Raw genomic sequence first — 111,853 nt, forward strand, 5'->3', positions numbered from 1 at the left:
TTCTCCAAAGCTTAATGAAAGTAAAAAATTACTTGGTCCATGCAAGTGTTATTATGAAATACTCATACCAACAGGGATCCTATGGCCACCATCAGGCAATTCCAAGGCAAATGCCAAGGCAGAAAAATTCTGCCACCTCTTTTCACATCCAGGGACACTGACACCCACCTTGGGGTGGAGGGAGGAAAGAGAGGCAGCGTGGTGCCCACTCTAAGTTAGGCTCCCAGGGCTTGCCGGGCATGGCAGGTGGAACCACGGCTGACTTTAATAGGGATGCTGATCCACTCTGGCCCCAGGAGAGTCAGACAGCTCAGAGTTAGAGCTGGTAGGCAGAAAGTGGGCCGAGGCCAGCAGGACAAGACCCCTTCTGGGGTGCAGGCCCCAGGGGCTGTGGGAGTCAGGGCTGGGCCAGGCAAGGCCCCTGGGTCCTGAGACAGAGGAAAGATTTCAGCTCCCTCTCCCTAGGCAACCTGCCTGCTTCCTGCCCACCCCCACGAGCTTTGCCAGGATAGAAGCGTGCCCCTGAGATGGCCCTGGATGCTCAACAAAACCAGCTTTGCAAACAAGTCCAAGTAGTGTGAATTTCCCTCCTCTTGTAGGCCACAAATGGGTGTATCAGCACGGCCAGCCAATGGCTTATGCAGAGATCCCTATGCCCTCAGCCCATGGGCCAAGGTGAGAGGATCTATGCCTGGAGTCTACCTAGCATGCTGATCCCACCAGCAGCGGCAGGCATAAGGGCTTGGGAGACCCCACAGGCCTGCATCTCCGGAAAAAGAACAAATCCCTGGTTCCAGATTCAAAGCTGAGGGCTCCCTCCACTTCCCCCGTTTCCCATCCTCTTTTCCATGAACCCCTTACTAAACCTTTTTTTTTTTCCTTCCTCTGAGTGGGACTGAGCACCCTCTCCTTAATTGCCTTCTCACTAAACAAGCCCTTAATAAATACATACCAAGGGAAAGAGGGTTGGGCAACAGAGCATCCTCACAAGTGATAATTACACACAGATCACAGCAATTGAGCAAATCAGGGAACAAGGAAGGGGTGGGCAGGAAGGATATATCACCAGTTCTATGTTTAGGAGGGGGCTGGCGCCCATGTAAACCTCAGCTGCAATACTACAGCCTTGGAAACAGCATCTCAACTTAAGAAAAAGGTGTCTGGTCTGGTTATCAAAAATCACTTTAGTCTCAGTCCAAGAGACAAAGTTTGATGTGGGGAGAGGGAGTGGGAGGGGTAGAGGACTCCTGGGAGCTTACTGCTCTGGACCCAGTTTCCATAGTGGAGAGAACAACAGCTGTGGGCCCCCAAGCCTCTATCCTCCCATGTCCTGCCCCAGCGCCGCACTTCTTCTTCAGCGCATCAGCCCAGTCCCTGCTGGCCTTCTCCTTCACCAGACTTTGGTGAACTGGTAGGCAAGTTGGTGTGGCAGAGCCCAAGAGACCTGAATTCTGGCCCACTTGGCCATCGATTGACCATGCACCTTCCCTCGCTGGACCTGGTTTCCTCATCCTTAGGGGAGCTCTGTGCTATGGTTTCCAAAGTTCTTGCCAGCTCCGGTGCTGCCAGGGAGCCTCTTCCAGTTGGCTGTCCAGTTGTCCCTGCATCTCCCCTGCGGGACCGAGAGCAAGGATGGCGTCTGTGTCCCAAGATCAAAGCAATGCCACTGTCAGGGCTTATCAGTGGCTGCATGGGCAAGGTCTGGGGCTGGGGGTTTGGAGGGATCCTGGTTGTACTCCCTCTGCAGACCAGAGGGGCCGGAGGCAGAGCAGGTGGTGCCAGTTCTGGGACCTGCTAGTCTCCCACCTACAGATCACTGTGCTGTCTCCTGGGCTCCCAGAGGGTAGCTCAGGGATTCTTCCAAACCCCTGCTCCTCCCTAGTCTACCAGCTAAACAGTCCTTAAAGGAGGTGGGGGCTTCCACCCAAGAAAAGTACCAAGAATCTGCTCGCAATCCCCATATGCATGCGCGCGCGCAAACACACACACACACACACACACACACACACACACACACACACGGTGTATGGGGTGGTTTCCTACAGAAGACAGCCCAGGCACTGGCATCCCACCAGCCAACCAGGCAGAGGAGGAAAGGAAGACAGAGGCATTGACAGTGGCTAGTTTAATGACTGTGTGAGTTTGAATTCCCCAGTGAGCTCTTCCCCCTGCTATAGTCACAGTGGGAACCGGTGCTGATCAGGGATGGGATGAGGGGGAGCTGGTAGGGAGCAGCACTGTGCCCGCCCCATGAAGAGGAGCCTCAGGCCTCACAGAGGCCCACTGCTGAGGGTCACTGTGAAACCAGCACATCTGTGCCTAAGGTGCAAGAGAGCACGCCAGCATCTTCTACCCAGCTGTAGGGATGTCACAGAATCAGTGGTTCCTGAGTGAAAGGCATACTGTCTCCCTCCTCCGCCACCAGGTGCCAACATGACAGGTCTGCACAGTTTACTTTTGTAGAAACAGCAGTGACCGCCCTTAAAGACTTCTGTCTCCCTGTTTTCAACCCAAATGCCCACCTCATGTGCTCAACCCAATGGGGGGAGCTGCCAACAGCCAAATCTGACAAATAGAAACGGGAAGAGATTTGGGTGCCAGAGATGGAGTCGGCTTACATTGAAATCCAGCTATGATTTATGAGGAGATTATGTGCTGGACTAATAAAAATCATTCCCTAATCTCTTGGAGTTTGACACTCAAAACGATCGTGTGCGGATTAATAGATATTAATAACCTGTTTCTAATTGTGCTGAACACTGGAATTTGACACAACATTGTAAAATGATTATAAATCAATAAAAAATGTTAAAAAAAAATCTGTTTCTTCTGTGTCCTTTGGATGTGTCTCTTCAGTTTTCATACTCATCCCCCAAATGAAGAGCCAGAAGCAGGTTAAACAGATACACACACACACACACACACACACACACACACACACACACACACACTGCACGGAATCTCTTTATAAGAAGGAAGGCAAGATCCTTCCCCAAAGGGGGCTTGAAACGAGCTTCCAAGTCCTTCCAACCTCACCTAGTCTGCAGGGCAGGCAATGGACGCTGGAGGAAGTAGACTGCAGAGGCACCAAACAGAAAAAGGTCCAGGAGGAAGGGGAGCTCCCCTGCCTCCAGCTGGTGCACGGCTAGTGCCTGGGCAACAAGCAGCCAAGTTACAAACAGCTCTGGGCAGAGGTAGAAACCACCATCCCAACAATCACACGTGCAACCCACCTGGCATCCCCTACACCCGAGGCACAGACACCCTCCCCCAGCAATCTTCAACCTCTGAACTTGGGATACCTGCGATATCCAGCTCCAGAAGCCCGGGGCTGAGGCCTTGGAGACAGCAAAGAACTAATCGCGAGACTGCTGGGCCGATAGGGCGGGTAGGGGGACGAGCACGGTCCCCAGGGAGCACAGCCTTCCCAGCCCGCGGCCGGCAAAAAGCCGGTGACAGCGGTGCTCATTTCGTGCCGCACTCCAAAACCCACCTCGTCCAAGGCACTGCTTTTCTAAGTGTTCCCTCCTCTGGGGAAAGATGGGGGAAGGGTAGGGGGAAGAGGCAAGAGAAGAAACCAAGCTGGGGCTGCCTTACCCAAAAGCCCGGTGCCCAGCCATCTCGCCCGGGCTGCGCCTCGGTCCCCGGCCCCGGGCATCGTTCTGTTCTCTCCCGAGCGCTCCAGGGGCGCGGGGATGGGATACCGGGCACAGCCGCGCTCGCAGCCCGCGGTCTGCAGTGGGCTCCGAGGCTGCCGGGGAGCTCTGCGCCGCCGGCCGGAGCTCGGGAAAGTTAGCGGGGAGAGAGCGAGAGCAGGGGGAGGGAGGGGGAGGAGGAGCCGACTGCGGGAGCGGCCGCTGAGGGCGCGGGGAGGAGGAGGAGCGCGGGGAGGAGGAGGAGCAGGAGCAGGAGGATCGCCGAAGGATGCTGAGCCTCTGCTCTGGAAGCGCTCCAACCTCAGGAGGGGCTGTGGCCGCCGCGGAGCTTGGGGCGCCCCGCCTCGTGGTCCCCGAGCCCCGGGGGCCGGCCGGTCTCCCCTCCTTCCTCTCCAGCTCGGGCTGGCGGCTGCGGCTTGGCACTGCAGGGCTGCCCGCAGTCGCCCGCATCATCCCGTGTGCTGAGCTGCCAATTAGGAGGATAGTTTGGGGAGGAGTAGAGGTGGGATTTTTCGGGGTGTTGGAAGGCTGTGTTCTGCTTTGGGCAGCTGGGGAACACGGAAAGGGGTGGGTAGAGGCTCCCTCTCCCGGGGCCGCGAAGGGATGGCTCGGACGCCCGCAGCGGGCACTGCCGCAGCCGGTGGCGTGTGCGGGCTTGCCCACTGCAGCCGCCAACCCGCTCGTGCGTGCGCCCGCCGCCTTCGCCCCGCCGTGCAGCGCCCCGGGGACCCGGCGTCCAACTGCAAACTGCTCCCGCCACCGCCCACCACCGTCTCCCACTGCTTCATAGACTCCTCGGAAATTACCATGATCCTGTTAGGGAATCAGGCCGAAAACCACGGATCCGATCCGTACCCCGCTTCACCCGCCCGCCGCGCTCCTATTCATTTTTCCCACCTAAGCGGTCCCCCTCAGATCCTACCCTTCATCCTCCTCTAAGGATTTCCAGTGTCCGTCAGAATCTTGGAAAACGTCCTTGGCCTCGCTTCCCTTTTGAGGTGGGGTTGGAGGAGCCCAGGGCAGGCCTCAGAGCTGGTGGAGGGGGGTCACCGCCCGGTGAGACTGCCAACAAGCAAGCCTTTTCCCAGCCAGCCTTGAGTTACAACTGAGCAGTGCAATTTGGGGTGGTTTGGTAATGTCTGATCCCCTCCTCAGCACCCCCTTCCCAACCGCCTCAGCTCCTCCCTCCACCACAGGTCCTGTCTGCATCCCTGACCCTCCATCCTTTGCCTGTCTGGGGACTGGTCCAGACTTGGAAACCTGCTCCCACTTCATGGCCTGATCCTGGCTACAGCCCCACCACCACTTACCTTCTTAACCCGGGGTCCCTGGTGGGCTTCAAAGAGATCATGGGCCCCCTGAGGCTGTATGGGAAATGCTGAATGTCTTTGCTGCGGGAGGGGGGGGGTGTCTCGGGAGAGAGGCTCACTCAGGGTCACTGCGACAGTGGTATAGTGGCCCTGGGGAATCCAGCCCCAGCTCCAGCACTTGCTGCTGTATGACCTTGAGCAAGTTATGCAACCTCCTGCAGAAGCCTCCTCTGCAATCTGGTGAAAGTGATGATATTTACCTCACGCAACTGGTAAGAACAATCCTACCCTTAGACCTGGCAGCAAGGGCCTCAGTCCTGGGCTCCTGAGTTTGGGCCGCCTCAGGGTGGCCCTCCTCTGGCCATACCCCTCCTCACTGGAAAAGTAGGTCCTGGGACAGGAGGGATGGTGGTCCATACTCCTCCTCTTCTAGACCAAGCTCCTGACATCTGGGACCCTAGAATTCCCTGTTCAAATGACCCAGTTCTAAGCAGGCCTCTTCCTCTGGTCCATCATCTTAAGAGCTGCCCAGGCCAGATGTGCATCGGCACACCTGGGGAGTGGGCCAAGGGCAGCTGTTTGCAGAGGGTGGGAAGCAGATGGAACTTAACATGCAGGTGGAGTGTTCCTGGGCATGCGTGAGAGACCCCGTCCCCACAAGGCCAGAGAAGAGTGGGCCAGGGAATGGGTTTTGAGCCTGGCCTTAAAATTAAGACCCAGGAAAATTAATCCAAAGAGGAAGATAATAGGTCAGTTTCAACATTTTGTTATCTTAATTCACAGCTTATATTTAGACATATGTCATTTCCATTTGTGCGCTTGCCCCAGGCCTCACAGGCATCAGAAGTGGACCAGACTCTGAAGTCTGGTTACTAGTGCACGTAGAAATGTTTGGCAGAGGGCTGGGCATAGTGTCAGCACGCGGTACATTTTAGCTCTTATTAGTCTCAAAGAGGTCTGTGGCCCCCAAAAGGCCAAGTCTCTTCCTGTCTTCAAGTTTGCACATTCACCCTCTCTTTCCCCAGAAGGTCCCAGACGCTAGATCAACGCAGCCAGGCATCCAGGCTGTCCACTTTATTTTTACAGCAGGGGTCATGTTTCTCAGAGCAGGAGGCTGAGGTGAGACAGGAGATGAGCCAAAGGGAAGGAAAGTGACCCCTGCCCAGAGAAGGGGGAGGGGAGGGGACAGAGCTCCCTGGATATCTTTAGATCCTGGTGACACAAAAAGGTGCCAGTTTTCTGCCTGATCTCCACCTTCCCCGCTGCCCTGCTGCTCACCAATTCTTAGAGCCGGAAGGGTCCTTAGGAAACCCACACGCCTCCGAGATGAAGAAACAGGTGCAGAAAGGTAGACTGTGTGATCCAAGGTCACGGAGAAAGTGATTCTTAAAGCCCATATTAGAATCTCCCCCATTATTTGATTCCCTACCCCGCACCCCCAGCCTTCCTCTAAAGAACGTCAGGAGGGCTCCACAGCTGGGCAGGAAAAGTGCTTGAGAGATGCATTAGTGGCTTTAGGAATTTTGCTTTTAGAGAGCACTTTCTTCAAAAATTCTCAAAACCCAAGTGCATCAATTGAGCCTAGAGGAGCCTCCTGGGTGTGCCGGGGGGAGAGCAACCAAAGGTCAGTTCTCTGTCCTGCCTTTAGAAAAATAGTTCTCTGAGGAGCCCTCCCTGATTTAACCCCACTTCACAAACAAGAGCCCCAGGCTCTGGGAGGGGAGGTGAAAAAATAGGAGGCTCTTTCTCCTCCTCCTGTTGGAAACCCCTGGAGGGCAGGATGGTGAGGACTCGCCCCCAACTGCACCCAACAGGCCAGATCCTTGGTGGTGGGGTAACGCACACTCAGGCGTGGGGCGGCCTGGCTCAAAAAGACCTTGAAGAGTAAGTTTTCAGGGATGCAGAGAGGGATGGCCCCATGCCAAGGAGCTGCCAGGAGCTGTTCTTAGGTGGGAGGACACAGGGCCTAGATTTAAGGGGAAGGAGCTTTTCCCCTGGGCAGGGGCTCTCATGTGGTTCCCCACATGAGACCAGGTGAGCGTCTCCATCCCTGCCCTCCGCCTCCACCCAGGCCCTCCTGGGAGCAGGATGGCGCATGCAAGGAAAGCAGGTGTGAGGGTCAGTGTGGGGTGGGGGAAGTGGCACAGCAGTAATGGGGACAGAGCTGCAGCTCTGATGCTCTTACGTGAGAAGGCACTCACCCCTGGGGGCGGCCCCTCCTTCTCCCGGGGCGAGTGGGAGGAAGATTCCATCCCCTGTCAGTTCTCAGCTAGCCAAGACCCTGGCAGGGCAGGAAGGGAAAGGGACAGCTCCGGTGAGGTCTCCAGAGCTATTTTGAGAGAAGTTCCTCCTAAGTAACAAGAGCCTGGCAGGGAGCCTCCTCCCCCTCTGGCTCCCCTGTTGCCCTTGCCCGCCGCCTCCCTCTCCCCCCTCCCCCATAAGCCCTCACGGCTCCAGTCGGAAACTGCAGGCAACGGGGCATTGCAGGTAACGGGGCTCAAGGGCAGCTTCGCTGACGGGGCTCTTAGAGGCAGAGAACAGGGGGCTTCTCTGCCTCCAGCCTCCAATCAATCCATCAATTGGATTAACACCAGGAGCTTATAGCCTGGTTATAAACAGGCCCCCAACCTCAGGACGCTGGAACCGTAGGAGCTGAGACTCCTTGCATCCATTCACTTAAAGTTAAATGCCCCCAAATCCTCCTGCCTCTCAGGTTGGGATTGGGTGGACAGACATTTGGGAGCCTCCTTCCAGTGCACCTAGGTCTGTTCCCTGCCCATCCCTACTCACCATTCCTGCCCCCCTGCCCAGCGCCCACATGACCCCAGCCACAGTCTCAGCATAGCATCCACTGAAGTTTGGCAGGTGCCGAGGGGGTTAACAGGACAGCATGCACCAAACCAAGCCGCAGGCACGTGGCTCAGCAGTCCAGCAAGGAACCGGTACTGGCCACCTTGCCTGGTGCTCCCCAGCCCACCTCGCATCAGAGAGTTGGAGTAGAGATAAACTCTTCCTGAACCCTCCTCACCCATCTGCACTTTCTAAGGGCTCTGGGTGCAGGCAGGTAGGCAGCCACCTCCTCCATCCCTCCTTTCCTCTGTTTCTGTTTTCTGCCAGGTTCTTTCCAAGCATCATTTCAGGCAAAGGGGGGTGGGGAGCCCCAGACAGATGAGCTCATTGGGAGGAAGAGGGCAGAGGGAGGAGGGAGCTGAAATTCCCTGACCAGGGAGATGTTCGCCGGACAGTCCCACGCTGGAGAGGGGTGTGTGCCCCCTTCCAGGAGCAGGCGCCTGCTTCCCTCACTGCAGCTCAGAGATGGGGTGAGTCCTGGGCATCCCTTTATTCTGGGCCACATTGGGGTGGGGCATGAAGCCCCAGGCAGGGGCTCAGCCACTCTACCAGCGCCCCAGAGATGTGTCTACCTCCCTGCTTCATGGGTTACCATGCCCCACTGCCCTCCCAGCAAGGGAGGATGGGGGCTCAGGAGGGTTGGGGGGCCAGAGGTGTAGGGAAGGTTTGTCATTCATTGCAGCCTGGCTTCCCAGGGGACTGCCTTGTTGGCTGAATGGCCAGATGTCCTCCTGGAACCCTAGACCTGGTCCTGCCTGTGAACCGGGCACTGGGACAGACTGTCCAAACCAAAGCGTTAAGTGGTGTGGAGTGCCAGGCAGGGCTCCCTGAATGTTCTGGTCCCATTGGCTGTGCGGGAGCAGTGGATCTTGCAAAGTGAGGGGAGAGGGAGGAAGTGGAATGGGAGAGAAGATACGGGGGTGGGGCAGAGGTGGGGGACAGATGGCCGAGAGGAAAGGAGGAAATGTGGGACCTGGAGTGAAGGGTAACTTGGGGAGGTTGGAGTGAGACACAGGCCCAGGAGGAGGGGTAGAGACGGGAAGACTACTAGCCAGCAGGTGAAGAAGAGGTTTTTCAGATGCCAGGAGAGGAGAAGGTGACCAGCCAAGGCCAGAGCCATGCAGAGGGTGGGGTGTTAGGAGCCTACCAGGAAGGCGTGCCTCTGCTTCCAAACACCTTTGCCCTTCTCTTGTTGCCCACGGCCATTTTAAGATTGACTCCGAGTCACCCTGCCCCCACCCACTCCTAGATCTTTGGGCTGCAAGAAACCAGTCCCCTGATGTTTCTCACAGTGCGATGTGATGGCTTTGGCATCCCACTGCCCTGGGTTTGAAGTCTTCGCTGTTTTCTAGCTGGGTCATCTTGGGTGTACACATACTTAGTATAGCAGAACCTCGGTCTCCTCATCTGTACAAGTGAGAAAACAATGCATATTTGGGGAGTTGGCCTGAGGGTTACGTCAGCTGATATACATAGAATGCCTAGTTCAGTGCCAGGTGTAGAGTAGCTACTCAATAAATGGTGATTATCCTTATTAGTCTAGCCAGCTGTCACTCATCCTGCCACCGCCACCACTACCCCAGCCCTCTAAGCCCTTTCCAGGCTGGAAAAGAACCCACCCATCCCCACAAACAACATCAGCTCCTGTGGAGAAGCCCATGCAACGTGAGTCTGCCGTGGGGAAGGGAAGGGGAGGCTGAAGACTGGCAAAGCTGGGAGGGCGAAGGGAGGGAAAGGCTGAAAGGACTGTCGCCTTTTTCTACAGTCTTGATTGAAAGACGGGGGAAGCCGGCCCTAGCCAGACGGCCAAGGATGCAAGTTAACTTGGCTTGATCTTTGGAAAGAAGTTCCCGAAGGTTTCTAGCTCCAAATTTCCTCTCTCAGCTTATTTCTCACTGTGAATAGGGGCTCGCCCCCTCCCCTTCCCCACCCTTGATAAGTTGCTAAGGATGGATAGAGTAAGGCGGTAGGAGGGTGCAGAGGCAGCCTGCGGAAGAGCATGACTGAGTAAGAAGGCAGAGGGTGGGATGGGGGGCTTACCCATTGTATGCCATGTTTATCTTCAGGCAAGCAAGAGTTAATCCCACTTCCATCATTTGAATCCTAAAATGAGGGCTGCAGAGGGCCAATGTCAATAAACTTAGCACCTAAAAGTATGCCCTGATATACGGAATCTTCCTGACAACACCCCCAAGCTATGCTTGAATAACTTCCGGATTGAGGATCTCACTACCTCAGAGAAACTCGACCCACTACCCGGCTCCGACTCCTATCTGTCTCTGCCCGCCAGCCCTAATGTTCTGCCCTAAGGCAGAATGACACAAGGCTAATTCCTCCCCGCTGTGGTCACAGCCCCAGCCACTGTGCTGGCCATCAGCTGGGACACACACTTCCCCTCCTGGCAGAACACACCCTCTGCGTTTGCCCATTTGTCCACAGGGGGAGCTTTCAATCTGTTGAGGCAAACAGTTCCTAGTCCGCATGCCACCTGTTTACAGGGAATGAATGCATCCCCATTGAGAAGCAGAGGCAGCTGTGGCTGGGACAGAGGTGACTTTGCCAAGGCTATAAGGGAAAGCCCCTCCCATGGACTCCCAAGTAGCCAAGCTGAGGGTCCAGTGGCCCTTTGCCTGCCTCCCCTTGTACCTCATGGACTCAAGGTGAAAGGAGAAGCTGCTTTACCAGGCTACCCACTTCCAACTCACCCATTCCCACCACCTCCATCCCAGTCTTTCTCCCTTTTCTACACTGAGGCCTCCTCAGCCCTGCAAAGGAGTGGGGTCCTGGGCTAGGCTAATCTGTTTTAGGACCAAATTGATGATCCGAGTCAGGATGGCAGGATAGAGTTCTAAGATGAACTTCCTTTCCCATGACCCTCTGCAGCTCTCAACCACTGGGCAGCCGGAGTTTGTCCTAAAAGGTGGTCGGCACCCTGGACATCAGCATGGTAGCCAGGGATGACAAGAAGCTGGTGGGGTGAGAGGTCTGTAGGGGGCAGTGCCACCAAGGCCCTGCCAGCATGGACCCCCTGAAGCCCCTGAAGTGCCAGTGGAGGAGGGCAGGAGACGTGGGGGTCCCATGCTCCTGTGCACCCAGATGCCCAGCCCACAGCCCACCAGGCACTGTCCCAGCCTCCTCTCACCTGAATTGTTTTCAAAACCCCGACCCCTGCAAGATGAGAGAGAGACAAGTGGCCTAAGAGGGACTGTATACAAACCAGCACAGGGAAGTCACTCTACTGGAGTGTGCAGGTGGGACTCGGAATGGGAGCTAAAGCCAGGCTCTGTAATTAGCCAACTGTGTGACTTGGAAAATTCCTTTCCCTCGCTGAACTTCAGCTTTAAAAAGGGAGCCCTTCCAGGAAGCATGGGGGCCTCTTCTCATTCAACTCAAGGCCAGCTGGGGAGGGGCAGGCAGGAGCCTGGGCTGCTGTGGGCTGCGGTGAGGAGCTGTGCCGAGCACCAGGCGCACACTGGGTGTGGGCTGTGGAAAGCACAGGTGACCCGGAGGTGCTGGGAGAGCCTGGATTGTCCTGGACACATCATGGGACCCTAAGCAAGTCACTTTCCTGAGCTGGTCCCTGGTTTCCCATTCAGGACAGTCAGAAGACTTGGTCCAGGAGTCTCTGGGACCCCTCCTGTCTCTGATGTTGTAAAAATCTACTCTCACACCCCACTCCTTTTGGCCATCAAAGCCTGTCCTAGGGACTCTGAAATCCTCCACATACAGACCTGCATTCCAGGGCAGCGGGCCATGGGCAGGCCGGTGGCTGTGCCCGAGCCTGAACCCTGCAGGGGGTCTGGGGAGAAGCAAAGGGGTAGTGGGAATTGAGACGCTCTTGTACAGACACCTGCCCCTTAGTCGGGGGACACGGGAAGCCAGTGAGCAATCCTGAGTGCCAGGGTGGGAGCTAGCCCTTCCCCGACAAGGCAGCTCATCCTGCAATCAGAATAATCCCAACAGGCCCGCAGCAGGCTGGGCCAAGGAACATCAGTCTAGGGGAGATGCCTGAACCAGATCCAGCCCTCCCAGAAGCCACGCCCAGCTCCAAAGCATCCTCCCAGTGTTCTGGGAGAAAAGCCCTAGACCGAGAGGCCGTGTCCACCCGGAAGGAACTAGCTGGCATCCCCAGTGCCTTCTGCTCCTCAGTCCAAGTCCCCTGCTTCAATTTCCTTGTCTGTTAAGTAGAGAAGCATCCTCTCTGACATCCCAACCTTGGAAGGACTCAGAGGCTCCGAGGGCAGGCATCCTTTTAAACCAAGGTAGCTTTGGTTCTATCAAATACCAGCCGCCTCTGTTTAACGCTGAAACCTTCTACCTGGCTTCTTTCTCGGGAAGCAGCTGTGATCTTTGCAGGCATTAGAACTACGAATGTTCAGCTCCTCCTGAATATTCTAAGTGCATCTGACCACTAACCACTGGCAAATGTCTCTGAAGTGCCAGGAGCGGGCAGAAATGACAAAGAAAACAGGAGAAAAGCAACCACTTCAGTATCTCCTTGCCATTCAGAAAGTTGAGGCTTTCCTTATCTAGGTGAGGCTCCTAGGCAAAAGGGTGTCTGTGTGTAAGAGAGAGAGGCGGGGGGTGGGGGGGGGAGAGGGAGAGAAATACAAAGAGAGACATAAGAACAGGAAGTGAAAGGGGAAAAGATTGGATGTGTCTCTGGGCCAGGTGGTTGCCTTCAGTCCTGAATTCAGGGCTGATTCAGCAGCACGTAAATAGGATACAGCAGTTTGCAGAGGAGACGTGAGCAACCTGACTCTTCCCCCAGACACCCTCATCCATGGAGTTGCGTGAGGGCAGACTCTGCACCAGCTGTCATCTCTTTTTCTTGAGTCCACAGCAGGCAAAAGAGATGTCTGCCTAGTCAGATACAGCTTAGAAACAGGGGGCAGGAAGGCTGACCCATCCACTCACAGAAAGAAGAGACAACAGCAGCATAACAGTCTTGGGGGCTCAAAAAGTTGTTGTCTCCCAGGAATAACCAAGAGCGCTCCAAGAAGTGGGTGTTTAGCCACCTTGTCCCCAGGGTGCTTTCAAGGTGGACGCTTTCAAGATCCTGGGTCCCAGGATTCTGGGAAGGCAAAGAGGGAAAAAGAAGAAACATCTGACCACAGGAGGGGAGTAGAATGACCCCATCCTTGATGGGGATCTGGCAGCGTCAATGGGAGCACCAGGAAAGGACCATCAGGAGTCCCTGTCACAATCCTGGCACTGCCTCAACTTGCCCCACTCTGCACCCCTGAAAAAAGCCACACTCAAGGGATGTTCAGGGGAGATGATCTGTTTATTGCAGCCAATAAATCCAAGCAATGAGACAAACTGCGAAAGGAACTCAGTCTGCTCCCAAAAGCAGACATATCACAGCTGTTGGGTCACAGAGGACCATTTAAGCTTCTCTCCCCGCCGCCGCTTCCAATCACCATATAGCACACGAGTCCTAGAAAGTGCATACGTGGTTGTGTCTTCCCCCTCCGAGTGCACAAAGAGCAATAAGAACATTCTATAATTTGCCTTTGGTGAATTAACGCAAAACGTTGAGAAATGATTGTCCCCCCTCCCCCCACCTTCTGCCAATGTAACTTTTGGAGTGGATGTAGTGAGATGTTTTATATTTGTATATATAATATGTCTATATATAGACTATGTACAAATGCATCAGCAAGCTTCAATAAAGGAAGACATAGCAAGAGGCACAGCAAGAGACACAGGCTGTCTATCTTAAGACATAAGTAGGAAGAAAAATGTCTTGATTCATCACCCGTTCCAATTGCACCAAGCCATTCCTATGGCCTGGGACTATCCTTCTGGACCTGGCCAGTGTTTTCAATTGTCCATCTGCTTAACCTGAGCTTGCAAATACTTACCAGCCCAACCTTGCCCAGGAGACTCACAGGGAGAAATATGGATCCCATCAGCTTTTCCTTTTTATAAATTGGGAATAACTGTATTAATCCATAGCTAGGGGGGCGGGTAGCTATTTCCAAAGCCAGTTCCAAGGCACCTCAAGGCATTTCAGTCCTGAAAAAGGTGTGCTTTGTTCTTATAAGCTAAATCCCATGGGTTGGCCAGCCCATCTCTCTCTCCAGTGGCCCTTTAATTAGGAGGAAGGGACAGAATTCCAAGAGAGCAGGAGAGGCAGGGGCAGTTGGGAAAACCAGCAGACTGCACCCCGCAGAGCGCAGTGACAGGAACATGCAACCACCAGCAGGGCCTGAGCCCACCGTGCTGGGAAGAGGAACAGCTTGCTGGTATACACTGGGAAGCAGGGTGCCGGGAAAACATCGCACCGGTTTCCCACTTCTATTCACAGAAGCCCCATTTTTTTCCCAACCTCATTGCCCCCGGGGGGGGGGGGGGGAGGGCAGCTCTGTGAGACCGCAGGAAGAGACTCTAAGAGGCTCGGGAAGAAAGTGCATATGAGGGAGGACACCTGGGACAAAGGTGGTTCCCGGCCCATCCCTATCTGCTCAGGCGCCTGAGATCCCTGGAGAGGAACTGCTCTCCCCAGGACCCTCTGGGTCAGGGCAGGGAAAGGAAGGAATTCAGAAGTCTTGGGCTTCTTTAAGGAGAGTTAGGATTTCTTAGAATAAACCTAGGGAATCCTGCAAATAATTCCCCTAAATGTTATGAGTCCTGGAAAAAAAAAAAAGTTCCCAGCATCCACACAGATCCTCACTCATCCTGGAAAGAGGAGAGCACTTAAGAAGTTGCCAAAAAGTGAAATCTGCAAGCTGCAGAAGTGTTATTACAACCACCCTTGGTCTCAGCTGGAACGAGGGTGCCCACCACACACCTCTCCCCTCTCAGCTGGCTGGCTCCAAGGATGGGTAATGTCCACCCACCCCAGGCATCCCGGGGGCTTAGCCCACCCCCGTTGGCAGTGTGTTGATTGGCAGTTAAGTACTGATGAGTTAGAATTTCCACCCCATCCAGGAGCTATCTGGTCGGTTGCCCATCCCCTACTCTGTGCCCGCTCTGCCTGGCCTCTCACCCTCATACCTGTCCTATCTTCCCTCCTTCTTTTCTTTCCTCCCTTCCCAGGGCCCAGATTCTGGAATCTCTTCCTCCTTCTCCAACTCCAGCCCTGGAAGCAGTGGCTGCAGAGGTGGAATTAGATGCACCAAAAAAAAAATTAATCTTGGTCCCCACAGAGCTGACCTAGCAGTTCCCAACTCTGTTATGGCTTTGTGGGCATCCCTGGCACCTGGCACAGTGCCTGGCACAGAGGAGATGCTCAATCAATGGATACTGAAGTGAATTAAACCGAGTCTTCCATAAGCTCTCGCTCTTTCCCCAAACTGGCCATCTGCTGGGCAGAGACAGAGAATGCTCCCTGGGGCTGTCACAGTCCTGTCCTCACCCGCTTCCCAGACTCCTTCCAGCCCTGGGCACTGACTCCCTCAGCCCAGGCAGGGCCTGAGCTCTGAGCTCCCAGGAAAGGCCAGGAAGTGCAGCAGGGGGTCAGCTGGGGTTGGTGTGGGGCACTGCCAGCATCCCTGCCCTCCCGCTCCCATCCCTGCCTCTGTCACAGCCTGGAGGGGCTGGGTTCCCTGGAGGTGAGCAGGGCTGGAGGGGCCCACCTCCCTCTCCTCACTTCCCTCAACTCCCTGTCCGGAGAGCCTGCCCCCCTGCCTCCCCCTCAGCCCACCGGGCAAGCTATGGCTCTAGTGATTCAAACTGGAAACTGAGGAACCAGAGGAGGCGCAGGACTCTCGGCTACTGTGAGTCTGAACCTCAGTTTCCCCGCCTGTTAGTCTGAGCCACTCGGCTAGTGGATCTCTGAGGGTCTTCCAAGGCAGTTTCTCTCCATCTCCCTCCCTCCCCTGAGGCATAAGCAATTCCCTCTTCCTGTGAGTAAAATGGCAGTGGAAGTGGGCCCCCCACCAGCGCTACTTTCTCCCCCACAGGGAGCGTTGTCGGGGCTGGGGAGGGTGCAGCATGGCTCAGATGTGATGTGGCCACAGGGCCTCAGAGGCTCCAAGGCTCCCCTCAGGGCCAAAAGCCAGACGAAACCCTGCTGAGGGTAAGGGGGGGGGTGAACCAAAGCCCCAAGGGCAGCCCCCTCTCTGCACACCGACCCCTCAGCGTGGCTCCCACCCCTTCCTCACGGCTGCTCCTGGCCCAGGCAGATGGCGGCCACCCTGGGGGAGAAGGCAGTCGGCCTTCCACCCCTCCCAGCCCCTCCACCCCTCAGCTCATTTTGAAATTCGTCCCATTACTGGGTAACTGTGGTGAAGAGCGACCACCACCCTGAGAGACACGACCCCGCCATGGCCCAGCTCAGCAGCCCTTCGGTGCTTTTCTCCCAAACACCTGAAGGGGTTAAACAGCCACCAGAAAACCGGAGGCTTCTGTGGTAGCAGCTCTCAGGGTGGGAGCAGAGCTCCCGGGGCCAAGGCTTGTCTCTAGTTGCCTCCAGCCCCAGCTTCCCGCCAACACCCAGGAAATACACGGTTGTCCCTTCAACACACCCCACCCAAGTTATAGGAACCTATGGCCACCCCGAGCCTGACAGGGCTGCCCAGGGCTGGGAGCGGAGCGACGCCACAGCCCAGGCCTCCTAGAGGCTGCCCAGCAGAGCCCCCCGGACCTGAGGTCCCCTCTGAAGCTGCCACCAGACCAGTCCAGGCACTGGGCAGGCTGGACAGCTGGCCTCCCCCTCCCCCACCGCCCACACTCCCCTTTCTCTCTGTGCGACCCTCACACAGGCAGTTTTGAGTGCACCACTCCCTCCCCCCTCCCAGGGCCCACGCGTCCCAGACGCCGGGCAGGTTTCTCAATGAAAGAGAGGTGGGTCATTCTTGGTACAGGGTGGGGGATACGAAGGGAGGGGTTCAGGAGACCCCAGGACAGCCCTGGGATCCAGGCTGGAGGGAAACACACCAAGAGAGGGCAGGCGGGGACACAGTGTGCGGGGCGGAGTGTGGGGGGAGTACAGGACACGAGGGAGGGGCTGCGGGCTGGCCGCCCGCCCGCCCGTTACTTGTTGCCATCGTCCGCGTTGCCCTCTCCATCCGTCTTGCCCTCCTCCTCCGTCTTCAGGTCATCCGTGCTCAGTTTCTGCTCTTTTTTCCTCCTCACACACTTTACTACCATCAGCACCAAGATGACCACGGCCAGAAAGCCCCCGACGGAGGCACCCACGATCACCGCCACCGTGGAATCCCGCTCAGGGGGCTCTGGAGAAGGAGGGGAAACAGAACTGCTGAGTGCTGGGCTGGCAGAGGGGGCCTTGTCCCCAGGCCCCTGCTCCCCCCAGGATGCGAGCAGTGGTTCTGACTTTACTCTCCTCAGTGGCAGGCACTTAATCAAAGCCAAAAATCAACCCATTGACCTCTAAGCACCCCACCCCAAATCCCAGGCACCTAGAAGCCACAGGGGAGGGCAGTATAATGCAGTATCTAAGAGCCAGACACTGACGTCAGATAGACCCAGTTTGAGTCCTGATTGTACAATTTATTAATTGCATGACCTTAGGTAACTTCCTTAGCCTCTCTAAGCCTGTTTCCTCATCTGTAAAATGGGCATAATAGTACCTCCCTCATAGGGTTTTATGAGGATGAAATGAGATAATGCATATAGAGAACTTAGCTCTACCTATGACTGAGAGAAAGTGTCCAATAAATGGAAGCTGTTCTTAGGATTCTTAAGATCAAGATAATGATGGATAGCATCATAAGGACTCTCTGAGACAGTCCCAGGTCCTTGAGGACCAGAGGAAATAAAATGGATGCTTTCCACCCAGCATATCCCTCAGGAAGGCACAGCCTCTCCCAAGGAGCCCCAGCTAATCCTGCTGGAGAGGAGTTGGGTGGAAACAGGCAGGGGTCCCCCAGCAGCCCCTCACCTTCCATGAGGACCTTCAGATAGATCTTGCCGTGGCCGCGGTGGCGATCGGGCGGGTTCATGATGTAGCAGTTGTAGGTGCCCTCATCCTCCAGCTGCACGTTTCTCAGTGTGACTGACACGTCATACTTGCTGGGGTTCCCTGAGAACTCTACGCGGTCTCGGAAACGCTCCAGCTTCAGGTTAATGATCTTCATGCGAAACTGGAGGAACTGAGTGGGGTGAGGGACAGGATAAGGGTGCTGGATGAGCGAGGAGCGGCAAGGACAGCAGGATGCCCCTCCTCCCGTGCCCCCTTGTATGAGGAAGAGAGGCAGTTACCTCCAGATCTCTGCCACCCTCCCAGGGTCACCCAGGCATGACAACACACCTTTTGCCAAGTCCCTCTGGAGCACAGCCCACTAGGGTTCCAGGGGTCCTGGTCCAGCGCAGGGACAGGTGGTGGGAAAGGTGGGCTTCCTGCAGCAGGGCTCCCGCCTCTTCCCCCACCCCCCCTTCCTCCCAGGACTCACCATCTCCTCAGAGCAGTTATTACACTCCTGGTAAGTCCAGTTCAGGGAGAACTGTTTGTGGTTCACTGTGTAGCAGGAGTTGAAGGTGCAGGGCAGGCGGGCATCAGAGCCATTGAGGACGTTGAGGATGGTAGGTACTGTGACTTCCATGCTCCACCCTGGTGGCACTGAGGACAAAGCCAAAAGCTGGTGAGGATTCTGGCTGACAGGGCCAGGGAGGGGACAAGCCTTCTGCACCTGGTAGGGAGGGGAGCAGAGCTATGGCAGCTGGCTGGGGCTCTTACGGCTGGAATAGTCAGGGGTCAGGTGGGCAAAGCTCATGAGGGGTACCTGATGTGGCCCTTGGGGAAAATGTGGGGCAGAGTGAGGCTGGGGTGGAGAGAGTCCAAATCATCTGTCAAGCCAGGGACAGATGGCCCCAAGTCTTTTCCAGGACCATAGTGGTACAGGCCCTCCGCCTGGCTGTCCTGCCCCCACCCTGTCATGGCCACCTGCTGGCTGAAGACCTTGGACAAGGGCCTGCACTGTGCTGGCCTCAGTTTCCGTTCTTCCCCACCACCTCCAACCATCTCTGCTGAGCCAAAGCCCTTCCAGCTGAAGCTGAGTGTCCCCAGGGCGCCGGCAGCCTGGAGGACAGGTGGAGATTCAGAAGGCCTCGCTGTCTATAATCCAGGGCCAGAGTAAAGCCTGATCCCAGCCCAGCCCCTTAACTACCCCAGGCTTCTGGCAGGGATGACAGATGAGCAGCAGGAGAGAGGAGATGCCCCAGAAGAATCAGCACAATTCGAAGGGACCAACTGATGGGTCTTCAAGGACAGGAGGCCCTTTTTTAGACACCAGGCCTAGAAACACCACAGCGAGGAGCTGCTACAGGCTGCAGGGGTGGCAGGGTGGGAACAGCACGTTTCTGAGGAATCCCCTGGGGAGCACCTGGCCAGGAGCCCTGAGTGCTAGGGCTGAGAAAGGTCTATCCCACTCTGACATCCTAAGCAGGGCAGAGTCTTGGGCGAGGGGAGTGAGCCAAAGCTCTTCCAGCCGAAGTTGCAGTGCCCCCCGCAACCCCCACCACAGGGCAGAAAGCCTTGGGCACAAAATTTAAGGCCGTGCCCTCTCTCAGGGGCATGCAAACACCTCCTTAAATTTTGCACCCTAGGCACCTCCTTTCCTTCACTCTAGTCCATGTCTGAGTTCTCAGACTCTCGGCCAGTATTGTCAAAACCTTATTCCAAAAGACTAATAGTCTTTACAGAGGATAAACAGTAATACTCGGCATCCATCATTCATTCACCCATTTACCAAATATTTCTAAATCACCTACTATGCCCCAGGCACTCAGTCTAGGCACAGGGGGGTGGGGATGGGGGTGCTACGGCTGTGATGGAGGCCGGCAGAGGTGCTGTAATAAGGAACTTATGTTCTAGGGAGAAGGACAGACGTTAACAGGGATAAGGTAAGACTGTAACGTTAGGTAGTGATACATGGCAAAATAAAGCCAGGTGCAGAGTGACATCAGGTGGTCCGGGCAGGCTGCTCCAAGGGGTGCCCTGCAGACAGCCCCCAACTAAAGTGAGGGAGTGAGCCGGTTGAAATTTTGAAGGAATCAAGTTCCAAGGCAGCGGAACATCAAGAGTAAAGTCCCAGTGGCTGAAATGACCATCACATGTCTCGGGTACAACCAGCAGAGTGACCCAGGGGGGCAAGTGGAAGGGACCTGAGGTCCCAGAGTTAGGTAGGGATGAGGCCGCCATTCTTCTGAGGGAGGTAGGAAGCCGCTAGGGGATGGGCCTGGGGAGGGGGGAGGGGGGTGGAGCTAGAAGGCTGTCCAGGTGAGAGCCAGGGCCCTACTGATACGGGACTAACACAGACATGGAGTTCTCAACAGACTGGGTTCAATCCCAGCTCTGCCTTCAATTAGCTGGGAGAACGTTGGCAAATTCTTTCCCCTTCTGAGCCTCAGTCCTTTCCTCTGTAGAACACAGCTGATGATACCTCTCAGGGTTATTATGACAATTAAATAAGAAAAAATATACAAAACAAATGGTAGCCTAAATTCCCCTCAAGATCTGTGCCCTAAATAGGAAGGGCTTCTGGGGCAGTCTTCTGGCAGGGGCACCTTGGAGATGGACCCCTCAGGGCAGCTCCCTGAGATTCTCTGGGATCTGGCACGGGGCCAGGCCTAATGGCAGCAGTCTGGGAGGGGACTCTGATTTTGCAAATGATTTTGTTGCGCAAAGCTGCTGGGTCCCAAAGCGGCTGCCCTGCACCCTGGAAGCGGGACTATCCCTTCTGCCCAGCCCAGCCCTTGGGAGGAGTGGCCAGAGCCAGTGGGCAGGGCTTAAGAACAGGAAATGCTCTGAACTGCTGGCCCCAGAGGTGAGGACGCAGCCCCAGTAGAGGGATAGGCATGCGGCCCCATCAGCAAGGCCGGGGCTTCCAGGTGTGCGCTGCAGTGTTCATCAGGGGAAAATGAACTGAGGAGGCCGAGTGGGCCCCCGAGAACAAAGCCCGGCTCCTAGCTCCCCGCTTCCACAGCCATTATGAAAGCACCTAGTACAGCGCCAGCCTAGGAGGAGGTGCGCTGAAAATGCCATCTCCGCCCCCCCTACTCTGCAGAGGCGGAGGAATCTGCAGGGAAGGAGCCTGGCAGGGCCTTGTCCTGAGCTTACCTCCTATCCCAGGAACACCCTGCTTCTCTAGCACCGTCCCTGGGAAGGGTCGGCCTCCTTCCCAGGGCTCCTGAGTGAAAGGAGCCTCCTCTAAGTGGCATTAGGAAATAGGTCCTGTGAATCCGGCTGACCCATCCCTGCCTCTGGCCTGCCCCAGCTCGCAACATCGCGCCAATTAGACCTTGAACCCCATCAGGAAGCTCCCTCCATCTCGAAGGAGCTAGCCCTCTGCTGTGTGGGAGGCCACCCACGGGGAGCGAGGAGACTTCTCTGGCCAGCAGGAAGGGGGCGGACAGAGAGGTGCAATGCGGGTCCCTCCCCCGCATCCCTGCAGCCTGTCCCGCAGGAGGCACCAGGCGGACACGTGTGCCCTCTAGTGGTCAGAGGAGTCAACTGTCCAGTCCCAACAGCAGAGAGGAGAAGGGAGTCAGCAAATCAGAGGAAGCCAGAGGGGGAAAGCTTGTCGATCTAGCCCCACCGTCTTAACCGTGAGGAAGGTGAAGCCAGAGAGACACACAGCGGATGGGGACAAGCTGGTGCCAGGATCATGGTTCCTGACTCCTAGTCCAGGGTACCCCCTTCCGCCTGACGCCTCACCAGGATCTCAGGCTCAAGGCAAGGGTCTGAGGCCTTTCACCAATCCAGACCCTCATTAAAGATAAGAAAATCATCAGGCAACGAGGGCACAGCTGTGAGCAAAATCCTGGGCTCCTGATGAACTCTGCTGCTTCAGGAAGGTAGCGGAATCCACAGCTAGGGCCACAGAAGGTCTTCACAGTAACAACAGAGTGCTTACTGCGTGCCAGGCGCTGTTTAAGGACCCCACAGATATTACCTCGTCTAATGCAATATCCCTGTTATCACCCCGACTCTCCAGATGAGGAAATGGAGCACGAAGAAGTTAAATGAATAGCCCAAGTTCACAGCTGGTTAAGTGACAAAAGCTAAACTTGAACCCAGGCTGCCAGGCTCCAGACAGACCGTTGAGGGGTCGAGGCTGGGTGGGAGTGTGATTTTTGTTCCAAGGCGTCCCAGGGACAAGGCCTCCTGCTGTCTACGTGGCAGGTCCAGCTCCATACCTGCCAGCCTCCCCGTCCACCCCAAACTCACTCCAGGCAGGCTGGCCAGAGTGCAATGGTCCTATTTAAAGGAACTTCTGCACTCAGGGACCCCACAGTCTTCCTGGTTTTCCCATTTGGGACCAGGTCTGGGCCCTGGGTCTCCTGATTTCCAACTCACAGAAAGGAAATGATCAACAGGGGTACAGTAAGGTTGTGGCTTTTGAGCTTCGTTCCAAAACATCACCAATACCCAGACCCACTCACCTTCTCCAAGGCATCTATCTGGGCACCTCGGGCCCCGTGTCACCTCCTGTTCTAACGGGCCCATCTTGCAGAGATCACAATTTGCACATCTCCTGTCAAACATTATTTCCTGCAGAGACTAGAATTTAATCCTCCTCATGCCTCTTTCCATCCCTACAGCAACCTATGAGGTAGGTTTGTTTTCTTCTTCATTAAAAAAAGAGAGAAAGCGTATGTGGGTCTAAGCAGAGAAATTATCCCCCACCCTTCCAGAGCACTGTCTCCTGGGGCAGCCCTTGCCTCCTGGGTGCATGTGACACGCAGCCTGTCTCCTGATCTCAGACCAGATTCGTCCCCACCTCTGGGGCTCCTCTCCCAGGCCAGTCCGCCCCCACGCCCCCACCTCACCCCGAGCAGCCATGAGAACACCTGTCCTCGTCACCCTCGCCCCCAGCCTCCACTGGACCCGTGTTGCTTTCGGGATCTAGTCCGGGCTCCCAGGCAAGGCTTCCAAGCCCTCTGCCATCTGGGCCCAGCCGACCTCCCGGCCTCATCTCCTGCCCGCTCCCAGCCCTCCACGCTTCCACCATTCCAGCGACCCCAGAGTTCTTACTTTTCTGAAAACACCTCCATCTTGCCCTCCTCCGTGCCTTTGCACATGTTTTTGCTCTGGGTTGGGAAGTGCGTTCACCCTGCTGCACCTGGGCCCTCCTACTTACCCTGCAGATCCCAGCTAATAAGCCTCAGTGACGGTTTCCCCAGCGCCTGCACCCTCTCCCCAGCCCAGCTATCGCTTCCAGGCTGGGAGCCAGACTAGCATCATGGCCAAGTCTAACACCCTGGTCTGATCTTAGGCAAGATGGTTACCTCCCAGCACCTCAGTTTCCTCACCTGAAAATGGGACACAACAGTAGGACCTACCTGCTAGGGCTCTGGTGAGGATTAAATGACTTACTAAAATATAAAGCTCACAGCATGCCTGGGACATGGTCAGCCATTAAAAAAGATTAGCTGCTATTATTACATTTTTAACGGTAATAATATGATGCTGCGTTGTTGTAATTTGTTTACATGCCTGAGTCCTTCAAGAGACTCTAGGGAGCTATGCTTATTTATCTTGGTATCCCTGGACCCAAAACAATATATGACACACAGAGGGCACTCAATGAAAGTCACAGAAGAAAGGACGGAAGGCACCTTCCCCTCTGTGTCTGTGTGCAGTGGGCTCGAGCGAGAACCACTTCCTAGGCCTCCCCTCACGTGACCCAGACTTTGGTAACCAGGCCAGTGACTGTGGAGAAAAACTCTAGGGAAGACCAATCGTTTGGACTGTTTCTAACTGAAAACTAGTCTCACTCACTTCTGTCGTGTGTTCAGCAGGTTGCCCAGCTGTCCCCTTTCCCTTTGTCAGCTCCATGGTCATCCTCCCAAACCCAGCCCCTGACATAGCCCCCTCCCTTGTCACTTGGGGCATCTCTCCATCTTGGGGACTGATGCCACTACGACCACCAAAGTTCCATTGTCCACCTGAGCCCCCAGTCTTGGAGAACCAGGGTGTGCCTCATCACAGCAGCAGTCAAGTACAAGGTCAAGGTCCCTACTCCTGCGTCCTCCCCCCACCCAGATCTGCCGAGGCTTTAGCTTCTTCCCACCACCACCCCCATGCCCTGACTTCTTCACTCCAGATTCCATCCTCTCCTGCGCCACACCCTGGTGCTGCTCCCTGAGCTCCCTTCCTTTCTTCACGCAGATAAGGCTCTCATAAGGCTGTCTCTTTCCCACTGGAAGCTCTCAAAGGAGGTCGCCTGTCCTCTGTCCCCAGCTCCCTACACACTGGTCATTCACCCAGCTCCCCTCCTTTTGCCTGTACGTGAGATTCTTTGATTAAATAATTAAAGTTATTGTTAACATAGCAGCACCATTTCTCGAACATGAGGGGCAGTAGAGTTCAGTGGTTAAGAATGAGCTGAAGTCAGATAAGCAGGGGTTCACATCTCAGCTCCCTTTAAACTAGTCCCGTGACCTTACTGGGCAAGTTACTTAACTGCTCTGTGCCTGTTTCCTCATCTGTAACATGAGGATAATAACGTATCTACCTCATACGATTACCAATTACCGTAAGGACCAAACAAGATACACAGCGCACAGGCCAATGAAAAGCGTTCATACAGATGACTAGCACTGAGCCCTGGTTATGTGCCAGACTCACAAATAGCCCAGGCAGTAGCTGTTCTCCAGTTCACCCATGAAAGAACTGGAGCTCAGAGGGATGGAGTAACTTGCCAATAGTGTGAAGTAAATGACAAAGGTGGCTTTAAACCCAGATTGATTCCAAGGCTCATGCTCTTTCTGCTGCCTGAGCTTCCATAACATTCCTGCTCTGTCGTTACTATGTGTGATAACTCAGCAAAGCTAATAGGCTTTATCCTGCAGGCTGCCAGGGGCCCTGCGCTGTCTCTGTTTAGCACCCCTGCCCGATATCCAGCACAGCGTGCCAGAGAAAGAGGGAGAAAGGAAGTGAGACCGAGAGCCTCTGTGATGGGGAATATTTCCACTGACGACCCTTGGACTGGATCCTAATTGCTACGCCAGCAACGAGTAAGTTTAGGAACAAGAACGAAACTACCTTTGTGCAGGATTGCAAATAACTCTCTAGCCCACCTCCCCACCAGGAAGTCCAGGAATGGCCAAGTATGAAATTAGCATTTGAATCACCTGACAGGCCATCTGCAAGGCAGGGCTGGACAGTTCTGAGACTTGGTCTGCAGGGCCACAGCCACACTCAGACCATGAGTTCCTTTTTTTTCCCCTTCTTTTTTCTGATCCCTTCACCTGACCCCTCCTCCACTCCATCTGGCCCAAACCAGAGACTTTCTCCATCAGTGCCTGCTTCAGCAATTCTCCTCCCAATCCAGAGATCAGTCCTCAAGGCTACCTCCCCACTACTCCCACACACATTGCAACAAATCAATGGTACAGGTTTCCAGGAAGCCAGACCCAGACTCAACTTTCTGCCCCCAACTCCCACGTACACCCTTTTCTAATATCCTAAACCCACCAGATTCCAAAGATCAAGGTTCACAAAAGAAGCCCCTTAAGGGGGCATTAAGTCCCAGGACCCCACACTTTCAGCAGCTTTAAAAAAAAAAAAAGAAAGAAAAAGAAAATCCATGAAGCGACTCTGCAGATTAACCTACACTCTGCCCCCACCCCCACATAGGTCCATTTCAGGGAAATTCAAAGAAAAATCACCCCTGTTGACAACTGACACCCCCAAGGAACACTCAGATCCCCTGACCCAACATTTCTGTGACCAAGTAGTCCCAGCGCTATGCAGTCCCCAGCAATGTCTCCCCCAGACCCCGGGAACCTCCCTTCCCAAGGACACTGAAGAGAAGCTCCAGCACTGTCTTCTTTCCTGCCCCCGGTCCCCATCCTCCTCCTGTTGCGGCTGCACTTCTGGACCCTCAGGAGCATGCAGGTGTGCGGTCTAACTTACCCAAAGAGAAAAAGAGACTGAGCCCCGTGAGACTGAAGGCAGGGCGAGGTAGCCAGGCATCTTTGTGCATTTTCAGAGACTGAGATGTTAGTCGGGTGGGATATGGGAGAGGGTGATTTGAGGGGCCGAGGGCTACAAGGGAGGAATGGTTAGATGCTAAAAAAAAAAAAAAAAAAAAAAAAAAAAAATGCACGGATGTACTTCAAAGACACATAAAACATTAAGGAGGCTTTATTTCCATCTCTCTAATATGGCCGGCTTGTATGTTGCTGCTAAAAAGAGAGAGGGAGTGTGAAAGGGAGAGAGAAAAAAGGGGATGGAGTAAATTTTGTGGTTGGTGGATTTCGAAAAGCAGGTGGGAGGGCATAAAAAAGTCTTTCCACAAAGAACGAAGTTCTTCGGAAATGTTTACCCTCTAAAGCAAGAGCTAAACGGGTCCTGCCTTTCTTCCTCACTTGGATGACTGTTGGGGTTTGAAGGTTGTTTGAGGAACCCATTTATTTCAAAGCTCCTGAAAGGGGTGAATTCTTTGTCATTTAAAAACACTCAAAAAAGGAGATGCTCGTGTTTGTGCTGTTTGGACAGGGTTCGGGGAAGTGAGTTGGGAGACTTTCAGGAAGTAAGAACTTCCTCATTTTTGTAGCATTTCCACCAAAAAACAAAAGAGATCAAAGCAGGCTGGTGTAAAAACACCCAAGTGAACTTACAATCAAATTAATGTGAATCTTTGGGGAATCCTGATTCAATCAAACCAACAGTAAAAAGCCATTACAGCGATAATTGGGAAAAAATAAATATGGACTGGGTGTTAGTTTATATTAATGAATAATTCTTAATTTTGTTGGGTGTGATAAACAATGTGGTTATATTCTTTAACATCTGTATCTATTAAACACACTGGAGTGTTTATAGGTGAAATGACAGGATGACAGGAATTTGCTTTAAAATATTCTAGGGGAAAAAAAAAAAAGAGTAGGGGAGGTGGGTGACAAGGTGCTGTTGATTGTCGAAACTGCTGAAAGATGCCAAGGGTTCATTATTCAGTTCTCTCTTTTGCAGTGTCTGTTTGAAAATATTTCCTTTGAAAAAGGAAAGGAGGCTAATATCACAAGCAGGAGAACTTGGGGTAGAGTGCCAAGGTGGCCCCAAGCAGAGAAGGTGACCCCCGACTCTTCTTGGGAAGACATTTGAGCAGAACAAAGGCTCCCGTGCACAGTCACCTGCGCCTGCGCCGGCGATGGGCGACTGATGCTCCGAAGAGGGAGCAGCTAACATCTTAGAGCACTGACTCTGTGCCAAGTCTTTACCAAGGATATCTCTACTTAGATGTAAGCCTGGAATAGCTGATTTTGTCTCTTTTTTTAAAATCGCAATGAGGAAACAGAGGCTGATAGGGCCTAACTCACTCAAGTCACCTATGATAGTTAAGGGCAGAGTCCCAGCCAGGACCCAAACTGAGGTCTGTGGGAAACACCAGGCGTTTCCAGTAGTCCACATTGCCTATTACCAAGGGGAGGAGACACGAGACCTTCCTTCCCTGGGGCTGTCTAGAGACACAGGGAAGAGAAGACTGGAATAGACGAAGCGGGGGACCTCTGCATGCATGTGTCTGTGTGTAAAGAAGGTGGTAAGAGGCAGAACATAAAGAAACCAAATGGGAGGCCAGCACAGTGCTTGGCTCAGAGCAGACAGTAAGCAGGTGACGCACAGCTACACATGGGCACCCTGAATGCATGAGTGAATGAAAGAATTTGGAGAGGGATGGGACTTTGTCGACATCATCGTGAAGGTAGTGAAATCTAGAGAAGGCCGCTGAAGCTGTTCCAAGCCGGGAGGAGGGAAGTGGGCCGAATTTGGGTGGCAGGTGCTGACAGCAGAGGATGGAGAAGAGGCCTCTATGGTTCTCCACACTGGCGGCGGTTGTCCATGCCTGCATCTCGCACAAACTCTGCCGCCAAAGTGCCTGTCACTCACTTCACCAGAGTTTGGCTGCTGGTGGCTCATTCACAGAGCTCACAGCCCAAAGGAAAGAAAATCAGAGGAGAGACGGGGCAGCCTAGGGAGAAAAGTGTCTTCCAGGGGCCACAGTCCTCAGGCCCAGGCCTCCTCCACCATCAGCAGCGGCCTGGCTCACAGGTGTGCCCGGAGGGATGGACGGCACAAGCCGGGGCCTCAGCTCCCGCACCAGCCCCTGGGCCAGGACCCAGTCTGCTGCACAGCCACCCATGCTGCCGCAGGCACATGTCAGCCAGAGAGTTTTGGTTTGACGTAGCCGGCCTCCTCCTTTTTCTTCATGCAGCTGAGGGCTCCTGTAAGACCCAGGAAAGCTGCTTTCCAGGCTCACTTGGTCTCACACTGGGTCTAGAAGCTTCTACCTTGGGGACATCTGAGATAAGAAATGGATCCCAAAATGACACAAATGGACTTATTTACAAAACAGGAACAGACTTCCAGACACAGAAAACAAACTTATGGTGACCAAAGAGGAAAGGAGAGGGGAAGGGTAATTTAGGAGTTTGGGATTAACAGATACAAACTAGTACATATAAAATAGATAAACAACAAGGTCCTGCTGTTTAGCATTGGGAACTGTATTCAATAGCTTGTAATAAACGATAATGAAAAAAATGTGTATATCCCTATGTCTGTATCTGAATCACTGTGATGTACACCAGAAACTAACACAACATTGTAAATCAACTATACTTCCACTAAAAAAAAGGAAGAAAAGAAATGGATCCAGAAGTTTCTGTGCCTCTATCCAGAATTTGGCCAAGAGAAAACAGATACACAACTTAAATTAGGCTTTGTCCAATCCAGCCCTCCAGGACCGAAGGGCAGAAGGCGCCAGATCACAAGAGGGTTTTCCTGGCAGGGTGAGTAAGAGGGAGAGCTACCCCAGAACCTCCCCACAGCTCACTTGGACCCCTAGATGCCCATTTTCTCCAAAACAGTATGCCTTCCCCAGGAGCCGATAAAAGCCTGGGAAGTAGAAACTCACAGAGGTATTTTTTAGAACAAAGACACCAGTATCAGAGATGGGCTATTTGTGGAATGAAGCCCTATTTTTGGCATTTCTACCCAGTGCCATTTATCCCTGAAGATTTTATCAGACAACACTCAATTACCTCCCCTGCTGGACAAGAGTGTTACAAATAATCCAAAAGAAGGTAGTTTCCTTTTGCCTTTGGAATTCTTAGTTGAGGCTATGGAGAGCCTCCCTAGTTACCGTTGCCTCCCTAGTTACCATTGCCGTACAGGACCAGCAGCAGCAGCATCACCTGGGAGCTCCTTAGAAACACAGTCACAGGCCCCACCTCAGACCCAAAGAATCAGAATCTGCATCTCTAACAAGACCTTTAGGTGTTTCTTGAGCACATTAAAGCTTAAGAAGTAACACTTTCCACTAATATTAAAAGGTTTGCATTCCAGGAGCCAAGGGGCAATGAGAGGCCAGGTTTGGGGGGACTGGGGAAAAGGGACTGGTGAGCAGGAACAAGCTTAGGGTCACCCTGCAGCCTGCTCAGGAATAACAATTTCACTCACCTCGCTTCCCCACCCAGGCCCTTCCCAAGCCATTTCACACCAGGTGAGGTTTCTCTTACCCTCACAGGGATTCACGTGGTGGTGTCTCTGCCTTTGCAGCTTCCTCCTCTAGCAATGTGCCTCCTCTCCTGTCTGCTCAGCAAGCAAGCTCCTAGTCTTTCTTCAAAAATCTGGGACAAAGTAACCCTCTCCTTATCGTCTGCCTGCGTACCTCTTGTCTCTGTGCTCCTGTGACCCTTGCTACATTCACTCATTTTGTTTATCAAGTCCCTCATTCCACAGAAATATCTATTTAATGTCCCCACATGCTAGACACTAGGCTAGAAACTATAGACCCAGAAATGAATGTGATACAGCTCATCTTCTGAGAGCTTACATTCTCAACAGGGAGACAAATGTATCAACTCCCATCTACAGGTACACTGGGATTGCTTGGGTCTCCTTGTTAACAGGAGTTGGAGAGTACTGTCATTTTTGTTTATACATCTTTAAAGAGCTCCTCAACTAGAGCTCTTTAAAGACAGGAGTTTTGTCTTATTCTTCTGAGTTTGTGCCCTGAGCATATGAGAATGAATGAATGAATGTCTATTTTACATCTGGGGAAAGGGCAGAAACTCCATCAGCCTGACTTTATGTGGTAGAATGGGGACTGGGAGCCAGGTCCAGCCACTCCCTGGGAATTCCATTCAACAAGGCATTATCCCACATGGGTTCAGATGCTGAAAAGCTCACAGAAAAGACCTAAAGCATGATTTCTAAGAGTTTAAGATCTTTCAGAGAATAAATAAAGCTGCACACTCATGAAACAATTAGAGAACATCAGAAGATAAAATCTGGAAAGTGTAGAGATCTAGGAAGATGTGAGAAATAGGAGATCACCCAGGTGGAACTCATGCAGGGCCTTGAAGGAAAGTTTGGGCAGGCAAGGAGGGAAAGAGAATTCCAGGCAGGGGACACCAAGAGCAAAGGCTCAGAAGCACACGAGACAAAGGTATATGGACAGAGGGTATATGGTTCAGAGAGCACAAAAAAAAAAAAAAAAAAAAAAGGGAGTTTTGGATGGGTAGGCAAGATGGCACCCAATCTCAAAAGGTCATGAACATACAATGTGAAGTTCAGACAAGGGCTTTGAAAGTTCTGGGACAGCTAAATCACTCCTGCTCTCACCATCTATGAAATCAAAAAGGTCTAGCTTTCTGAGAAAACTCCAAGTTCCCTTAATTTTTGATAAAGAAGGAATATTTTGATTGTTGGGTTTTAAAGAAGTGGTAATGGATTGCCTGATCTCTCTTGAGGAAGACCAAACCACATTGGCAAACCAGACAGAACAGAATGACGGGCCAAGACAGAAGGTCAAGAATCCTGAGAAATTTTATTCTTAGTAAGAAGATAACTGGTCTGTGTTGGGGTAAAATTTGCAACCTAAGGTTCTTTGGGTCTAAGCAACTGAGCCAAATCAGTGGCAGCATGACCTCTTCCAAACAGACACAGAGAGAGAGAGAGAGAGCGCGCGAGCGAGCAGGCGAGAGCGAGCTAGTGTTTCATAAAAGAAAATTGCCAATATAGACATGTAAGTATACTGATTAGACAAAAGGAGTAAGAATGAGTTGGCAATGAGGAACAAAAGACCAAAAGGCTGGCAGAAGGCTGCAGCCTTTTAAAGGAGAAGCATCTTCTACAAGTCCTCGGTGGACAGGCTGAACTGTTTCTAGTTCCAATAGCCATACTCTGATGGTGCTAGATTCTCCATTACTCCTGGGTGGCCCTACCCCCTCCACCCTTAGACAGATTTCTGTTGGCAAAAGCCTGCTTGCTTCTGGAAGCTTTTGAATGTAAGAGCATCTGATGCTCTAGAGACTTTAACTACTGCAAATTCAAGTAACAAAACTGCTTGGATCTCCAAGGAGATCGAGCTTGCTCCATCCCCAGATTTCTTGCCTGCCAGAAAGTCACTCCTCAGAGCTATGCAAAGCCCTTCCTAAGGCTCAGCTTCCTAGCTCTTTCTTTGGATGGGAAGGGGGACTTAGGTATTTATGGTTACAGGGCTTCCTGCCCACAAAAATTAAAATTAATGAGAGATGAGGACTGAATCACCAGAAGACAAATCCACTGGGGAAAACACATTGGAAAAGGATGGAGGGCTCAGACCAAGCTCTAGCCCCTAACCGACCTCTTTTGTCCTCACAGTCCTGTGAGTCTCCATTTTACATATAGGGAAACAGCCTCAAAGAATTGACATGAACTTTGCAATATTGAAGAGAGAGTAAGAGGCAGAGCCAAGATTTCAACTAGGCCTGTTTGACCTTGAAGCCATTCCCGAGGCCATATGCCTTCGTGGTCCTGGATTTAGCAGACAACCACCCTTAAGAGAAGGGCAGGAGGGAGCACGCAGGTCTTTTCCATGGTCCCCTGCAGGGCTATTTTGGTCTGGGGCAAAATTAGTATTTGACAGCTGTGGACTTCCACTCTCAGTCTTGACTCCATGCTTGTGTGTAAGAGGAAGGTTTGGGGAGAGGTAGGGCTGGGGGAGAGAGATGGGCTTCCTCTTTCTCCTCCTCAGTGACAACCGCTGAATGCAGAATGGAAGCCAAACATTCAATGCATCAAATTTGACATGGGCAAGTCAAACCCCAGTGGGGCAGGCCCACACTTCCTGGATCAAAGAGCCTCTGCAGGAGCCTGTGGAAAAACCACTCAGCCCACCTTCCAGCTTTCATCTCAGTTATTCCCCTGCACCCAGAACGACACATGTACAACCGCCACCCATCCATCTCACTCGGTATCCTGAAGGTCATCATCCTAAGAAGACAAGATTTGAGGAAGTGGAAAAGGGCCCCTCAGCCCAAAACAGCATGTTACCTAATAGCCCAGACATGAAACCACTTCCTCCCATGAACTCCTGGGATATGAAAGAGTTCTCCTCCCCCCTCTATTTATCATGTCAACAAGTGCCCCCTCCCCGGTATGTCTTGGAAAGGATATTACCTTCAAGCCACATACTGTAAATTATTGACATACGCCTTATTTAGAGCTACAGGTGAGAAGGAAACATTTAATGGCTCTTAGCCAGGGCTGAACAAGAACCAAGAATGGCTACAGGCCTCCAGGTGGAGGCCGGAGAACAGCCGGTGAAAGAGAAAGTTACTAATGAGTGTGTCATGAGAGGGGCCTCGTTGTTTGGAGAGTGAGAGGAATCTCTCAAAAATGTAGCTCCACCTGAGATTGGATCAGAAATCAGAGACCCACAAAAGACCTCCCCTTGATCCATGCCCTGCATGGCTAAGAGGGAAGAATGGAAGGCAGAGAATGAGGAGCGCCTGGGGGCATCAAGAAGCGGAGATCTGAGCCAAGCCCAGACTAGAACTAGGAGTTCAGAACCAAAAGATTTTTAAGACTAACCTTATTCAATCTTACAACAGTAACCAAGAAGTTTAGGAACCTCACATTTCAGACCAAGAGCTAAATCAGTGGCTGACCACTTTGACAACTCATGAGTGTCACTTTTGAAAAAGCCAAGCACAAGCTCCACCTAGGAATTCCAAACCAGGACAACTCTGGTGAGTCCCAGCAAAGATTCACCAGCCATTCTGACCCCCAGCCAGAATCAGGAAGCGCCGGCCTAAGTCGTGGAGCTGTACTCACACCCCACTTCCAATCCGTCCACTGCCCCCTGCAAAAAAAAAAAAAAAAAAAAATTCCCAGGCCCCACACGAGTCCCCAGTGTGTGAGTCTCAGCAGGGCTTCCCTCCGGCCACTTCAGCTGTTTCAGGAGTTCCTGACTATAGATTCCTCACCAAGACTCCACATGCCCCTCAGCCAGGGTAGAAAAACAGGATGATTTCCATAAGCATTTATTTAGGGATAATTTTCCAAAGGAATCATTTGGGTTGGTTTTCATTATGTGATTCTTCCCTGTAACCATCCACAAAGAGCACCATCTGAGCAAAGCGTCTGACCCAACGGAGCGCTTGAGGCCACCGCAGCCACTCAGCCAGGGTCCCCGGGGCCAGTGTCCCACTCCAGAGGGACCAAGTCCATGCTCCCCCTAATCAGAGCCTGTTCCTTCTGCCGGGCTTCGAACCCTCCATCTTCAGCTCTTCGCCCAAGCAATGAGGCAGAAGGACAACTCGGGGACAGGGGTCTGAAGTAACTCAGACAGCGATTCAGGACACGCAGGAAACAGAGTCTCTGCCACGGCCAAGGACGAAGGGAACTCCCCTTTCTTCTCAAAAGGCTTGCTCTGATTTTGGCATTCCCCCCACTGACTTGTTGTCAAGTGGACCACTTGGGGGTGCTGACCTCAGAGAAGGCCGAACTGGGTGCTGCAGGGGAAAGAAACAGAGCGCATTTGTAAGAAGCGTTTCAGTCATAATAGTTACCATTCACGGAGCTCCTGCCATCTGTCTGGCCCGATCCTGAATTTCACGTGCACTGTCTCATTTGACCCTCACCACCAGGGAGGTAGGTTTTATTATTCCTATAAAGGATGAGGCAACTGAGGCTCAGAGAGGATAAGTTACTTGCCCAGGATAATCTAGCTTGTACATCAGAGTCAGTATTTTGGACCCAGGTCTGTCCACCTCCAAAGCTTGTGATCTTAACCGTCATGCTATACAGTGTCAGAAAGAGGACAAAGGGTGGTGCCCCCTTCATTGAAGCAAATTTAATCAAAAATCAAAGGTCATTTATCACCCCTGCTCCCTATCAGGTAAGACCTCCATATCTGAGGTTTTGAACAAGCGGCATGAAGGCCAGAATTCACCCCCAGGCTGGTTTACTTGGGCACACAGTGTTTAAAATAACTTGACCAGCCCCGAAGGCCTTTGAGTTTGTGGCTCTGGCCTCTCATCACACTCGCTTTAATGGATCTGTTTCAAGAGGACAGGGGTGCACCTAGCATTGAACGTGGGGAAGTTGGCTTTGAAGACAATTCACTCATGCTTCCTCTCTGCCCCGCAGACCGTCTACAAACAGTCTCATCCGGGTAGGTGACACACTCAGCGGTGGCCACCGTGCAGCTGGGTCAGCAGGTCTCTAAGAGGCACGATGAGGTTCTGGCAGTAACTGTAGCATCACATGGCAATAATGGAAGAAGGATGGGGCGGGGACCATATTCAACTGCAACCTCAGACCAGAGCTCATGTTTCAGTTGGTGGAGCCAGGCCAGGTCTCTGATCTCACCCTTCCCTGGCAGAACCTCTCTCTGGTGGAATCATCTGGGAGTCATGTGTCCTCGGTGCTGGTGTGACAGGAACTAACACAAGCCATAATCCCGTAAACAGAGGAGGCCATCCTTCCTGAACCCAGCAGAACTCTGCTCCCTTCATGGCCCGGGCGCCTATCATGGGTCTACGAATAGCATCGTGTCCCTTGCCAGGTGACTCCTTTGTCCCTGTCCCTACTCACTACCCGGCAAGTGCCTCTTCTAGGGGCTGTCTTTCCCTGGAGAGCTGAGCAAAGAGAAAGTAGGAACCAGACTCTACATTATTACACGAAATTCAGCATGCAGCCTTCCTGGCAGTTAGATTACGTCAAGGTGTAATAAGTCACAGAATGTTAAAAATCTAGTAAGAGCTGGAAGGGACCTTTTGAAAGGAAGGAAAACCATCCCTTGTGACACATGCTTGTACAAGGATCTGATGACACCCTCTTTACTATGTTGTGTTTAACCAGCGTTGTGCTGAAGATGTAGAGACATTCTGCCCCCATGAAGGCATTCCTTTCACCTCTAAAATCCATCATCTCCAGCCCTAGAGATATTCTTAATACTTGAAATTGGGTGTGAGGGCCAGTCTGCTATGACTGTTCTACTCAGCAGAGCTTCAGCTTCTCCCACTTTTCTACTACCTAGAAAAATCTCTGCTCTCAGCAGAGTGGCCTCCCCAGGGGACCAAACAGTGCCCATCTCCCATGAATTGGCCACCTCCCAACCAGCGCCTTCTCCGCTTCCAGATACCTGGCTCAGCCGGACCCAGAATATTTCTCACCATGGTCATGTAAGTGGCCTCTGGTTTTCCACTTGATTCTTCTTCGTCGATCACCTCTTGTGTAGTTATTGAGGAATAAATATGCTTCTGGAGGGGGGAAAACTCAGATAAGTGTTCCTACAACTCAACAAACCTTGCCAGATAAAAGGTTATTTGGCACGATCTGTGGGGCATCAACCACCAAAACCAGCAGGTTCAGGGGGAAGGTTATAGCTCAGTGGTAGAGTGCGTGCCTAGCATGCACAAGGCCCTGGGTTCAACTGCCAGTACCTCCATTAAAAATAAATGAAAACCTAATTACCTCCCACCACCGAAAACTTTTTTAATAAATTTTAAAAACCAGTAGGTTCAGAGGGTTGCTGAGAGCTAGAGAATTATCATAGATCACGATAACTCAGTCCTCAGTCTTCCTGAGAATTAAGAAAATTAACTCATCAGCAAAGAGCACTATCTTAAGAACCAAATTCTTTGTTTCAAAAGTCAAACGTCTTTGTTCGGCTGGACATTGAGGTAGCAGCAGAGAATCCTTATCTTGTCAAATTATTTGTACTTTGTGATTATTTCCTTCAACTTGGAGTTGTGGCAGGCAGGACGGCATTAATCAGCAGTGAACTGCTATCATCTCTTTCAGAGGGTGTATGTGGCAGGAACAGCCCTCACTGAACTTGAGGTCTATGAGGTCAGAGGTGCTTTGTGATTCCTGTTCCTGTCACTGTTTGGGGAAGCAATGTCATCTAGCGACAAATTCTTGGACTTCTGGAGTCTCCAGCACTACGTTGTGAGAAAATCCTATTCTTGGGTCACATTCAGCTCAAAGTTGGAAAGGTAAGTATTCCAAGAGGAGATTTTGAACAAGAAACAGGTAGGTAGGTAGGTAGGAAGGGAGGGAGGGAGGGAGGGAGGAAGGAAGGAAGGAAGGAAGGAAGGAAGGAAGGAAGGAAGGAGGGAAAGAAGAAAGGGCCCCCAATATTTAATCTGAACCATTAACTCCTGGACTTAACTCCAGAACGTATTGTAATTCTCCCTTATATTCGTACAGCACCTCATAGGTTATGAAGCACCTGCATATCATCATGTTATCTGAACCTGACAACAGGGCAAACAGGTTTGTCTTTATCCTCCTTTTACTGATGAGAAAGGGGGTGCTGAGGGAGGGGGCAGAGCTGGGTTTGAACTGGGTCTTTCTGATTCCAAGCCCAGTGCTCTTCCACGGGGCCCTCCAAGGATGTGCTGGTCTGCTGGGCCGGCCCCGCCCGCCCCGCCCACTCTCTCCTCAGGGAACTGTTACTGCAGTGATGAAGGTTTCCTGAGCCCCTGCTCTGTGCCAGGCACCGAGACATAAGGATGAGTGAGACATAGCTCACAGAGGCATGACAGTGACACCACTTTGACACTGGAGCAGTCTCCACCTCGCCCCTACTGGGCAGGGTGGCAAAAAGGCAGAGAGTTCTTCTCTTACCTCTGGATGAGCCTTGTTTGTGTTCTCCAGGCTTCTGACCAGGGTCGTAGAAGTTACTGAGCTGCAAAGGCGTGAAAAGCATGTGAAATTAACCAGCTAGCACCGTATATCCCAGGGTGCCAACATGAGACCCCACAGAGGTCTGTGAAGAGAGACCCCAGAGGAGGAATCTCTGGACAACTACAGCCAGTGCTCCCCTGCTCACCTTGAAATCTGAGGGGTTCACCTCTTTAACGGAGAGCAGAAAGGCATTCTGGAGATGGTCTGGCCTGAACGACAGCTTCAACCTCTCTATTGTCACCCTAACAACTCTGTGTCCATGACAATTATAAGTGAATTGACAGAGAGGGGCCATGGGCTTTAAGAGATTTACCATTTCTGAGGACTAGGGAGATGCATCTGCACCAGCAGGGGGCAGCAGAAGCTCAGCGAAACACCAGTTCAAAGGGCTCCTGGCCTCTTCCAGGGAGGAGGCCAAGCAGAATGAACCCCACAAACACCCCAGGCTGAGCTCTGGCCCCTTCCCTGACCTTAGCCTTTGATCTCTTGGCCATCTGCCTTCTGCAATTGCCACTGAATATACTTCCTTTTTTTCTATTTTGGCCTAAAGTAGAGGTTAAAAAAAAAATCAGGGTTAAAGCTAGAAAAGAAACCATATTTTTTTGTCTCAAAGTGGAAGTATTTTCATCATATTTTCTGACTATGAAATTCTATGCTTTCATTGTAAAAAAAAAATTCAAATAACAGACATATAGACAGTTGGAACTTGAAGTTCCACGAAACCCCCTACGCTCATGGGACCCACTTTTTTTTTAAATCCCAAATACCCCTATTAATATTTTAGAATTATTCTTCTAAACGTCTCTCAATGCAAGCATAAGTAAACTCATACAAAGTCTATTAAGTATTTTTGCCGCTGAAGTGAACATTATGTAATCTTTTTTATACAAATGAGACCATAATATATATATTGTATAATACCACCCTTTAGACACCTTTCCTTGTCATTACACAGGGCTGTGCAGTATTTCACTGAATGAAATACCAATTCATTGAATCATTACCTTTCTGACAGACACTGGGAATGAGTTCAATTTTTAATTATAATCAATGGCTACAGTGACCATGTTTATGCACACATCTCAGCACACCCATCTGATTATTTCTTTAAACTAGGAGACAGACCTAGGAGTGCTGCTCTTCCTTTTGAGGGAACCTGAGGCCCAGAGCAGGGAAGTGAGCTGATATGGGGCTCAGGTAGTGGAATCCTCAATTCTGTGCTGTCAGCGTGCCCAGAGCAAAACAAGTTCAAAACCAAGTCAGAGAGCTCCTGGGGAGTCAGGGACAAACCCAGCAGGCACAAGCACTTTCTACACAATCCATGTTCCCCGGGGGAAGGAGACTCAAAGGTCAGCATTACTTCGTCTTAATGGGGGTTCTTTCTCATTGACACTATTTCAACAAAAGAGTCAACTTGCCCTAGCAACATATTTCATCAATAGTTGGGTAAACTGAAGGATGTGGACCTGACCACAGCCACTACAGCACTAGCACCCCTGCCAGAGCATCTGGGCATTACTGAGACACTGGGAGAGCTACTGCAAACTCAAGTCTTTAAAAACACATTTCAACAATAAATAATTTAGGGCCCAAGGCCATCCATTCAAAAGTAGCTTCTCATGACTACACTTCAATAAAAAAATAAGAATTTTTTTTAAAAGTAGCATCTCTTAATTAAAATGTGGTCCTTTAAATAAAGCCACTGACAACCCTCAAAATCTAAGCTTCTCTATGAAGTGTATGCAAACTATGGATAATTCAAAAATCATTTCTCTCAGGCATTGAATGGCATCATTATGGTTCTCACTTGAGATTTATACTCTTAATTATGCTCTATGAGACCCGCATTTGTGAAAGTCTTTGTAATCTTTGTAAAACGAGGATGGGGTGGGTATGTGCAGGCCTTTCGGGAGCACAATGAGCAAAGGGGGTGGGGTCTCTATACAGATGACATCTAATGTGACAGCCACAAATGATTCCAGTTTAAAATACCCCCTTCTGTGAAAATGGCACCATCAGGACCCCATCACTTTGCTTCACTTCAGACTAGAGGCACCTCCAGCCTCCCTGCCCAAGAGACGGGAGCAGCCCTGTACCTCTTATTCCTGTGGGTCCTCTTCACGATCAGTATCAGAACAGGCAGCAGCAGGATGGTGGTGCAGATAATCCCCACAATGGTCACCAGCTGATTACCACCCAGGATCTCAGGTATGAGGGCTGCTGGGGTCACCAATGCTTGGGAAAGGAGGAAAGCAATGAGAGGGCCTCGATATCCCAGAAAGGCACCGAGAGCCTCACCAGTTCTATACCAAGTAGCAACAGCCAGGTCAGGAAGTGGGGGGAGCAGGCCAGACTCCACTTCATGTTGAAACACTGGGACCCCGATTGTCCCCATTAGATTGACAACAAAAGTCCACCGACCCTCTTGCTTATCCCTAAAATGTAGATGAAGTGGGTGGGAGAAGAGAGTATCACCTCACCTAAGGGAGAGTTTCCTTTAACAATTCTATCTGAAAACATGGTTTACCAAATGGCATAGAAATAAGAGACATTTTAGAGGCTGTTGACCTTTCTATGGGAAAGTGACTATTTTCAAAAGGATCTACATTACAACACTCAGCCCCATAGTTGTGATTCCTAGGAGGGCACTTCCACCCATATGGCAGCCTGCGCTCACTTCCTCAGTTCACTCTAAACACATGCGTCAAACACCTGCTGGGTGCCAGATGTCACTAGGCACAGACGATACAAAGACAAGTAACGCATTGTCCCTGCCTTCCAGGAGAGGGACAAACATGTAAAGAGAAAACCACAGACAGCAGGTGCTATGGCAGCTGTCCGTATGGGGAACAGGGGGGCGCAGAGAAAAGGGTACCCAATTCTACAGGGAGCAGAACCTGAGAATCTGTCAGCAAAAGTTTTAACGTTTAAGCTGAATCTTAAAGGAAACATCAAGTTTTGTTTTGTTTTGTTTTTTGACAGACAGTTTGGGGAAGGATGGAAGGGACACTGCACACAAGGTCTGCTGGCCTGACAGGCTGGTGATTTCAGAAACCAGCAAGAGTTCCATGGGTCTGGCTCAAAGGTTGCTTCTGTGGGTGTGGTGGGGAATGAGGCTGGACAGAACAGGATCGGAGTCATAAAGAATCTGGATTATCCCTACGAGATTCCAGAGGCAATGAAGACAACATTGCAAGATTACAAGCAATGGAATAGAACGTTCAGATCTGAGATTCAGAAAGGGGGCCCTGAGGGCTGCATGAAGAATGAGCGGTAGAGGCTGAGGCTGAAAGCAGAGGCTGGTTAGAGGCCTGCAGTCCAAGGCAGAGATGACGACAGCCAGAAGGTGGGGTGGCGGCCTGGGAAGAAGGCAGATCCAAAGTCAATAGAAGAGATGACAGGATGTGTTGACCTGCTAGACGCGGGGTCATGGGGAAGGGAAGAATCAAGTCCAACTCCCAGGCATCTAGTTACGTAACTGCTTAGACAGCGGTGGCACTCACTGAGGTTGAAGAGGCGGGCTGGGGAGAGGTGAGCAGGGGTAGGCTGGCGTATGTACTTGAAGTATTTGCAGAATATTTGGGTGGAGTTCATATACATAGAGATAGATAAGTCGTGTCTAACATAAAACATATTGAATATATAGAGAATTTAGCGTTCAGTGCTACTGATGTAGAGAAGGCCGAGGCTGGGCAAGCAGAGCACCACTGGTGATCCACGCTAGAGATGGAAGCAGAAGCCTGAATGCAGCGCACCAGGAGTTAATGGGAGGCCAGACACGAGACACATGTACAGCCCTTTAGCAAGCTATCTGGCTGTGTCAAGAAAGAAATATATAGTTGATTGTGGTGTGAAGGTTGCACAACCTGGAATATACTAAAAACCATTGAGTTGTACACTTTAAATGGGTGACTCGTACGGTATGTGAGTTGTATCTCAATAAAGCGGTTTTAGGAAAAAGAAAGATACAGGATGAGAACTAAGGCAGACAAGGACACAGGTGAGAGGAAGAGATGAGTGTATTTATATGCTGAATGGTAGAAGCCCATGGAAAGTAAAGAGCCGTGCTGTGAGGTTTCTGAGAAGGAGGCGTGTGTGTCACCTGAGCACAGGGGCTCACATAAGCCCTGGGCGGAAGGAAGCTCAGGACGGAGGGGCAGAGATGAGCATAGGGGCGAAGGTAGGTATGTTTGTGGGAGGGGAAGGTTTGGAAATTGAATGAGCTCCCACTAATGGCTTGTATTTTCTCTGTGAAGTGGAGATAAGACTTCTGAGAGTGAAGAAAGCCATCTGTTCTGCCTTCTTCTCCAGCTGGGATCCTTTGCAGTTAACAAGAAGGTGCCTCCATAGACTTAAGTCACTGGCCAGAGGTACTGAGGTGTGTTCCATCTCACCCTCATCTGACCACAGCCAACTCCTGGGGCCCTTGCAAAAGGCAAAGTCCACAGGCCACATCCTGACTGCTAACTGGGTTATGGTTTAACTTCACCCCCTCACTTATCAACCTTTCTCAGCCAATATGATTGAGTTTGTATTCTCCTAAACATCACTGACCTTAATGCACAGTGTTTGCTAGAATACAGAACTTTTGATCAGGAAACCCCTCTATTTTTTGGTTCTGGCCCCTTCCTGTTTCCTCTCTGTTTTTTACTGTCTCTCACCAGCTCAGAATCATCTTCCCTTCCACTACAGAGCACAGAGCATCTTCCTTGAAGCCAAGTAAAAATGACCCCAATCCATCTCCAAGCCCCTGTATCTTTAAATTGGTATTATACAGATGATGAGTGAGGTCTGGCAGAGGGCTGGGGTTCACCAAGTATTAGCTCTTTCTGCCTTGACCTACCAACAGGAAGAACTAGGATGAAGTAAGCAAGGTGCCTAGGGCACCAAATTTAAGGAGGTATCACTCTCAAGGTCATGCAAGCATAGCATTCAAATGCTTGATAAGTACTAACCTTGGGCTTCTCAGGGTCACCTGAGAGTAATGCCACCTTAAATTTTGCACTCTAGAAGCCTTTCCAGCCTCACACCCTAGTCCTGGCCATGCCCACCAGCTATGAGGCCCCTCCTCCCTCCCTGGCCAAATGTGAAATACTTCGGGGCTCTTTCAGGATCACGTGCAGCACAATGGTTTTCCTGAATGTCAGGTTCCCCAGGTGGATACTGCAGGTGTAGTTTCCTCCGTCAGACTCCTTCACTCCTTGGAGCCTAATGGAGCCATCGTTGTGGGAAATATCCCCCACCAGGTTTACGCGGTTCTGGAATCGGCCCCAGTTCTGGGGGTACCCCTTGGATGCGTTGAGTTTGGGGTAATAGCGCAACACGATCTCCTCCTAGAAGGGAAAGGGAAAACGTATGAAATGGAAGGACTAGGGTAGAGGGGCACAGGGAAGGCTGAGAGGGGAGCTCTCAGCACCTACAATGCCCTGGGTGTGGAAGCAGTAAAGGTATTATCAGAAAGTTCTAGAGAACACAAAGGCACGTACATGTATCTGTAAGCACATAGTTGTGAAGGACGCCACCAAACCAGAACAACTCTTCCATCTCGAGAGGAGGGATGAGGACAGTGGGAATAAGGGACTTTCAGTTTTTTGCACTTCCCCAGTAAAAAGAAAGTAGAAGTACACCTTTACTTTTTATAGCATCTCCAGTTGGATTTCCAATAGGCACCCGAAACATGTCTAAAATTGAATTCCAAGTTCTCCCCCCAAACCAGTTCCTTCTTATCCATCCCATTTTGGTAAATGGCAACGTCTTCTTCCACACGCTCATGTTAAAAGTCTTGGAGTCATTCTTAATTCCTCTGTTTTTGAACAACTCACACCTAATCCCTTAACAAGTCCTATCACCTTTACCTTCAAAATACATCCCAAATCTAGGCGCTTCTCACCTCCACACCTGCTTAGTCCCCACTACAGTCTATTCTCAGCGGATGAACCTTTTGAAATATAAGTTAAATCATGTTATTCCTCTGTCCAAAACCTTCGACTAGCCCCTCATTTCTACTAAATGTACAAAGCCTTCCATGATCTGCCCCACCCCCTTTTCCTCTCTGATCTCATCTTCTACTTGCCTTTTCCTCACCTACTTGGGTCACTTCACTCCAGCCACCCCAGCCTCCTTGCTGCTCCTTGAGTACTGGCCTCGGGGCCTTTGCACATGCTGCTTCCTATGCCTGGAACGTTCTTCCCCCTAGACATACACGTTGTTGCCTCCTTCACTTCCTTCAGACCTCTGCCCAAATGTCACCTTTTTAGTGAGGCCTTCCTGACCACCTCTATAAAATAACAACCACAGAACCCTGCTTTCTGGCTCTCCATAATTCTTACAGCTACCTGAAATATTATGTATTTACTTCTTCACTATTTTACTATGTATCTCCCTCCATCTTGATCATTAAGTCCCCATCAGTGCAGGGATTTTGAGGATTCACTGCATAGCAGACGTTTTAAAAGTGCTTGTTAAATAAATAAGTGTTAGGATTTTTTTATAAAGGTATATAAATTTTTTTTAATTTTGTTTTTTATTGAAGTATAGTTGATTTACAATTTCAGGTGTACAATAAAGTGATTCAGTTATACATATACATACATTTTTTTTCATTTTTTTTCCATTATATGTTATTATAAGAAATTGAATATAGTTCCCTGTGCTATATAAATATTTTTTTAAAAAAGCTTTTAAGAAAAGGAAATGAGTATACAGACACAAATACAAATGAAAAGACCTGGCCCCTAATCTCTTGTCTCTCGTGATTCAAATTCGCAACTCAAAATGTCAACTCTCACCCTATTATCTGTGGTGACTCACTTGGTCAATGACGTCTACATTCATGACAAGCTCCAAAGGCGAACCTGGAACTACATGCAATTCCCCATACTCCACCATGATGCCACACTCTCTGACCCACTCAGACAGAGCATAGGATTCAAGCGAGTACAGATGACTTTTTGTAGGGATGATCTGGAATGTCCTAATTTATAACAGTTAAATCTTTTCTAAACTTTGAACCTTAAATTTTATTAACAATAACTTAGCTGGGATGTCTCTTACAACACACCTTGACCCATCAGGACATCATCATGCCATAGCTGACATCTACTGGTCTAATGAACTAACTTGATGTTTACTGCTTCAGAGTTCCCGTGAAATACTCCTCACCCTGGCCCCCAAGACCTCCTAATCCCCACATTTGAAGCATCCATGAAGATAAAGAAAATTCCTCCCATCACATAAATGGGGCAACAGGGCAGAGAAGAAAACTCACAAAAATAACCTGAATAAGAAAAAGAATGCAATTGTTTCTTATGCCCAGCCAACAGCTTTCCTAACTAGGCCACAAAAACCACCCTCCTTATTCTCTGTGGACTCTACAGAAGGGAAAGGAGGAGTTAAACTAAAATGCAGGGGCCACGTCATGTTCAAATGCTTTACGTGGACAGTCTCCTATAAGCATCTTGACAGCCCAAAAAGTTGAGTGGCAGGAACATCTACTTTTCTTCCTTGTCTTCATTAGTCATTTTTCCCAACAAGGAAGCTGAAATTGCCCGGCCGAGTGGCTGAGGCAAGAGGTCCAGTTATGACAAGCCCTGAAGCCCAGCCCTTGCCACAGGCACCACCGGGCCCCTGGGGCCTGGACTCTTCGTCTCCCCGCACGGTCTTTATACTACTTCTACACAGTGACGGTTCCCCCCTTACCTTGGCGCGCTCTCCTGGCGAGAACATCCAGTCTACCCTGGTCACATGCTTCTCTTCCGTGCTCTGGAAAACACATCCCATCTGAGTCGAATCACCCACATGAACCATGAGCTCTGGGGATAAAATGGTAAATCAAGTCAAACTCAAGGTATAATCTACAGAAGCCAAAGAACTTCTAGAAGAGATCATGTTAGCCAAAGATCCCTAGGCAGTAAAATCAACGTCACCACCAAATCCTGCACACGTTCCCTCCACAGACAACCCAGATGACTCTGGGATTCTCAAAATACTCAGAGGCCTCTCACTCCAACTGACACGACACTCCAAGGATGAGAGAAAACTCCAGCTACTGACATACTATCAGGTCTGAGGGGTCCCACTGACTTCATACTCCAATACACACTTCCTGGCTCCCTTTAATTCCTTTCTCCATCTCCTTTTCGGGAACTTCCCCCACAAGCCCCACCTCCACCTCGAGTTTGTAATAAAGAAAGTACGGAAAACCTTGAAGCCCCCCACTGTCTCTTCACCAACTTAGGTAACATAAACAGGAAGTGGAAAGTTATATAACTCTCATTCTTGTAAAAAGAAACCTACTGGCTCTCCTAGCTGAAAAACTGAATCATGGGTGACTCTCTCCAATTTCTTTTATTCTTTTACAAGTTGTCTTAGGACTTGCTTAGGACAATTCTGGCTACAGTACAGGTCACAGGACTGCTTGCTAATTGGGCCAACAGACAGCTTTCCTCCTGACTTTTCTTTCTGCTTTAATCCCCGCCCTCACTTCCCAACCTGCTCTCCCTTCCCCTGCTCCTGGCCTTCCAACTCAGAGTCTCTTCCCCCTACTTGTCTGCATAAGCAGTTTACCCCATCCTATGTGTACTGCTGAAGTCATTTCAAGAGGTCCCTGAAAAAGAAAACAATTAGGAATACGCTTCTGATTTTTCAATAGTGCTCCATACAAATCAACCACAAAGTCAATTAAGAAATGAAAGGCAGAATGGTATTTAAGGGAGACACAAGCTTAGGTCTTAACTGGATTGAGTTCCTTTAAAAGAGCATTAAGCAAAGCTCATAAAGGAACACAGTACCTCAGCTAAACTTTTTATCCCAATTGTTTCCCTGGAAGAACATTAACTTCCTGCCCGGCAGAAAATATGCACAATGAAAAGAAAGCAAAAGAAAACATTATAAGCTCAAAACTCGATGGAGGGAACTAGTTTGGAAGTAACAAAAATTTACTCCAAATAACAATAGGGAAGGAAACTCCCTCTAAATCTATGAGCATATTAAGAACTGAACCCTGTTTTTTTAAACGCAGTTGTAAGAACTGAACATTCTGAGTCCTTTCAACACAACAGGCAAGTGCCAGACACCTTGTACGCAGGCTATCACCTAGTCATCACAGTATTTTGAGATGTGAACTATTACTGTCCCACTTCGCAGAGGAAGACAGTGAAAGAGCCCAGAGCTTCGTGGCTAGTAAAAGGCAGAGCCTGCACTCAAACCCAGGCCTGTACTTTCCCACTCACCATTACTGTCACCACCTCACATAAGTGGAAGGAGGGCTGATTCTAGCAGAGAAGTGCAGGAAGTTAATATTATTTTTATTTGGAAGAATATTGTCTATAGTGTTTAAAATAAGAACTATGAATAAAGGAATTGAAGCAGTAGAAACATAGAAAAATTACAAACTGAGGAGTCAACTTTGTGGAGGAAATGATAGATGAGTTGTTACATGGGAAGAGAAGGCCACCAGGCAAATGGTTAGGTGTTAGATCTATTCCCACTCCGGCTGGAAGGTAAAAATCAATACAAGTTGCTCTTCTGACTACTGAGGAATATCTGACCACCCCTAAAATTGTTTTAGCCTGCTTCCATGGACTCAACTCTTGAAACTGCCTCCTTTGAATTCGTTGCCCCTGAGTCTTTTCTGAGCAGAAAAAGGCACCCGTTTTGTAGGCCATGCTTGTATGGACAAGCGTTTGGACAGAGCATCAGAGGACAAAGCCGGAGGGGGTAACCCAAAAATAATCCTGGGGAACACAAGCAGCTGGTTTGTTTCCTTTTCCTGGAGAGCCATAGCTTTGGAATCAAAAGAAAAATGCAGTGGGAAAAAAGTAGGAAAAATTAAGAGAGAGGCCAGAGGCCACCTTCTACAATTCCTTCTGCAGCTCCATTTTTCAGAAATCAGATTCAAGTGAGGGATGCTAATTTAAGAATTTCACTCATTCGACTGATTGCTTACTCTGTGTGAGGCACTGTGCCTAGGGCTGGTCATGGGACAAAGAACACAGACCCAGGTGAACAGGGGGCACAAACTGAACAGCTGTGATGAGTGTCACCCAAGAGGAGGACAAGGTGCTCCAAAGGAATTCATTGAAAAGAACGGACCTAAACTAGCTGGCAGAGAGAAGGGGATCCAGATTCTAGCTCCCAAGCTAGACAGCAAGCTCTCCTGAGATCACAGACTGTTCCTTCTGTCTCACACTTCTAAAGAATGTATCTAATTCTGTGCTTTTCAAACTTTTTAAAGCAGCATAATTCTTTCTTCAAACAAAATCCCACCTGGCAGCCCAATGAATAAAAGAGGAAAAAGGAAAAGGACTTCGATTGCAATGGAGGTGGAAGCCTGAGGTCCTACCTGACTGGGTCCTCTATCAACCCCCTGCCCTGTCCTCACCCTTGGTGTGGCCTACCAGGTTCCCTGGACCTGAAGTGTTCTTCAGGACACAGTTTGTAAAACCAACAATCTACTGAAGCCATTTATAAGTGGTGGTGAAGAGGAGGTCCTAGGAAGTTAGAGAGATCTGCTCGTTTCTTTTGTGTCCCCCAGAACACCTAACATAGGTACCTACAAAATATGGACACAGCATCCATGTGGAAAATTGATGGGAAGCATCAGAGTATAATAAAAAGAACACAGATTTGTTGACAGAGGTGCCCGGGTTCAGGTACTGGATATGCCATTTAATAAATAGGTGTCCTTAGGCAAGTCACTTAACCTCTCTAAGCCTCAGTTGCCTCATCTGTAAAATGAAAAGAAGAATACAATACTTCTTTCATGGCATTTTCATGAGGATGATATATGTTTAGAGTAATAATAAAATAATAATTATTTTTATTTAAAGAGCATCATTTATTGAGGACTTACTCCGTGGTAAGTACCTAGCCCCAATGGCTGGCATTTGCTCAACAAAATCAGTTCCTTTCCCTCTCTGCACATCCAATCTCCTGCCCCTTCACCCTTCTCTGAGTAAGCATTCATGTACCTGTGGGCTCCTCTGGGAGTACATGCAGCACCACTGCTTTCTTGAACACCAGGCTCTCCATTTTGAAGCGGATTTCACAGGTGTAGGTTCCCTGGTCAGCCTCTTCCACATTTTGGAGCAGGAGAGAACCATCATGGTGTGAGATGTCCCCTACCAAGCGCGCACGATTCTGGAAGCGCCCCACAGGCACGCTGATGTTGGCGTAATAAAACAGCACGAAATCGTCCTGGAGGGCAACACAATGTCAGGGAAACTCCACAGTCAGAGGCACCAGACCTTGGAGTCTGGATTCAAAAGGCCCTGTTCTGTGGAGGCAGCATAGCCATCTTCATCACTGTAATCAAAAAGTACCTGGTACCCAGGTAATAATAATAATAATAATAATAATAATAATAATAATAATAATAATAATAATAAGAAGAAGAAGAAGAAGAAGAAGAAGAAGAAGAAGAAGAAGAAGAAGAAGAAGAAGAAGAAGAAGAAGAAGAAGAAGAAGAAGAAGAAGAAGAAGAAGAAGAAGAAGAAGAAGAAGAAGAAGAAGAAGAAGAAGAAGAAGAAGAAGAAGAAGAAGAAGAAGAAGAAGAAGAAGAAGAAGAAGAAGAAAGAAGAAAGAAGAAAGAAGAAAGAAGAAGAAAAATAATAAGCCAGACAACACTGTAACTTGCACAAGACTCTGTGGCTCCTTTTACACAAAGACAAATGGAGAAATAGGGTTGACACACTTTCATTTCTTACAGTTTAAGATGAAATGTTAACACCCACCCTGAAGGTCAGTCTGGGGATTCAAACTCACAGTTTCTGAAAAGCATCTCCCATCTTCACCCTGTTTTCTGCCCTGGGCCCCAGATTAGAGGGCATTCAAAGATATGATGCAATCTGACAGACTGGTTGTTTTGAGAATCCTCAACATGTTGGCTGTCACTCCTCTCCCTTCTGCCCTCCTCCAGGCAGCGTATTATAAGGCATAAGGAGTCACCAACAGGGAATGGTTTACAGACTTGCAGGGGGAGCCCTGGGGAATTCGTATTTTTACTTAGACCATGGATATAGCCCCGTTATGACAATAAATAGTAATGAGAATTTGAGTGACAGTAGCATTATGGGGATAACATGCTCTGAGCTACAAAAGCAGTATTTCATTTGCAAACGTTGGGATTTTATTGTTAGTGATACATTGCTTAGGACATATTTCACAAATGACCCTGACATACAAGTATCTCCACAAAACCTCTGATGAGGCTTAACACACTGTTTCCTACTGCAAAGAGCTCCCATGAAAGGGCTTCACTCAGCCATGCTCAATCTGCTAATCCCAATGCCTTAAGCAACCATGAAGGAGAAAGAGATGATTCCCCAGCACAGAAATAGGTCAGTGGAATGCTGAAACAATCTGCCCCCCACAATTCCCCTTGCCAAAAAAAAAAAAAAAAAAAAGATTACTGCAGCATCACTCCTGGGCCTGGGCTATAACTCTGTTGTCTAGACCACACTTCTTACCCCTCCCACCTACCTATGCCACTCACAAATGGGAGAAATAGAGAAAATAAACTAAAATAACTTTATGTACATGTCTCCCATTAACTTCTCAATGACCTGAAAAGTAAGCATTACCATTATCATAGTTATCTTCATCTTCACAGATGGGGAAGCTGAAGCTCAGAGAGGCTGAGTAACTTGCCCAGCTGATTACACAGCCAAGGGGCCAGACTAGAAGGGGGTTCAGTTCTGACAAGCTCCAGAGCCCAGGCTCTTGCAAGCACCACCTTATGGCGCCAGACGACCTGATTCTCCCTCTCCCTACACTGTTCTGACACCATCAGCCAGGGGCTTCTAAGACACAGCAGTGCTTCCTCCTTGTTACCTTGACGCGCTCTCCTGATGAGAACATCCAGTCTACCTTGGTCACATGTTTTTCTTCCGCGCTCTGGAAAACACATCCCATCAGGGCTGAATCACCCACAGAGACTGTTAACTCAATCGAGTCATCCAGGCCTAAGGAGTAATCTACAGAAGTCAAAAAAACAGGAGACATCATTCAGACAAACACGCTCAACAACAAAAATTAGTATTAATCACCAAGTGCTATGCAACTTCCCTCCCCAGATGACCCAACATGGACAAAGGCCCCTCATTCAACCAGCATGACATTCCCAAGGGTAAGAGAAATACACTGTAGTTACCCCCACGTGGCTCAAGTCAGAGGGGTTCTACAATCTTCACACTGTATAAATGCTAACTGATTCCGTGCTCCTAGCTAGTCCCTCCTTCCTCTTTTCTAGAATTCCTCCTCACAAACTTCTTCGTAAAGAAAGAAGAAAAACCCTGACCTCTCCTTTCAGGTCATGGATTTAGACATCGATCAACAGGATGGGGTGCCTTTTGCTCCTAGTTTCCCACTAGCTCCCTATCTGAAAAGCCAGTTCACAGGTATTTTTGCTTCATTCTGCTTTTCTCCGTCTTTAGTTCCTTTACAAAAGCTTATCTCTGAATTTGCAGGCTGATCCTGGCTGTAGTGCAGGTCCTTGTAATTAGGCCAATACAGAGCACAGCTCTTCCCTTGAATTCCTTTGTGTTTGGCCTTCTCCCCACCTCTCCCTGCTTCCAGCTCTGCCCTCAGCCCTGGCTTTTCAGCCTCTAGGTGTTAGCCCAGTGGGGTGCCGCTCCACCATCTGTATGTTGTTCAAGTAATTTCTCTTTGCACCTAAAGGGAAAACCATTACATGGCTGTTTCTATTTTCACAAGATATGCTCTATGCAAAGAGACCACAACATCAAGAAAGACATGTTTAGATGCTGGCCAGTTCGTATCAAAGAAGAGCCAATGAACGCATATGGGAATAAACAGAAAATATGCTTGCCTTTTCATCCAAGCTGTTGCCCTGAGAGAAGAGCGGTAACTTCCTGGCCAACAGCAGGCGCACACGGTGGGGAGGATGGAAAAGAAAACGTGAACTCTGCACCCTTTAGGGGGAATTATTTTGAAAGAAATCAAAAGCACCTTCAAAAACAATTTGGAATTTTCCCGTAAGGAAGAACTGAGCAACTTTATGTGCGGTTAGAAGTCTAAGAAGCTAGTTTAATATGAAGGGTACTGGATGGAGAATTAAATGAATGTTTGCTAGAAACCAAGAGCAACAACCAAAGCAAAGAGAATCTCATACCTGACGGAGAATCTTTATAGAGAAATGGTTGAAGAAAAGGAGGCTTTCTACAGAGGAGGAAAACCTCTCCACCAAGACAATCAAAATCCCCAATGTTACCAAGCCACTCCACAAAGGGTTGATCAGCTCTCTAAATAGAACGGCCAAACCTGCAGGCTGCTTCACACACCTCTGAGGAAATGTCTAAATAGCCTCTGAGATCATTATAGCCCTGATTCCATGAAAAAAAAATTCTCTAATACACACCATTTTCTTGTGTGCGTGTGTCTGTCTGCCTGCATGTCTGAGCACACGCAATGCTGCCTGGAATTTGAACAGAGACAATTCTTTCGTTCACTTTCCCGAGTCAGTGTTTAGGTCACTATGCAGAGTTTAAAAAACGAATAATAAAGAGAAAAATAAAAGGCTATGAGAGCAAAGCACCTCATTCATTTATTCTTCCCACTGAGCTACATCCACGGGATAGAAAGACAAGGGGGCAAAAAGGAGGGAAAAGTTAGCAAGAAATGGGATGCACAGGAAGCAGCAGCCCTGAGCCCTTCAGTCCGCGGGAACAGGAGACTCCAGCCAGGCGTGAGCAGCCGGAGCAGGCTTTTTAGAAGGAAGTGGAGCTTAAGGGGAAAGCTGAACGATACAGAAGTCTTAGGCAGGCTCGCTAGAGTGAGGTGGGGAGGGAAGGTTCCAGGCAAAGAAACCACCCACAATTGGGACAGAGCTCAGTACATTTGAGGAACTGCAAGAAGGCTTGCGTGGCTAAAGCATGAAAAAATTACAGGGATTCTTTGGTGATTTCATTTCCTGATCTGAGACTAGCTATGGTTTAAAAGATAACAATTTAAAGTGCAGGAATGCCTATGAGAAACTTACAGAAAGTTCAAAGAGAATCCCATAGGAAGGTCCTGGAACACCCAGTAAGAACCCAAAGGCATTTTGTTTCTAATAGAAACAGAGGAATAGACAGTCAGCTTTCCAAGAAAGAGCCTGCTACCTGGCCTCTAAAACAGCTGTTTCAGCAAAACAGCTGTTTCAGCAAAACAACTGTTTCAACAAAACTATGAAGTTCCAGATTGGAGTTTCCATTTTCAACAAACCAAAGGGAAATGAAAATACATAAAACTGACTTTTGAAAATGCATGCGACTTATGAGAAATTAAACACCCTCCTTGGTCCCTTGGCTTCTACTTACCCAGTAACACTGGCATCAGGATGAGTTTCAGTGGGTGAAACATGCTGCCTTCAATTTTTCAATCTTAAGATAAAAGAAAAAAAAATCAGAAAACAGTGTCAAGAGAAGTTCATTAATTTAACAAATCAATAGTGAATGTCTGTGCCTGAGGCACTGGGATGCGGCATAGAACAGGAAGACAGTGTAGTCTGCATGTGGGGGGAGATGGAGAGGAAACAGCAGCAAATGAATGAATAAGAAAGAGCAGATGCTGGTAACCGCTATGATGAAACAAAACAGACTGGTGTTTAGAGAGTCACTTGGGGGCTGCTTCAGACTGGTGGTGAGGGAAGATTAGATGAAAGTTAATTTTCAAGATAAAAAAAAAACAAACAAAAACAAATAAAAAAGCAAATAATTCCGATACCCTTGAGATGACAACCCTAGACGTTCTACAGCCTGAGGGCTTTACATAAACACAACGTTACAGGATACTCAGCCTGATACTCCTACCTATCTCTCCAACTCAGATAAAATTATTACTTTTAAGTGTACGAAGAATGTTCCAGACGTGTTGGAAAGGAGATGCGCAAGTAAGGGGATAATTTTCAACTCAGTTAAGGTATTCACCAAGTTCTATGACTCAAAGAAAACATGAAAAGTCTATGGAGAGCTTTGTTCTTTTCCCCTTTTTTCAATTTTTTAGGCAGGATAGAAAGGGCACAATGAGAACTGGGCTGTCCATGGGCTTAAGTATTTTTTAAATATCTGTATTATCTCTGAGGTATTAATTTCACTGCATCCACCAGCCCCTGGGAAAAGATTTGCCGTTCTCCAGAATGCCCCACGGTTTTCTTAACAAAACAGAACCCAAGCTCCAAGGAGCTACAATTCAACCAGCCTTGGGTTCCTAGCTACTACTGTGGCTGGTTTCAGTCATGATCCCTGCAGCCCTAACATCCTGCCACTGGAGTAAATTCCACCTCAGAACCTGCTAGGAGGAAAGGTCTTCTTTGTGCATTAACATCATAGTACTCTACCTGGCTCTGCTGGGAAGTCTGGCACATATGGTGGCCATTTTAATTTATAAAAAATGATGACCTATGAGATTCCTTACATGTGTTCTCATCAACAAAATCTTCCACCTGGAAAATCAGGGTCAAAATTTTCAAGGCAGTCCTACCTAGGTCTCACTTATGCAGAAAGTCAGTTGACCTTGCTGAACCTCACTTTCCTTACCTAAAACATAGGGATAACACAAGGATCAAGTATGGTAATGTAGATAATGGTGCTTTGACAAATAGAAAGCATTACCACATGAGATCCTATTTGTTATAGCTTAAAAGTCAGATAGGAAGGAGTTTGTACCTTTAGGGCAGGGTTGGGGTTCTGAGCACCTACCTTTACAAGAATGGCAAACAATGAATCAGAATGAACTGGAAACTTCTTAGGTTTCAGTTCTTGAACCCCAAGACAACAATGTATAATAACTACACTGACTCAGATATACCAAAAGTCATATTAAGTTTCTTCAAACGTGAGGACATCTGATGAAAATACATGTCTCTCTCAAGACAGCCACAGCCTTATTCCTGCTCCATGACATCAACCCCGCCCCACACATACACGGGTGAGATGATAAAGGGCTTCCTTTATCTCGTAATTTTGATTCATTATATCTGGGCACCTGAGATCCCTGTCGTGTTCTGGATGAATTCTTCTCCAGGGTGTTGGTTATGCTTCCTCCACTGCCCAGCAAACAGCACTCATGCATTCCCCAAAGCAGTCTGCTGTTTGCATGGAGGAGTAATAATTGATTTACATGTCTAATCAAACTCCATTAAGTCTACACTCTCAAAGGCAAGACCATAGGCATCTTGTTTATGACCATCCCATGCCTGTGCTACAGCATCGTAAAGCGCCAGGCATATACTGGGTAAGTGTGGATATCTGTCAATACAACCATCACACTGACATCAACTTAGATATCCTGTCTCTGCACCACTCTATTCTAAGAGGAAACCAGCAACCCCAGAAAGACTCTGAATCTTGTCGTCAAACTCAAGACACTCAGAACCACACCGAAACCATTTTCAAACAAATTCTAAGAAATGCACCAAAAATCTGATAAATAGAAGATACCCATTTGCAGTTGTAAGTACTCAGATACACCACTAGAACTTCGTGTGAATGAATGGAGAAGCAATGATTCAACAGAAAATTCATCAATTTTTTTTTAATTCTCTTCCTGGATCAGACCTTCCATTAACTAATTCTTTGATCTTTGGGAAACCACTTAATCTCTCTGGGCCTCATTCTTAACATTAAAGGATTGGACTTCCCCTCCTCCTAGTTAATATGGGACCACATTAGAAATCAGTAGCTGATACTCAATAAATCAGAGGAGGCCGCACACCAGGCACTATCTGAGAGCTCCATACATTAACCAGTTTAATTCTCACAACCCCTTATGAGGTTTTATAGATGAAGAAACTAAGGCACAGACTGGTGAAGTGACTTGCCTAAAAACACAGAGCAAGTGGCAGGGCCATGATTCAAACCCGAGCATTCTGGATCAAAGCCTGTCTCCTTACTACACTGTACTGCTCCTCCATGTGTGTAAAAGTAATCCAAGAGCAAAGCTTCCCTGAACTTCATTTACCAAATCAAGATTAATCTGCTCCCCTGGACTGAATGGTCTCCCCAACCCATTCCCCCAGGTAACTCCTGTTCATCTTTCAGATCGCAAGTTAAATGTAATTTCCTCACGGAAGCCTTTCCTGAACCACCCTTCCCAGGTCAGATCCCTAGCCATGTGTTTTCATAGGACTATTTCTCTTTCCTTCAGGGCATCTGTCACAACTTCTAATTATCTATTTACTGATGTGCTTGTTTGATTAAAGTTTTGCTTTCTACCCTCACTCTCCAAGGCCATAAGTTCCATGGGGCCAAGAGCTGTGCCTATGGCATCTCCAGGGCCGGCAGAGGAAGATCTGGGTGGGAGCCCAGAGACCACTCATCAGATGAAATAATAACACCTAACAGGGTCAAGAACACTCTAGTCCAGTTTCATGTTTCCTAGTTATTTGGCAAATATTCAGAAATTCTTACCATATAATATAGATAGATATTTTATATAGAGAGTTCAGAATTTTATTACTCAAATATATAATTCAGCATATATATACGAATCTCAGTCTCTAAAAGTCTAATCAAAGCATTCAGATGCACATTAAGCACCTTGATACACTCCATATGAATTCTCAATGTAACCTGCTTCCTTTTCCAGATACTGATTTATCTCCTCACCAGAATGTTCTTGAGATAATTCTGCATATAGGCAGTTATCTCATATGTTGGCCAAATGTTTGGAACTGAGTTCATGGTTCTTTCACCATATACCTCTTGGCAAATATCTTCTGTCACTCCTGGAGAGTTGTAACTCTCAGGACTCCCTATTCTATTATTAATAGTGTAGGGGAATTATTATCCTTGGCACAATTACAACAGGAAAAAAAAAATCTTCCAAAAAGAGACTCATGGCAATGAGACTACCACACAGGATGTAGAAATGACCCCCAAATATTACAAGACGAAGTAAGGGTGAGGCGCTCTGTCTCAGTCAAAGTGTCTGCCCCCAGTAAGGACAAGCAACCACTAAGCCCAGCGACAACTACACCGCTTTCCCTTCCTCAGGCAGCCTGCTGCACCTGCAATGCAGAGGCCCCTCAACTTACACACGGCTGTGCATCCAGGCTCTCGGATGTTTTTAGGTATACGAGTCCACACAAGCACTGTGAGGCATGGACCTCTTAAAATGCATCTGCATTTTTCCTCCCAAGACCATTTAATACAGACTGTAGGTTACATGGCTCCTTTTAATACAGTCTAGGTTGCATTAGTCAACCCTCGGCTTGAAGCAAACCTCGGAAGTCATCACTCCTGCTCTCTCCACAGGTGATACCTAAACCATCCTGCTCCACCCTTCCTGAGATCAGGACTATGCAGAGGGTGTGGCAAGTATGGATAACAGCCTAGCTCTCTTGGGAGGTTTAAGTTCTTAACTCCTTAAGGTAAATCTTGACCTGTCTCCGACTGGGAGAAGAGAAACAGCATAGGAAGAATTCTGCCAAGAGTACAAGGACAGCTAGTCACAGCCCCATCTAAAGCCACAGACAACTTAAGAGCTAAAGCCCTATCACCATCTTCTATCACCATCATCATCATTTACTCTTTTATTAAGAGCAAACCTTACTCCTTCTCTCTCTAAGGCTCTTAACATAAGTTACTCTACACTACAGAGAGGAAAACTGTACCCCCAGACTACCCTGTGGCAGTCCTCTTGCAGAGGCTGACACATCTGTGACTGTAGCCTCACAATACAAAAGCATCGCCAGTCACTTAAAACCTTCAGAACCAGCCTTCTCCCAAGTGAGAAAAGTTTAAGTCATTGCTTAAGAAATACAGAGCAAATGCTTACCCAAGATGAGGAACACCAGGAGAAGCGATGCACTGACCTCTCCCGCAGCTGCAGTCTCCAAGTTCGACTGAGGAGCCTTCTGCCTGCATGGAAGGTCAGGCTCAGAGCAAACCATATGCGTGCGATCTGAGGTGGCTGCAGAGACACAAACAGGAACCTCTACATCAAGGTTCTCATTTCAGTCATCTGGCCTATTACCCAATTTTTATTTACACTTTCATCTAAAATGAAGTAATACGTTCACCGTACTGAGGAGAGCCTTACGTTCCAGACCTCCGCAGGTGCCATCTTCCCTTCTAGATGGCAGACTTGGAGGGTGAGGTCTTGAAGGGCATCAGGCAAACACACTGAGAAAGAAACCGGCCTCAGGCAAACAAAATACAGTGAACTAAGATGAACACAAAACATTTTGCTCTGTGTCTAAAACACAGCAACTTCCCTTTTTTTTTTCCCCCTCTCAACACAGACAGGCAATATGGCCAGGCAATCACCCAATCCCTGCTTCCAAAGATATGCCTGCCCAGGCCTCCAGTTCACCACCTAGACATGTGAATTTCCTCGAGCATGTGACATCAGCATTTCTAGAATACAAGCCACATTTTATTCCCCCAGAGAATCCCTTGGGTGACTTGGACATCCCAGGTAAGAACTCAAGGCTTCTTCACTTCAAGGTATCTTCTGCTTTTAAGTCATCACTTTAAAATAAGACTTCTCAGTGTACACATCTTCAGCCTTGCCCGCATTGGCTTGGCTTACACATGGGCATACTTGTTTTATGGAACTTGTTCTGCATCATTTGGAAAGTTCTCAAACGCTTGCTCTTCTCCAGGTCTACGCTGCATGGCTTTTGAGAACTGGTGTGCTGGTAAGCTAGTAATTTAGTAAATAGGCCCACCATGGCCTATTTCAAACTACCAACAGTCTGACAATTGCCTGGCAAACTTCCTGAAACTTTAACAATCAGCTCATACTATGTGGCTCCCCCATACCCCTGAATCTATGTAAGTTCTTGCTGGGGTACTGCTCAGAGATGAATGGTTACTTGATGCTGAAAATCACAAACCAGCCCCTTCCACTTTCACATGACAGCTTTCATCTCACACCAAAGTAGATATACACCAAAAAGTAGCCAGAAAGTGCAAAGAAGTTTATTACCTACAATGTGATAATGATATCAAGAGTTGCAGTGTCGACACAACATTCTAAAATGACTATAACTCAATAAAAAATGTTAAAAAAAAAAAAAAAGAGTTACAGTCTCTGTGCACGTGCCCCAGTAGTGCACCCCCTCCTACAAAACAAACAAACAAGGCAGCAAAATGCATGTTAGTAGTTGGGCACTGGGGTCAAAGCGATGGAGCTGCCTCTTCTAGCAGCAAAGTTTTGAATTGTGCAATTAAATGAAAGTCTTGGTCCACTTTCTACCGGTATTCTAACAGCACCCCTTTGGAACCATAACTAAGTGACACAAAAGAACATTCAGAGTCAAGATTTGGCTGCCAGAATTTTTTCTACACAAATTCCCTCATGAAGCACCAGAGCCCCGTTTGAGAGTGGCAGGAAACTAAAATGTTCCCCCAAGAAGCCTGAGGTAACAGCCACACGGAAACAGAAAGCATTTTATAAGTTCACATTTGGTAACAGAATTAAAAGTTCAATGCAAAAAACTCATCAAGTAACGGAACCACAAGCAAAGACTTTGGCAGCCAAAGGAAAATTCTGAAAGGCTTTTAACCCCCGCTGAAGCTTTCAGAATTAAATTCCCTTTCTAGACCAGGCTGCTCTCCATACAGTGTGATAAGAACTCATGGAGCAGTGAAAAGAAAAAAGAGAGGATAGCACCTTAGAAGATATTAAAACAGTAAGTTAAAAAAAAAAAAACAACACTTTATCTTCCTTCCATCTTTAAAGAAGCAAGGTGTCCAAACACTGCTTTGTGCTCCTTTAAAGAAGAAAAAAGCTGTAACCCAGACCTCAATGTAAGGGATGAAGAAGATAACTGACAGCAGCCTTAAGACGGTGCTGTGGCCACAAGCCGATGAAGGAGACTAAATGATCAACCTGCTCTGCTACCCTGAAGGATTCTACTGTTCAGTCATTCAAAAAGGAAGGGACTGGGTCAAACCACGATCAAGGCTATGAAATAACACGAGTAAGTATTCACATAGCACCATTTACCTAAAGTGACAAACATATCCCACTGGATTAATCCTCATCACATGCCTGAAAGGAAATTACAAGAAAACCCAGACAAAACTGGTTCTTCATTTACTGGGATGGGGCTTTACCTGGGTTCTCGTAACATCACCTCTTAGAGAAATGAGGACCCACAAAAAGTCTAGCTCACAATTAGATCTCTATCTTCCAAGTCCTAGAGCCCAAATTATTTACTCTCATTGCTCCAGTTGTCTTCCTCTCTGTGCTGAGGTGTCAGATTGTCTCACTAGATTGGCCCCAGACAGCCACATACTTAACAAAAAGCCCAAGACTATGAGATTTAACCACTGTTAATGTAAACTGTCAATCGTGCCTTTGCTGCTTCTTCCGTATTTGACCAGAGATAAACCATAACATCTATTAACCAGACTCTTTAACCAGACTCTTCAATCTAAGGATTATGTTAACAAAAGAGGCCAGACCAAACCTATGAGACAGAACTAATAACCCAAATTTTTAAAAACAGATCTTGGCAAAAATATAAAAGTGATTTTTTTATAGCATACAGTATATTATGCTATAATATGGAAATCTCCTGAGCCACCTAGCAAAGAAGGGTGGAAAGGGAACATCCTGTTGAGAAATCAAAGACAGGAGGGGAGGATAATTTCTGTCTCTCATCATTAAGAAGTAAACTCTGTTACAGAAGACTACACAGTCACCTGTTCCTGACATGGCATACATATTTCCTAATGGCTTACAGAAAACCCCAGGCAAATTAAAATTTGAACTAAGTTGCTGTAGCAGAATGGAGGAAGTTGATAGAAGGTATCATGAGAACAGAAGGAGGAAGTATAGGTGATGCACACCCTCACTTCCTTATCTCAAATATTATGCAAAGACAGTTTGTAAATACCTTAATTTGGTCATATTTGGCACATTTTAGAAATCAAAAAGCTTTGAAGAATAACACAGGTTAAAAGATGATTTCATTGCAAATAACTGATAAAACATTCTACACATCCCCACTAAAAATCTTTTGAAGAGTTTTTCTCGCCTCGCTGATCTGAAAAACCGAGAAGAAAACCATAACTCAGTCAGCCCTAAGAAAGTAAAACTACAGACTGCACCTACCTAGTAAGACAAAAGAAAGGCATCCTTCTACCTTATCATTTCTTTTCTTAATTGTAAACTGATGGCACTTTAATACTTCAAAACCCCAGTCAGAACAAACCACTGACTCCTGATCCTACCAACTCTAAAAATATTGGGGTTATACACTCCAAGCCACCCAAACACATTGGATGATAAGAATTAAACCAATGAGTATATGCTGTATGCTAACTCACAGATGAAAATCATAGAATTCGTATCCCAAACAAACATTTTATCTGGGAGCACATCAGGAAGCCCCAAGCTTCATTTCATTTGTATATATATATATATATATATAGAGAGAGAGAGAGAGAGAGAGAGAGGGAGGGGTGGGGGGAGAGAGAGAGAGGCATCAGCAGTGTGGCCAACATCTAGGATTCTCCCTTTAAATAAATGGACGAAAACATGTAATACATTCAAGAGCAAAGGCAAAACAAAAGGCATCTTCCTGTATAGGACAAGAAATTCTTCATTCAATTAGAGTATAAGTTATTAAAAGGGGTAGTTACAAGTCTCTTCTGAGAGTTTTTGAGCAGTTTATAAATACAAAAAGAACATTTCTTCAATAAATTAATGACTCCTAAAGTCTTTACTGGTGACTTCCAGAATCCTCCATCACTACTGTCCAGTCCAGCTCCACTTCTCTGAGAGGCTTTAGCTGCCAGTGGAACAGGCTGTTTTCTGTTACTAGGTGACTCTTCGTATGTCATGCAGACTTTCATCAATATGTCTCTTCATAATCTGAATCCTGGTGGGGGAAGAACAGTAGTTGTGGTATATGTAGTAAGTATAATGCCACAGTCAGAATTTAGGCAGAGACCACACGTTAGGATCCCCCAAATGGAACTCGGCTAGGGCGACATCAACAGTGAAATGGCACTGACTCCACTCACTTAAATTCCCATGAAGCATCACAGGACCTCAATAAAATTGGTGTCTGTTGGGCTAATTTCTGCTTCGAAACCCTAAGGGTTCCCTTCTCCTTGGTGAGTATTTTTTCGAATGTCAACACACATGAAAAGGTGCCCGCAGCAAAGTGTGCAGGATTGTAGCTAGTTTAGGCTAGGAGTCAGTCTACCTCTGGGTCCCAATCCCAGCACCACCCCTTGTTGGCTTTGTGACCTTGAACATAGTTACTTAACTTCTCTAAAGCTCAGCTTCCATCAGTGTGCCTGGCACTTCGTAAGCCATCATTCAAGATTACCTACTATTACTATTATCTGTATCCTTCTTTTCACTATTTGAGCTTGTATTCATTGCTCCTAACCTCAGCTGGACCATTAGTACCACCTGGCGTATGACATTTCTCTAGCCCATTCATCCTCCTATTCTCCTAGAGGACTATTTTCATATCTTTCTCTCTTTCTCCAAACCTCCAGCACTTCCTTCACGTTATTCTTAGTGATGACCTTGCTTTCTCCCATCACTGGGAACAGAGAAAAAGTCAGTAGGGAACTTCCACAAGCTCCCATCACGGTGCTCACCTGCTCACCTGCATCCGAGCCCATCTACCTGGCCTTCCTCACTCTTCTTATGGATACACTCTCACTGCCTTTATCTAAGGCCGACATCTCCACTGATGCACTAGATCCTGACATCACTCCAGCAATCCTCCCCCTCTCCTGTAGCGTCAATTTTTCCTTTTCTACTGGATCATTGCCATCAGCAAACAAATGTACTATAATTTCTCTCGTCTTAAAAAGAAAAGGAATGCTTGACACACTCCTCCCTCCACCTATTGCCCTATTTCTCTGCATCCCTCCACAGCAAAACTCATGGAAAGTGTTGTTTACACCCACTCTCACCAATATATCTCTTCGTGTTCTTTCTTGACCCTACTTCAGTCAGGCTTTCAGCCCCACTATTCCACTGAAGCTGCTTTTGTCAAGGCCACCAATGACCTCCCCATTAGCAGATCATCCAATAATCAATCCTTAGCTATGGGGGAGGGTATAGCTCAAGTGGTAGAGCCCATGCTTAGCATGCACGAGGTCCTGGGTTCAATCCCCAGTATCTCCTTTAAAAATAAATTAAAATCTAATTACCTCCCCGACTCCGCCAAATAAAGTAATACAATAATAAATCCTTAGCTTTCATCTTACTTGACCTGATTCATCAAAAACTGACATATTTAAGCACTTACTTTTCCTTTAAATACTTTCTTCACTTGTCTCCCCAGTTATGGAACTCTCCTGGTTTTCCTCCCACCTCACTGAACATCCCTTCTCAGCCTCCTTTGCTAATTCCACTTCATCACCCCATCTACCAACCTTGGGGCGCTCCAGGGCTCAGTCCTTTGAGTCCTTCTCTACCTACACTCATTCCTCAGGTGGAAATATCTCTACCAGCCTCTATATACTAATGACTCCTAAATTTCTGTCTCCCTTCTAGAACTCTCTTCTGACTCCACATCCACATAATCAATTGCTGCCTCCACAGGAGGTTTAATAAATATTTCAGATTTAATATATCCAAACTCAGTTCCTGATCTTTCCCCTGAAACTTGTTCCACCCACAGACTTGTTCATATTAGAAAAAGGTAACTCTATTCTACCAGTTGCTCAAGTCAAGAGCCTTGAAATTATCCTTAACTCCTCTCATTCTTTCACATATACATGCAACTCATCAGGAAATCCTTCTGACTTTATCTGCAAATTATACACAGAAAACAACCACTTCCCACCACCTCCACCACCACCTCCCTGGTTCAAACCAATATTATCTTCTCTCATCTGCATTATTGCTAAAGTCTCTTTAACAGGCTCTCTGTTTCTGTCATGGTCCCTTACCACCTATTCTCAACACAGAAGCTAGAATGATTCTTTTAAAACATACATCAGTTCATAGCATTCTCTTCTCGAAAACCACCAGTGGATTCTATTTCATTAAGAATAAAATCTGGGTCATTACAATCACTGTAATGTTCTATAAGATATGACACTGTCTCTCAGAAGAAATACTATTCTTTGCCTTGCTCACTTCATTCCTGCCACACTGGCTTCCATGCTGTTCCTAGAACATGCCAATCATGGCCCCTCCTCAGTCTTTGCACCTACCTCCTCCGCCCAGTGTGCTCCTCCATGAGAGCCGTATCGCTTGCTTCTACGTGTAGGTGTTTCCTCAAATATCATTTCAGTAAGGGTGTCCTCAACCACCCTATTTAGTATCATACCCTCTTATCCAGCCATTCCATCTAATTTTGCTATTTTATTGTTTCTTTATAGTATTAAGCACTAACTGATATATTATATATTTTACTAATTGTAAAGAGATTTAGTTAGTTATTGTTTGAACCCTAATTTAAGAGAAGGTGACATTTCAAATGCGTTGGAAGATGAGAGTCTTCCAGGCATGGAAAGAATGTAATTTCTTTGAGGGCAGGGATTTTTGTCAGTTTTGTCCACTGCTGTTTCCTAAGTACCTAAAATTGTAGCTGGTAAATGTTAGATGCATGCTCAAAAATAACTGTTGAATAAATCAGTATCTGAAATGTAGACAATAATATTATGAACATTAGCTCATTTCAAGTTATCAAAATATTCAAATCCCAAAGGGTTGGTATTAGACCCCATCGACTGGCACTATCAATCTTTCTCTTGTCTTTTCTATAATACTCAAGTACAGGAAAGAAAAAGAAACAAAGAACGCTGCGATGAGTAACTGGGCTGAGGTCATCTGAGCTGGGCAGTAAGCACAAAGAAGGCTCAAGTTTAAACCCTGAAATGACAGGTACGCTTTATATCAGATCATAAGTTGCTTCTGACTCTTTTCCAACTGTACCACATCAGAGAGTCTTCTCCTCCTCCCAGGATCCTTGGACAACCACACAAGCCTGCCAGTCACAGGAAGTGCTCAGACGGGAGAGATGACAGTCTCTAGAAATCTAAACCAAAACTCAAGCCTATCAACATGGGTGTTTCTTTCCTTTTTTTTTTTTTTTTTTTTTTTTTTTTTTTTTGAGTAAAGGGAGCTTTATTTAGAGAGATACATACTGCATAGAGTGTAGGCTGTTTCAGAAGGCAAGAGAAAGGCCACGAGGTGTGAGAGTTGGGTGCTGGTTAAAGTAAAAGTAGGTACACACTCCATAGACAGAATGCGGGCCACCTCTGAAGAGGGAGCTAGAGAGGTGGCCAAGAGGCAGGATGTCCCCAGTTTTTATGGGCTTCAAGCCTCCAAGTGGGAGGACTATTCCAGCTGCCCTGGGGAAGGGACTGGGATTCCCAGGAATTTGATCACTGCCCACTCTTTGACCTTCTATGGTTAGCCTTGGGATTGTCATGGCGCCTGTGGGCATGTTATTTATCATGCTAATATGTTACAGTGAGCATACAATGAAGCTCAAGGTCTACTAGAATTCAAACCTCCCGCCACCTCAATCCTCAAGGCCTAGTAGGAGTTGAATCTTCCACGGTTTTAGTGTTAATTTATGTCATTCCCTGAATGGCTGTGCCCTGCCCCCTTCCCTCCTGTCTCATTCCCCCATCAGAGATTTTACTCCCATAATCTTATGGGGGTGCAGAGGGAACATGGGTATTTCTTATCGACAAAACAATCAAGTCATTTAAAAGTTATATCACTCTACTTCCCTGGAAAAAATGGAGGTTCAGCAGAAAAGCTCAATTCAGGGCTTTGGGTCCAGCCAGTCCAGGTCTCCTAGTGTGACGTTAGCAGCACAGGACACTCCTCTTTCAGGATGTTCCCTGTGAGTCAGCAGAGGCTGCTCTATACCATCCCCTTCCTGAACCTAAGGATATTACTCTATGTCCATGAAACAGAAAATAAAATAATGCTTAGAATTGGTAAGGGTCCCCTGAGACCAAAAGGCTTTGGGAGAAGACCTTGGATCAAACACGCTTTAGATCTAACTGCATAGGCGCTGCTGCCTCTGAGGGCAAAGGATCCCCTTAATTAAGTAGGAAAATGAAATGTGAACAGCAAACAGAAGAAATGGCGTGAACTCACCAGGCACTCTGCACAGCGGACACAAAGCTTAGCCATGCAGTCATTCTCCTCCTCTTGGTCAGTGCTGCAGAGAGAGGGCAAGATAAATGTGAACAATCACCATCCTTGGTAGAGGAGAGCAGTTAAGAAGACGACGTTGAAGTCAGACAGGTCTGGTTTTAAATTCCAGTTCTGCCGCTTACACTAGCAGGATGACTGGACAAATTACTTAAGATCCAGAAGCTGTTTCCTCATCTCCAGAATGCAGGTATTACCAGCTACACTTAAAGGAGTGAATACAAACAAGCACACGTAAAACACATACCACAGAGCCTGGCACATAGTAAGTGCTTCAATAAACAGGAGCTATTCACATTCGTAACCATGGCTAAGGCATTGTGCTGGGCTGGGGGTGAAGGCAGAAATAAAACACAGTCCCTTGAAGAGCTCACAATTTCATGGGTGAGAGATCTGCTAAAACCTATCAAGTACATTATAATACAATGTGATAAATGTTTTCATAGAGTTAAGGTCAAACTGCTGTGGGCAGCAAGGAGAAGCAAGTGATCAGTTTTCCCTGGAAGACTCAAGGAAACTCAAGAGAAAGGGACATTTCAGCAGGATCTTGGAAGATAAGGAAGCACTTTCCAGGCAAACAAGGGAAGGAGTAAAGGGATTCCAGGTGAGAGAAAAGCACATGGAACATTTTTTTTTAAAGCTCTAAGTGAATGCAGTATGTTTGCAGGAGGAAATAACTTACTGTGGAGTGAATGAGAAGAAATGACAAGAAACAGTGTGACTTAGGGTCAGATCATAAGGGGTCTTGTTAGACCATGCTTAGAGATAGGCATTTTAGTATTTCTACCAAGAGCTCTTTGCCTTTTTGGGGGGCCACAGATTCCTTATAAAGGGCATTCTCTCTCCCATTAAATAAATGTGCCCTGAGCGCACATACACACACATACGGATTTTTAGACTCTTTCAAGGTAAGACTTCTCTTCCCAGGTTAAGAGCCCCTAATACATGCAATGGAGAATCAGCAGGGTTTTATGGATACTTTTATTACCTTTTTTTCTTTTTTTAGTGGATTTGTTCTTAGGGAAAATACTAGATCATACCTGCTTCACTGGCAATATGATGTTTGATACATGCTTTTGATAACCACAATCCAGTCAGCCCCTTTGGAGCATCTGCTGACCAAGAACAGTTCTCGCTTAATTTAAACTGTTTTGCCCTCCATGGCTGTTCTGAAAGCCTCTCTCACTGCTCAGGCATTTCTGTCAGGAGACTTCAGATGGGTGTCAAAACAAGAAAGGGGGGGAGAGGGAGGAACTAACTTGTTGGAATTTTCCACTCAGTTTGAAGGAATGCGATAGTCCCTTCAGAATTCATATTCAGAACCACAGCACTGTCCAATCTCATTTCCAAAAAGAGAGACTAGGACCATACAATCAACCCCTCCATCTCTCTCTCCAAATTAATATCCACAAGTTTCCCTTTCAGCAGAATTAAACTGAGCCTGCAAGAAAGGAAGACATGGATACATGGGTCTGGGTACTCTGTGGATGCAGAGCTCACAAAGCAGGGCTCTGAGGAGGACTGACTGCTCAGGGCTCCAGCTGGACTTACTCATCTGAAACCTCAATAGACGACTTCTTATAGCCAGACCTGCTTCTCTTCTTCAGCCCCGCAGACTTCCTCCCCATTCTCACCAGCAGCAGAACCACCACCACAGCTGAGGGAATGAAGACCAGAATGGAAAGTAGGGCCACGGAGGAGAGCATGGTGCCAAAACCTGGAGGAGGAAAAAGAGAAGGTAAAAGAGAGGGACACACAAAGTGCTTCCTTTGACATGACATAGGTTTTACTTTTGCTCTTACATTTCTTCTAATTACAAATGGGGGTAAATTCATTGTAGAAATGGTGGGAAATACACAAAAGTACAAAGAATTCAAATTTACCCATAATCCCACTACCTAGGATCAACACGTCAGTATCTACCCATTCACTCTTCCTTCTAGGAGTATGTGGATTGTGAGCCTGAATACAGGGAGGAGAGTATATTTTTAGAAGTATGGATCGTATTTTACACAGTATTTCTGATCTCTTTTGTTACTTACTATATGATAAATATTTGCCAACAATAGCCCTTCCAGGTGTGTTTTTAATGGCTGTATAGTATTCTACCATATTGAAACTTACTGAATTAATCTTTTAATGCTGGACATTCAAGTTGTTTTCAATTCTTTGCTTCAGTGAGTTATATAATGATGATCATCCTTGTATGTAAATATTCATATTTAGCTCTATTTTTAAGATAAAATTTTTAAATGAATTACTAGATCAAAGGGTATATATACTTCTAAGGTCTTTCAGAAAAACTACACCAGTTTCTACTCCTGCTAACAGTATGAGTGTGCCCATGTCTCTGAAACCTGTGTTATTGTCTTAAAAAAATAAAGAAAGAGAAAGGGGAGGAGGAAAGAGACAGACCAAAAAAAAAAAAAAAAAAAAAGATTTAAGCAATGACAAGGTATCTATAACAAACCAGAAATGCAGTTCTGTATCTCTCAGTCTTTGGTTCAAATCCAAATAAGGACTAGAATGATCAGTCAATAGTGACCATGGAATAATGTAGAAAAAAAGGTCAGTCCTTAACCCACTCTCCTCCTGTTTCACACTAAAAGGAAACAGCTTTGCAGCATAAAAGAAATGTGCTGCCTCCATTTTTAGAAGAGGTACCTTTTCAAGACACAGATAAGAACACAGTCTCATAACTGAGGGTATGAACATATTAGGGAAACCAGAATGACTTATATTTCACACAGATAGCAACCCTCCATTTATTCAAGGGTTTGCCATACATTCCGCAAGACCTCTGGTCACCTGAAATTAAAACTAAAAGGATAATGGAGAAAATATGACAATATTTGAAGAAAACTTTAGTTTGCAAAATAAATCTTAAAATATTCATCCTAAACCTTTAATGAAAAAGAATATAAAAATGAATATATGTATGTATGTGTATATATGCATGACTGGGACATTGTGGTGTACACCAGAAATTGACACATTGTAATTAACTGTACTTCAATTTTAAAAAATTCATCCTAAAAGACAATTCAAGATGACAGAATGTTCCAATGACCAACTGGCTTACAAAGATAGGTAGCTTTGCTAATCACTGATCTCCCCACAAACCACCACAGTAGTCACAGAGCACTCGCTGCAGAAGAAGGTTGGTGGCAGTTAGCTTACCCCTTTCTGTGACTGTCAGCTCTGTCACCGGAATGTTATGGTGCACATCTGGGGGATTCTTCACAGCACAGCTGAATGTCCCATTGTCCTTTATGGTAGGGTTGCTTATGCTTATGGACGCATCCCCTTTGTACACATCTCCAACCCAGGAAATTCGATCCCGAAATGTGCCTGCTGTGGTTGGGTACTGGAAAGACTGATAATGAAAAATCTAAGAAAGCAACACCATGAGAAAAAGTTAATTTGGAAAATGCAATGAAAGTGTAAAGCTAAGTAGATTCAAAATAAAATCCGAATGTATAATGGGCTGTCTCAGATAGACAATTTTTTTATGCTTTGTTCACCTCTATCCTATAGCTTAAAAGACAAGTTAATAAAACTTATCAGAAAAAGGTATGATGAAAGAATCCTGGGATCCTAACCATCGAACCTCTTCTAAATTCTCCAGAAAGTCCTAAAGTTGTCATTGTCAACCAGGGGCAATTTTGCCCTCCAGGAGATATTCGGCAATATCAGGAGATATTTTTGGTAGTCACGAGTGGGGAGAGTGCTACTGGCACATAGCGGGTAGAGGCCAGGGATATTGCTAAAAATCCTATGAGGCATAGGATAGCCCCCCACAACAAAGAATTACCTGGCTCAAAATGCCAAAAGTGCCAAAGCCGGGAAACTCTCTTCTAAAGTGGCATCTACTTTTCATATAGTACTTTATAATATACAAATGATTTCTATATATTTACTCATTTGAGCCTCACAACAATACTGAATTATACATGGGGCAGGTAGAAAGGGAAACAAGGTCAAAAACAGAAAATTAGGGAGGACGGTATAGCTCACGTGGTAGAGCGCATGCTTAGCATACACAAGGTCCTGGACTCAATCCCCAGTACCTCTTCTAAAATAAATAAATAAGTATAAACCTAATTACCTCCCCCCTAAAAAAAAAAAAAAAAAGTCAAATGAGTTACTTAAAGACACACAGCTAATAAGTAAGAAATGGGATATTTTTGTTTATTCTCAAAATCACCAGAGACTATAACATAAGCTTCTCTCTGGTTACATACATACCTTGGCAATTAATGAAAACCCCAAGTCAGGTGCATGATGGGTACTCAATGAATATATGTTGAATTAAAAAGATGCTGTTTCAGATTGGTGCTCAGATACTCCATCACCAAAAGCACCTAATTGTATCTGGTGGTAGGCAGGTACTCCAATACAATAGGGTCCTCCTCCTATGCAAGATTCAAGGCTTTCCTCCTTCTTTGCTTACTTGGTGCCTCCTCATTTAGGAACCCAGGCATTCATAAACACTGAACTGCCCAATTTTGAAGAGCAACTTTCCTGAGAAGATGCTGAACCACTTATTGGCTCATTTGTTCAATGCATTCATTTAACAAATATTTACCACACACCTACTGTGTGTTAGGCACTGTGTTAAGCAAAGTGATACAGTGGGAGCCAGACAGGCACAGCCTCTGCTCTCGTGGAATTTACTAGCTAGTGGGAAATACAGATATTAATAAATAATAAAATGTGTAATGAGTTTTCCAAAGAGGGAGGTAAAGAATGCCCATCACTATTTATCAACATCAATATAAAAGGGTTTGAAACTCTTTTATTGACCAAAGCCTGCAGTGCATCTTCAAGATTAATTCAACCTGTAAATTCCAAGTTAAATTAGTGATACTCAAATCCTGCTAACTGACTAGTCTGACAGAACCCTGACTGACCACATAACTGCAACAACATGTTATGTGACTTTAAGGGTCCACTAATTCCAACTTGGGTGAGTTTGCTGATTTCCTGACTAGCCTTACAGAGAACAGCAGCATACAAGAGCTGCTGTTCACATTGAAGGTTTCTGACCCAAGAAGACAACTATTGTTTGCTCTTTCCTACTTTTAAAAAGGAAGAGCCATTTAAAGCCAGCCATAGTTTCCTGACCACTCAAAATAAAGTCTAAAGAAAAAGGGACCACAAATACAGCCTCGATTCCTTCCCTGGAGCCACCTCCAGGGGCACAACTGGAGCTCCTACAGTAGCAACTTGTGGATACTACATGTCACTCAACAATGGCTCCTAAAACAAAATTCAACACTTACACATTAAAATCAAAGAGAAAGGACACAGAATAAACAAATTGAGGATACTTTCAAAAATACAATCTCGTGTACCACTACGACATTCACATTCTTGATAAAAATCTATCCTGACTCAGGATATTGCTGGAAGCACACAGAGAAAAGGTGTTTTTTTTAATAGCACAGCAAGCTTCAATTAGACACCCACAATGGGATTTGAGCCATAAATGTGTTTCATATGTGTGAATAAAGTATATTGCTTCTAATACTGCAAGACCGTCTGTCACCAACAGCATCTGCCATCAACATAAGGTGCCACCACTTCCTTCGAAGGGAGCTATATAAATCAATGCAGATGTTTATACACTGGGAGAAGATGCCAAGATCAACCTGCAGAGGACCGATATGCAAGCAGATACACCCAGTGAAGCAACTTCACGTGACAGGAAAGGAGCAGCTTTAAGAGAAAGGATGTCTATGACTGGGACCTACAGAATTTTTCTGTCCAACAGCCCTGGAGGTACCCTTTTTCAGTACATCAAATCTGAAACCCAAGCTATGAAGCCATCAAAAAGAAACAACAAAGGGGAAACAAAACTAAACCACATTTCCTCTTGAGTCTGACAGGTTTTTTTTTTTTTCCTATAGCTTATTTACAAGATTCTTACATAGAAGAAAAAGCCCTATGTGACCAAATCATGTTATATGGGGTAGAAGCTCATCTCTTTCTTTGTAATAGAAGCTCATCGTCTATTCTAAGTTGAGAAGGTCTAAGGTGTGCCTGTGATCTTAGGATAAAAGGATTCCAGAGCTGTTAACCACAGAAGGTTCAGAGAAATACCCTTAAAAGTGTACACTTACTGATTCTGTGCGACTGCTGCTCGGAGGTCGATATGTCCAGTCTATGGTGAGTTTGTCAGTGACAGATGAAGTCGACTTGAAGGTGCATTTCAACTTGATGTTTTCTCCAACATACCCCCGGACATGGGCATCCGCTTTAATCTCCAGGGAAAGGACGATGTAAATACCTAATCAAAGCAAGCTCAAACATTTAAAATGTGTTCATTTGGGTGTAATATATAGCTGTGAGTGAAACAATACAGTGACACTATTTATCATTTTGGGGGCTCTCATCAAAAAGCCATAGCAGTAAATATCTCTTCAGGCAAGCCCAAAAGGGTAAGGAGCAAGATACCTGCATTAATTTTTGTCATTTTACAATGTTAAATCACAGAATGAATGCTTGGGTAAAAATTTTAAACCTGGTCACACCAGCATTTTTTCAAATACAGACCTGTGGTTAAATTACTTACAACCAAGTAGGTCAGCCCACAGCAGGCTACTCACTCCCTTGACACACTTACGCTCCAGGAATATGGCAACTGTTGTGATCCGAGGGATTTAACCCCAAGTATAGCAGAGCTGAAACCTGAAGCTATCACTGCCTCAACCATGAGCAAAATCAGAGTAGGAAACAAGAATAAGAATTTTTTTCAAAGAATTTTATACATCTACCCCAAGGTCCCACCTAGTTCTGATTTTCCCTTTCTTAAAGCTGGTTAGTGATTCACACATCCATTCAAAGTAAATAATGGGGAGGAAAAAAATTATTAAATTTATAATTTAAGGCATTCTAAAATGTAAAAATAAGACATCCTTTTAAACTCTCTTCCTATTTCCAAAAACACCTGACATACCCAACTTTGACACCCCATCTCCCCAGAAAGAGCTGACACTTTCTTCTGACCAACCAATCTCCTCTGCTTTCAGAGAACAGTGAGTAGAAATTTATCTTCAACGAGGGAGCCATTTTTTGGGAAAGTAAGCCACCAGCCCTTTGGTTTTCCTGCTTCCTTCTCCACCTCATTGAGCCATGATTCATCTGGGAGGCCAAAGACAAACAGAGCAGCAAGGCTTCAGAAGAAAGCAAATCCACACACCATCCTGAAAACCAGAAGAACCTCTGGTTGAGATAGGATGCAAATCCCAGCCCTATCACTTGCTGATTCTGTGGTCTTCGCAAGTTTACTCGCTTTTTTCATTTTCTCATCATGGTAGGAATGACAATAATGACACTTACCTTAGAAGGTCACTGTGAGGAATCAATGAATTAAAGCATGTACCACATTAAGAAGCCTACCTAACCCAGAGCAAGTGCTCGATGCACACTCGATAGCTTCATCACCGTTACTGCCACCTCTTTAGTTCTGCCCATACTTTCTCAATCTTTCCAATCACAGACACACTTATGAGTCAACAGTTCCACCTGCCTTTACCTCTGCTGCTTTGAATCATGTTTCTTGCTCCTGTCTAGACAATCTAGTCTGTTCACATTCCTCTTAAAAGGAGGAGACCAAGGCTAAGCTCACAAATCTACTAAGAATCTGACCCATCCCAAAGATGAGGATTACTTCTGGTTCATCCAAAACATCCTCTCTGACTTTGCTATGCTAAACTTGTCATTCCTTCCATGTCTTTGCAAATGCTGTTCCTCAGCCTGGAAAGTCTTCATCCCTCAACCCCTACTCTCTCCCAAGGCCTCACTTCTGACCCACCTTATTCATGACTCAACATGCAGCTCTAAAAACTAGAAAGCAGAAACTAATGGATAATCTACACTCTTCCCACACCCTCTACATCTTTTGTCCTAAAACATAAGTATCTCAGAGAGATTTTCAAGTATGGATTTAGAATTAGACAGACTTGGATTTGAGTTCTAGTCCAACTACTTTCTAGCTGTGAGAACTTGATCATAGTTACCTAACCTGTTCGTGCTTTAATTTCCTCACTTGGTAAGCAGGAATAATAAAAAGACCTATTTCATTGGGTCACTGTGAGGATCTAAGAAGATTAAAGAAGGTTATACACAAAATTCTCAGCAAAGCACCTGAAATTGAAACTTTCAATAAATGTTAGCTATTATCATTAAAATGAATGCCACAAGTATTCAAAAAACCTTCAGTAATTCCCTACTGGTCTATAAAATAAAATCCAAATAGTAACAATCTGGCCTCCAACTTCTGCTATTCCACCCACCTACATCCATCCCATCCCCTTCATCATGCCCAGAATGTCCTGCCATTTCTCAGATTTACTATGTCCTTCATGCTACTGTGACTTTCTTTGAGCACACATATCATTGCTTGCACTCAATCTGTAAAGACTATTTCCTCCATTAAATGGAAGTACCTTGAGGGTAAAATTCAGAGGGAGGGGAGCAGGCAGAGAGAGACTGAAAGAAAGAGATGGACATGTCACCAAAAGTTCTAGTATAGGAACAAAGTGTGTTTATTAGCCACGCACTCTCTTCCTATCCCCACTTTTACAGTATTTGCAATATTCTTAAGTCCCCTAGACACCTACCTTTCCATTGTACTGATTTAGGCAAAGCTCAGCCCTAGATGATCACTTCTAGATTGCAGCTAGTACGCTGAAGGAGAAAAATCACGCAACTGCACAGATAGTTCCATAAGAAACTCATGAATCCTACCCACAGCTGAGCCCTTGACGAGGCATGATGACACTTTAACTGGCCTAGGTCAGCTCCTCTGTCTGACTCCTCAAACTTGCCATTCTCTTTTATCCTCTGTGCAACCTACAAACCCCCATTCTAGAAGAAAATGTCTCCTCTTCTTCAAGAAAGCTGAGGCCAAACAAACTACTTAGTCACAAATCTTCCAGCATGTGCACCTGTCCTTACCTCCAATCTGAGAGGGTGTGGTGTTCCTTATTCTATGCAAGGTTAAGTCCTCTTTCTCTGCCTGGATCCCTCCCTTCCAAACCCTGCTCCAGAAAAAAAAGAACAAACAAATAACTCTCTCTGCTATCTTCAACGTCTCCCTTTCAAGAGTGGCTCTTTCTCCCCCTCCCACCTCTAAACACACAGAAGTCTCTCCCATCCATAAAAACAAATAAATAACAATAAAACAACACAATAAGAAATTTTCCTAACCCTGTAAGCCTACTCATTACCAGCTACTGCCCTCTCTTTCCTTTCTAAGCCAAGTTTGTGAAAGAGTTGTCTATATCTGATGTCTCCCTTTCCTTTCTTCCCATCCACTTCTGGACCCTTACAGCATAATCTGGACTCCACTAACACTTCTGGTAAAGGGCACAATGTCTTAAAATTGCAATATCCAGTGGATAAAAACTCCAATAGGCAATTTTCTGATAAGCACTATGAAGAAAAGACAAAGAGGGTGGTTATGAAAACTGTACTTGTTATAGTAGGGGAGCACGGAGTGGTTAATGAAAGCTTCCCTGAAAAAGGTACTTTCGAGCTGAGTTCTGAAGGAAGAGTAACAAGGTGAGGAGAAGGGGAGTATTCTGGGCAGAAGATACAGCATATGCAAAGGTCCTATGCCAGAAAGGAGAACAGTTAGTCAAGGAACTGAAAGAAAGGCAGTAAGGCAGCAAAACAAAGAGCAAGAGAGAGAAGAAGAAGATAGCTAGGAGGTAAGCAGAAATTAGCTCATGCAGGACCTTAGAGATTTGAGTTCTCATTCTTAGAATAACGGGAAGCCATGGAAAATACTTAAGTGTGAGACTGAGTGAGAAGAGACATGATGAAGTCTGAATTTTTCAAACATCACTCTAGAGAAGACACTTAGGAGGAGTCAAGAGTAAATACAAGATTACTCACAAGGCTACTACAATAGTCACATGAGAAGCTTGAACTAAGTTGGTGGCAGTGGACCTGGAGAAACTAGGAAGACAACAGTTAACAAGGTAAAATCAGCAAGAATTGTAATAGATCATATGTTGACTATTAATGAAAGAGAGGTATCGAGAATGACTCCCAGGCTTCTGACTTGGCAATACCACTGACACAGGGAAGACTAGAAAAGTACCAGGGTTGGCAGGGAAGAATGTGAATTTGATTTTGGATAAGTCTAAGGTACCTTTGAGATATCCAAGGAATAATCTCAAGGGGGCAGTTGGTTTAGGGCAGGGGTCAGCAAACTATGGCCCACAACATCTTGTTATAAATAAAGTTTTATTAAAACACAGCCAACTTCATTTATTTATGTATTGTCTAGGGCTCCTTTGTGCTACTCCAGCCAAGCTGAATAGTTACAACATAAATTATGTGACCCACAAAGCCTAAAATATTAATTCTCTGGCCCTTTATAAAAGTTTGTGAACCCTAGTTTATAGCAAAGAAGAAATATGGATTAGTGTTATAAATCAGAATCTCACTAATCTCCCTCCAACCAATTCTCCATTCTGATGTGTTACACACACACATTCACATCTCTGATAGTTCCTATCTTTCTAAGGCTCCTCCTTTCCTACCCATTCCTTAAACACTGATGTTTCTTAAAGTTCCACCCTGAGCCCACAGGCCTTCTTTCAATATGTTCTCCTTGGACAATCCTATCCACTTCTATAGATTTCACAACCACTAATAAGCTAATAACTCCCCAATCTATATTACTGGCTATGATATGCTTCTGAATGTCCAAATATTACTTGAATATCACCACCACAAAACCTCAAATTGAAGGTAATGAACACTCGTTTGTTACCCACTCCATATCCATTCCCCTCATCTCCTTTCCTAACAACACGCAGATTTTCTGTGGATATCTACCCTTTCCCACATAGCCCATGAGCTTGGATGCCGATGCCTTTGCCAAGGAAACAGAAGGCACAATCAGCTAAGATTTTGAAAAGTGTATGGACCACTTTTCAAAGGGACTTTTCTCAGGGTCAAGAAAGCCAACAAAGGCACAAAGCCTTTACCACCCCAGGACTGAAGGGGCAAAGGGAGGAAATGGTGCAGCCTGGTAAGAACTGGAGCTCTGGGCCACTTGACAGAAGCTGTAGCCATAGAGGAACATAGCTGCTACAGACCATGGCACCATGAGGGGGAAGGGGCAAGGAAGAAATATCCTGATGTCTTTCTCCTGCCCTTCGGTCTCCTGCCAATGCCTTCCATTGACCAAACCAAACTGGAAGTCAGAGGAAGAGAGCCTGGATGATGCAGTTTAAGGGTCAGCTCTCCAGAGAGTAGGGAAGAACAGAGAAGTGAATGGGTCTGGTGGGAGAGGAGCAAACTAAGCATAACTAGTAACTGACCCTATACCCAGCTCCAGGGGCCTGGTGGGGCGGTGGGGAGGCTGACTCAGATTGGCCTAAACCAATCATTACATCCAGAGGTATGCTGGTAAATAGCTAAAAATAGAAAACCCAAGTATGTAGACTTTGACCATTTCTGCAGTGCAAGTACTCCCACCATGGTTAATTTCTATAATTACTGAATTACAGTAAGTACACCTTTAACAAAGTGACCTACTAGCAACTTCTTCCTTGTTAACGTATTTGAACTCCACATTCATGAGCATAATTTTGCCACAAAGTTATCAACATGTAAAGTCACCTTTCTGAAATCTAAACACTGGATAAGCAGGTCTCAAGTGTATAGTTACAGAAACGTAACCGTAACATCCATGGATAAACTAAATAAATCTGTACTACTAGTCCACACATCAGGATGTTAGTCCCCTCTGGAAGAGAAGGGACAGTGACTGAAAGGAGGCATAAAGGAAGTTTTTGGAATGCCAGTAACAGTCTATATTCTGAGTTGGATGCTGGATACCCAGGTGTGTTCAGTTGCTGAAAATTTATTGAGCTGTACACTTATGACATGTGCACTTCTCTCTGTATATATTTTACTGAAATTTAAAGTATTCTAAAGTCAATAGATATAAAATAACTTGTCTCCTCCACTCAAAAATAAGAAAAAAAAAATACCAATCCAATGTTACATTCATTCAGAAACTTTCATCCTAGGCCTAATGTGCTAATGAATATTTATCTCTTCACCTGAGTGAAAAAGCATCTCACCAGGTAAAAACAGCCAACTGTGGAAATACTCACAATAATTAAAAACATTTTTAATTTGAGAGGAAAACAAGAAAATCACATTTAAGCATGAGTAAATACATACACGGAAGAAGTGGGGAAAAAAGGCAAAAACTCCCAATTTTAAACACCCAAGTTTCCAAAATACAAATCTAGCAACCTTTGATTCACAAAACTGCATACTTAAATGGAAAAGAGAAAAGTGTCAGAGCCCTAGGCTGGCCAACCTACTGTTTCTACATACTTAGACAACTAATAGAGCAGGTCCATATTTGTTACTTAGGGAAAATTCAAGCTAATAATTTAGTGGGTCCTAAATTTGAAGAAATAAGGCAAATAAAAACTGGTATGAAACCAAAGCCTATTACCTAAGAGATTAAAAACAAAAGACCCCCCAAAAATGAACCCTGAAAATACGCTAAGTGAAAAAAGCTAGTCACATAAGAACACATGATTGTGTTTATGTGAAATGTCCAGAACAGGCGAATCCACAGCACTCGAAGGTAAACTGGTGTTTGCCAGAGGCAGGGGGAAGGGAAGAATAAGGAGTAACTGCTGATGGCTATGGAGTTTCTCTTTGGTGTGATGAAAATGTTCTAAAATTGATTGTGGTAATAACTGCCTAACTGTGAATATACTAAAAACCGTAGAATGGTACACTTTAAATGTGTAAATTGTTTGGCATGTGAACTGTATCTCAATAAGGCTGGTTTTTTAAAAGGCAAAAGATAAATCAACAAGTACATATAGATCATAAACTCAACTTGTAATGTTTGAATTATTTGATGTGTTGAATTGATGGATGTTTTTTCAATGTGAAATGACATCAAGTTTATGAAATCACCCACCATTTCTAGAATATTTTTTCAAATAGGACAATATTTAAACATTTCTGTGTCTGTGTCTGTGAGCAAGAGAGAGGGAGGGAGAGAAGGGAGAGGGGAAACTAGGATTATTTGGAGTGACAACAGATGGGCCTAAATAGTATATTGCAAAATAATTATCCAAAAAACTGGATACTGTGATGACGCAGGCAGCTGGGAGATCAGGGAGTGTGCTGGCAGCATGAATATTAGTCATCAAATAAATAAAAACTCCCCAGCCTTACTTGCTGAGATTTAGAACACCTGAAACCTTTATGTTACAGGTCCCCTTCAGAAATTCCCATTACCCACAGGGAAAATTTATTAAGTTAACAATTCACTCTGATGCTAGCTCTACTAACATGCAGATTTCCTGGGGAAGACAGACAGACAGACAGACAGACAGACACAGACACACAGACACACACACACACACACACACACACACACACACACGAAATAACTACACCCTAAAATGAAGGTAATTAGGTTGACTGAAATGTGTGCAACTTGGAAACTGCATCAAAACAAAACTTTCCCAAATTTTAAGAATATGTCATAGTGAGAATACTGCACTCCCGATATCCATTAACAGATTAAAATTTTAACAGAATTGATATGCCCGTCCTTCTATTTTTTCTAAGCAGTTGCTTTTCCTCAACAAATATGTCTCTATTGTAAAGAAATTAAAGCATATCCTTTCTGTGACTAATAAAAGTTTTACTTCAGAGGCCCTGACAACCACCTACAAAAAAATAAAATTACCAACAGTCAATTTACTTTACCAAAATTACTGGGACAAACTACTGAAGACCAGAGCTGTCCTTTTCTAATCAGGATATACAGCCCACAAAACCACAGCCCAGTCAACCACTGATAACTCATCACAACAGCGGGTACCCCCAAAGCCAGAGCCCTTTGTGATTTATATCAAGTCGTGCCATCACCACAATACAGTCCAAGTCACGCAAGGGTGGTGGAGCTCCCAGGGGCTCAGGAAAGTACGAACAAGGTACCAACTCCCCTCAGGTGGGTGGAGATTACGAGAAAACAAAACCCGCCCCAAGCCCTCTGGCTTCCTTCCTTCCCAGAAGCGTTGTGGGGGCTTTTCGGAGACCCCCACCGGAACCGGAAAAGCGACCATCTTCCCTAAACACCCCCGGCCGGAAGTGTGGCCGAGCCCGCCGGCGCACTCACCCTGGAAGAACAGGACGCCCAGCAGTGGGCACAGAGCGCAGCCATGGCTTCCAGCCGCCCCGCTCTGCTGCATCCCGACAGCTCTCCAGATGCTTGCACACCTGTTTACAGCTCCCGGTAACCACACAGGTAATGCCGGAAGTGACGCAAGGGCGGGAGGCCGCGAGACCTAAAATGGCGATTCGAGTTGCCATAGCAACGTGGCTTCTTTCCAGAACCGCACCTGGGTTTGCTCACGTTAATTCCTCGGTTCTTTAACTCTCAGGTAAGAGTGCATTTTTCTCCTTCTCTCGAAAATGAAGTCGACAAACGTTGGAGAATATACTAATTATTTTTTATGGAATTCTGCAGGATTAAGTAGTCTTGATCCTTTGACTCCAAGCCGGAAGTCTTTTTTTACTCCCTAGGAATTAATTTTTTTGAACATTCTCAGAATAGATTTCTATCAATTTAGACTTAACACGGACGTAGGAGATCGTACAGGATCAGACAGTAAATAGATAAATATGGGCATTTTGTGCCTCAAGACTGTTTGGTTCATACTATGTTTTTTTGGTTTTTTTTTTTTTTTGTATGTGTAGCATCCAACTCAGTACCTACCAAAACTGAGTGTTTATTAAACTGCTGTTGACAGTGGCAATGGTGAAATCATTACAAAAAGAAACTGAGATTTATGTCTCTTTTGGTTGGAAAAGATAAGAAAATGTTTTCACAGTGCTTGAAGTGTAATGAAGAGATGGTATCACATCCTTCTAAAAAAGAGTTGGATTGGTATCCTAATTCGTTAGTCAGCCTATTCTCTTGCAATCTACCCATATGTAATGAAAGCAGAAGAGGAACAAAAGTATACTTCAGCTTTGGGCAAGTTAATAACTTAATTTTTCAATGCCCATTCCTTTACTAGACTTGAAAGCTAGTAGTTTTTATTATTAAGAAGGTAGTGCAAGAGTATCAAATGAAATAGGTGATACTTTTCCTTATGAAGAGTATGCAAACTAGTTCGTTTTGCCCAATTCCCAGTTATTGTGGAAATCCATATAGATGTATTTATCCAGGAGAAACCAACTCTATCCATTAGTGACGTCCAAGCTGCCTCCAAGAAAATTTTTCAGTAGAGATCAAATATATTTCCATCTGTTTCTGTTACTTGCTATGTAAAATATTTAGATTTGCATATAAGCAAATTATATAATTGGTAATTCTTTATTACTGAAGGTTATTTACATAAGTGTTTAAGACACAATAAAAAATAAATTACAATACAAAAGTTCTCTTTAAGAAGACACTGAACAGCAGGGCTATATTAACCCTCGAGTATTTAGCCAAGACACAAGCTACAAGTTTTGCTGGAAAGACTTTCCTTGAGTTTAAAACTACTTCTTTACAATTATGGAACATCATCCAGGCTGTTTGAAGAAATATCCAGTTACAATCTTTTCAAAGGCTGAATTATAGAGAAAAATAGAAAATGTGAATGAAAGGTAATATAGACTTGAATCTAATTTTTAGTTTCAAAACTGTGTGTTGAAACTTTACTTTTTAAATAGTATAAAAGGCAAAATGAGATAAGTATAAAATGTATTTCAGAATCAGGGTTCATATGTAAGTTATACCAGTTTTTTTTAAGTATTGGGAAAAATATCAAAGTTCAGCAGCTTTAAATACAGAAAACCTATTTGGAAATTCCAGTTTGTTAAAAGAAATAACATCTTCAGCCCAGTTGGTGAAAGCTGAAAATATCAAGCTGTAAAGATTTGGGGGGAGGGAGTGCCTAAACTTTTAGATGTTTTCAGTTCTTTGAATAAATGCTCCTGTAGCATTAATTTGGAAAGACACTGGGAAACTAGATACTTTTTTAAAAGCACTCTTCTTTCTGTAATCCACTTATAAAATTTCTTTTATCTACCTGTGTAAGGGACAAAAAGAATAAAGTTGGTTTCATTCTGTTAGTTTTGGTATTTCTTTGTCGCCATACCAAATCCTTCCTCCCCTGAAACAAGCAAGTGAGTTAAGACAAAAAAAAAAAGAAAAGAAAAAGGGAAAGAGAAGGGAAAGGGAAGAGAAGGGAAAGGGAAGAGAAGGGGAAGGGAAGGGAAGGGAAGGGAAGGGGAGGGAAGGGAAGGGAAATTTAAATAATATCTTGCAATTCTCAGAGCTTTGTATAACACTATACAAAATTATCATCATTTAGGGTTGATTTTTTTCACCAGCCCTAAATTTTTTAATTGTGATATATTACTATTTCAGAATCCTTCATTTTAACTGCTTAATTATTCCAGTCTACAAATGAGCACTGACTTTGCTCTGTTGTTATAGATAACTGAATTGGGGGAAAAAACATAATAAGCTAAACAGTCATTCACTGCTCATGAAATATCTGTGCTATTGATTGCCTTTCACAGTACAGAAAAAAGGTAACAAGCAATTCATCTTGAGACGATATTTGTCAGTCTATTAGCATTTATGTACCCTTCCCTATTATTCAGGTGTAGACTTGTGCTGTCATAAACCTTGGATCACTTGACCAAAAACAAAAAACAAAGACAAAAAAAAAAAAAAAAAAAACCAAAAACCTACCATCTAGGATATTGAAAAAAATTCAATTAAACAAGATGTGTCCCATACTTAAGGAGAGCCATAAAAATCAAACTGTTCTTTAACAGTTTGAATTTAGGATGTTCTGTTAATCAATCAAAAACAGCTAGGAGAATTAGCTCACCTTTTAATTGAGAGTGTGAGAAGGAAACACATTAATTTTAGTAACAAGAATGCTGCCCTAAGAAATTAATATATTAAAGGAAATGTTCTGACAAATTGGCTTTTATCCCATTTGATGCCAATATATGTGTATATAAGCCATAATCCACAAGGAGTATTTAAGGGCAAAAATGTAGCTGCTTAGTATACAAAAACTAATGAGCATTTGAAAAATATTTGCACTCTGAAATTAAACAGAACCTTAGTAACAGGGCTGTATATGGATCTGGTGGTATCTGCTCAAGAAGGGCCCTATGCTGGCTCCAGAGGAGTGTTGCTTGTCTAGGTGGTTATATACTGCTGAGCTGGCTGGAAGACGGGTCACAACTGGAAAAGCCAAAGTAAAGCTTCCATTAGCTTCACTTATCTTAGGGTTCTTGTTCTTGGAAATCTTCAGCTTTCTGAAATACAAAGCAAAAGTTTAAATGGATAATGCATTTGGGAAGAGTGCAATATGGCATTATGAATTACATATATATTATTAGATTTATTCTCCATAGTGAAGAAAAATATCCTTAAATGTATTTGTTCTCCTCTAATTTAACTTTTAAAAGAAGTTTCCTGATCCTTATTACACAGTTCTCAGGGTCAGTGTTCTTAATTCATAGTCTCTGCCTTGCATGACACTCGGATGACCCATAGTTTACTCACATACATACATTCCTTCCGTCTCTCTCCTCCCCGCACCCCTTTATTATAAACAAAATCAAATATACAGAAAAGTAGAGAAGACAGTGTATAGAGCTCACTAACACTTAATTTTAAAGCAATTTTTGCTTTACTTGCTATAAATATATATTGGGGGAGGGGCTCAAGTTTTTAAAACAAATTATTGATATTTTACCCCTCAATACTCCAATATGCATTTAAGTCGGGGCAACTTCCTGCTTAACCCCAATACCCTTACTATACCTAATAAAAACTAACAATATTCCCTAATATTATTCATATTGAAATTTTTCATATGAAGACTTTCCTAATTGTCCCCCCAAATCTTTTTACAACTAGCTTGTTCAAACTAGTATCCATCCAGTCAAGGATCACACATTGCACTTGACTGTGTTACTTCCTTAAATTTCTTTTACTCTTAAACAGCCCCCATCTTTATTTTCCATGAACCTGACTTATTAGAATATCTGCTGGATTTTAATAATAGCCGTTGGTAAAAATCTCTCTGATACCAAATTTGGTTTCCTAGGTTTACAATAGAATCATTTTTCTCCATATTCTATTTTATAAATCTCTGGGGCTTAAGGCTATAAAAATGTGACTTTTTTTTTTCCAAATAATAATAGTGGACTTCAGAGAATGGAAGAAATTCTGATCATATGAAAAATAAGTCATCCTATCCTTTAAGCCTAATAAACCTAAAAACTGGAAAAACAAAATTATGCACCACTCAAATTGGATTCATAGTCCCAATAACCCAAAATGAGAGGAGTTGAAATCAATTCCAAATATTATACAGAAGTTCTCCTATCAAAATGTCATTTGTGTCTATTGAGTCACTCTCTTAATGCCATTAGTTTACAATGGAACAAAAGAAAACAAGCAGGTGTTAATTCTTTCATTACAGAAAAGTATTTATTTACAGGTTGAAAGTTAATTTATTATCCTTAGTGGTGGTAAATGTAACCCCAAACCCTAAAATAATTCTAGAATTCTCTCAGCTGTAATGGTAGTAGGGTCTAGCTTTCTAATCCTTTGCACATAATACACTCAAAGGGGAAGCCATTCGTAACAGATGATTTTTATCTCTCTGCCCCAGCTTCTCTTTTTTCATACAGGAAACACCTAACAAATAACCTGGGAGAGCCACATTAGAGATGGGCCATACAAGAAAGCTAAGGAAAGAAATCAACCCATTTGTGAACCTTACCATCTAAGAATGTTAGTCTGTGTCTTCTAAATAAACAGAGGCCTTTTTTTCTTGGTTGAGACTTTCCTCTTCTTTTCTGTAACAAAGAAGCAGAGACCAGTGTTAGGGGAACAAGATAAGAAGCAAGCGTGGCAAATCCTACAAAGCTTCAAGTGAGATATTTTCCCACAAATTTTTGGAATCATATGCACTTGGGAGTAAATCTAAGCTTACAAAAAGCTAAGCCACTTGTGCTGTCTAACTAACAAGACTCATTCCTCCATATGACCCTGGGTATATGAACTTAGACGCTATTCAGAATATTTCTAGAAGAGAATATAACTTGGGAACTCCAGATGTTTAAAGCAGACATCTTAGTTTACGATCAGTATTCTGCCTCTAATTTCTACTCCTTACTCAAAAAAGACAGTATTGTATTGATCTAGAAGTCATCTTTATTGATTTTATTCTATTAAAACCAGGTCAGAGTTGCGTTCATTGGGCTCCTTAAAATCAGTTCTATTTGCTATAGTAAACATTTCTTGAGGAAAGGAAACAAATGGTGCTGGGATAGCTGAAAAATTACAACTGGAAAGAATAAATGTGGACTCCCACCTCACACTATATACAAGAATTGATTCAAAATGAGTCAAAGACCTAAATGTAGGAACTAAAATGTAAAACTCTTAGAAATAAACATAGGCATAAATCCTTTTGACCTTGGATTAGAGATGGTTTTTTTAGATATGACACCAACAACATAAGCAACAAAAGAAAAATAAATTAGACTTCATCAAAATGAAAACTTTTGTGCTTCAAAGGACACTATGAAGATAGTGGAAAGGTAACTCACAGAATGGGAGAAAATAATTGCAAATCTTGTATCTAATATGGCACTTTTGTATACTCCAGAATATATAAAGAATTTTTTAAACTAAACAATAAAAAGACAACCTAATTTTAAAATGGACAAAATGTTTGAATAGCTGTCTCCAAATTAGATACATAGCCAATAAGCACATGGAAGGATGCTCAGCATCATTAGCCACTAGGAAAATGCAAATCAAAACTTCAGTGAGTTAGCACTTCACACCCACTGGGTAACTATAATCAAAAGGACAGACAATACAAGTGCTGTCGAGGATGTAGGCAAACTGGAACCCTCATACATTGCTGATGGGAATACAAAATGGTGCAGCTGTTTTGGAAAATAGTCTGGCAATTCTTCAAGAAGGTAAACATAGAGTTACTATATATCCTAGTAACTCCATTTCTAAATGTATACCCAGGAGAATTGAAAACATATGCCCACACAAAAATGTGTAATGAATGTTCATAGTAGCATTAATAATAATAGCCAAAAAAATGGGGAAAACTTCAGTGTCCATCAACTGAATGGATAAACAAAATGTGGTATACACAGTCGATGGAATATTATGCAGCCATAGAAAGGAATGAAGTACTATAACATGGATGAACTTTGAAAGCATTATACAAAGTCATTAAATGTCACATATTGTATGATTCTCTTTATATGAAATGTCCAAAATAGGTAAATCCACAGAGACCAAAAGCAGGTTAGTAGTTGTCAGGGGCAGGTGGGAGAGGAAAATAGGGAGTGATGGCTACAGGGTATGGAGTTTCTCTCTGGAATCAGGGGTGATGATTACACAACTTTGTGAACATTAAATAATGAATTTTATGCTATGTTATATAAATTTTATCTCAATGAAAAAAATTATTGAGCACCTTTTATTAGCACAGCTGACTTTCCTAGGCACTGATTCATAGAGCCCCTGCTGACAGCCCAGTAGTTCTTAAAAATGTGTGCTTTGCAGTAAAAGTAAGGAATGTCCTAGGAAAGCGTTACATAAACAAATTCTTGTACTGTCAAATCCTACATAGTAAAGAAAGCCTATAATGAAATCTTCTGTAAAATTAAGAAACTAAAGCTACTAATTCACTCTCTCATTTATCTCGCTTGTGAATTTGAATTCTTTTATAGAAGATTTACTCACAAGGAAGAACATCTGTTCAACAATTATTTAGCCCCATTGTAAAATACCAAAAGTTGTCATAAAACGGTGTTAGAAGACTTTCCCAGAACTGCCCAGCCTTACGATTTTATCTCCACCACTTTATGAGCTCTTTCAGCCCATTGCTTTTTTCGGAAATGCTGGAAGAGGACCACCGCGATTACTATTATGACCATCAGTGCACAGGCGGAGCCAATGGCCAGAGCCAGGAAGTGGATCTCAGAGAAGCGTACTGGAAAGAGAAAAGATCAAGTTAGGATTCTGAAAAGAGGAGGACTATGATGAAATCCAAAGATAAAAGAGGGATGTATTTTCATCCTTAAATGGAATCTTCCTCTCTCCTACCTTATTAACCAGAGTTTTATCCGGCCCCACCCCAGACCTACTGAATTACAGGTGGGGCCCAGCAATCTGTTTTAACTTGTCCTCCAGGTGATTCTGATGCATGCTAAAATTTTGAGAACCACTGGGCCGGTTGAACTGCCCAGTGGGGTAAGGTTATTCCTGACCTAATCAAATCCAGTGTCCAAAGTATCTCTCCCTGTATCCTTCTCAGCTCTGTCATTCATTCAGTCTTTTATCCAGGTTTATTAAGGGCCTATTATGTTCCGGGCACCTCAGTGGAAGTACAAAGCCAAAAAAGACATTACTTTCAAGGAACTCATGCCCACTGGAAAGAAAGGCAAGTAAATCAGAAACTATAGCCTAGTAAAGAAATAATCCAAGAGGGAACCCAGAGGGAAGGGTCCCTAAAACCACACGAGAGTCTGGGAAGCCTGGGTCTCTTGTTTTTTAGCTTGATTTCTGATTTAAATTTCAACAAACCCTCGGAGTCAGAAAAGACGTTAGAGAATATCTAGCCAAGGGGTTCCCGGCCTAGAGTCTGTGAAGGACTGTTGCAGGTGGGGGGTGGGCACAAGCCCACAGAATCCATGTCACACTGTGTGTGCATTGTTTGTGGTAAGCGAGAATCATTAGATTCTCAAAGAGTAGCGATCCTAGCATGGTTAGGAACCATGTGTTCTTATCTAACCTGTTCATTTTGCTTTGAAGAAACTGAGGTCCAAAGATATTACATTACTTCTTTCAATAATAAAATGACTTCCCTAAGGTCACACAGCTCTCTGTTGATAGGATTTTGAAGGATGGTACTAGGAATGAAAGAAGGAAGTCATGCCCTTTTATAGGCTTACATTTTGGGTAGTAATAGTGTGTTGGTTAAGAGCATACACCAGAGACAGGTTAAAATACCAGCTCCTGTGTGATTTGGGGTAATTAACTTCTCTGAGCCTCAGTTTCCTTGATGTGTAAAATAGAGATTAAAATATTCATTTCTTGAGTTCTTATAAAAAATAAAATTCCTTCTGTAAATTGCTCCATGCTGTGCCCACACAAACTAAACATTCAGTATATGGTAGCTATTATAATTTTCAGTACAATTCAGAGTTTGGGGAATTTTTACATTTATTGCTTTATTTTATCTTCACCATAATCCTTGCTATATTATTCTCACTTTACAAGAGAAGAAAAAATGATTTACAGCTGGTAAACAATAGCAGTGACTCAAACTCAAATTTACAACTCCTGAGTTTTATGGTGTTTTCTGTTTGTTATCTGGCAGTTCTCCAGGCTGCCCTTTTAGGACTGCAGGCAATACAATGCATTGGTTTGGAGCACAGTTTTGGAGACAGAGATGCTTGGGTTTGAGTTCTGAGTGACTCCATTTATCAGCTAAATGACTTTGGTCAAGTGACTTAACCTCTATGAGCATCAGTTTCCTCATTAGTAAAATGAGGGGAGGAGCACTAAACACAATAAACTGATAGGATATGTAAAGATTAAATGTGATACACAAAGCCCCTGGCACAGGGGAAGTGCTCAGTAAACAATAGCTACCAGGACTGGAATCTGAGTGTGGGTGTGAGGATTAAATGAGATAGTACTTTGGACAGTGCCTGACAGAGAAGTAGGTACTCAACAGTGTTTTGTAAATAAATGAGTGAGTGAATGAATGGACCTACTGTTAGCCTTTTATCGAAGAGTTGCTTCCTCTCCCTTTCACGATCTCGATGCCATTTTTGTAACAGATTCCCTGCCTCCCTTTGCTTTATTTTCCATTTCTTTCCACAGCCAAACAAAGCCTTTCTCTTTTTACCCCAGGACTCTTCGCTCTCTCTCTGTAACCTCCAGATCTGAAGGGTTGGTCCTTCTCTCTACTCTTTCAGTCATCACTGAAGATTCCCCCTCTCTTTTCTACAAGCTCTCACTTTCTAAAACCATTTTTCTCTGCATCACCTACCAGTGTGCACAACGCTGAGCCGGATCTCCCCTATCAGCCCATCAACATCAGGTGGGTTCTTCACCTGGCAGGTGTACGTCCCATTGTCATCAAACTGCAGCTTCCAGAGGAGGATGGAGGCATCGTACCTCTCAGGGTTCCCATCCCAGACCACCCGGTCCTTGAAACGCCCACTCATGGGTTTGAAGGGATCCAAGTGATAGTAGAAAACCTAGAGAGGAGAAATGCCGAAGGGCTTATTCGGTACCTGGGCAGGGAGGCTGAGATGGCAGGAGCATAAGAGAAACACCAGCAAGCCTGACTGCCCTGTCTGCAGCTCTCCTGCAAGGACCTCTTGCTTTCCCCTTCACTGGCTTCTCAGTTCTGACCGTCTCTTTCCCAAGAATTGTTTCCCAGCTCTACCCTGTGCTTGCTGCTAAGAGAAATACAAGGGCAAGGAGAAATGGACAGGCTTATTTTCCTAACCGAGAGCCCCCTACTTACAAACTGCTCAGGCCCCCCATCTTGAGGACGGAAATTCCAGGTCACTGTTAGAGCATCGCCCACAGGAGCAAAGCTGGAGAAAGTGCATTTTAACCGAACATCTGTTCCATTGACAGCCTCCAGCACACGGGGGGTGTAAATTTCCACAGCTGCTAATGGCCAAAAAACTACAATAAAAAATGAGGAAAGAAAGGTTAACAGAAGATGTGTATTAAAAGAATTTCCGCTGACACTACTAAAATAAAGTTCTGAGTAGGGCATTTAACAGAACTGTGATGCCCCAGCTCTTACTCAAACTCACTTCACCCAGAGTCTACCTACACCTAAGTCATGCAACTTTGACCCTCCCATGCCTTAATACCACACAGTGAGCCTTTACTTAATGCTCTCACTCTCTCCGATGCATGATACCCTAGCCTCAAGGTACCCACTTCAAAACTGCTGTAACAAACTACAAAAGTCAGCAAATAAAATTGAAAGCAGAAACAAAAAATCAAAACTAATCAGAACATGAATTAGACACATATTCAGATAAGCATTATGTATTATGTGTATAATGGTCCCCTAGCAGGTGAGTGTTCCAGAAAAGGTTCTTGTTATGTGAATTTTGTACTGTTTCTAGTCTTCTGCAGAAACTATTCATCAGTCTCAGAGAGCTCAGCTTGCCTGTACTGCCGGAACCTTTATACCACATGGCATTTTTTGACCATGATATTTACATATAGAATGTGCATGTTGGGAAAGTTTCAAAACCACAGTGGGTCTCTCTCCTTAACAGTCCTAGCTTTCCCAGTGCTGCCGAAAGTCCCAGACAAGACCCACACACAGAAATCCAAGTGCCCAGTCCTGCCTGCCGTGGGAGGATGAGAGCAGCCACAAAAAAAAATGGTGTGTAACCTGAGATTAGAAAGCCCTCTCTGTGCCCGACTCACTGGCAGCCGGAACACACCTAAACCTGTTTGTCCAAAAGCAGTTCCCCCCAAACAGCCCACCACTTCAGCTTCATTAAAGTCAAAACTATAACGAAATGCAACTGTGGCTCAGGCTTCAAAAAATGACTCCTGCAGCTTCTTAGACAATTAGCTTTATAGGGTCAAAGGCAGCGAAGGGGGAAATGCTCAGAGGAGCCCGCCAGCTCTTACCTGTGAGCTGTACGCCCAGGAGAAAAAGCGCAGCACGCGCAGGGCTCTTGCCATACATGAGGGAAACCCAGTCCCGGCCCCGGAGACCAGGCCGGGCAGACCAAGCGCTCCAGCACCCTGCTGAGGCCACTCCACGAGGAAAGCCCTGCGCTTTCCGGGGAGAGGAGTCAGTCCCTCACCTATGGGAATCCGAGCACCCGCGCCTGTGACTCATTGCTGCTCTGCTGGCGCAGTTCGCTGGAATGAAAGGTGGGGCCTCAGCGCCCAACGCCCTCCTCCCCGCCTTCCCTGCTTCCCTCCTGCCTTCTGCGCTACCAACACGTCTGCACAAAGTCCCAAGCTGCAGTTCTGTCTTCACTTTCTAGTTTGTCTGGACTCTGGCCTCTGGATGGCCTCAGACACAGCCAGAGGAGGTGGTACCAGTCTGAAACGGCCCAGGCAGCTTTGGGTCTGGCTCACACACACACTCTTTTTTCAAACAGGCTTTATGCTTGCCTGGGAAGTGAATGCTGGACCTGCCTGCGGTGATTCCACTTCCCAAAGCACCTCCCTGGGGCCACAGTAGCTTAGATGGCTTCCTAACTCCAGCACAATCCAAATTCCTCAGGACCCTCAGTGTTCAAGAAACCCTACAGTTTATACCCTGGATTTTAGCCAGATGTTACCACGAGGATCTCTATTCCTTTTCTGGCTTGTAGCCTTCCCTCAGACCTACCTAAAATAGACTGACCAAAACAAATATCAGTGTTTAATGACCCTTTACCTTTGAAGGATTTAAAGAGGAATCAGGACCACATCCCAGCTCATTCACCCTACCGTCTCAATAGTGTGCAAAGTGCTTTCTTGCTTGTTCGTTCCTCTACACAACACTCCCATGAAATGTTCCTATTTTACCAGTGAGGACATTAAGACCCCAGAGGAGGTAAGTGACTTGCACAGCCAATAGGTAGCAAAACTAGAACTTTCTTTTACTCTAAATTCTAGCGCTCCTTCCATAAAATAACAGCTAACGTGAACAGACAGAGGACTGTCACGGAAAAGGTTTGCATAATAACTTTATTGTACCTCAGATTTTATCTGTCATTTTTAGAGCAGCCATCTGTCTGAGAAATCTAAACAGTTGAGGACTGAGAGAGGGTGCCTCCTAGTCTGGGAAGAGGATGGGTAATTGTTATGGATTAACGAAGCAGCGTTGAAACAGCAGCAGGAGGATGAAGACTCCACGTGCTGTTAAGAAGTAGGCTGGACCAGGAATCTAACCCTGAACAGAAACAAACTGCCCTTATCCCTGGATTAGCGATCTAGAAACTCTTTAGTGATTCACAAAACCTCCTAGTGAAACCCTGGAACAAAGAAGTTTCCAGGAGAGGGAGGAAGGGGCGGGCTGACTAGAAAAAATAAAACATCGTCAGGAGGGAAGAAAAGAGAAAATTCCACGGAGAGAGGGGCAGAGGACAGAAGACAAAGAAAAACAAAAGAGGACAGAAAATCAGCAGAAGAAAGATGTCATGATGTGGAGCAAAACAGTAACCCACCACCCAAATCCGTCCCTGTTAGGACCGAGAAACCAGGGGCTACCCCCCTATGAAGGCAGGCAGGGCCGAGCATAAGAGGACTATGATGAGTGTTTCTGAGAGTGTTTGGCTCCTTTGTCAGCTTCTAGGTCAGAAATCAACTGAAAATCAGAATGCTGGGGAAACATTTAAAATGGTGATAGGATGAGATGGAGCTTTTCTGGTGTGGAGATCCAAAGAGTTCAGCCCCAGGAGCCTGAAAGGAAAGGAGTGAAGGAAACTTGATCCTCTTTGTTGGCTTTTAACTTGCTGCAGGGAAATGCAGCTCTGAAGAAAGGAGGTAGAGCCTGAGGTTTCCAAGTCAACCGCAAATTGCAAAATTTGGTGAGAGGTCGAGTTACCAAGGGGCTCAGGGATACGGTGAACAACAGCAGGAGAGGAATTGGGGCAGGAAGAACTGAACAAACTGCCTGTTGTCCGGAGCCGAAGACTCTCCCCCAGGTAGCCAGCCTCCCTGTGAGCCGGCTACCAGGCCTGCTCTGAGACTCCGCTGCTGCCCAGATCCCATTCCTCAACAGAGTTCAAGTTCCTGGCTTGGTGCCCAGCAACGCCCAATTCCTTCCAGTTAACAGGAGAGGCACCCAGTTCCCCTCCCTGGGTGGGGAGGGGAGAGGCCAAGGGCTGGACTTGTTAAGTAGAGAAAACACTAAGCAAAAAGAATGTCTGTCCCAAAAGAGTCCCCAGGATGCCCGTCAGCAGGACTTTTGATCAAAGCTGGAGGCATCTGGGTAAGGTCTGAGTTACAGTTAGTATCTGGGCAAAGGAGAGAAAAGAAAGAGGCATTCTGGAGATTAAAAGGAAGAAAAATGAAATTCTCAGAGACATCATTTTTTTCTAAATTTCCCAGAAAAAAATTTCTGATCATTAAAATTCATGGCATACTAATGGTTTTAAAAGCACCTCTTCTGTCCCAGTCCCTCTGTCCCACGTTTCGTAAAAATATTTCTAAAGAATACCTAGACCTTGGCCAGTGAGAAACTCACTGGGGGCTCAAGAGACAAAAAGGACAACTGGCCTGTATCAATATTTGTAAAGTTGTCTTAACTTCCTAGGCAAAAATGTTGTTTTTCACCGCAAGATGAAAATAGCATTCTCTGAAGCAAGGAAAACAAATAACTTAGCTCTTAAGGTGATTCAGATAAAGTTTTTACTTAAAAGTGTGGTCCATATGTCTTTCTTACTAGAAAAGCTTTATTAAGTTTTTGTTATGTTCTGGGCTAAACATACAGAGTAGACTAAGACATTTCTGCGGGGGGTGGGGCTGCGGAAATCAATCTAAAGAGGATTGGGAGGTGGAGTGTATATGTAAACAGATAATTACCGTATCTGTGACTTTTGAACCAGTCCTAAAAGGATGACTGGAGAGAAGAGAGGAGAAACAAATGCAGCTCCTCGTGGTAGGTCAGGAGGCTGGAGAGAGGCTGGGCCCAGGTGCTGAGGGGCCTCAGTCGCTCTTCTAAGGTGTATGGACTTGATCCTGACAAATATATCAGTTGGGAGTAGCTAATAGTGATCGGAGAAGAGAATTACTTTGGTATTTCCCAGGACCACAAAAAATGATAAGGGAAGGACATTAACTGCCACATACTCAACCAGATTTCTCATCAGGCCCCTGGCCTGGGAGCCAGAATGAAAGTATAAACTTAGTACCTGTTTTCAGAAGACTCAGGGACTCCCAGCCTTCCCTAACCACCAATTCCAATCTCTAGCGCCCTTTTTTTTTTTTTTTTGAGAACTTCCTCTGGTTTAGAGACCTTTTCAAAGATGAGAGGGAGATCAGGGTGTCAGAGTCCTAGATGAGAGGTGGGCTCTTGGCCCAAAGAATTGTGTTCCCTTTGGTCCCCCTCCTTGCCTCGTTTCCTAGAGGTAGTCCAGGGCAAGTCTGGATCTGAGACTGAGCTCCAATAGCTTAGAAGAACCATGGGCAGGATGCTCTCCGATCTCCCTGCCTCTTGGCAGCTTCTGTGAACACTTCTCCAGTAAAGCCTGAGGCTCCTTCCTTAATCATAGAGGAGAGGCATCACGATCTTATTAATCAGCCCATGGGAGAGATTCTGAAGTTTAACACTTCATATTCTAAAGCGAAGTTAGACAGATAAACATGGCCCTACTGCATAGACAGGGAGCTGTATTCAATGGCTTGTAGTAACCTGTAATGAAAAATAATGTATTTATCTTTCTGAATCACTATGCTGTACACCAGAAACTAACACAGCCTTGTAAATCAACTGTGCTTCAGTTTTTAAAAATGGGAAAAAAAGGTGGGGGGAGGAGAAGTTAAATGGATTTGTACAAGGCAGAGAGACACGGTGTCTTTAAAGATAAGCGTCCCCCAGGAGGATAAAGAGATTCCCCCCCCACCTTGGTAGATGTCTCTTTCACCATAAGCACCACATCTAAGTGCTGGATGAGAATTGACATTTATATAGTGTTTATTGATGAACACGGTATCTCTTGGTTACCATGACCAATTTTAATTCTTAGGAAATTGTTTCATTTCCTGAGAAAAGAAATCGCCACTTCATTTTTTCTACTAAATACCAGGAAGTGTGAGGCGAAGGCGCTGAAGTCCAACCTGCTTAGGTCCAAATCCAAGCTCGGCCACTTACTAGCTGTGTGGCCTGGGTAGTTGGTTGGTTCTCTGTGCCTCAGTTACCTCACATGTAAAATGAGAATAATAGCATCTGCCCCATAGGCTTGGAATAAGAAACAGGTGAAATGCTGTGTTTAAGTGAAGCCCTCTGCTCACTGCCCACAGAAGGCACTCGGTAAATTTAGTTGTTTGTTTGTGGTTATACTTAGTTAAGATATTGAAAACCGTTCCCATGGCTGTGTTGGGAGAAGATCTAGCAGTTTCTCTTTTTTTTTTCAATGTTTTAAAACTGAAGTATAGTCAGTTTACAATGTGTCCATTTCTGGTGTACAGCATAGTGTTTCAGTCATTCATGTACATACATATATTCATATTCTTTTTCATTATAGGTTGCTGCAAGATATTGATATAGTTTCCTGTGCTATACGGTAGAAACTTGTTTACCTACTTTATTCATAGTAGTTAGTATCTAGCAGTTTCTTATAAAGCTAAGTTTCACAGAAAGCTAACCACCTTAGCAATTCCTCTGCTAAATATTTATCCAAGACAAATGAAGTTATATATCCACAAAAAGACCCGCATGAGAGTATTTCTAGAAACTGTATTCGTAATAGTCCCAAACTGGAAACAACCCAGGGGTCCATCAACAGAAAAATGGATAAATACCATAGAATACTCATAGGATGGGATACGTCTCAGGAGTGAAAAGGAATAAACTACTGACACATACAACCACATGGATGAATCTCAAATGTATTATGTTGAACAAAATTAGCCACACTTAAAGTACTATTTACTCTTTGATTCCACTTACATGAAGTTCTAGACAGGCAAAACTAACCTTTGGTGGAAGAAATCATAACACTGCTTGCCCTTGTGGGAGAGGCAGAAGGGATTGACTGGAGGGCACGAAGGAGCTTCCCAGAGTGATGTTAATGTTCTGCATCTTGATATGGGTTTGAGTTACACAGGCTTATGCATTTGCCAAAGTTCTTTGAATGGTTTATGTGTTAAGTTGTATGTTTCATTGTATGCAAATTTTATTACAATATATACTTAATTCTGCTTTTGTTTGTCTTTTTTTTGTGTGGCGGGGAGGTAATTGTGTTTATTGATTGATTGATTGGAAGTACTGGGAATTGAACCCAGGACCTCGTGGGTACTAAGCACGCACTCTACCTCCCCCTCAATATATTCTTAAAAGGAATTATAAATAAATATTGAACTCTTATTAATGCTGAAGTATGTAGGGGGTTGTGTTGATGTCTGCATTTTTAAAATACATAAAATAAGATTAATGGATCTTAATGGTTGGGTGGATAAGGGATGAGAAGAGGAAAATTGATATGTGATAAAGCATGTATATAGTAAAATTGTTAATTGAAGAATCTAGGCAGGAAAAACATGTTTGAAATTTTTCATAATGTTGACAAAAATCTACTTCCTCCTTTACCATTTTCCTTGGCATTAAGTAAAGGACAACACCAAACAGTAATAAAATGTTTAAGGGTCATTATTTTCCATCATTCTAGTTTAGACATTCCTTAGAATACTAGTCATTTTTAACAAATGAAATTTACCATTAATTAAAAATTACCATTTATCAAGTGCTTGTTCTGTACCCAGCACCACAGTAGGCATGTCACAAATACTATTTCTGATCTCCGTAATTGCGAGATAAGCAGCAATCTTCAATTTATAGATGAGGAAATTGAGGGGCAGAGAGATTTATTCATTCTAATACCTATTGAGGGTGGTGAGAAAAGGGCAAAAAGAAGAATGAATGACCAGAGGTGAGACTGAAGATCTAATCAGAGGCGGGACCCTAAAGGCCCTAAATAAGGGCTAAGGAGTTTGGAATTTATCCTGAGGGCAATGGGAAGATATTGAAAACTTGTAAGTAGAAAGTGGCTGTATTAAGATCACTCAACTGCGATTTGGAGAAAGACAATGGAGAGGAATAAGACTGGAAGCAAAAAGCTGCTTATGGGAACAGTAATTCAGGCAGATGATTTGACCTGAAGTGAAACAATGGCAGAGGGAATGGAGAGAAGTTAAGGATTTGAGAGATGAAGGAGGTAGAATGGATGGAGATTGGTACATGATTGGAAGTGGAATTGTGGGAAAGTATTAGAAGATAATTGTCAAATTTTTAGCATAAGAAACTTGGTGGACAGTGGCTTCCTTTCTCTAAAATAGAGAGGATGAGGAGTTGTTGAATTTGATGTCCCTGGAGGACAGCCAAGCAGAGATGTTCAGTACAAAATGGGATAAATGGATCTGAGCTCCAAAGAGCTCTGGACTAGAGATGCCAGTTTGAGGTCTTCAGAAGGTAATTGTGTGACCATCGTAGAGTAAGAAAGGACAACCTATATTGTACATCAACTATACTTCTATTTTTTAAAAATAATTGCATCAAGCACTCAGTGAATTATAAAAGTAAGGAAGTGGAGAATAATCTGTTAGTTAATTAAAAGATGGAGTCTCCACATACACAAGTGTGCCAGGAAGGGTGGGAAAAAGCTTCATCTTTTCCAACACATTTGAATATTTTGCTCCATAAACGTCACTGAGATCATACACTTACCTTTAGAAACGGACCTAAGCTTCTTGGGGGAAGCTGACCTTGCAATTAGACTGCTTACAGAATAGCAGCAGGTGGAGGCTTACTAAGAAGCCTGCGGCAAGACCTGACTTGAAATCGGAATCAGCAGTTCTGTTCTCCTCTGGCCTCAGCATCAGCAACTTTCTGTCCAGAGTCCTTAGATGTATTGTAACTCTGCCTCTGACTCTTTACTCTTGCAGCAACCACCTCAGGGAGAAAGAGGGGTTGCAGATGCATTAAGTTTGTGATGATGTCACAAGCGGGAGAAGTATGGAATCTGTAACTGAAGCAATTGGAAGGAGTGGTCTGTTCCAAGAGATGAAGGTGGACAGGTAGAGAGCACAAAATCAGCTGACAGACTCGTAAGAACTGCAAGAAATCTGGGAGACCTGTTACACTGACATGCACCTCCTTGGTTAAGTTTATTTCTAGGTATTTTATTGTATTTTATTTTTGATGTGATTTTAAATGGGATTGTTTTTTAACTTTCTCTTTCCAGTATTTCATTATCAGTGTATAGAAATGCAACTGATTTCTGTATACTAACCTTATATCCTGCTAACTGGCTGAATTCATTTATTGGTTCTAATAGTTTTTGCGTGGGAGACTTTAGGATTCTCTACATAAAGTATCATGTCATCTGCAAATAGTGATAGTTTTACCTCTTCCTTTCCAATTTGGATACCTTTAATTTCTTTTTCTTGTCTGATTGTTGTGGCTGGGACTTCCAATACTATGTTAAATAGAAGCAATGAGAGTGGGCGTTCTTGTCTTATTCCTGAGTTTAGCAGGAAGGCTTCCATCTTTTCACTAGTATTTTGTTGGCTGTGAGTTTGTCATAAATGGCTTTTATTGTGTGGAGATATGTTCCCTCACTTTGATGAGTGTTATTAATGACCATATCTGTTTCAATAAACTATTAAAAATATTTGATAAGACTGTCACATCTGTCTTACGGTTTGCAATTCTCTTTGTTCCAGTGTTCATTAAACTGTAAGGTGTAGAAACTCCATCTTTTTTTAGTCTTATTTCTCTATCTCACACAATCCCAGTGACTGTGGTGGTATTTAGAGGTAAAATGGGCAAATGAAATGAATACCTCTGCTGTGAACTTTTTAGGCAAAGAAATTCTAAAAATTTTGTAACTAAAAACAAACTACAGGGAAGAGGATATAGCTTAGCGGTAGAGTGCGTGCTTAGCATGCACAAGGTCCTGTGTTCAATCCCCAGAACCTCAATTAAAATAAATAAATAAATCAACTCCCCCCCCCAACAAAAAAAAGCAAACTACAGTGTTGAATATGTGTATTGGCTTTATTCTACACTTTGATTCTTTTTTTTTTTAACATTTTTATTGAGTTATAGTCATTTTAAAATGTTGTGTCAAATTCCAGTGTAGACACAATTTTTCAGTTATACATGGACATATATATATTCATTGTCACATTTTTTTCGCTGTGAGCTACCACAAGTACCTTTGATTCTTAACATTACTCAGTCAGCTTCCACATTAATGACAGTTGACCATAGTTATTCCCAAATAAAAAGAAACCAACTCTTAAATAAAAATAAAAGTAAAACTACTATAAAATTAAAAAAAAAAATCCAGCAATTCCACTCCTGGGTATATATCTGGAGAAACTGAAATTTGTAAAGAGACATGCCCCACGATGTTCATAGCAGCACTATTTACAATAGCCAAGACATGGAAACAACCCAAGTGCCCATCAACAGATAATTGGCTTAAGAAGATGTGGTATATATACAATGGAATACTACTTTGCTATAAAAAAGAATGAAATAATGCTATTTACAGCAACATGGTTGGACCTAGGGATTATTATGCTTAGTGAAATAAGTCAGAGAAAGACAAATACTATATGACATCACTTATATGTGGAATCTAAAAAATAATACAAATGAATCTGTATATAAAAAAGAAACAGACTCACAGGCATAGAAAACAAACCTATGGTTACCAAAGGGAAAAGGGATGGGGAGGAAGACAAATTAGGAGTATGGGACTAACAGATACAAACTACTATATTTAAAATAGATAAGCAACAAGCTTTACTGTATAGCACAGGGAATTATACCCAATATCTTTTAATAACCTATAATAGAATATAATCTGAAAAAAAAATCTGAAGCACTATGCTGTACACCTGAAACTAACACAACATTGTAAATGAAATATACTTTGACTAAAAAAATGTTTATCAGCTTCTTGGAAAAGAATGCCCTGTCTCATTGATAAAACACAGTACTCAGCACACTGTAGGTGTTCAGTAAACACTGATGATTGAGTAAATTGATCTCAGGTTAGCAGAAACAAGAACTTTTAAGATAATGGTGAAAGCATAAATTTTGACTGAAAATTCTTTATCACAAAACCAAAGTCAAGTTGTTCTTTAACCAAAATCCACTACCATTTTGAGTTTTTCTCCTAATCTAGTTTATTTATTTGGTATTTTTATATAAATGATTTATAGTCATTTGTTTATAACAGCCAAACAGAATTTAACCATGCTATTAGTAATAAGAAACTGCAAATTAACCAAGATCTTTATGCTTATTACTCTCTATTATATCCTGAGAAGCAAAAATTCTTTGGAAGAAAATGTAATTTAGCAACAGACTTACTGAAAAAAGAGATCTGACCTTTCTCAAACTGTTTCTTTCCACTAACATTCTTCACTGCTCTCCACCCAATCATAGCCCTTCTTTCCTCATAGGGTGGGCATGGGTGACCATATAATTTATTGTCCAGACTAGGGCATTTTCAGATTGAAGGTGGCATTATTGATATTTACACTGGAAAAAGAGGCATGAACCAGGACTGTTTCAGGGATGTTGGGACATAGGGTCATCCTATTTTTAACTATCAGGCTCCCCATTTCCACATTTATGAAATGAGGGTGTTGGGCCACGTGACTTCTAAAGGTCCTTCCAGCCTTAAGCTTCGAAGAGTCTACTGTTCTGATTTAAAGTGCTTCATCCTCAAAACTCGGTCTGACTCAGAAAACCTCAGATGCCGCAAGGCCTCAGGACCGCTTTTTCCATCACAGGTCCATTGAACGCTGAGAAGCAAAGGTGCTGAGTTAGCTCAGGCATTTCAGCCTCTCTGCCCTCCACCTCCCCTCCATTTCCCAGGGAGGCCTGATGCCTGCAAGGGAACAAGCAGGTTGAACCAGTTGGCTTGGAAGCATTTCTGGGTGGAAAGGGCAACTGGCTACTTGTCCAGGCAAACAGGATCTGAGTCTCCTCCACTGAGTCAGAGCAAGAGAGAGAGAGCACTCCTGCTTAGCCCACTGGGGTTCAACCCCAGCGGAAGACAGCGAAGTCCCAGCAACGTTGCTGTTTTCTTCCAGTCTGTCCCCGTGTTACATGCCCTCTGAGTGTCAGTGTCTCCTGAGCTACACTAGCAGTAACCAGAGGCTTTCAGAGAAAGACAGGGTACAAATGATCATTTAAAGTTGTCACCCTGAATGCAAGCTCTTACTCTAATGACGCTGACGTTATTCTAAATGTTTCTCAAATGACTCTTCTGGAACTGCCTTAGCAGCCTGAACCAGTTTTGTTTTGTTTTGTTTTGTTTTGTTTTGTTTTGTTTTGAGATCCTTAATGATGGCAAATCTTCATGCATTTGAGAGCTAGTGTGATTTTCGGACACATCTAAAAGTCACATAGATCAAATCCAAAAAATGTGGGGAAATGAGTAACCAAATGGCACTGATTATAAAATCAGAAGAATTATGGTCCTGTGAAGTTCATGTTCCTTAAGGATCCTTTAAAAGACAAAAAAATTAAAGGAACTATTTTGTGCATAACTATGATGAGGGAATAGTCCCTTCTAGACTCCACTACTTAAAGATCGCTCCCATTGAGCTGAACGTGGACACTAAGGGGCTCTTTTCATGGAATAAGGCTTTTCATAATCCGACCACAACTATCCAGCCCCACTTCCCCATTTTCCAGGCTCCTTGAAACTTATTCTTAACCATGTCAAAATAGATCATATGCTTGTTCTTACGTTCACGTGTGTGTGTGTATGCTATTCTGTCTACTTTGTCCACCTGATGAACTCTTATTTGCCTTTCAAATTTAGGCTCACATTCTATGAAGGCTTCCCTGACCCCTGGAGCCAGAGTTAATAGTTCCTTACACCTTGTGACACCTTTATTATGGCCCTTGCTGCCCTTTGCCATCATTACTTGTTTACACATCTGTCTTCACTCTAGACTGAATCCCTTGAGGGCAGGATCCAGGTCTTTTCATCTCTGTATCCTCAGCACCTAAAACTGCTAGGCACATGGTAGAGGCTCAAAGTGCACTTGCTTAGTGACTGACTGCACACCTACCTGGTAGGCTCCTGTGTGCCCCGCCTCAGTGAAGCTATGCAGTCTGGAGCGCCCTCTGGTGGAACTCAACGCTCCAAGGGTGAAACCCTAATACTGAGTCTCAGCTTTAACTTTGCTTATTTTTGTATTGAAGAGAAGATCATAATTGAAAACTTTATACTGAATAAGAGTTCTCCACCTTCCACTGTTTTCAGCCTCGAAGCCATCGTGAAATGAGAGGAGCAAATATAATCTATAATAGATTCTACCTGAATATGTATAATGTAAAATTAAATAATAATTTGAAAGATGTGTGACCTACTTTTATTCATTTATTCTAGCTCTTAATTATTGAATGAATGAATCAACCTAGGAGTCTAAAACCTAGAATTTAGAATGGACTCATTCATTCATTTATTTAATAAGTAATGATTTGATTAAATAAGAAAACTGAAGCTAAACACTTAAAGGGTACCTGATATATGCCCCAAACTGTGCCAACAAAATAGTAGAAGATGCCATAGTAGGCTTCAAGGAATTCACAGATAGTGAGTACTAGAACCTTCCATCTGCAAAGCTCTTTGCAAAGCATTTGAACACACTGTATCATTTAATTCTTACTATTTTTTACAGATGAAGAAAATGAGGACGACAGATATGAAGTGATTTGCACAGCGCTCCAGCTCACTCCTACTACAAAGTAAATGCTAGAACTGGGGTCCATTCTGGGGATTCTGAATTTAAATTCAAAGCTGTTCCCATGGGTTCTCACAAAGCCCCACAGAATTAAAGGCAATTTTTTTTTAGCTTTTTCCTATAAAGAGTTTCGAACATATACAAAAATATACAAAATGGTGTAATGAACCCTCAGTACCTATCACCCAGCCTTTTCCCATTTATACCTCCACCTACCCATCCAATATTATTTTGAACAAATTGAAGAAATCACACCATTTCACCCATAATGTCAATGTTATTATCCAAGCTAAAAAGAATTAACATTTCCTTTCAAATACCCAGTGTTAAAATTTCCAGTTATCTCATAAATGTTATAAAATATTTTTACAGCTGACATAGTTGAATTATGTTTCCAAAATTTGCAGTTGGTCCATATGTTTCTTAAGTCTCTTTTGATCTATAAGTCCCCTTTATCTCTTTTTTATTTCCTTGCAATTTACATTTAAAGAGACTGGGTCTTTTGTCTCTAGAGTTTTCCACTGTCTGGATTTTTTGCCTGCATTATCACCATGCTGTGTAGTATGTTCCTCTGTGTTTCCTATGAATCAGTATCGCATTTAGAACAATAGTTCTCAGTCTTTAGTGGGCATCAGAGTCTTCTGAACGGCTTGTTGAAACTGATTGCTGGACCCCACCTTCAGAGTTTCTGTTTCTGATCTGAGGCAAGTCCTGTAATTTTGCACTCCTAACAAGCTGTTAGGAGATACTGATCACACCTGAGCGTCATGATGCAGGCTTGACTGAGGCTCAGTCAGATTCAAGGTTGCTTTTTTGTAAGCAAGTCTACCTCACAGGTGGTACCGTGTTCTTCCTTCAAGAAGTACATAATGTGTGGTTGTCTTTTCTGCTGATGTTAGCAGTCTTTGATGCCCAGCGCCTAGAACCATTTACTCAGATTTCACTGTGAACCATTCTGTTCTGTGATCTCTAGGATTGCTTGTTATACAGTATATTAGAAGGTCATTGTAGGTAGCATCAAGGTAATTCCTTACATGAGAGGCTTTTTGACACAAGTGACAAGATGTTCCAGTCTCATCTTATACACTTCTTACCCTCAGCCTGAATCATCCACAATTCGTCAAGTGTGCTTGATTACTTTTTTGTTTGTTTGTTTTTTCTTTTTGGGGGGAGGTAACTAGGTTTGTTTATTTATTTGTTTTCTGATGGAGGTACTAACAAATGATCCCAGGACCTTGTACGTGCTAAGCAGGCACTCTATCACTGAGCTATACCTCCCCCCACCATCCTTGATTACTTTTAATGGGAAATAGTATTTGAGGCTTAAAATCTGGGCATTAAGGGTGCTTGTTGCTAATGGATTGGTAAACTATTTTTCAATTATGTATTGTTTTATGTTGTATAGGTTTATTAGCTCTTCCATTAAAATGAGTAATTTAAAGTTAAATATGCAAGCTCAGATCTGAATCTACTCTTTATACGATCAACTGCCAGTTAGTCAAACTTCACAGATAAATGCATATAAGCGAGAAAGGAAATAGAGATACCAGATTTGGGGTTAAACATGACAGGCTGAACACGCATGTTCTTTATCTGCTTTATCGCCTGAAACCCTACTAAAATGGCATATACCCACAAAAGACAAGGAGAGTATGAAGCTAACAGCAGATAGGAAATGGAACTAACATTTAGAAGCTGAAAAACGAGTGAATGCTTGCAAATGACTTACCATGCCAGAAAAAGCTGAATTCTTCCAGAATACTGAAGAAATAAAATACTGCTTAACTCAGTCATTCAGGCCAACATAACCTCAATACAAAAAGCAAATGAGGACACTATAACACATTTTAAGCCTATTTCGCTAATGAAAATTGAGGCAAAAATCCTAAATAAAATATTAGCATGTTGAATTCAACCAAGTTAGGAAGAAAAAAAAAAAAAGAAGAAAAAGAAACACACTACTACCAAATAGGATTTACTCAGTTATACAACGATGGTTTAATATTGGAAAATCTATAAATGTAATTCACCACATACACAGATGAAGAGAAAAACCATGTGAACATCTCAATAGAAGCAGAAAAAGAATAGAAACAGAAAAAATTAAAAATCCCATGCCTATTCAGGATAAAAACCCTTCATAGATAAATTGGAACTAGAAGGGAATTCCTTAACCTGATAAACAGTAACTATTAAAATCCTACAGTAAATATTATCCTAAATGGGGAAATAGCAGATTTACTTCCAAATTAATAACTGAGAAGACTGTCCCATGTCCCCACTTCTAGATGGTGTTGTATCAGACAGAGATGCTGTCCAGTGCAGCACAAAAAGAAAAACAGATTAGAGGCTTACAGAACAAAAAAGAGGAACTAAAGCTGTAACTGGAGCCCAGTCTTTTTGGAGACCCTCTGAGGAACCATGTGGATGGCGCTTCAGAATGAATCCTCTGACTGACAGAAGGCAGGGGCATGATCCACTCACTCCTCTCCCATTAGCAGAGGGCTGCCTATGGGAATATCCACTCCCTACCCTCTCCTGCTGGTTTGGAATTGTGCCCGCCTGCAAACTGAGGCAGAAAAAGCTGCATGTGTCCTAGCAGCAGGCTTTGGTGTGGGATGGCCTCGGTGTGCATCAAAAGTGACCGTGTGGCTGCAGCAAAAGTCATGGATGGACCATGGGGACATGGCAACAGCATTAAGGTTTCATGCAGAAGAGTGAAAACCTAATGGGCTGGGAGAGGCTGTGACAAATAAGGAAAATGTTCAAACTTTTCCTCTTGATTCTTGAGGGAGAGGTGTCAGGCTTCCTGTGTCAAGAGATTGAGGATTTCGGGTGATCTCTTCACTGTGGAATTCCAAATGGCACAAGGGGAAAGGGGCTGAGAGAGGAACAGAGGGGTAGGGCGGAAGGTAGAGGAGTCTTGGGCTAAGAGCATGAGGCAGGGTAAGTGGCCTAAGGAAAACTCTAGAGCTAAGAGTCTTGGGAGGAATTGACAGATCTCAAGGTTCTACTTCAGGCATAAATTTACCTGGCGCCAGAACCGAGTGATAAACTTGGTCCCCTCCAAGTGGTACTTTGTCACGAGTGGAATAACATCTTCACCTCAGGGTGTGTTGAGCGATGAGAAGAACCCAGCAAAGCCTCCAGTGTGACTAAGGTAACCGAGCAGGACCTACGGGACCTTCCTGGGACAGACCACGCTTATGTCCTCTGTCAGCCTTCTGATGGTAGAAAAACTTTAGCATCCTAGGCCTTCCCCAAGTTCCAAAGAATACATTTAATCAGAGAAGTGAGAAAATGCAGAAACAAAGGAAAATAGTCAAGCAAGTCAAAAGAATGATAGTTTAGCCATTAAACAAAGTCAAGGACCTTTCATTTCTCCTCAAGAGCTATAGGTAATATTCTGAGCTATATCCGTTGAGCTGTTTTGCAGAAAATGAAACCCCCAGGAGGTGGAAGAAATTAACTGTATGCTGACCACAAAGAGGTAGACCCTAGACCGGTTGGAACCAGAAGGTTGAAGATGTTTACTCCTGACTAACTTACCACCAACCAATCAGAAGAATGTCCACAAGCTTATCATACACCTCACAACCCCCTTCCGCACCTTGTCTTTGAAAGCCTTACCCTGAAAGCCACCAGAGACTTTGGATCTTTTAAGCACTAGTTGCCTGGACTCTGCTTGGCTCCCTGCAGTAAATGCTGCACTTTCCTTCACCACAACCTGATGTCAGTAGATTGGCTTTACTGCATGCAGGCCAGCAGACCCAAGTTTGGTTCAGTAACACTGAGACCTTTGTTACACACAGCCACCTACCCATTCCTTCAGCGAAGTGCTGGAATATTTTACAGGGCCTGGTGGTCTAGAAGGAGGAAGACAAGTAAATGACAGTTATAACAGGTGCTGTGTTGACGAGTGTCGCCTAACCTAACCTCGCGTTTGGAGTTTAGGGCAGGCTTCCTGGAGGATGATGCAGCTAGTTGAAACTTGAAGCCTGAATATGAATTGACCTAGATGAGGATGGATGTTCTAGGCAGAAAAACCAAGTGTATGTAGAGGCTTGGAAGGAAGAAAAAGAAAAAGCATGGAGTGGTTAGGCATCTACTAGTAACTGAGTATAGTGAGAGTCTGAGAGTGGAGGAGGAAGAAACAGAAGGCTGGATAAAGCTGGAAAGAGGGGGAGAGTGGAGCTCAGTGGTAGAGTGCATGCACAAAGTCCAGGGTTCAATTCCCAGCACCTCCATTTAAAAAAAGAAAAATAGATAAAGCTGGAAAGAGAATTCAGGACAAGACTCCTTCCCCACCTCCACCACCAACTCCAGGTTTTATAATTATCCTGAGAGTGATGGGGGAGTGTTTCAATCTTCAAGCAGTGACGTGACAAAGTCATTTTTTGGTGTGTTTTAACTTCACTCTCACTGTCATGGAAAACGGATTGGTAGAGCCAAGCATGGAGGCAAAAAAGACCACCATTGCAATAGTTAAGTGAGGATTCAAAGAATTCATCCAATCCTCTTCCTCTTGTGCATCCTGAGGAGATGTCTAGGCTAGCAGTAAAATGAGGCCACTGCATGACACCAAAAACATAGGCAACAAAAGTAAAAAATCGATACATTGGACTATATCAAAATTTAAAATTGTGCATCAACTTTCACAATCAACAGAGTGAGAAGGCAACCAAAAGAATGGGAGAAAATATTTGCAAGTCATATATCTGATAAGGGGTTAACATCTGGAATATATAAAGAACTGCAACTTTTCAAAAAAGCCCAATTAAAAAATGAGCAAAGGACTTGAATGGACATTTCTCCAAGAAGATATAAAATGGCCAACAAGCATCACTAACTATCAGGGAAATGTAAATCCAAACTACAGTGAGATACCAACTCACGCCCATTAGGATGTTTACTATCAAAAGAATAGGGAGCAAACAAGTGTTGATGAAGATGTGGAGAAACTGGAACCTTGTGCACCATTGGTGAAATGTAAAATGGTGCAGCTACTGTGGGAAACAGTATACGAGTTCCTCAAAAAATTAAACATAGTGTTACTATATGATCCAGCAATTCCAATGCTAGATATATAAAAAGAATTTCAAGCAGAGTCTTGAAGAGGTATTTGTACACCCATGTTCATAGCAGTATTATTCATAGTAGCCAAAATGTAGGAGCAACCCAAGAGTTTATCAACAGATGAAGAGATGAACAAAATATGATATATACATACAATAAAATATTATTCAGTCTTAATCTTAAGGGCAATGTGCTAAGTGAGATGAGCTAGTCACAAAAAGGCAAATATTATGATTCCACTCATATGAGGTACCTGGAGTAGTCAGATTCATAGAGACGGAAAGTAGAATTGTTGTTGTTGGCGGGGAGGGAGAAATGGGGAGTTGTTGCTTCATGAATATAGAGTTTCCATTTTGCAAGATGAAAAGAGAGATTGGCTACACAATATCAATGTACTTAACACCACTGAACTATTCACTTAAAAGTGGTTAAGATGGTAAATTTTATGTTATGTGTATTTCACCACAATTTTTAGAAAAAAATCAATTCTCAAAAAAGGCAAAACAGAACAAAACAATGAGGCCACTGTTTGGGGACTGCAAGTTTGCTAGAACCTGAGAGGAGATAGGAACCATTGGGAAGCCAGAGCGGAGAAGAGTGGGCTTCTGGGCTGGTCAGGTGGCTCTGGTGCAGGTTGAATGAGGGCGAAGTTCAAAGGAGTGGAGACATCTCATACCAAGCATTTCTATGCCCATACTGCTGATTTCCTAGTCAACTGCTGCCTCCTCCTGTTCATTCTGAGAGGGAACTAGAGACGAGGTTCTGTGACCCCAGGATGGAGGGAAGCTCTTGAGTAGTAATTCTCCACTGAGATCACGCTGTTCTCTAGAGGCTATTTTGGAAACGTGTAAGGTTGTTTGTGCAGGATGCCCGTGGTGTATCATCAACCAAATGCTGGCATCTTGCAATGCACAGAATAAGCCAGCACAACAAAGAACTGCCCTGTATCCCACATGACTTTCAAATGGCCCAAGGGACATTTAGGGACATAGCAGTTGGCAGAACCTGCATCTCACTTCCTTGGCCTGGTAGTAAGAGCTATTGTATTAGGAAAAGCCAGAGAAGCCCTTGAAACTTTCCATGACTCCCAGCCAAGATTATAAATAAAAAACAATATTGCATTGTAAAGGGAATGGTAGAGATTAGGGTCACTTGGAAAGACAAAGAATCCTGAAAGGTTGCAAGAATAGTGATTCTATCACATCCTCACTTAATTCATTAATCTGGCTTTTGCAAAGCAATGAGAAATCATTGTACATGAGAGTGAGCTGCTGAAAACCTGACCAAGTAGTAGCCCTAATTGCAGCAGCTGCCAAATGTAACATCTTTGCTCAGCGTTCACACTCAGACGGCAGACAATACATTTTCCTGGTCTTGCCTGGGGCTACGTTGACCTGTCCACTCTCTGTCATAACAGAGTCCGGAGGGACCTGGGCAATCTGGAAATTCTTCAGAACATTATATTGGCCCACTCTATCAATAACATTATGCTAACCACTCAGACGAGTAAGAAATGGCAAATATTTCGAGGTCTTGGGAAATGGGAGATAAACCCTAGGAAGATTCGGGGTCCTGGCACCTAAGTGACCTTTTGAGCAGTCCGGGGTCTTGGGCCAGCCGGATCATTGTTTCCAAAGCAGGGGACATGTTACTGCCCCTTGCACTGCCCCACTGTGAAGAAGGAAGAAACACAATGCCTCTTATGTTTTGGAGGAGTGTTTTCCAAACCTAATTATTTTCCATGGAACATGGTACTCTTCCAGCTTTGAGTGGAGCCCAGAGCCGTACAGGGCTCTGCAGAAGGTCCAGGTTGCAGTGCAAGGAGCTGTATTTTGGCACATCTGTTGGTAATTATAAGTATCTGTGATGGGAAAAGAGGCCTCTTGGTGTTTACGGCAAGTTCTAGCAAGAGAATCAGTGTTGACACGTAGGATTCTGGAGCAAGACCATTCCATCTGCAGCAGAGAATCGTATACCACAGGGAAAGCAGCTCCTGGCATGCTGCTAGAGTAGGCATGCTGGTAGAGTGACTGACTGTGAGGCTCGACCATTAAACCAGACCTTCCCGGTGTAAGTTAAGCACTGTCAGATCCACCAGCTGTAAAGTTGGGTGGGTACAGCAACAATCCATCACAATATGGAAGGAATACAATCTGGCTCAGGCATGAGTAGTGCCAGAGGATGCGAGCTACAGGAGGACCTGGCCCACATGCCTATGTCATCCACTGCTGCTCCAATACCCCCCCCCCAGCTCAACCTGTGGCTGCACCATCTCCTGGGAACAGCTGTTAGTGGAGAATAAAGCCTGAGCTTTGTTGACAGATGTCAGTTCAGGATGTGGATGCAAGCCAAATGGATTGCTGAAGACCTGCAAGCCCACTCAGCAGTGGCCTTGAGAGCCAGTAGTGAGGGGAAATCCTCCCAAAGGGCAGAGCTTCTGGCACTGCACCTGGTCATCCACTTTATGTGGAAAGAGACGTAGCCTGGTTTTAGAATATACAGAGATTCATGGACAATGATGGATGGCTTAATTTATTGATCAAGGGCTTTGAATGAGTAAGATTAGAAGATTGGGGGCAAGGAAGTATGGAGAAGAGGCATGCGTATGGACCCATGGGCTTCATTATAAAGTGAGTAGATCTTTGTGTCATATGCTAACACCCACTAGAGAATATCCATCATGGAGGAGGCATTACAACACAAAGTAGAAGAACATGACATGGCCAGCTAAGGTCAAATAGCCTCTGTCCTCAGCCATCCCAACACGGACAATGGGGTTATGAATGTAGTAACTATGATGGCAGTGGTGGAGGCTATAACTGGGGACAACAGTATGGGCTCCCACTCCCCATGGCTGATCTAGCTACTTCTGCTCCCAAAACAGGGTCCAATGCTGAGCCTGTGATTTGTGACCATCTCTGGAGAAAACCAACCAGCTACTTCCTGGCAGGTTGATTATATTGTGGACCCCTTCCAAACCAAACCTGGAAAGGGCTCAATTCATTTGATAGAAGTTGGTACATATTCCAGGTACAGGTTTGACTTTCTTGCCTGCATTGCCTCAGCCAGCCCTCCTATCCAAGAGTCCACGTGTTGTCTGATCTATAAGCATTGGATCTTGCAGCATCACAGTGGACCATGGGACCCAGTTTATAACAAAGGTATACAGACATATGACAATGGGATCCACTGGTCCTAGCATATACCACACCATCCTGAAGGCGCCAGCCAATGGATCCGTGGAACAGCCTTTTGAAGATACAGCTAAGTATCAACTTAGGACACCCAGGGGCACTATTCTTCAAGATGTGACATACATTTTAAATCGGTGACTATGACATGGTACTGTGTCCCCAAGATGTAGAATACATGCATCCAGGCACTAAGGGTTGGAAATAGAAGTATCCATGCTTACCATACTCCCAGTGGACCATTTAGGAAATTTGTGTTTCCTGTCCCCATAACTCTGAGTTTCTAGAGGCCATGGTTTCCAGAAGCAGGATGCTTCCACCATAGTACACAGCAAAAGTCCTGTTAAACTAAGCTACACATGCTGCCTGCCACTGCCAAGAGATCAGTGGCAAAAAATGATTCACTTCCCAGAAGAATGAATCTCTCATCAGCATCAGGAGGAGTCAGGGCTGTGGGGAGCAGGGAGAATACGCGTAGAACCCGAGGGTTCACAGCCTGCGAAGAAAGTCAGACCTATTCCTGGAATACGTACCAGTTTCTATGCCATGCCGACCAGGGGCTCAGGCTCCTCAAGCTGAAGTACTAGCTGAGGCTGGCAGCAATCCAGAATGAGTAATGAACGAGAGAGCAAGGCTATCACGGGGGGCCCCCAGAACAGCCGTGTAGTGGGACCATAATGTGTCCCACTAACTTTCCTCTTATAAGCTTCTCCAGGAAAAGGGATCAACCAGAGTCCTGAAAAGGCTGTTTGGAGGATGGGGTGAAAGTATGATACAGCAAGTAGATCCAAGCAGTGTAAGGGGTGATCTGTGTGGATGCTGCATGGTGCTGCCCGGGTTCCCCACTGAGGACGGCTCGCTCCCCCAGCTGCTGGGACTGCATCCCCTGAGAGCTCACAGCTGAGCCCTTTTACAGGCATTGTCCTCAGCGGAAGCAGTAGCAGCAACACCCAAGTTCATGCCTTCTCTCTGGGAACAGCTCACATGAAAAAGTAGACTATTGCCCTGTGGCGCCCATCCGGGACCACTCTGACAGGTCATCCTGGCCCAGGAACTCCCCATGGGATTGGCTGCAGTCTCGGTGTAGATCACCTTCTCCCTCTGCCAATCCTGCTTCCTTCCCTTACAGGTGCTTTTCCTGAGCTCCCTTCGTGAGCCACCTGCATGCAAATCTCCATCACTAAGTTAGTTTCCCGAGAAGCCGAATGATGACAATGCACATTTGGAGATAAGAAGGTAACCACCAGAAAAAAGCAGTTTACACAGTTAGAACTGGTTTTCTCTGGGAAGTGGAAAAGGACTGAGGCAGGAGACTGCTGTTATGTACCCTCTGCATTCTTCATTGTTTCTAACATGTGCGTGTATTACTCCCGTAATTAATTTTTTTCATTTAAAAATATAAAATTTTTAAAGAATCTGATACTGTTGTCCTCCTGTTTTAAACCCTTCAATCACTTCCTGTTGCCCATAGAATAATCCTTAAGAATCTTTAACAAGGCTTGCAAATCCCTCCCCACCTGGCCCCTGCTGAGTTTCATGTCCCATTTCTTCCCACTCCTTCTCATTCCCCGTTTACTTGCCTTTCTGAACTTCCAGTTTCTTGAATGGGCCTCTCTTTCTCGTGTCCAGGCTCCCAACATGCTGCTCCCTCTGTCTGGAATATTTTACTTGTCCTGCCCTCCACCTGGTACACTCCTATCCATTTATCAGGTTTCAGCTTAAATGTCACCTTCTCAGGGACACCTTGCCTACCCCTGGACTATATTAGGCCCTCTCTTTTATCACTCCCACAGCCTCTGTATTTCTTCTTTCTCAGCATCAATCTCCTGAAATAATCAACGTAATGTCCACATTGCCTTCCATCCTCCACAAGGACACTCTCTCTTGTGACTGCTGTATTACTAACACCCAGCCCATACTACAGCACAGCAGACATCAAATATTTACTACATCAGTGAATTTCACCAAAACAAAAAAAGCAGTTTACGAAGTTAGAAGTGGTTTTCTCTGGGTCCCAGCTGTTTTCGAGGGCCCCAGCTCTGCAATCTGCGACAACTTAGATAACCTGTCTGAGCCTCAGTTTGCTCAAGTATAAAATGGGGATGAAAATAGTACCTACCTTAGAGGGTTGTTTTGAGGATTAAGTGAGATCTATTGGTAAAGCCCTTAGCATGGTGCCGGGCATAAAGCAGGCATTTGATCGATGC

General features: G+C 45.2%; 5 protein-coding genes across 7 annotated transcripts in view; all 5 read right to left on the bottom strand.

Moving 5' to 3' along the window:
- SCN4B (sodium voltage-gated channel beta subunit 4) overlaps positions 1 to 3,817 on the bottom strand; it is a 20,101-nt gene extending 16,284 nt beyond the window's left edge. The window contains exon 1 of the mRNA XM_010953477.3: positions 3,598 to 3,817. Within this exon, the coding sequence (XP_010951779.1) occupies positions 3,598 to 3,658 (61 nt within the window). The 5' untranslated portion in view covers positions 3,659 to 3,817. The remainder of the gene's footprint in view (positions 1 to 3,597) is intronic.
- Positions 3,818 to 13,095: 9,278 nt separating this feature from the next.
- On the bottom strand, positions 13,096 to 27,420 carry SCN2B (sodium voltage-gated channel beta subunit 2). Its single transcript, XM_010953476.3, has 4 exons — positions 25,647 to 27,420; positions 18,178 to 18,344; positions 17,667 to 17,877; positions 13,096 to 16,998 (listed from the first exon to the last, which is right to left on the bottom strand). Exons 1-4 carry the CDS (start codon positions 25,714 to 25,716, stop codon positions 16,799 to 16,801), a joined length of 648 nt encoding a protein of 215 aa, XP_010951778.1. The 5' UTR covers positions 25,717 to 27,420; the 3' UTR covers positions 13,096 to 16,798.
- A 5,607-nt stretch (positions 27,421 to 33,027) lies between these two features.
- On the bottom strand, positions 33,028 to 56,609 carry JAML (junction adhesion molecule like). Of its 3 annotated transcripts, none has more exons than XM_010953474.3 (10): positions 56,475 to 56,609; positions 52,016 to 52,078; positions 49,530 to 49,672; positions 47,669 to 47,894; positions 44,397 to 44,509; positions 41,794 to 42,031; positions 38,795 to 38,933; positions 36,639 to 36,699; positions 35,180 to 35,266; positions 33,028 to 33,514 (listed from the first exon to the last, which is right to left on the bottom strand). In XM_010953474.3, exons 2-10 carry the CDS (start codon positions 52,056 to 52,058, stop codon positions 33,419 to 33,421), a joined length of 1,146 nt encoding a protein of 381 aa, XP_010951776.1. In that variant the 5' UTR covers positions 52,059 to 52,078; positions 56,475 to 56,609; the 3' UTR covers positions 33,028 to 33,418. The 3 variants fall into 3 exon arrangements, with proteins under 3 accessions (XP_010951776.1, XP_045371565.1, XP_045371566.1); XM_045515609.2 differs by having other exon boundaries at positions 56,512 to 56,566; XM_045515610.2 differs by lacking the exons at positions 52,016 to 52,078; positions 56,475 to 56,609 and adding an exon at positions 50,527 to 51,109.
- A 991-nt stretch (positions 56,610 to 57,600) lies between these two features.
- Positions 57,601 to 80,037, bottom strand: MPZL3 (myelin protein zero like 3). Its single transcript, XM_010953475.3, has 6 exons — positions 78,997 to 80,037; positions 70,931 to 71,097; positions 67,986 to 68,196; positions 66,357 to 66,522; positions 64,749 to 64,812; positions 57,601 to 60,534 (listed from the first exon to the last, which is right to left on the bottom strand). Exons 1-6 carry the CDS (start codon positions 79,067 to 79,069, stop codon positions 60,508 to 60,510), a joined length of 708 nt encoding a protein of 235 aa, XP_010951777.1. The 5' UTR covers positions 79,070 to 80,037; the 3' UTR covers positions 57,601 to 60,507.
- A 143-nt stretch (positions 80,038 to 80,180) lies between these two features.
- MPZL2 (myelin protein zero like 2) lies at positions 80,181 to 89,878 on the bottom strand. Its single transcript, XM_010953469.3, has 6 exons — positions 89,572 to 89,878; positions 88,430 to 88,596; positions 87,947 to 88,157; positions 85,732 to 85,879; positions 83,633 to 83,708; positions 80,181 to 82,154 (listed from the first exon to the last, which is right to left on the bottom strand). The coding sequence occupies exons 1-5, from the start codon at positions 89,627 to 89,629 to the stop codon at positions 83,645 to 83,647; spliced, it is 648 nt and encodes a 215-aa protein (XP_010951771.2). The 5' UTR covers positions 89,630 to 89,878; the 3' UTR covers positions 80,181 to 82,154; positions 83,633 to 83,644.
- Positions 89,879 to 111,853: the final 21,975 nt, after the last annotated feature.

The sequence above is a fragment of the Camelus bactrianus genome, chromosome 33, assembly GCF_048773025.1.
Source record: "Camelus bactrianus isolate YW-2024 breed Bactrian camel chromosome 33, ASM4877302v1, whole genome shotgun sequence".
Taxonomy (NCBI): domain Eukaryota; kingdom Metazoa; phylum Chordata; class Mammalia; order Artiodactyla; family Camelidae; genus Camelus; species Camelus bactrianus.

What these genes read in the sequence shown, in the direction of transcription:
- SCN2B (XM_010953476.3), bottom strand. Translation starts at nt 25,716, where the DNA reads ATGCACAAAGATGCCTGGCTACCTCGCCCTGCCTTCAGTCTCACGGGG. An exon ending in CAGTCTCTTTTTCTCTTTGG is followed by an intron (nt 18,345 to 25,646) that starts GTAAGTTAGACC and finishes CTTTGTCCTCAG; the next exon opens with TGCCACCAGGGTGGAGCATG. An exon ending in TCTGAAGGTCCTCATGGAAG is followed by an intron (nt 16,999 to 17,666) that starts GTGAGGGGCTGC and finishes CTCCTTCTCCAG; the next exon opens with AGCCCCCTGAGCGGGATTCC.
- JAML (XM_010953474.3), bottom strand. Translation starts at nt 52,058, where the DNA reads ATGTTTCACCCACTGAAACTCATCCTGATGCCAGTGTTACTGG. An exon ending in ACTCCCAGAGGAGCCCACAG is followed by an intron (nt 44,510 to 47,668) that starts GTACATGAATGC and finishes TTTTATCCCCAG; the next exon opens with AGCTCATGGTTCATGTGGGT. An exon ending in GATCCTGAAAGAGCCCCGAA is followed by an intron (nt 38,934 to 41,793) that starts GTATTTCACATT and finishes TCCTTTCCCAAG; the next exon opens with CATTGGTGACCCCAGCAGCC.
- MPZL3 (XM_010953475.3), bottom strand. Translation starts at nt 79,069, where the DNA reads ATGCAGCAGAGCGGGGCGGCTGGAAGCCATGGCTGCGCTCTGTGCCCA. An exon ending in GGGCGTCCTGTTCTTCCAGG is followed by an intron (nt 71,098 to 78,996) that starts GTGAGTGCGCCG and finishes TGCTTTGATTAG; the next exon opens with GTATTTACATCGTCCTTTCC. An exon ending in GCTGACAGTCACAGAAAGGG is followed by an intron (nt 66,523 to 67,985) that starts GTAAGCTAACTG and finishes TTCCTCCTCCAG; the next exon opens with GTTTTGGCACCATGCTCTCC.
- MPZL2 (XM_010953469.3), bottom strand. Translation starts at nt 89,629, where the DNA reads ATGTATGGCAAGAGCCCTGCGCGTGCTGCGCTTTTTCTCCTGGGCGTA. An exon ending in ATGGGGGGCCTGAGCAGTTT is followed by an intron (nt 88,158 to 88,429) that starts GTAAGTAGGGGG and finishes TCTCCTCTCTAG; the next exon opens with GTTTTCTACTATCACTTGGA. An exon ending in GCTCAGCGTTGTGCACACTG is followed by an intron (nt 85,880 to 87,946) that starts GTAGGTGATGCA and finishes TTCTCTTTCCAG; the next exon opens with TACGCTTCTCTGAGATCCAC.